The 144,179-nt window shown below is 39.8% G+C and overlaps 1 non-coding gene across 1 annotated transcript; it reads left to right on the forward strand.

Annotated features, from left to right (window-relative positions):
• The first annotated feature begins 61,720 nt into the window (after positions 1 to 61,720).
• On the forward strand, positions 61,721 to 61,792 carry TRNAG-UCC (transfer RNA glycine (anticodon UCC)). The gene has a single exon. It is a non-coding gene; the product is annotated as a tRNA-Gly (tRNA).
• Positions 61,793 to 144,179: the final 82,387 nt, after the last annotated feature.

Here is a 144,179-nt window from a genome sequence, read left to right on the forward strand (position 1 = left end):
AATAAATAAATAAATAAATATTAAAATTCCAGAATGGATTAAAAGTAAAGACTGGAAAATTAATTTACTTGGGTTAGAAGCAGTTGTTGGGAAAAAGAGGTATTTCTGAGAGGAAACCTTTGTTTACTTTTGACTAATGAGGTTCAAACTTCATTAAAACTTCATTACAGTTAGTTTTTAAGCAGTGATTAGAAACTCTTGACTAAAGAAGTCCATGCAAGATTAGAAAATACCAGGCACTATGTGAAAAGGTGCTAAGTTCCTATCTCATCCATCCAATAATGCCAGAGCTGGCAATTAGATTCTGCTCAGATGGGAGCCACTTGAAATTAGTGACTTTAGGTGTACCCATATTAAGAAGGACACAGAGCTGTTGGAGGAGTTCAGAGGAAGGCCTCAGAGATGAGAAGACAGTTCAGAGGAGGGTTGGAGTACCTCTGTTAGGAGGATAGGCTGAGGGAGCTGGGCTTGTTCAGCCTAAAGAAGAGAAGATTGGGAGGACCTTAAAGCTGCCTTTCAATACCTGAAGGGATCCTACAAGAAGGCTGCAGAGGGACTTCTCATGAGGGTGTCTAGGGACAGGACAAGGGGGAATGGTTTGAAGCTGGGTGAGAGTAGGTCTAGAGTGCATTTTAAGATGAAGTTCTTCAGTATAACGGTGGTGGGACTCTGGAATAGGCTGCCCAGGGAGGTTGTGGCTGCCCCCTCCCTGGGGGTGTTGAAATCCAGGTTAGATGAGGCCTTGAGCAACCTGTACTAGTGGGAAGTGTTCCTGTCCATGGCAGGGAGGTTGGAATAGATGATCTCTGGGGTCCCTTCCAACCTAAGCCATTCTATGATGATGATGATTATGACATCATGGAGACATTGCCCTCTGACAGTGTTCCTTTTGCAAAGAAAGATGGAGAATTTGGCTCGTAAAAAATAACAAACTGTACAGCATATACCCCAAAGTGTGTCATATGTCATTGCTGCAATTCCCAAGCAAAATGAAGAAGCTAGAGCACAATTCCCAGAAACAGGCTAACACCTTGTTAAGAGCTGTACCCAAAGTGGAAAGTGAAACCCAGGAGTATTCCTCATTTCCTGAGGAGGGCTGGTGGGGAAGATAAAAAGAAAGAGAAAAGGAGAGTGAAAAGGCATGATGATTATTAGGAAGTAAACCATCTTGTGATGAAGCACCTCAAAAACTGTGGCAAGCAAGGGAATTAAAAAGTCAGTTCAATGAGATACTCAGCAACATTTTTCCTCTGAAAATGAGAGACTCATCAAGCAATGAGAATTGAAAGCATTCTGCTGCTCACATGTAGCCTTCCCTTGAGGCATCTGTTAACAACAATGCATTGTTAAAATTACAGCTCCACCCATTATTAGAATAGAAACCTGCACTCTCTTTTTTCAGTTAGAACAACTAATTGAACTAACTTTCTCAGTTACAGGAGAAACAATTGAATGCAACCTTTAATGCGACAGCATTTCCTCTCAGAAAACCATGGGATATGAGCTCTTTCTCTGTAGTTTTCAGTTAATTGCACAGAAGAGACTGTAGGAGATGGTAGTTGTTTAAAATTATTGCTAGCATTGCAATAAAAGATGCCACTCCTAATTAAATCGGAATGTGTTGTAATGCTGTGTGGGAAAGCGGTGGTGTCAATACGGTCCGAAAATGTTTTGGGGTCACAAATACTAGCAACAAGAATTACAGAATCACAGAATCACCAAGGTTGGAAGAGACCTCAAAGATCATCAAGTCCAACTTATCACCCAAGACCTCATGACTAAACCATGGCACCAAGTGCCATGTTCAATCCCCTCTTGAACACTTCCAGGGATGGCAACTCCACCACCTCCCTGGGCAGCACATTCCAATGGCTATCGACTCTCTCAGTGAAGAACTTTCTCCTCACCTCCAGCCTAAACTTCCCCTGGTGCGGCTTGAGACTGTGTCCTCTTGTTCTGGTGCTGGTTGCCTGGGAGAAGAGACCAATCCCCTCGTGGCTACAACCAGCCTTCAGGTAGTTGTAGAGAGCAATGAGGTCTCCCCTGAGCCTCCTCTTCTCCAGGCTAAACAATCCCAGCTCCCTCAGCCTCTCCTCGTAGGGCTTGTGCTTGAGGCCTCTCTCCAGCCTCATTGCCCTTCTCTGGACACATTCAAGTGTCTCAGACAGAAGCATGAACTGCAAATACCTGAAAAATTCTACTTCCTATTATAGAGAGTTCCAAGAGAAAGTTATGTGAAATAGCTACAAATTTAGTTACCTCTCATCAAAAAGTCAGTTTGTTTGACCTTACATTTAAGCAGACCTGAATATTCTTGGATATATACAGCTTTGATGAAATGGTCTAGAATCAATATAAGGAGTGATTTGTGTTACATAATCACAGAAAACATCTGGTTGGAAGAGATCTCAAAGATCACCCAGTCCAACCTTCGACCCAGCACTGAAGGGTCAGCACTAAACCACATCCTTAAGTGCCAAGTCCACATGGTGCTTGAACACCTCCAGGGATGGTGACTCCAGCACTGCCCTGGGCAGACCATTCCAGTGTTTGAAAACTCTCTCTGAAGAAGTATTTCCTAGCATCCAGCCTGAAACCTCCCCTGGCACATCTTGAAACCATTTCCTCTGGTGCTGTCACTTGCCACCAAGGAGAGGAGACTTCCCCCTCCTTGCTGCAACCTCCCTTCAGGGAGCTGTAGAGAGTGATGAGGTCTCCCCTCAGCCTCTTCTTCCTCCAGACTTAACAACCCCAGCTTTCTCAGCCCCTCTTCATAGGCCATGTGCTGCAGTCTAAGCTATGCACCCAAAACTCAGTCTTTTCTTCACAATCTCTTTATTCCAAATTGTATTTCCCTCTTGCTGCCTGGTGTAAGCTCTTCAGGAGAAGTTTAGTGTGCTCATGGCTTCTAATCTGTCTGATTTCTATGAAGTGACATTTTCAATAAACTCAAAAAAATCTTAATTAACATAATCCAAGGTGCCATTCCATGTATATATTTCAACAATCCACTTCAAGGCTTAGAAAAGAAAAGGGACTGCTAAACTCAGATGAACTTCTTAAAAAAAAGGTTAAATCACTCTTTTCTCCGTGGTTTGTGAATGGTGCTCACCTGGTTCACCACTGTTCATGTTAACACCATTTTAATTAAAAAAAAAAGAAGTTAAATGCTTCATTAAATGTTACAACAGCTGCTTGTGAATTCTTCTGCCCTGCGTGCGCTACTCTTTTACCATGTTAATTATGAAACAGTATTAATTCAGGATAAACTCTTATCATGGCATGATTTGAAGTGAGTTTTACATTTTATAGGTTTTCCCCATCCCCCACCTTCACACCAGTGGCCAATATTTTGTACTGTGCCATCATGCATTTAGGATAAAATATCCCTCATTAAGTACTTCACCTTAATAAATAACAAATACATTTCAGTGATGTTCCACTTAGAATCACAAATCTTCTGCCTTCTAATTTCCTTAGAGTAATCATAGAATAGCTTAACTTGGAAGGGACCTTTGTGATCATCTATTCTGACCTCCACACCATGGGCAGGGACACCTCTCAACTAGACTCAGCTGCTCAAGGCTTCATCCAACCTGGCCTTCAACACTCCCAGGGAGGAGGCAGCCACAACCTCCTCGGGCAATCTATTCCAGATTCCCACTACCCTTGTACTGAAGAACTTCTTCCTAACATCCAGTCTAACCCTGCTCTCCCTCAGCTTCAAACCATTACCCCTCACCCTGTCTCTAGACACCCTCAGTCCCTCTGCAGCCTTCCTGTAGGATCCCTTCAGGTACTGGAAGGCAGCTCTAAGGTTCCCCAGAGTCTTCTCTTCTCTAGGCTGAACAAGCCCAGCTCCCTCAGCCTATCTTCATGTCATACATGTCATCATGCATACCATCAGGAAACAACTTTTCTCCTGAGACATATCATCATGTTTTTAAAAGTGCTAAGGAACAGAGAAACGAAGGGGCAGAGTCAAATCATTACACATGAGCAGCAGACACACACACAAAAAAATAATTGTGCAAACACAGGGCTGGATACAATGAACTCTTTGGAGCTTCACAGAATATATTATGGTCTGCAGCATAATGGCCTCTGCTTTAGGTATTTCACACTTCAGTACAATATATCTCAGTGAGGCAGGAAAATGCTAATAATGGACACGTATATACTGAATTAATTTCTCAAGGGACAAGTCTGTTCAGCTCTGACTACTCAGGCATCATTCCTTCTAGACTTCAGTTAATTAATGTAGTGCAATTTAAGAAAAGGTGGAAGGGATCATATTGATAAGTGTCAATAGTGTACATTCAAAACATCTATTAATTCTCTTCTGTGTCCTTGGAGGCCTGAGTAAAAAAATCTGTCTGGCAGTCACTTACAGTTAATTGCCAAGCAGAAGACAATTAAAAAAATAAATTAAAAACCTCTCTTGTCTTTTGTTGCTATTTTATCTGTATTTCCTTCCCCCACTCTCAGTGTATCAGAACCATATAGAAACTCAGGATACACTCTCTTTAAATCTATTAATTACCATATTGTTTCTTCAGGATGTGGATGATCATCTGATCCATTTAGATGCCATTATTTTTCGATTATTTTTGTGTGTGTGTGTCTGATTGCGGGATGCTGTCGAAAATGTGGCTTGCACTGTGCATCCTTTATTTTCAATGTTTTTGGTATTAAAAACACATTAATATTAGGGCATCCAGGAACATGGAAACACACAGGTGTTCAAAATCTTTCTATAAACTTAGGTCCCATGGAAAAAGAAACTTTACTTTCGAGCTAACATTTTTCTTTTCCAAGGTTAAAGAGTCTCCTTTTGTCCTTTGCTCTTGCTGTGGAGACTTGCAATGCTTTTTGTTTAATTAAGTGACAGAATAAATTGACCAAAGTGATCAGGAAGTGTTTTGATCCAGATTATTGGAATGGAAACTATACTCAGCTTTCCCAGTAACTTATAAGCCAGCATCCTTCTCCATTAGACCTGACAACTACAATTTACTCTGGACCTCCTGATGCAGCTTGTCACTACCAACAGGCCAGTATGTACATGGCCAGAGGTTACAACATACTGATTCATTAGGCTACAACCATGAATCTGCCACTTCAGAGAAAAGGCCCATCCATCTCTCTACATTTAGCTGTCATTCCTACCATGAATGTAATGCTATTACTGAGACAGCCAAGTCCATTGCTCATGCCAGATGTTGTTAGGAATTCAATCCATCCTATCTGCGAACACTAGCCCCTTCAAACAACAAGATGTTGAGTGAATTACATATTGAGTGGTGAGGGGTTTTGGCATTTAATTATCCAGCTGAAAGGAACATGCTTAATTGTTACTGCAGTTACTGGTTAGCAACTAAATAGAGGAATTTTAAGAAGCGATGGTGGAGCATCGGCAGCTGAATAAACGTTTCACAGCGCTGCGTGGCCACGACAAAATCTTTATGTCTTTACTGAGCACAAATGCCTCTCTTGTTGGGAGAAATGAGCAGGTTTTATTTTTGTTTTTAAGTAAGAAAAGATGTCGTTTCAACAAGCCAAACTCATGTTGCTCAATGTCCTGCTAACCAGTTTTGGCTGTTGAAGCAGGAATGTTGGCAGGGTGTATGGGGGTAGCAGCATAGCCTGAGTAGCCAGGGAAATGTCTGCGGGGACTGCTGCATTTAAGGGAAGGAGTATGTAATCCACTTGGAGATGAGCTGGTCCTACAGAAGTCCAGAGACCCAGAATGCTAACACATCATTTCTCCTTATGTCTGCAAGGCAGCAGAACCCTCCACCATCTCTTCATGCACCACTTTGAAGTAGGACTTTGAAACCAAAATGGAGTTAAGCCTCATCCTCCCATTAGGCTACATTATAGAAATTGTGCTTCTATACTTGGCTCAAGCTGAAGAAGGAAATATTATGAATATTTATGGCATTTGCATAGTAGATGATAATGCTGTCATCTCCTCTGTCTTGTAATATGCCCAGTTACATTTCAATAACAAAGCCTTAAGGAAATTGCAGCTGAAAAGGCAACAGTTTGTTCCACTGCATTCTAGCTGGGAAATAAGATAGGATCAGTATGACAGAAACAGAATGAACCTGATGTTTCCTGAGAGTGAACATGGACACTGCCTTTGGTTTTGTTTCAGTTTTTTGTTGTATTTATTTTGCTTTTTAAATTTTATTTTATCTGGCTTAATGATATAGTCTGGAATCTAGGAAGCAATCATCCCATTCGTTCACTAACAGTGCTTGGTTCAGTTACCAACTTCATTTTGTCGCTCAATAGAATGAAATGATTTGTGACTTTATGTTGGTTTGATGAGGCCAGGTTTTATAACATTGTTGGACTGGCTGTATTTAAAGGAGAAACACAAGTGTCCAAATTGACAAGCACGAGAGGTTTTTTGAAAGCATTTGTACTGAAATATTCCTAGATTTAGTAATAATTTAGCATAGTTTGTCAGAGCTTTGACTGAAGAGGGCTGAGCAGCTTGTGCAAAAGTTGAGGCTTTTTTTGCAGTTATATATATAATTACTTACAAGGACAATGCCTGATAATTTGATCTAGTGTAGGAGAAGGCATTTTCTGCTCCTGCACCTTATTTAGTGAGACTAATGGCCTTCAGAGCTGAAGGATCCCAATTAGCAGCAATATGTGGCTCCACTAGATTGGCACTCTTGCACATTAAGACCTAGACTTAAATCATTTCACAAATTCCAATGGATGTCACTCACACCAGCACAGGGAATGCTATTCTTTCTTCTACCTCAAAGTTTCTTTCAGAATCTTGATGTAAACAAGAACACTGCAGTCAGCTGCATCTGTTACTCTTCTCCTAATTCTACTCTCCCAATTTTTCCCATCCTAAAGACATAGCAATTATCACTTGAGGTTGACCAAATCTAGGGGTTCAGTCCAGCTTGGTAAATACTAAAACATTTGACAACTAACTCACAGGTCCCCTGCTAAGTATTAAGAGTTAATCTGTTGACAGCCTGATAGCTTACAAAAGAGTGGGAACAGGTATTAGTATAGTTAACTATTTAGGGTTAATAATCCATTTATACAGTGCCTTCTGCAAGACCTGATCTTGCAAGCTGGAAAGCAGCCTTAACCTTCTTTTGCTTTGATGAGGTTTAGCCCTATCAGCTGCTGCACCACCACAGCTTGTATTCTAGAATGAAGTCCAGGGTGCTAATCTTTGTTTCTCTGGTTTGAAAAATTCATAACAATCATCACAGCACCTTAAAAGAATGGATGGTGCTTATATGACTACCATAACTTAATTAAGTGTATAGACCTATCCCCATGGATTTGTCAGTGTAGGAAGTACAGCAGCAACATCCACTATGAGCTAGCCTTGACTTTGGCTTGACTTAGCCTCACACACGATTACCTGCACATGTGATATTTAAAGACACAGTCACACGAAGAGACTGTTGTACTGTTCCCTCTCACAGGCAAAAAATAGGAAGGAAATTAAGAAACCTAAAAATGATCCTATCACTAACTGCCCCTGGGTTTTATTCCAGTCATTATCATCCAGTCACTAAATCTGGTTAGAAGTTAATGTGTAATGGTAATTGACTTTCCTCTTTGTAATGCAGATAAATGATACAATGACCTTTCTGATTTCCCCATTGCCATCATACTTTGCCAGCTTAATTGAGTGGTTCCAAATAATGCTTATTGATATGGTGATAGGCACTTTAAAAACATAAATACAGATACATATTTAATTTTTTAAATCAATCTATTATCTGCGTTTGATTTAAGTGAAATGGAATTACAAGAGCATGAGAGCTTTTTTGGTTTTGGCCATCACATGCAAGATTATGGAAATAAGAGAATAGCATTAACAAACTGCTGAATTCCTCTTCAGTCTCATGGAAAAAAAAATTAACCAAACATTGAAACTGGGACCTCAGATCATGTCACAAATGGAAAGCATCTATTCAGTAAATCTGGTTTAGCAGTTTAACTTTTGCATATTGCAGTTTTGATGATCTCAGAGGTCTTTGCCAACCTGGTTAATTCTGTATCCTATTCTATTCTGTATTTATTTTGGCTTTTTTATTGCAAAGTGTAGAGGGTGAGGTTCTAGCTATTAGTTAGAAACAGGTCAATGCACTAAGACATAAATGAGAAAAATGGGTAATTTCCTTTGGACTGATAGTTATGAATTAAAGCATGAAGACTGGATTTGTATAGTCCATTAACAACCCACTTGGTGTTAACCAGGATATTAGTTTTATACTAAGGCACTTGTCACTTCATTAAGGGTGCAGTAGAAATCAATGGTTTTCCATAGCCTGACAGCAGTATGGCAATTAAAACATGCTTGTGGTGAAAAAGGACTGTATTCACTCTTGCTATAGAGTTCATATTGGTAAGAAATTGTTGGAAAAAAAGAGCAGGAGTGTGGGTGGGTAGTGACTGAGGGCACAAAGGAAAGGGAATTTGCAAGGAGTGAGAAATATATTCAAATACATTCAAGGTAGCAGTGGCTAAATGGCTCCAGTCCAGATGAGAGTGGTTCCCTTGGAAACATCCTTCTAGTCAGAGGAGTAGTAACTGGCTTTTAGGTCATGCAGACCACCTTTCCACTGCAGCAAAAATATAGCTGAAAAACATAAAACAATCAATATAATCTAAAACAAAACAAACCTAAACCCCAAAAAGCAACAACCTAAAAAGAATCACGCTTTAAAGTCCACAATCTTGCATCATAGGAAGCAGGCTTTCTCTGCCCCCACTATTTGATGCTGTACGGCATATAAAATTAGAACATAAAGACTGTTCTGAATTAGGGCCTTTTATCCTTCATTTGGATGTATGGATATGTTCAGATTAATACAAGCTGAGAAGCTCTCTCTGTTCTTCTGATCTGTGGATTGTGAATATGTTCTTTTTCTAGCTCCCAGCTACAGAAATAGTCACAATAGAGAAATCTAATGTATATCTCAGATTACATATTTCTGAGTTTTTCATATATATATATATATGGGGGGGCGGGTATAACAGTTTCTAGGGAAAATTGCTAGCTGAGAAAGCAGAAAAACTTTTGTGTTTGCTGGGCTCATGCCTTGAGTGATCTTGCAGCTGTCTCTTCAGGGTTCTATAAATGAACCTCAGTTTCAAATGGCAGGTTGCTCTGCACAGGATATTTACTGAACATCAGTTCTATACTGCCTAGTCCAAAACAATTAATAATCAGAAGTTTTGCATTAAAAAAAAAAAAGTAGATTTTTTTTGGTGTCTAATCACTGTTACTAATTTAATAGTACTGTATCTGAAAGAAAATATTTATTGTTTTCAGACTGGATGTATAGTCACTGAAAAAAAAGACATTTCCTGGCTTATAAGTCATATGAGACCCATCCTCTGGGTCCAGCAGAGGAGAGAGAAAAAGAGGTTTGAATCTCTGATATCCCAGAAGTATAGAGTAAGATTTTCTAGATGGGATGAGGTACCTGAGGAATAGGCTAAATTAGTCACTATGGAATTTTTTTGGATGCAGCTGGGCAGCTGCTGCAGCTACCTGAACTAGGTCAGGCACTTTCCACACCTCCACTGGCTGAAATCTTATTCTATAGCACCCCTATTGCCATCGTATGGTTTCCATTTTGTGTATTTATGCCTCCATGTAGCTATGCAGACCAAAGGAGAGACGTTTTGCACTCTATTACATGACTTTGTTGAATCTACACGACACTTATTTATTCCTATCTTCCTAATAATTTTTCTCATATTCAAATTATCATCAAATCAGACCTTGCTTCTGCCACCTTTGCTATATTTATTTATAACCAGGTGGTTCACTGACAAAACACCTGTGCTTCCCTCAGAGTGCTATGGCTTTGATTTTTTTTTTCTTGCCTGAGTACACTGACTTGAGCAATTATTTATTTCAGCTCAGCAAAGCTCTCTTGATACAAAGTACATCCAGAGCATGCTGTAAAGCAGAGCAGAAATTTTCATTTCTAGCACCTCTTTCACCGCTTTCTTCCCCCCATTACTGCTTGAGAACCATTGCATGTCAGATCTGATTTTTTTCTGTTTCAAGAGCAGTGAATTTTTTATGGGTAACAAAACATAACATCAATAAAATCAAGGATAGAATTGCCCAATGTCTAGCACGAAGGCTGAGCTTTCATTATTTTGTGGATATTTGTGTAAGCAAAGATCCATCAAAGGCTAAACACGCATTGAGTTGAACAATATTGTTCATACAAGATATCTTCCACACTTCTTCAGGAAAAAGTAATCATTTAAGTCATGTTTGAAAAAGATCATGACAATAAAGGAGCAGCTTGGAAATTATATATACCTGGAAGAGAAGACCTCCTGTAGCTGTCCCACTGTTGGTTAGAGTGCTGATGCAGAAAGGATTTATGCTAATATCCCTCTTGCCATAGTCCCATGACGTGAAGCATTTTAGGGCTATGATCACCCAAAATTTGCTGGCCCATCTTCCCTGCAGCTATTTGCTCCCAGTCTGCACCTTGATTTGCAGTCTGCTCAGCTGCATTAATGCAACTGTTTGTGGCACCGCTTTGGAGACTGAATAAATAATCTGTTCTGAGATAGTTTTTTGAGGGACAGCGTACAGGGCGAGAGAGGGAAAAATGAAACCAAGGAGAGGACTACTTAAATGTAGCTCTCTTATAAAACAGAAAGGCATCCTGACACAAAAGCAGCATTCTGCTAATATATAAAAAGGAGAATCACTGGCTAATGAAGGTATTTGCACAGCTGAATAATGCTTATGGTCTAGTAAGGTCCTTCCAGTACTGGCAATGAGAAAGGTCAAATGTGGTGCCATTTAAGGTTAAGATGGCTTCACAGACAAGAAAAGAGAAGATTTTAATACTGCTCCAGTAAAAAGAGAACAGATTTGCTTTTCTCAGACTGTGACTTACTATAAGTATTCGTAGATTCTTGCTGGGTGAAATCTTAAATTCCATCTAAATGAAACATTCATCTACTTGACAGTTTGTGGTGAATAGCAGCTTCTGTTTTCTGTCAGTATGAATTATGCATGTTTGGAAAAAGCTTCCAAATTTCAATTAGTGAATCTTAATTTTCTTTCTTAGGCCAGATGGACTTTGTTAACAAAAGGATTGTATCTATATCTAATGGAACCTCAAATTGTTTTAATCAATTTCAATTGAGATAAATATTTGAAGCATTAAACCTGTCTTCACTATTTTTTTTAACAAAGTCAGTTCTGGATATCAACAGCACACTGCTCAGTTTATTACTTTTTTTATCCAATTAGAAAGCAGAATCCCCATGCACTAATTGGCAAGTACATAAAAGAATCTACATGTTGCTTAAGCAGCAGAGAGGCAAGGAAGTTTAATTAAGTTGTAACAGGCAATTTGTAACTAATTACATTTGGTGCTAGATGGTGCTGGTTTACTGGCATGGTGTGTGGGGGAGAAATTCTTGTACATCTTATTGCAAGTCCCAAAATAGATACAACATTTTTCCTAGAGTAATGCCATAAGTTCTAGTGCTGGGTATTTTTACAGCCTTTTTGAACTGGTTACTGTCTTAGAAATGATAGGGTACTGTGCATATTGAGGACTCTTGGTTTGCACCCAATCCCATTGCATTCAACAAGGAGTAGTATACCCTTTTCTTAGACTATTTTAATCACAAAATTACTTCAGTTTGTTCAGTAAACTTCACTCTGTTCACTTACCTCGATGTGCATATCTAATTTGCTGAAATGTTTTTAAGTCACAGATTTTTAAGTTATTTTCCACAATTTGATACTTGGGAAGTTTTTGCAGATAATTCTGTAACCATAACTGAGAACTATCCATTTTGAGTGGATCTACACTTTTGTTTGTCAGTACTTCTTAGATTTACAAGGACTTAAAATGAGATTTTAGTGCAAACTTTTAAATGTAGACCTTAAAATCCTTCATTCATTGGCTGTCCAGAAATACATTTAGCTGTTATGAACATGTATGGAAGTGAATGTTTTTGTGACCATATTTGTGCATGAACAGATAAACATTTATTGCATTCTTTTGGTAAGAATGCTGAAAGAACATTGGCTCAAAAAGGTACAGTAATTCTCTTGTTCACTAGTGGCCTGAGCAACTTGAGTCTTTGAATTCAATACAGCTGCATGAGTTTCCATTATACAGATCAATCCATGAAGGACCAGGGAAATTAGACCTTGAATAATAATGATTACAGATATGTCTTCTGAAGGCAGGATCAACTTTCAGTCATACAAAAAGCTGTTTAAAGTGTAACTGTGCTGCCTAGTTTCTATAAAATATGTGTATGAGCTTCATATCCTTCCTTCCCAGCTAGTTCCCTTCAGCTCCACTGAAAGACTCCACAGCAGCAGCAGAAGAGGGATGTTCACATTGCCAAGCCTGGAGACTGGTAGGCTCCCCGTACTGTTAACAGAGGAAGTTACATTTAGAGGTGATTCCTGTAATTGAAGTGGGAATCCTAATTGCTGCCTAATACAGGCATTCTGAATAGACCCTTGAAAATATCCACCTTTCTTCACAGAGTGTAGGTAGTCTAATTGCTGAGGTCAGGCTCCTAAAGCTAAGGGGTGAGAATTCTTCCACCTATTCCTAATAACTACACACTATGGCAAATCCTACAGTGAACAGGTGACAGACAGAAAGCTTTCTTTGACTGCACAGCAGATGTTAGATCATTATTTCTCATCAGGAGAATGGTAAAAGTAGAACAAAATACCTTTCTGCAACATTTGTAGGTCATCTTTGTAGTATATATCTCATATATTTGCATATAGAATATATAACACTAACCACAACCATCAATGGCTTCATTTTCCCTCTTGGTTTGTCATGGCTGTATGGATCAGTTCAGCTTCTTAATGGGTTTCTTGCTTAGACTAGTGTAATATCTTTGTCTGTGGTGAAGAAAAATCCCTAATCCTTTCTGAAGACTAATAACATCTGCTACACTTTTGGATTATGTGGAAAGACATTAATGGATGCCCAGCATGAATTCCACTTAAGTGTCAGTTTGTGCAAACAAAAATGTGACAAAAATAGAAGTAACACCAGCAGCAACACATCTGTTTAAAAGCTAATGCAAGCTACAAGTACTTTAGGACAGTAATTTAGGCTATTTTTCAACATTTCCTGTTTGACACATAACCATATAAGATATGTCAAAAGCTTGATTCAATGGAAATGATGTATACCAGCCCTTTCTTTAGGGAGAACAAAGCCATGAGGCACAATCTTTCAAGGTCTGGGGGGACAGTGAAAGGCTCAGTATGGGCTGCTAATTGTGATACATTGCTTCTCCCCTCTGGAAACATGTTCTGAATGTCTTACACTATTAACTGCTCTTTTATTTGTTCAGCACGCATCACCTTAGAAATAAAAAGTGATCCAAAGTCACTTCTCATGTTGAAGTGGAATATCAAAAGATAAGCCACGCCTGAGTCTGCTGCTGTAAGAGAGACAATTACAAGTTGCACAGCCTTAATGGGTGCAGCCTAGTCAGAAGTGTAGTGATGTGCGTGGCCAGGTGCTCATTCAGAAGCTTATTAGCTAGGTTTGCTGGCTCAGGCATAGCTTTGTGAAAACAGGAATTTCTCAAAGTTACACAAGGGAGTACAGAGACTTGTGGAACTCAAAATCTAGTTTTCTGCCGATTTACACCTTGCTGCATCTGTCTGTGCAACAGAACTCACGTGTCCTAACAGTAAGTTGTTTAAAATATTGAGTAAAAAATGATTAAAAATATTCTAGGACAAAATAGCTTGTGCAGAAATGCTTCTATTCCTCTACTTCCCCCTCTGTAACAACTTTTTGAGCACCCAAATCTATTCAAATGAAAATCTGAGGGGGTTATGATTTGGATTCCCAAGCACAAGCATGTACAGTAACTCTAGGGTGATAGGTGTCATCTGCTTCTGACTTTTCATTATTTTTTTCTATTATTATTGTTAATAATGGTTATTATTATTAAATTGAGTATTTATTTATTTCACAAGTGCTGGGTTTGTGCTTCTGCAGGAAATTAGTAAGCAGAAAGTGCACCAAACTGAGCAAATATCTACTGAAAAGGTGAAGTAGACTGAAGTGGTGATATTAAGACACCCTCTATTTCTAGCCAGCAGGAAGTCAGGCCACTTCTGTGAAGCCATCTGCTCAGTCTACTTCTATGCATATGTAAGTAATGTAACAAAACCTCCCCATTCTTAGTCATTAAAAATCTCTATCAATGGTGCCAAGCTTTTTAGATCAGCCACCTCGCCTGTGACTGAGGGCTATTGGACCTGCTATTTGTGGGAAGGACAGGGGTAAATCTTCCTCTGTGTAGATCATTTGTGAAAGTGCAACAGTTGTCTGGACTCCTTGTGTAAATCGAGTGCACTACACACAGCCAGTAAAACTTCTCCATCCGGGGAGGGAGAGCCTTACAGGGTATGAGAGACAGAGTTAACCTGCACTGCAGCTTGCTCTTAAGGAACCTCTGAGAATTAAGATGACCAGGTAAATGTAATCAAGCTATCAGCTCCAGTCTAAACAATATATATATTGTATATATAAATCTATGAACAACAATAAAGGGCTAGTTAAGAAGAATAATGGCAATGGAAACAGTGAATTTTACAGACTTTATAATATTTGTACACTTCACAGTGAAGGAGCAAAAAACTTATCATCCAATTAAATTTATAACTGCAGCACAAACCTCTCCTTTCTCAGCTGCCTGAATATTCATTAGTACAGCAGTATTGCCACTACAGCACCACATTAATTCTCCAGTATAATGCACTGTGTGTATAATCTTATGTACACTATAGGTTTTATAAAATTTGGGTGAAATCTTGGCAAAAAAAACTATACCCTTCTTCTAGGGACAGGGAATGAACCTCAACAATCCTTAGCCTCATGTGACTCATCTATTCCATACTGAAAGTCATTAACAAAGTTCCTACTGATGTCCATGGTGATAAAATTAAGGCAATTGTTTTTTATTGCCAACTTACATGGATCAATAACTAATACCTTACTGTTTTAAGGACATAGCCCTGTTGATAAAGCACTACATCAAAATTTCAGATTGAAATCTTTCTTTTCTTTTCTTGGCCTGTGTGACAGGAGCCAGTGATTTCACTTACCAAAGACTATCTTCCTCCTCTCTTTTCCTACCTGCATTTAATTATTGTCTCAGGACACAGCCACTTCTGGTTGAAATATTTTAGAATCATAGAATTGTCAGGGTTGGAAGGGACCTCAATGATCATCATGTTCCAACCCCCCTGTCATGGGCAGGGACACCTCACACTACATCAGGTTGCTCACAGCCACATCCAGCCTGGTCTTAAAAACCTCCAGGGATGAGGCTTCTACTACCTCCCTGGGCAAGCTGTGCCACTGTTTCACCTCCCTCATGGTGAAGATTTTCTTCCTAACATCCAATCTGAATCTGGCTATTCCTATTGGTCAATTCCCCCTAGTCCTATCACTACCTGACACCCTAAAAAGTCCCTCCCCAGCTTTCTTGTAGGCCCCCCTTTTTGTATAAATCTTTCTTTTAATACATGTCTGGTCTTGATTAGATTCTAGATACTGTATAATAGATAGTATAAATAAATAGTAGAAGGAAAAAATAGGATTGAATTGATGATTACAATTTATAAACTCACTTTTGTGAGTAGATGTTGCCAGAATCAGCATGATGTGACCCGCCTGGTGGATGTGGGGAGGCCTGTGGATGTAGTCTACCTGGACCTCAGCAAGGCCTTTGACAGTGTCCCCCATAGCAAACTGCTGGCCAAGCTGTCAGCCCATGGCTTGGATGGGAGCGCACTGCGATGGGTTAGGAACTGGCTGGAGGGCCGAGCCCAGAGAGTGGTGGTGAATGGTGCCACATCCAGCTGGCAGCCAGTCACTAGTGGTGTGCCCCAAGGATCAGTGCTGGGCCCTGTGCTCTTTAACATCTTTATTGATGATCTGGATGAGGGCATTGAGTCCATCATCAGTAAATTTGCTGACGACACCAAGCTGGGGGCAGGAGTTGATCTGCTGGAGGGTAGAGAGGCTCTGCAGAGGGACCTCGACAGGCTGGAGAGATGGGCAGAATCCAACGGCATGAGATTTAACACATCCAAGTGCCAGGTTCTGCACATTGGCCACAATGACCCCATGCAGTGCTACAGGCTGGGGTCTGAGTGGCTGGAGAGCAGCCAGGCAGAGAGGGACCTGGGGGTACTGGTCGATGGTAGGCTGAACATGAGCCTGCAGTGTGCCCAGGCAGCCAAGAGGGCCAATGGCATCCTGGCCTGCATCAGGAATAGTGTGGCCAGCAGGAGCAGGGAGGTCATTCTGCCCCTGTACACTGCACTGGTTAGGCCACACCTCGAGTACTGTGTCCAGTTCTGGGCCCCTCAGTTTAGGAAGGATGTTGACTTGCTGGAACGAGTCCAGAGAAGAGCAACAAAGTTGGTGAGGGGTTTGGAACACAAGCCCTATGAGGAGAGACTGAGGGAGCTGGGGCTGCTTAGCCTGGAGAAGAGGAGACTCAGGGGTGACCTTATCACTCTCTACAACTACCTGAAGGGAGGTTGTAGACAGGCAGATGTTGGTCTCTTCTTCCAGGCACCCAGTACCAGAACAAGAGGACACAGTCTCAGGCTGTGCCAGGGGAGGTTCAGGTTGGATGTTAGGAAGAAGTTCTGTACAGAAAGAGTGATTGCCCATTGGAATGGGCTGCCCAGGGAGGTGGTGGAGTCGCCGTCATTGGAGGTGTTCAGGAGGAGACTTGATGGGGTGCTTGGTGCCATGGGTTAGCTGTTTGGGTGGGTTGGATTGGTTGATGGGTTGGACATGATGATCTTGAAGGTCTCTTCCAACCTGGTTTGGTTTATTCTAATAAAGGTTTATTCTAATGTAGCAATGTCAAATCCATCCAAGTACTAACATTAATTAGCAGCAGGGTTTTTTCTTAATTTCTTGTAAGAGAGAAGCATGAGTTATTGTATAGTTTGTATCAAATGTGCAGCATAGCTATTTCCTTTATGGAATCATAAGGCCCAAGATGTGAGCAAGGTTGAAAAAAGATTGAATGTATTTAAGTAAACTATTATTTAATAAAATAACAAGAGCAGAGGTGCAAATGGATGATGAAGTCCTGACCTCTTTGAAATATAAAAATCAATCTAACACAGAAGTTAAAATTAGCTAGTAGCTTGGGATGTCATTAATGTTAAATGCTATGAATCCTGTTAAATGTTGGCAGCCATCTGAATTTTCACACAGGATAAACAGCAAAGAATGTTATACACTGATTTTATCCAAACTTGAGCTAAACAGCAACTTGCATTTAGTGAAGTTTCTTTTGTAAGACAATGGGAAATGACAAGGGGGGGACAAAATGTATGCAGGAGTTTGGTGTGCTTCTGCGCCCTTTTATGACAATGTTTTTCTGCTCATATTGGCTCCTTGGGAAGGTAATAACTGCCAAAGGACAAGCAGCATTTACCAGCAAGACTAAAAATATATATTTAAAAATCATAAAGAACTTGAAAAAAGAAAAAAAAAAAAGGAGTCATTAAACCTGATCACATTAACACAGAACAGGTTTGTGCTCTCCTTGAAGCCAGAGGCAACTTTATAGAATCTGTCATGCAGTGAATCTCACACACAACAGAAATTAAGGACAAGCTCACACTTTTACCCAGCCAAAAGATCTTCCTAAATTTTTAGGCAACAGCTGGCTGATCTGGCATGTGGCATCAGTGCAAGGCCTCCCTTTTGTTCAAAAGCAGGAGGTAAAGGGTGAGGAGGGAGAAAATAACTCTGTGTGGGTTTTCTGTGCCCACAGGAGCCCTTCCAAAGTATAAGCCTTCAAGATCTCCCTTTGCTTCACTTCCCTAATAAGACATTGAAAGAGGTAATTTGAAAAGGTTTATCCTGTCTTACGTTGCAAATTCTGCTATCTGCACGGAGTTCCAAAATGCTGCTTTGACAAATGTCTTTTAAAGTAAGCCACTTTCTCACAAACTAGAGAACACTTGATTCACAAGAGCCTTGAGGGAAAAACAGGATGCTGGGAAGCTCTTCCTACAAGAGTGATTTTTGTGTATTTTGTTAACATTTCAACATCTTGGTTACAAGGTTTGCTGCAGCCACTCTGTCCAATTACAAAACAAAACAGAACCACAATAAAACTCTCTGCCAAATGTTGGGAAATAAAGGAATGGAAGAGCCAAACCCACCAAGATCCCTTAGGCAATGCAACCTCCAGGACAGACAGGTACACAGACATCTGGAAATTTGAGGAAACATGCCTTTAAATTTTATGAGTTTAAGACATGATTTTAAAGTACAATGAAAATGTAGCAGAATAATGGAATATTATTTGCCAAGAGCTACTCAACTTTCCACGTTTGTGTGCATGCCAAAGTGTAAAACAATTATCTTGTTCTCAGAAAATGTAATGTGCAAAATAATTAATTTTCCCCTCCTTCTTATAATTAAATTTATCAATCTAAAATATCCCTTCCTGAGTTGTTCATAAAATGGAACCTAGGAAAGAAGCTGCTCACTTCAGTTGCATGGCCTTTCTCTAAATGCAGATAATCATATTCAGCAAGGCTAAATGGAAACACAGGAACCCCTGATCTTTCTACAAATGTGTTACCTGGAATAATTTGTTCTTTGTATCTTACTTGGCAATTGTCGACAAAAACAACGATAGCATTAATTGCCTTATCAGGCTTGCTTACTCCTGCTGGAAGATTTCAGATTCCATTAGAATCCATAAGCCTTGGCACAGACTTATGGGTTTATTTATAGAAGATTATAAAAATCAGTAAACTACTTGTCAGAAAAATTCTATGTTACCATTTTTTATCTTGTTGAACAGGCTTGCTGTTGCTTCAGATTCACTGTGGGCTATGCTAAAGATGATAAAAGAAAACATTTTAATTTACAGCTTGAACTCGAGCCACTTTTCCCTTGAGGTACACTGCAAAACACTAACAGCTTAAATGTTAATGTGAAATCTGTGGATTGCATTAAAAGTTCTTTCTCTCTAAGCATAAAATACAGTGAGAGACAATACACATTATTTACTCCATCAGTTTAGGTTTTGAAGCAACACCCTAGTGATTCAGCTAGTGCCACAGGAAATCTTTTTCCTGTACTGTTCTTTGGCATAACAGAAAAACTATTTGGGGCTGTTTGGTTTTAATTTACTCTGTTAGTTGGACCTGTTACTACTTTTGTTGAATTCCCTGCTAATTTCACAGTGATTTCATTGAGTCCTCATATAGAAGTAGTGCTATGGTACTGGCAAAGTGATGAGCAATTCTATTGTAAATAACAACAATACGGAGACAGAAGAGGTTGCTGCTTTCTGAAATTTTAGATAAAGCAGATATAATATAGCCTTCAAGCAAATCTATATTGTTTTAATCAGTTTGTAGAACTATAATGATAATATTTCAGAATGGGCACTGACAACTTTTTTACTTAATTTTATGTCTGAGAGGTTTTTTTGAGGAGTCACAGATATCTGTGTACTACTGTTCAAGGGCACTGAAGTTTGCGTGAACAGTAATCCATGAACAGAAGTTAGTTACTGTCTTCTGTCCTCCCTGAGGAGAGGACATTCTGCTTTGGTTAAGAAATAACACATGGAAAGTGAACTGCTTAAAAGCGAAGCAAACCCTGTAAGAAGCTTGTTGATGAAGTACACCTCTATCAGACACACTTTCACTATGTCTTTTTGGTATATCAGTACAGCAGCAGGAAGCTGGGAATGAAGAGATCATAACATGATGGCTTCACTCCTGCTCATTTACTGCTAGCAGTATCCCATCCCTTCTGCTCTAAATGAAAAACAACTGTTATGTAACACAAAGAGTTCACAGGTTTAGAGACTGCCTTGTTCCACATCAGGTGGAATAAATTGTGTCTGTATCTGTGAAAAGGAGCTCAGGTATGGGATCTGCCCAGGAGATGTTCAATCAGCTGTTACCAGAATATTGCTGACAGATGAACTCATGAACTCTCACTGGTTGTGTGTGGATATTGCAAAGAAGATGAGGGATGACCAGCAGTCCTTTGGCAGGATTCACTAAAGAGAGGGACACAAGACAACTGCAGTGAAGCCACAAAGCCCCCTGAAAGAGGAGGATATTCCTATTTAATTTAAGATATTCACTTGGTCAGGTAAGCAGGTAATGCTAATTGTGGCATTTCATACAAATTCAATGGAAAACTTCCAGCCTGTACAGTAGGAAAGCTTGGCAGAAAAAACCTCATGAACTTCTTGAACTCTCTTGTAAACAAGCAAATCAAGCAATGAAGAGTCCTCAAGATTGGTTCCCTTTACTTTGGTCAAATGAATGATTCACTTTCCAAAGAAACTAAACAACATTTTACAACCAGGCTGTTTGGCATAAGAAAAGCATAATCATGACCTTCTTTCCTTGCAGTGTATATAATCTCACAAAATCTTGACCATTTCTTGGGACTACGAGTAAAGGGAAGAATTTCATTAAGTATTAATTGATATAAATTAAAAAAGAGACCCAAGCAACACACCCACACCCCTCAAGGAATTTTCAAAAATATTTTGGAAGTTAATGATTTGGAAATTGATTCTGATAGTGAACAAAAAAATAGACAGAATCATAAAGACCTTTAAAAAAGAAATCAATAACGAAGAGCTTAACCATTTGCTCTGACTGGACTATTCATGACAGGCATCCTAGAATTAATGTAAGATCTTCAGGACAGAGCTGGAGAACTTTTGGAACATCAAACTACTAATTTGCCATGGCTTAAGGATATGAATTTAATTTTTTATTTGCCATATAATGTCTGGAACTGTACAGCTGGTTTTTCTATCTGATTTACAAACACTATATCGTGCAATAGGTCATCTCTTATGCTAGTGTGACTACAATGAATTATAGATGAATTCTCAACCAACATCTGGTCCAAGTGATACACAGAACTGTATTTTACAACTCGCACAGTGCTCTTTGCTGATAATACTTATTGAGTTACATTTTCTGGCATGCAGATTATATTTATGATTTTCTGGCAAGAAGATTATATATAGCTTTATGTTACCTCATAACCTTAATGTATGTTCTCAGTTTTCTTCACTATCGACGCTGCGAAAAATAAAATACCTTAAGTCTCATTTTCATCACCTAACACTTCCTTTAACTTTCTTTGTGCATTCTGTCTTTTAGGGCATATGGCTTAGTTACAAAAAAAACCCCAACATTGTTACCTTTTCTTGATGATCTTGCCAACACTGATCATTCAAAATTCAGATTTTTTCCCCCTAAGTACCATTATGTGTTCTCACACATACATATAGTGAAAGGCATAAGTAGTTCCTTCAGTACTAAAAGACATATCAGTAGGTTCAGGATAATGAGGCTGATTCAGTAAGACTAGACCTTCAAGCTACATTTTCCATTCAATGAATACACATTCCCCTTAAAACTACAATGACACATGCATGAATGAACAGCAATGAAGTGGTTAATTCACTAGGAAAAGAAAGAACAGCTGTGGGTAGCTTATGAAAAACTATGTTTGACCTGTCCATCATCAAGACATTTGCTCTTTAGTGCTGCAGGTGGCAGAGTTACTAAGAAAATCAACTTAATTCAACACAATCTTTGGAATGACTTGTTCTCTTGATAGCTTTCTGAACAGTGCACATCTATGTCAAGTCATGATCGTTGCTGACTGGGAACCAAAAGATCATTGCAAAAAAGAGCATTGTGAAGGAGATGTTATGCTCAGCATCTTTTACCATACGCAAATGAAAGCTAGAATATAAAATCAGGACACTACTGAAAGAAGCATTTCAGCTTTTGAGAAAATAGTACCACTAAAGACACAGCTGTTACTAGTTCTAATCTATTAGCCCTACATTTTAACAGCTAAATCTACTAACAGAGTTTTTGCTGATGTACACTTCCTGTAAGTTTAAAAATTATTCACAAATTTAATTTTCTTTAACTTGTGTTTCACTGAAATTTAGGTCAGGCTTACTACATTTAAACAGTCAGCAGGCCCTCGAGCAGAATTCCCATGGCAATCAGAAAGCAAGATGGTCAGTTAAACATTGTGGGAACTGCAGTTTCTAGATATCCATAGCTGCTAAAAAATGTACACTTGAGGAGCTCACTTGTTTCAGAAAAGCAAAAAAAGCAAAATATCATTTTAATTGACCATGAGACAGGAAAAAGAGAAGTAATATATTCCCTTAAGTCCTCTCTTAGAAGTAGCTCCAAGAGGCAGCAGAGACACCTGGCAGGCCTTTTATATTCTTAGAATCATAGAATCAATAAGGTTGGAAAAGACCTCAAAGATCATCAAGTCCAACTCGTCACTCAAGACCTCATGACTAGTAAACCATGGCACCAAGTGCCACATCCAGACCCCTCTTGAACACCTCCAGGGATGGCAACTTCACCACCTCCTGGGTAGCACATTCCAATTGCTAACGACTCTCTCAGTGAAGAACTTTCTCCTCACCTCCAGCCTAAACTTCCCCTGGTGCAGCTTGAGACTGTGTCCTCTTGTTCTGGTGCTGGTTGCCTGGGAGAAGAGAGCAATCCCCTCGTGGCCACAACCACCCTTCAGGTAGTTGTAGAGAGCAATAAGTACATGGGCACAATGACTTCCCTGCTCCTGCTGGCCACACTATTATTGATGCAGGCCAGGATGCCGTTGGCCTTTTTGGCCACCTGGGCACACTGCTGGCTCATGGTTAGCCAGCTGTCAATCAGTACCCCCAGGTCCCTTTCTGTTTGGCAGCTCTCCAGCCACTCTGACCCCAGCCTGTAGTGCTGCACGGGGTTGTAGTGTTACTTATTGCTATCAGTCTCCTTTCTCAATCTTCACATCTAAAAAGACCCTCTCATACCAGCAGCAGGGAGAGACAGAATATATAATGCATATACTGGAATAGGGTACCAGCACATAAGTTGTGTAGGCTGCTGAATCCTTATTATTTAAATCAATGACTTACACTTCAGATGTCTTCAGGGATTCCCAAAGGGGCTCGTGCACCACTCTTGAAGTTGTCAGTATGGTGTGGCCTTAGTGCATCTGGCCACAAACAGAAGGAAGCTACTGAATTATCTGAGAATGATGGCAAAACTTTGAAATAATTTGATGGAAAACACTAGACAGATTTTTTTTTAAAGCAATTTGTTTGTATACTTTTTTCCTTGACTAATTTTGAATGTAGCGCACACAAATCCCATTTTGAATTTCAATTAATTTAGTGGGTTTATTTCTCCATTTAGCAGCTGTGCCATGAGGAACCTTTTCAGTGGTCCCAGGCTAGACAACTAGTAGAGTTAACCTGAAGCACTTAAAGAGACATAAAAAGTCTAGTTTTAGCCAGAAAAATGCTGTTGAGTTTATTGTTGTGCTTACTACTGTAATGATCCAGAAGCTAGACTGTTAGTCCAATGTACAAAGTGCCTGCCTTAAAGAATTAATCATATAAATAGACCTCATAGAAACAGCCATTAACGTCAAGAGATAAGGTTAAGAGGTTTGATACTATACCTGCACTCTAAAAAATGAATCTTTACACTTTGTTTAGAGAAATGACTTTGTGCCTCTTATCTCTTTCTAAGAAAATACAATTTCCAGAGTTTTGCTCTAGGTATTGAATTTTATTTGTGGAGTTTATGGAACTCTGAAAGGAAAGTAGATTTGACCAGTGTAATGTGGCCCTGATTGAGTGTTGCACTTGCTGGAATACATTCAACTATAAATGTGCACAAACCTTGGAAATTATTCAATTTCATCGTAGTGATATGCACAGAACTGGTCCTGATGGGGTTAAAAAACAAATCCACCAGAGATGTAGGTAATAGGAAACCTGCTGCTATCACAGGTGATAATGAAAATTCTTTAGACCTCTGCAGGTGTAATTCAGTCAATTAGAGCACAAATTGAACAATTTCCTAATCGTTAAAGCAAATAAGGAATATTATGTCAATCCTCTAAGCCATCATTTGAAGAAAGAAACATATAATTATCAGCTCATCAACCTAAGGGCAATTTACCAAGCCTCCAATAAACAGATTGTGATTCTCTGTATTCTAGAAGTGACCAAGTCATAAAAATCTTCTTTTGTGTGAGTAATGGACAGCCACTTGTAAAGGACAGTCCTGGACAACTCCAGGATTCCCTTTCCTTATTCAAATGTAGACAAAAACAAATTGCTTGGAATCTAAGTGCAGAGATTAAAATAGTGTGAGAAGAGCTTTTCTTTTCAACTCCAGATGTTAATCACAGGTAAACAAAGACCTTCTGAAAACTCAGTCTGCCATGTATCACATTTAGAGGAGGAGGAGCAGTACAAGATGTACTTTTGTTTTCTGAAGATATATTTTTAATTTTTTTTTTCTTTTGTTTAATGATTTCTTGAGATAGAGGAAGGGAAGAGGGTTTATCTCATCTAAAATGGATATATTTGGTCTCTAGGACCACAGTATGTCCACATACCTGTAAATATATTGGTTATATTTCATAGTGAATGATGATGTTAAATACAGTTGGTGGCCTATCACAGGTGGTGTTCCTCAGGGCTCAGCACTAGGGCTAGTTCTCTATCTAGATGAGGGGATTGAGACACCCTCAGTAAGTTTGCAGATGACACTAAGTTGGAAGGGAGGCTCTACAGTGACCTAGATAGACTGGAATGATGGACCAAGGCCAATTGTATGACATTCAGCTGAGCCAAGTGCTGCATCCTGTATCTGGGCTGCAATGATCCCACACAATGCTACAGGCTTAGGGAAGAGTGGCTGGAAAGCTGCCAGCAGAGAAAGATCTGGGGGTATTGATCAACAGGTGGCTAAATGTGAGCCAGCATATGCCCAGGTGGGCCAAGAAGGAACAGTGTGCTCAGTGGGACAAGGGAAGCGCTTTTCCCCCGGTACTCAGCACTGGTGAGGTCATGCTTTGAGTACTGTGTCCAATTTTGCGAGCCTCAGTACAAAAGAGAAGACACTGAGATGTTGAAATAGGTCCAGCGGATGACAAAGCTGGTGAAATGTCTGGAGAACAGGCATTATGAAATGTGGCAGAAGGAACTGGGGTTGTTTAGACTGGAGGAAAGGAGGCTGATGGAAGACCTTGCTCTCTACAACTCCCTGAAAAGAGGTTGTAGTGAGGTGGGGTTCAGTCTCTTCTGTCTAGTAATAAGTGATGGAAGGAGAGGAAATGGCCTCAAGTTGCATTGGGTGAAGTTTAGATTGGATGTTAGAAGAAACTTCTCCACTGCTCAAGGAGGTGGTGGAATCAGTGTCCCTGGGCGGGGGTGTGGGGTGTGGGTGTTGGGTATTGTTAAAGGGGCAGAAGTGTGATGCTAAGGAACATAGTTAGCACAAGACTTGGTAGAATTAGATAATGGTTGGACCATTGATTGGTTGATTGTCTTAAAAAGTCCTTTCCAAGCAAAACAATTCTGTGATTCTATGAATTCTAGTAAAGAAGGTGCATGCTGTCATATCCTGCTATATAGCTTTTCCACATACTGCAAGTCAGAAGTACAGTGAAGCCTAATTACTCCTTATTTTTCTCTGGAACCTTGCACTCCCAAGTCTCCAAGTATTTTGCCATTTAACAAAGAGAGAAAATCAGGATGAGCTTTGGAGACATAAAAACACAGGTACCTGTAAGTCAGGAAAATCTCTAAGCTCCTGTTATTATCAGAAGAGTTTTGCTCTAGTCAATACAGTCACAGAGCTGGTAGAGTTATTCAGATCACCCCGGAACAGAGACCTGCATTGGCTCAGACTTGAATTCTCTTGTTCAAAACTCATGCTGATATTTTACTGAAGGATATGAAAGCTGCTGCCTGAATCTTAAGCACTATTGGACCTTGAAGGCAAAATGACCAAACCCCTCACATAAGTGAGAACAGTTGTGATGTTGTATATATTGGAGATGAGTTTTTAACTCCTCTAGTTCTATACAGATCTTGAAATGGCATGCTGAAGAAATGAATGAAAGCACAGGTTAACAGAGTGCCACACAGCTTCATTTACACTTCAATTCTCCTAAAGATATTTTAACTACCTACTCACATTAAGTAACTAATTGCAATTCCCAATCTACCTCATTGGCAATTCATTTGAAATGCAAGTAGGTAGTGCTCGCTTTACTATTCACCAGAAAACAAGGAAGCATTAATCTTGCTTTATTTGTACCTGTGAGATCTCATGCCAACATTTTCGAGTGTAAAAACTCATGGCATATAAATTAAGCTTAGCAGAAACAGAAAGCCACCTTTTGATGGAAATTTGATGTTTCCCATGCGTGCTGGTCCCCAGGCAGTTTGTACTATAGCTTTGCCTCGGTGAAGTAACTTTATTTGTGAATTGGAGTCTTCAGATGAACATGTGCTTAAAATACAGAATTTTAGGATGGCCATTTCAAGTGCTTATATGGTGAAAAATTCTGTTGTCAGGTTTACTGCCATTCTGCCACCAGCTGTTCTGGAGCTGAGCCTGCAAAACTTGCTTAAGAAGAGCAAGAATGGAGGGGGAAAGGGAGCAATTTATTGTCATTAGCAGTCTTCACATTTTTATGAAAGCAAAAAGTTGCATCTTCTTATTTCTTGAACACCATGAAAACAGGAGCTTTAAAAATAGTATTAAATTCTTCTTAAACTCTTCTTTACACAACTCATCCACAGAGTGGATATTTAAATGGATTTATGAAACTATCTTGCAGCATTAAGTGAAGGAGCACTAACTGACCTTTATTAATACTCTTCACAGCAGTGATTAATTTGGTTATACTGATTTTCCTATAATTATTCTACTCTTTTCTTACCCATTGCAAAGAAAATTTCCCCTAAAAGTAATGTCAATCTTGTTGCATAGTTACTTTCTCAGACAAGTTTTGAGACAAACTCCTGAAGCAGAGATATTTTATTTCACACAGGACAGTGAAATTGAACCAACAACAACTCTGTTTCCTTGTGCTGTGCAGTGCAGCCCATAGTGGACAGGGCAGATTTCTTCTGGACCTTGCCCATGCCTGGTGTTCCAAACTATAGGATAGGATAGGCTAGGATAGGCTAGGATAGGCTAGGATAGGCTAGGCTAGGATAGGATAGGATAGGATAGGCTAGGATAGGATAGGATAGGATAGGATAGGATAGGATAGGATAGGATAGGATAGGATAGGATAGAATTAACCAGTTTGGAAGAGACCTTTGAGATCATCAAGTCCAACCTATCACCCAACACTATCTAATCAACTAAACCATGGCACCAAGCACCCCATCCAGTCTCTTCCTAAACACCTCCAGTGATGGTGATTCCACGACCTCCCTGGGCAGCACATTCTAATGAAATGGGCTGTTTCACTTTCTTTTGTTACTTTGTGCTTCTATAATCTTTGCTCTAGTGCCAAAATATATTACCAATGGCAGAGTGAAACGGTGCAGAAAAAAAAAATCTCCTTCCTCAGGAGCAGTAAGTAAAACAGTGGAAATGCAAACCAAGCAGTAAGAAAAACAAGCCTTGGGCAAAATGTAGGCTAATAATCACTTTCTCCAATGTGTAACTAGCACAGGACCTCAATCACAAAATGCCAGGTTGGAAGGGAACCCAAAGACCATCTGGTCCAACCTTTCTAGGTGATAATGTTATTGAAATGAGCTGGCCCAGCACCCTGTCAAGCTGAGTTTTAAAACTGACCAATGTAGGGGAATCCACTGCTTCCCTTGGGAGATGATTCCAATATCTGACTGTGCTCATTGTGAAAAATGTTCTTCTGGATTCCAATGGGAATCTCCCCAGCAGTAATTTGTTCCCATCACCCCTAGTCTTTTCCATGTGACTCCTTGTAAAAAGAGAGTCTCCATCATCCTCACAGACATCTTTTACGTACTAGGACACGGTAAGAATGTCTCTCCCAAGCCGCCTTTTCTTCAGGCTGAACAAACCCAGCCTTTCCTCGTATGACAGGTCTTCCAGTCCTCTTGCGGCCCTTCTCTGGACGCTTTTCAGCCTGTCCACATCCAAAACTGCAGGCAGTGCTCCAGGTGTGGTCTGACAAGCATTGAATAGACTGGGCCAATGACTTCTTTATCTCTGTCTGTTGTTGATGCAGCCCAGCATCCTGTTGGCTTTCTTTGCTGTTGCAGCACACTTCTTTACTCATGCTGAGCTTGTTAACCACCAAGATCCCCAGGTCCCTCTCCACAGGCCTGCTCCCCAGTCAGGTGAATCCCAGTCTGAGCTGCACTCCTGGGCTATGTATTCCCAGCTGTAAGACCCTACATTTGTCCCTGTTAAACTCCATAAGGTTCTTGCTAGCCCACTCATTCAGCCTGTCCAGGGCTTCCTGGTGAGTGACTCTCCATTCTGGAGTGTCAACCTCCTCAATCACTTTGGTGTCATTTGCAAACTTCATCAGGTGATCTTGATCCCAGCATCATGTTCACTTAGGAAGATACTAAACAGTGTTGGGCCCAAGAGCAACCCCTTGCAGCTCCACTTGGGACTGGCTGCCAGGCCAAGAAAGAACCATTTTCTTCCTTCTGGGTATAAACTGCCAGCCATTTCCCTACCCACTGCACAGACCGCCTATTGATGCCATAACACATCAGTTTCTCCAGAAGGAGATTGTGACAAAAGCCTTAGAGAAGTCACAGAATCACAGAATTATTGAGGCTGGATCAGACCTCTGAAATCATCAAGTCTAACCTATGACCTAGCACCACCCCATTGACTAGACCATGTCTCTAAGTGCCACATGCAATCTTTCCTTAAGCACCTAGGTAGACAATGTCAAGTGCTTGCTCTGCTTGTCCAGGTAGACAGTGTCAACTGCTTGCACTGCATTGATGGAGTGAGTTACTTTGTCATAGAAGATGATCAGGTTTGTCAAGCAGGATTTGCCTCTGGTGAACCCATGTAGGAAATCAGGTAGTACGATATTTTCTGACAGCAGAGAAAAGAAATCAATGCAGTATTATTGTAACAAAGAAATAAAATATTTAGCACACAGGAATATGGATCTTTACTCATGCTGATTAACATGCTACACTGTAAGGCATCTCTATTGATTAATGGGAATGTAAATGGGAAAGCACATTGTTTCAATCAAATTAGAAAGGAAGTGACACAGAAAATTAAAATGTATAAAAAAGGGCCTGAATATATTTTTTAGCCATTCATCCTTTTCCATGTCTAATCAAAACAGCGCAAGCTATTGTTCCCAGAAGACATAAGATTGATTAACAGCAGTAAGAAGGCAGCCATATAAATCCAATCTGCCCAGAATTCTTACAGTCAAGAGTAGCAAATCTCTTGGTGTGGTTGAGCACACTCATTCACATCAACAGTACAATGACTGCATTTGGTCAGAATACAAGGTCCACTTCACCTGTTATTCCAGTGTCTGATACTGATCAGTATAAGGGGAACCTAAGGAATAAATTCAGTTAAGAGGTGTACGTGAGCATGTGAGGCTGATATAGATGCCTGGCACACAGGGGCTGAGACTTCCTTGAGCTGGTAAGAAACTCCATCTGTGCGTGTTAGTGACGTGGTGTCAATAGGCAAGAAGAACCTCTGAGGAAAGATGCACAGAAATTTGGACTGTTCTGGGGTAATTCTGGCAACTGGGGGAGTGCTTTTGGCTCCCTGGTCCTATCATACCTCCATAACTGGCCAGCACCCATCAGTTTCCCAGATACCTTCAAGGTGTCTCAATTAGTTTTGGTGATGTGTTCATTGCTGGCTGTGCCCTATCTGAGGTGCAGGAGATGCCTCTGATTCCTTGCTTTGGCACTTTTTGTCCATTGATTGTTTCATTATGCTCAATAAAGGCTTGATTTTATCTGCAGATGCTGTTTTGAGTTGCATTTTGTTTTGTGGCGAGTCGTTCATCATTGGGATGGGCTGCCCAGGGAGGTGGTGGAGTCACTGTCCCTGGAGGTGTTCAAGAGGAGATTGGATGTGGCACTTGGTGCCATGGTCTAGTCATGAGGTCTGTGGTGACAGGTTGGACTCGATGATCCTCAGGGTCTTTTCCAACCTTAGTGATACTGTGATACTGTGATACTGTGTTTTTGTTTTGTTTTGTGTTCTTTTAACATTTGATATTCTCTTTTGGATGCAGATTAAACCCCTGGATGAAGTACTTAGGAGTCAGGAGCTAAAACTAACACTTAAAAAAAGTAAAGGAAGAGCATGAAGCTTAGAATAACAATTCTAAGCCGTCATATTGAAAAGTATATTTTCCAAAGATATTAAAGTGAAAAGAGTTGAACCTAGAAAAAGACCTGACTTTGGATCAGTTCTTTGAAAACAAGCATTATCTTGAATTTTAATCCATTTTACAGTTCTTAGCAACTTTATCAAGACCTAAGCTCTGAGATAAACTGCACAATAAACCAACAAATTGCCAGTACTTTAAGACCTGAAAAAGATGACTCTCGACTCACTACCTTTCAGAAATTTCATTATGTTTTAACCACTAGAAGCACGTGTGGGTTTTAGTCTTCAAGCTATAAAGTAGCAATATTTGGATTTGCTCCTGCAATCTGGAGTGCCTGAAAGCTGAATGGCACTTCAGCATCACATGCTTATGCCTAGCTTGTCCACAAAGCAACTCCATGTAAACAGAGCTTAGTGGAGCAAAGAACTAGATGTGATTATGGGACACTTTCCAAAATGTGATTTCATTCTGCACCATTAAATACTGTGGCTAGAGGCTAGAAAACTATTGCAGTTTGGCCTCACTGATCAATTTATTCTCTCTGGTATTAAACAGTGTGCCACATGTCTGTGTTTCATAACTAGCTCAATGGATTACAAGGAAAGGTCATGATACTGAGAGAAGAAAGATGAGATAAAGGGAGCTAAAGCAGGTTTCAGAACAATGACTCTTCTCTGTTGCCCCAAACTTGCATTGCCCTACTCAGAGATCCTCAGGTTTCCTCCAGCTGGAATTATCTCTGTGATGATCTAGCTCTCCCTCTCAGTACAAAAGTGAGATTAAGCCACAAAACCAGGTCTCCATCAGTTTAAAGACTGTGTCAGTCATTTGTGGGTCACAGAAGAGGTGATACTGATCTTGTCTAGCTCTTCTGCTCATGTATTTTCCCTCTACACCTCTGTGCCAACACGTGCTGCTTTCAGTGTACTAGAGAATCCAAACTGTCTACAAGGACATCCAAAATTTGCAGCAGGTAGCTATAGAGATATCTCTATAGGTAATTTAGAGTATGTAACATGTTGGAAAGGGCTGTAAAAGCCATGTGATCCAGGCTTCCCAGAGGACATGTGAAGACCCACAATCCTGCTTCTCATAAATCTATTATTTCAAAATCATTCTGCATTGCTTATATTTTGAGTCAGATGTCCCGGATATTTTTTTCTATTCAATGCATGCATCCTCTTCATCTGTAATACTGGTAGTGACACTACCCACTTCAATGAACACTATAAATGGAAGCTGTTTCCCAAAAAGAAACCCCACTAGGGGACTTTATGCCCTAAATTTTGAACAAAAAGAAGTGAAACAAATGCTTTTTACCCTGAAAATGCTGCTTCTTAGAGTAATTTCTCAGCACATGAGTACAAATATAATTAATTTTCCAAGAGATCACAGCATAAATCAAAGAGGAGATTAAACCACATTGTTTGTTACATGAAAATCCTATTGAGGAAAAATCAGATGCTGAAGACAAAAGGTAATTTTGGGTCACACTGTTTGTTTTCAGATACTTTTTCTTACCAGTTTCAAAGGAGATTTGAATTGCATATTCAGACCTCTTACTCAATAAGCTACCATTTTGATTTTCAATTAAAGAAAATAGATTTTCTTAAAGAAGACTTTCTGAAAGTCAGAAGACCCAGAGGCAAGAGGTCTGTAGAATCTTTTAAAGGTAGCTGGAGGCTAGAGCTGAAACTCTGGATTCTGATAACCAAAATCTCTACTCTAATACATGTTTAGGGGATAGACATGTGCTCCACAAAACCAACCAAACCTAAGGCTGGAAAAACAAAACAAAACAAATCCCCAACCCCCTCAGAAACCCAAACCCCTTAAATTATTATATATTGTCCCTAACCTTAATTCCTTGTAATAAGATTGTCTGAAAGATTCAAATGTATAAAAGCATTGGAGAAAGGGTTTTTCAGCTTGCAAAGGCGTACTATTTTTTGCACTTTATGGTGGGCATGTTTGAAAGAGTGTCATATTTCAAAAGGGAATCTCACTCCACTAAAAAAAAACAAAAAAAGCCACTGCAGGTAAAAGTGCTATGCCAGTGAGCTGGATCATCACTGTCTTTTTAATGCTTCCTTCAAATGGTGCTGCCCTTTGAAGTCCCTTTCAGGTTGTTCTTTCAATGAACTAAGTAAAATGACAAAAGGAAATTGCTTGAAGACCGTGAAATGTTTTTTTTTTTTCTTCTACAAAAAAAGCAATAGGTTCATTTGTGGCCAACATTCCTTAATGGTTATGTTTTAGAGAAGGTGATCTAGGAACCATCTCCCTCAGGAAATCATAAAGAAAAAGGGAAGCAGGAGTGAATATCTGGTTAGCAACATTTTTGTGATGCCTCATGGAATGGTCATTATATCAACCTCCATACTAGAAATGCTCAGGAAGAGACAGATACACATTTGGAGGCAAAAGGGGTAAAATAATTATGTTAATCCCTCTTGGCCCATATCTCTCTTCCCCATTTCCCTCTGTGAATGTTTCCCAGCGATTTTAATATCCTAGACTGTATTCCCATTGCCTGCAATTCACAGGGCTCAGAGCTGGCATTGTTCTGCTCCCTGTGGAATATTGCTCTTGCTTTGGATTCAGACCAATCTACTGGGCCGTTCTGACACTAGTTAGAGTTTTTCAGTTCACTTCCTGAATTTTGACTGCTCAGTGAGTTTTGTGAGTAAAAGTGGCCAATTTGCATTTTCTGACCTTGTTTTTCTTAAAGTCAGTTTAAAACCGTCTGCCTTTGTGAGTTCAAAGACATCTACATCTGCAATACAGGAAACCAATCTATTCAACAAATTCTGTATTGGAAGACCAGAAGCTATAAACTGTTTGGATGACAAATGACCGTGGAAATACAATGTTTAAATCACCTAAGTGAAATTTCTGCCTCAAAAGTAAGATTTTTGTGACAGTAAATACATGTAATCAGCAATCCAAATGAGGGGGAAAAAAATATCTTTTTATTTGGCTATCTGATGGAATTCAGTACTACCCAGAGAATGTAGTTCAGCTTTCAGGAATAAAGTGGACCAGAACCTGTCAACAATTTTATAATTGTTTTTTACTAAACAGTTTTTCAATGCCTTTTCAATTTTATATGTGCAAAAAATACTCTTTAATTATAACTGTTTGGAAAAAATTGGTCAGCTCTGGTTAATGCATCAGTTGATAAGAGTGTTTTAAAGAGCAATTTAAAATCTTTTTAAGGTTTTTTTATGATATTTTGCTAAGAGAAACAAAATCTGTTGTGTTTCCAGATAAGATGATTATAATACAATATTATAAAATAGAGTAGAATAGAATAGAATAGAATAGAATAGAATAGAATAGAATAGAATAGAATAGAATAGAATAGGAGTAGAATAGACCACACCAGGTTGGAAGAGACCTTCAAGATCATCACGTCCAACCCATCATCCAACACCTCCTAATCAACTAAACCATGCAACCAAGCACCCTATCCAGTCTCCTCCTAAACACCTCCAATGATGGCATCTCCACCACCTCCCCAGGCAGCACATTCCAATGGGCAATCATGCTCTCTGTGAAGAATTTCTTCCTAACATCCAGTCTGAACCTCCCCTGGTGCAGCTTGAGACTGTGTCCTCTTGTTCTGGTGCTGCTTGCCTGGGAGAAGAGACCAACCCCTACCTGTCTACAACCTCCCTTCAGGTAGTTGCAGAGAGCAATAAGGTCTCCCCTGAGCCTCCTCTTCTCCAGGCTAAGCAACCCCAGCTCCCTCAGCCTCTCCTCATAGGGCTTGTGTTCCACACTCCACACCAACTTTGTTGCCCTTATGCTTTTAAATGGTTAATTAAAAAGGAGACATTATGATCCATAGGGAAAATCATTCTAATTAATATGAACTGAAATGTTCTTAAATATATATTTAGCCACTAAGTGAAATAGTTGCCTAAATTATTGATTGCATCAAATAGAAGGGAGGGAAAATATAGCAAAATTAAAACCACTTTATGTGGATTTTTTTTATTTCAGTGAAGAACGACATTAAAGTAAAGCAACAACTTAAAACTTCATATTTTCTTAGGCTGGATTTGTGGTGCTCCTACAGTATTGATTAATTCCAAAGTAAAGGTCTATCATCTTAAAAAAAAACCCAACAAAATAAGAAACAAAGCATTGCTAATAAATTTTTGGAAGGGTTTGAATATATTTCCCCTTCATTTTACTGCTTCACCAGGTGAATTACTTCCTCCTGAAACCCACTCATTGTAGAGTAGATGTTAAAAAAAAAAGAAAAAAGAAAAAAAGGGGGGGTAAAGGACTGCATTGCTTTTGCACAAGGTAAATTCTAGAAGACTGACATTTGGTGTCAACTCTGTGTAAACAATAGCTGCCCTGCAATTGCTAATCTATTTCCTTCATTACTGCTGATGTCTTGAAACCCGCAGAACACCAGAACTGACAGGAAAACAACTCATTTCCTCCAAACTTTCCTGCTGAATAATTACTTCCCCTGTTTATCTGATATGTGGTTCCTGTGGGCAATTTCCATATGTTTTTCCTGTGCATGGGATTTTTTTGGGGGATTCCAAGAAACGCCAAGTTTTGCTGAGTGCCTCCTCAAACTAAGAAGTTGTTGAAGAGATTAACAAGCAGCAAGAAAGAGATCTTAGAAAATAGTTTCTTTCAGGAGTTTTAAGCCCATTTTTACTAATAGTTAGGTCATGAAAATTACATTGCATTCAGTCTTTACAGGTGTACCAACTATGCCTATTAATTTCTGCTGTTATAAAGAGAATAGGCATCAGTCTTCTTCCTTGTGTACACCAGGTATGCATTTCAGCTCCTTAATTCTGAAAGGAACTGTTGTGATATTTAGATAAAAGAGAAAGCCTTTGCCTTTATAAGAGCTTAAAGAACTTGATATTTTCCTCTTCAGGTTTGCAGGAGAGTAGGAAAGCTGCACTTTTCTGAAAACCCTGTTGCTAGCATGCCCTAGGCATGGGCACAAAGCCAATGTAGAACAGGGCTTGGGGACATAGAGGTTCTTCATTTTTTTCCCTGTCTCTTGAGGCATTACATGAAGGACCCACAGTACATATTTGGTGCTTCTGAACAGACTTCTAACACTAGTCATTTTGGCTAGATGCCTACCTGCACCTTTTCCTTTAACAATCATGCTAAAAGAAGTGTCTTTTTCAGACAGCAAGATTTATTAAATGTTAATACTTCTCCTGGCATGTCCCAGGGCTGTGGCTTTGTCTCTGGTGGTTGTCTAAGACAAGGATTTTCAAGAAAACTGAAAGACTTGTTGATTCCATGAAGTATTCCTTGGTTTATAGGTCTCGATGTTGCTAGCTGCTGTGCGTGAAAAAGCTTTTCATTAACATTTAGCAGAAATATCTTTCGTATATATTGGCACCCAAAGGGGTTTTTGCTGGGAGCTATGGGTTTTTACACATAGGAGGAATAGATACAAAACTCACTCTTGACATCAAAATCCTTGTATGTTAACAACACTTCTTTGGGATTTTCCCAGAAATTCTCTGACAAATTACTACATCTCCAGGCTGGGCGAATTTTAATTAACGTGTAGATGGTTAGTTCAGCAGCTTATCAGATGGCAGACACAAGTGTTTCAAACTCCCAGCTTTTTGTGGCTTCTTAGGTAGGAAAATACTGATGCTGGTTTATGGGGATAAAAGCAAAGTGATTATTCTCACATCAGAATCTGTTTTCAAATAAAAGGGGAATTGATGATTCATGTATCTCTGGAACAAAACTGTAATTTCACAGTATTTTTGCTAAGACAAAGGTAATATAATTAAACACTCTCCATTGTCAGGACATCTGCTATTTGGAGTTGGAGCACAGATAATTCTAAGTCTATTTGCTATGTATATACATGGTTTAATGAAAATAGTCTTTTATTGTAAATTAGTAGAACCTTCTAAGCCTTACTAGCGTATCTGTGTTGATTAAGTATTTGGTGTACATGGTTTATGGAGAAGGGAGAACAGTGCAACTTGTCTTGCACCAGAACACTTTCACAATGTTCAGCTCTGGAGCCCTGAATACAGGAAGGACACAAACCTGATGCAATGGGTCCAGAGGAGAGCCACAAAAATGATCAGGGGGTTGGAGCACCTCTGCTCTGAGGACAGGTTGAGGGATATGGGGTTGTTCAGCTGGGAGAAGAGAAGGCTCCAGAAAGACCTAATAGCAGCCTTCCAGTAGCTGAAGGGAATTGCAAGAAGGCTGCAGAGGGACTGTTTGCAAAGGCCTGCAGTGACAGGATGAGGGGCAATGGTTTGAAATGAGAGAACAGTAGATTTAGATTGGATGCTAGGAACAAGTTCTGCACCATGAGGTTGGTGGAACACTGGAACGGGTAGCCCAGGGAGGTAGTTGAGTTCTTGTCCCTGGAGATATTCAAGGTCAGGCTGGAAAAGGTTCTGAGCAACCTGATCTAGTGGAGAATGTCCCTGCTGACTGCACAGGGGTTGGACTACTTGACCTTTGGAGTTCCCTTCCAATCCAAACCTTTCTATGAATGCTGAATTGTGCTCAATGAATTCAATGACTGAAGTTTGTAGCAGGGAAGACTTTCAATATGAAAGGACTTACAGAATAAATGAAGAAGGCTAAATCAATTATGAGAGATGACTCTCTTCATTTGGTGAAAAGTGAAGGAAACTGTAAGTTCTTGTACCGTGGCTACTGAATGATAAGACCAGCTACTCCTTGCTTTTAGTAGTAGGTGGAACTTCAACAGAAGCAGCGTTTTTATTAGATTCTTCCATCATCTATCCAGTATAAACTGGTATCTTAAATATGAAAAGTTCTTAAATTACATTTCTCTTTAGAAGGGGGGGAAAAAAAAACCCCTCCTTCAAATTAGGTTTTAATATAAGAAGCAAAATCCTAAGTGTAACAGATTTTAATTAAAACTCTGCTATCGTGCAGTTCTTATCTGTACGTTTGTATTAAGAGGATACAGAGAGGTACTGAGTGAAGCAGCATTGTCTTGGAAGAAAATTGAATCTCTTGCCTAATTTTAGCATTGTAAGAAGAAACAAATGGAGTTTAATATTTTAAGCATCTATACTTGAGCAATGAATGAGTCTGCTTAAGGTTTTTTAAGGAGGTTTTTTTCAGCTGTTCCTCTTAGTGACATTTCTTCCTATGGTTTCACTTAGCAAACCTTTATCTTTAAACACAAATCCCCAAGACAAATGCAAGAATGTCTGGATCTGATACAAATTTAAAAGTGCACATATCTGTCATCTGGGCTGAAGCCTAAATAAACAATACAAATTGTGCAGCGGAGCACAAGATTAATTTCTGAGTTTCAAGGTTCAGCTTTGGTAAAATACCTTGTGTGAAAAAAGAGAAGGAAAAAATCAAACAGGATTAAAAAAATTAGATCAACTAAATCTAGGATTTCAAACATTAATATCCATCATTCATGGTTGCCTGGTTATTTTGTGGAGTCAATACCTTGTAAAACAAGAGAGCTTGTGTTGTTTTGGCTGTGTGTTTTTCTATCTTAACATATTTGGAAGTCTTTCAAACTCAACTTTAAACAGATTTACATAAGCTTACAGTGCTCATTTAATTTCTGCTACATCCTGTACTTGGGCACTCTTATTTGAGGAATACCTTGTCCTCTTAACAATGCTTACACAAAATAGCTTAAAGGAGGTTCTGTAAATGTAATTCTTCCCTATGGCCTTAAATGTGTCTTTCTTGGAATAGTAGTTTTTCTTCCTCTATTTTTTTCAATTCCCTGGTGCATACAAATAAATCTTGTTTTAGCTTATAGAGGAATAACCTTACAGGCTTTGTCCCTGCAGGGGCCAGTAAACAAATGGGATAACCAAGTTTTCTTGCCCAGACTCCAGATGATGCTATGTACCTTGCCCCTGTATAAAGTCCTTGCTCCTTCAATAGAAGTTATCTTTGACCATGTTGTCTGCTGGGAACACTACCATGCTAAGATGCTGCTTGGAAAGGTCAAGCATTGTGCCAGGGAATATTGTGGCAGTTAAGCAGTGCAAAATAATTGTGAGGGTATTCTTGAGCTTGTTTCTGTACCGTGCACATGAAAACTATAGACCAGAGAGAAAGAAAGACTGAGTTCACTGCAGGACCAGGAAATGAAGAGTGCAGCACACACTGTAACTGACTCAGGAAGAAACTGTGTCTGTTAAGGTGGATGGTCACCTCTGCAGTGGGGATGTGTGCTCAGATATGTGTGTTTCCCATCATGAGGATTAATGACTCAGGGGTACCATATCTTCTGTATGATCTTCAGTGAAACTAAAGAAATTAGGTTTGTACTAGATTTCTCTTATTCTTGAAAAGCTCTTGATTTCCAATGTTTCACCCTGTCTCAAGCTAAAAAGTCCAGGTTTGTTGCTCACTTCTTTTTACACATCTCTGTGAGTCTGCATGGATGGATTCTACAAGTACCTGTGTGAAGAGATGGATAAATAGTCACCAGAAAAAATGCAGGTAAGAAGAGGAATAGTATGTGAGAGAGAATGTGAAAGTCCAAGAACTGATAAGCTCTGGAGACCACTGATCTTGTTAAATCTGAAAGAACTGATAAAGCAGCAAGAGTTGCTGAATCTGTTTGAGGCCACCACACTCACTCCACCCACATCTAAGAAGATGTTGGCAACTATGCCAAAATTACAGACCTGAAGTAACAAAAGAAACTGAAAGAATTTTTGAACATCATCCAGAAGCTGCTGGTGGTACTGTGGCACTTATCATGTGTCATTAAAAGTGAGTTTCAGTCTGTTAATAATAAAAGGAATTCAATAAAAACACCCAACAGTGACACCATGATTTGCATGTCCCCTGATATGATAATTTGTCAGAGAAAAGGGAATTTACAAAAATGGATCATAAATAAATTTGTTATTGGGAAGTTTTTCATATATTTAATAGGCATTTGATAGGGCTAACAGTATGACAAATTTGGCCTATGTATGAATAAGTTCCCTATCAAAACTTTTATTAAGTTGCTTTATTTATCAAGAAGGCACTGGGGAAAAAGATCTTGGGGCACAGACCATTTATTGAAATGCTCTGTGTCTTTTTGGTCATCAGAGAAGTTGAAAGATGCAAAGTTCAGCTTGTTTTCATTATTATTATACTCTGGTTAAGAACCAGAACCTCCTTTGGAATGCCATCCAGTGTGCTGTGTTTTCTACTCATCTACAATGTCCTCTGTTATGTGGGTATGTTCCAATGCACTTTGCCTCTGTGCCCAGTGTTTGTTGTTTAATACACTACTGTATGAAGTAGATGTAGCATTATGTGGATTGCAAAACAGCTTTGAGCCAATGTTTTAAACTGTGGCAGCACAATAACTATGAGTTGAGCACCAAAGAATGTGGCAGGTAACCACAAGCTATAATTCTGGCAATTACAGCAATGATATTTTGAGAGACTGGATGGCTGCAGTGGTATTTTTATATTCCCTCTTAAGGTCTCCCTTCAAAGTTAACTGCTCAGTTTTGCATAACTGGGCTGGAGTGGATGTTTAGCTTACAGTTTTTCCAACCCAGCAAGATCGCAGGATCACAAGATGTTAGGGTTTGGAAGGGACCTGTGGAGATCATCCAGTCCAACACCCCCTGCCAGAGCAGGACCATTGAATCTAGCACAGGTCACACAGGAACACATCCAGATAGGTCTTGGAAGTCTCCAGAGAAGGAGACTCCACAACTTCTCTGGGAAGCCCGCTCCAGTGCTCTGCAACCCTTGCAAGTAAAGAAGTTCTTCCTCATGTTGAGGTGGATCTTCCTGTTCTGTAGTCTACATCCATTGCCTCTTGTCCTATCACAGGGTGCAAATGAGCAGAGGTTGTTGCTGTCCCTTCCTGACTCCCAGCCCTCAAATATTTATATACATTTGTTAGATCCCCTCTCATTCTCTCTCCAGAATAAAAAGCCTCCAAAAGATGTTTAATTTGTATGCCTTCTCTCTTTTCTAGTCACAGGCTAATATGTGAGTGCATGGGAAGGAGATGCAAATCCCAGAGGATTATGGCTATTGTGAGTGTTCCTGCCCATGGCAGGGGAGTTGGAACTAGATAATCCTTGAGGTGCCTTCCAACCCTGACAATTCTATGATTCACTCCACTTCCAATCAGTGAGAAGCCTCACGAAAAAGTCTGCTGCTTTCCACCATCTCCAATGACCAGCTTGTTTTTGTCTCAGTCTTGTTCATGAATTGTAGCCATAAATGTGAGCATTTCTCTTAGATTAAAATCCTGGCTAACTTTAATAGATAAACTGTAATGCATGATGCTCATTCTTAGCAGATTTTTTTCACAAATGGTGATGTTGATCAAACAGTTGAGTACCTTAAACTGGTGTTTCATCTCTGCTTCATTGTACAGTTATTGACCTCCCATCTCTGTGTTTGTCGTTTTCCTGGTTCTTGTCTAATTTTTATTGCTAAAATGAGTCATATTAATTTTGTTGTATTTATTTTGGCTAATATTTATTGTTTGATGGTCCAGTAAAAGCATGATGCATCACAGTATCATAGAATGCTTTAGGTTGGAAGGGACGTCCAAGGGTCATCTAGACTGACTCCCATGCAGTCAGCAGGGATATCCTCCACTAGATCAAGTTGCTCAGAGCCTTGTTAAGCCTGACCTTGAATATCTCCAGGGATGTGGCCTCAACTATCTCCCTGGGCATCCTTTTCCTGTGTTCCAGCACCCTCGTGGTGCAGAACTTGTTCCTGACATCCAATTTAAATCTGCTCTTCCCTCATTTCAAATCATTGCCCCTCATCCTATATTTTTCCTGTAAAAACCACTCAGTTTAACTTTTGTCTTTTAGGATCTGGTGTCTTTTTTCTCTGTCAAAAATGATGTGATTCAATGGCCTGAATATATGTGAAAACATACGAAGCTGAGGAAGCCTAAATGATAATGCCTCAGCCCAGGTGATGTAAAGTAAAAGCTAGGATTCATACTTGCCATTCAAAGAGCCAGAGACATTTCATTCACTCAGATGAATCAGGAAACAAACTGGGTTTTATCAATGTCTTTTGTTCTGAGATATCAGATTTTTTTAGCTCTTACATGCTGCTACCAACAGGTTTGCTTTTCATATGGTTTTTGTCTCTTGTATTATGGAAATCTGGGAAATACCATGTGGACCAAACTAGTATGGCAGCTGTAAAACATGACAGGATTTGAAAACTGCTGATTTTCTCTTGTATACTGACTACAGGTTTTGTATTTAATCATAGGTTCTATTTTTAAGCATTGCCTGAGTTGAAGTAAAACCAGTGTCTCAGTGTAGGTGTAACAACATTCTAATAATTTCCACATGTGGTGTTTTCCTCACTGTTCTTTCTTAAACTGAAAAATACTTCACACTCACACAAACATATCAATGTGGAATAATTACAAAGTTACCACTGCTATAAATCTTTCTATAAGGTTTCATATCTTAATAGAATATGCAGGCTAGGTGTGTGTCAGACCTCTGAATGTTGACACAGAGTATCAGATGTAAGAACGCACTTACCTTGGACTCTGTCCTCCCCTGGACACTCTGACATTATTTAAAAATCCTTTGTAATAAATCAGAGAGCAGGAATCAGCCAATGGAATTTCTGAAGCAGCCTTTTGTTTCTACACAGGACCATCTATCGCCAGCCTTTTGTTTCTGCATAGGATCATCTATCACTAGCCTTTAAGATAACTGTATTGCTTTAAGTGTCATTCAACAGTATTTCCCCTTCTAATACCTGCAAGATTCATCAGGAAGAATAAACCAACTCAACTGCTTGTCTGCAGTTCTCTCTATCCCTTCCCATTAGTTTTCTCTGGTGGTTTGAATTTTTGAGTACATCTCTAGGATCTCTCATTGCAAGATAACTCTTTGCCATATCTTAAGCCTACAGGTAAACCATCACTGTCCTTTCTGCCACGATTATGGGAAGTATGTCCTTGCTTTCACTGCAATGAACAGGATAGAGGCAATCTCATAAATAAATGAAATATTAATTTATTTATGTGCCCAACTATACTTACTTTTAATAACAGCAAAAGCAAAGTGAAGTGACAATATTTATATAAAGAATACAGAAATAACCAGGTTGGAAAAGACCTCCGAGATCATTGAGTCCAAGCTATCACCCAATACCATCTAATCAACTAAACCATGGTACTAAGTGCCTCATCCAGCCCTATTTTAAACACTGCCAGTCATGGTGACTCCACCACCTCCCTGAGCAGCCCATTCCAATGGCCAATCACTCTTCCTGTGAAGTATTTCTTCCTAACCTCCAGCCTAAACCTCCCTGTAGATTGAGACTGCGTCCTCTAGTTCTGGCTCAGTTTGCTTGGGAGATGAGACCAATCCCCACCTGGCTACAACCTCCCATCAGGTAGTTATAGATGACAATAAGGTCTCCCCTGAGCCTCCTCTTCTCCAGGCTAAGCAACTCCAGCTCCCTCAGCTGCTCCTCATAGGGCTTGTGCTCCAAACCTCTCACCAGCTTTGTTGCCCTTCTCTGGACATGTTTGAGCAACTCAGCATCTTACACCGGAGGCTGCATTTCAATTAATGCATCCATTGTATATTTATGTCAGGCTGCCAGTGTTCTCTTTATACGAATGAGCATGGTGCTGAAGTTGATAGAGCTATGAATTCATGTTCATTGACCTTCCAATTCTGTCCATTATGTATCATTAGAGACAATTTTGCATTTCATGAAACGTTGTAAACTCTTGTCAGTATATATACACTGCATGATTTTCCAACTGTAAAATATCTGCTTTGAAATGAAATACGCCAGTTAATCCGTTGCCATCTGTCTTCATTTTGCTCACCCACTGGATCATATCCCCCCACACAAAGCATGTCATTTTTTAAATAAGCAAACTCTCATTGACAAGGACGACCATAATGGCTCTGAGAGAGACAATGTTGTCTGTGCTGTCAATTGTCCATGTTTCATAGCTCCTGAATTATACAATCAAATAACTTGTTCCTTCAGGGGCCTGAGGGCTGAACTCAAGAAGAATGTCTGCTTGCCCTTGCTGAAAATTCTTTGATTTTCTTAAGAACAAAGGCAAAAGGTTACAATTGTGATTTTTATTACAAACTCAATTCAAAATTCTTTGAGATATACTTTTTCTCTTCTTTTTCTATGCAAGTTATGTTTTGTTTTTTTTATGCATATATTCTACTCTGAGATAATGTGAATCTTGTAGAATAGAATAGAATAGAATAGAATAGAATAGAATAGAATAGACCAGGTTGGAAGAGACCTTCAAGATCACCACATCCAACCCATCATCCAACACCTCCTAATCAACTAAACCATGCAACCAAGCACCCTATCAAGTCTCCTCCGAAACACCTCCAATGATGGTGACTCCACCACCTCCCCAGGCAGCACATTCCAATGGGCAACCACTCTCTTCCTAACATCCAGCCTGAATCTCCCCTGGTGCAGCTTGAGACTGTGTCCTCTTGTTCTGGTGCTGGTTGCCTGGGAGAAGAGATCAACCCCATCCTGGCTACAAACCACCCTTCAGGTAGTTGTAGACAGCAATAAGGTCTCCCCTGAGCCTCCTCTTCTCCAGGTTAAACAATCCCAGCTTCCTCAGCCTCTCCTTGTAGGGCTTGTGCTTGAGGCCTCTCCCCAGCCTCGTTGCTCTTTCTGGACACGTTCAAGTGTCTCAAAGTCTTTCTTAAACTGAGGGGCCCTGAACTGGACACAGTACTCAAGGTGTGGCCTAACCACCATGGGCCTTTCTGATCAGAGAACCTAGAAGAATCTCATTTTAGTCAGAATAAGACTGTATCTGTCTCTCCATTTGTTTTTTTTTTTTTTTTCATATTGCTGGATTTCATGCTACTACAATAAAAATTATCTTCACAAGCTGTGAATATCTGAGTTCTGTTCTGCTTACTACACAGCAGTCCATTAAGGTTAATATATGCAAATGAAATATTTTATCTTGATTTTATCCTTGGGCATTTGGCGACTTCTCTATGAGCCTGAGCCACTTATGAGCCAGAACTGGAACTTATTAACATGTGAACAAATGTGACAATATTGATTTGTAAGGTGGAGCAACCAAATCAGCTTCATTAATCTATATCAACCACCAATTTTTTAAGTTGTTTGGCTTTGTTTGTTTTGCTGTTGGCTTTTTTTCCTGTTCTTTGTGTTGTTGATGGGGGATTTTGTTTTTCTTTGTTTGTTTTTAATCTATGAAACTCTTGGGAGACCTAATCCAGTGAAAATAAAAGCTCTGCAGACACCACTTTCTGTGAATCTACCCACTGTAGTTACTTGTAGCATTTTCAGTCCAAACAGGATTTGTATAATGTATTCACAAAGACAAGACAAGGTTTCAAATGTCCCTACCAAAAAAATGAAATAATTAAAATCAAAAGTTAAAACAGTTGTTCAACCTTTCTTTTCAATCTATCTTGTCACAGAATGAAGGGGTGTTACAGAAAGAAGTAGCAGAAACAAAAGCTTCAGCAAACTTCAATGTTCTTTGTGACTTACTGTAACGGTTACTCATTCTGATTTTGTGTATTTTTTTTAAGTTTATTCCCTAGATACAATCCCAACCACTGTATTGACTTAAGTGGCTGATATTTTCAGCAAATGTTAGCTCAAATCTGCTTGGATTGGTTTTCTTGCAGAAATGTATAGATATGGCCACATTATATAGGCATCTGAGTTTTCAGAAACTAATATATTACAGATATAGAGATAGACTTGAAGCTTTTCAGGCTGTGGGCTTGAAAGTGTTTCTGCATTTTGTCAGATCAATTTGCCACTTGAGAACAGAAAGGGGGAAATGAAGAGTTACTGTCACAATCAGCTACTGAAACACATGACTTCATTTTAATATTAGAAGGTTATGTTCACAAGTGCTGATGACTTCTTTTTTATAACTTGGAGGAAACAAGGGAAAGGTGTCACAAGTTCTGAGCATCTGGTTTCTGTTTCCGAGTTTCCTATATTTCTAAAAGTTATTATGTACCAGTTTAGAAGGCCAAGGAAGAACAAATGATACAACAGAGAAGCCAAAATGAGTCCTTATGTTTCCCTTCTATCTCCTATTGTTTTTAGAACTACTGTAGATACCAATTACAATTTTACTTGAATACTTTTGGCTTCTCCCCCTCCCTTCCATTCAGGAAACACATGAATGGGGATACTGGTGTCTGTCTTGTGGTAGGGAGGTAGCAATTCATCTTATACAAGGCTTCAGTGACTTTGCAAATCCATCCCTCTACTCCACCCACTTATTAAAAAAACAAACCCACTTTTCAAAGAAACATGGGTTTTAGTAGAAGAAAATTGTGAGGAAAATCCCTTTTCCAGTTTCCTTTTGATTCCATAAATGTCTTTCCCAATTAGTGTATTTCTGTTTCCTACATTGGAGCTGTTACGTGTACATTCAAGCATCTAAAATGAATGTGACTGTATATGCAGTGAGAAGACACAGAGACATCATTTCGTGTGTGCTGAAATGCTTGACTGTGAGTTTTAGCCCATTATACACAAATACAGACCCAGATTTTGGACTTCTTTCAGGAGGTTTCTCTCTCAGTCAGCACTTCCTGAGGCGGTACTCAAAAGTACATCCTGACAAATGGGTGTCAAGTGGAGGGGCCCAACTCTTTTCAGTGATATGAACTAATAAGAAACAACAGGTTCAGGATTGAACATAGAAGATTACACCTCAACATGAGAAGAAACTTCTTCACAGTGAGTGTGACAGAGTACTGGAACTGGCTGCCCACAGAGGTTGTGGAGTCTCCTCCTCTGGGGAATTTCAAAACCCACCTGGATGTGTTCCTGTGCAGACTACCCCAAACGATCCTGCTCTGGCAGTGGGGTGGTACTCAGTCTTGTGAGGTCCCTTCCAAGCTCTAATGTACTGTGGTCCTGCGATCTAATTTACGTTTCTCTAATTCTCCATCTTCAATCTGTGTCTGCCTTAACAGTACTGAGTTTTAGTGTTACATTCCAACATTTTGCTATTCAATCTGGTCCTCAATCTACCCAGCTCAGTGGAGCCCATGAGACAACTGAGTTGCTGGCAGGAGAGATCCTGGATTAGAGGAATTTATTTTCAGGCATGTCTGTGAAGCGTCAGTCACACTGTTAGTTAGCACTAAGCAATCTGAAATTGGCCAGTGTGAGCAAATTCAATTGAAAGCTGGCACTTCATCTTTAATTCACTGTTCTGCATGCTGTAATGATATAATTTTACAGCAGTGTGAATTAAGGTTGGAGTAGGATCAGGCTTTAATCTGACTTATCTGCTTTTTGTCATTTTAATCTAGTTTAACAACATGTTTAGTTTGGAAGACTTTCCTAGTCATCTTAGGGAATTGTCTTGTATTTCATCACAGTATTTGATACTGAAATCTGAAAAAGATGTCATCAGAGTATATAGATATTTCCCCACACACACACCAGATAGCATTGATAGTAGCACACATCTTGGAGGGCAGAGGATCTCTGCAATAGCTGTAGGCTGATTGAACTTTGGACCTTCAGCATCAAAACCTAAAGCCTCAAATACACTGAAAAGAGACTTTTTCTCAAAGCCTGCTAAGTTCATTGATGCCAGCAACAGATGGTGAAACAATCATTAACATTAGCAAGGTATCCTGTATCCATATTCTACAAATATGATTCTGCTTATATTGTTTTCACAAGTGGAGTCCTTCATGAAGTAAGGGCTCAGCATACTTCCCTAACTTCACATTTTGCTGGACAGGCTTCCCTCTGAAGTCAATAGTAGATTTATTTATACTCACTACATGTTTTTTCCAGATCTTTTCATCAGTAAGATAGTTTAAATCTTACCCCATGACATCATTATATTTTATTCTACTTAATTTTCAGACAGACAAGAGGAAATGATACATTATCCAGGCTGTATTTTTTCCTGGTTAGATAGCCAAGGCCACAGTAGTGGAAGGAGGGTGATAGCAAAATGCTGAAAATCAGCCATCGTGCCACATGTCTTGACTCCAGAACTTTTCAGTCAACAGATTTTATCACGTTTGGACCCAGTACTTAAGCTGGAAAAGCACAATCTAGCCGAAGGGAGGCTACGACAAAGCAGTGAAAGAAAAGCTGTGTACATGGCCAGAGCCCATCCTGCTGCTGTTCTTAGCTTCTTGGGAGCTGTAAGGCAAGATGAAAGATCAGTGCTGCTGTAGGGAAGGACCATTCTGAACTTGTACTGGAAGTAGCCTGTGACAATGCTTCATTGTACCTCAGAGGAAAGGAGCTGGCTGTAGTAATTCCTCTTCTGTGTTCTGTGCTCCACAAGTAAAGATACAAGTGAACTTTAGAAACACCTGGACCTTCACAGGCTGAAATTATTTGGTATCAACTGTCTATGACTACCTTAAAGCTACCTTAACACCTTAAAGGAACAGAGTCAAAATTTCTGTGTAGGTTAGTTTGGATATTTTTCACCAGATATGACTGTCTGGTTTCAAACTGGAACCAAGACCTAACATTAGCTTGCATTATTTATTGCTGAACACAACAAAGTGCTATTTAAACACAAAATGAAAGTATGAGGATGTTGGTGCACATCTTCTACTTGCACTTATTCCAAGGCATTTTGTGCCCTCTGGTGACCATTCAGAGCTCCATTTGGTGAAATTAACTGCAATCTTTTTTGATATTGGGACTCTACCAGGACTAGTGATAAGATTTGCTATTCATAGGCTGGGCTAAAATAATAGCTTATCTTAAAAAAAATCCCACAAAATAATAAAAGGCAGAGCTAGCTCTTTATACCCTGGATATCACATGCATTTGACAGATATTCATTTGAGTCATACTGGCTTTCCCAATTCTCTTTTGGTCCTGTAAGAAAGCTCTAGAATTGATCACAGGGTTTCTTTTTAGATACAAAAACTTGACAAAGTCAAAAGGTCTCTTACATGGGAAGAATTTGCTCTCTTGTGTCTCATGTTTGGAGGCCACTCATCCCCCCAAAATGTAGCTGCATTTGGAAGTTAATTATTGTACAAACAGCATGCAGAAGCAATTGAAACCAGTCAGCACATTCAGTCTTTTGTGGCATATAAGTGGACGTATGCATGAAAAGTTATAAAATGAATATGTTTGTTAGCAGTTAAAAAAGAGTTTGAGGTTAAAAGAGGCATAAACCAGCTAGGATTTATCTGGGTAGTTGGAGCTGTCATCAAAACTCTCACAAAAGTTGTCATTTAATAATAATGAGGTTTTTATTTCATGCAAAAGTATTAAAAAATTCTGTCACGTTGTCATATCACACTATGGCACGGCTCCAGTACAGCAGGGGGAAACCATCATAAACTGTGCTTTCTCCCTGAGATTTTCTTTTGCCATCCAAATACTACCCTGGAATAGACTAGAGGACAACTGGTCCTTGCCCACATCCCCAAGAATTTTCTGTATCATCGCAATGTTACTTGTTAATCAAGGCTGCTGCCAGGAAAAAGTTTGATGTGTCTCTCAGCAAGTAATTCAAAGCCCAATGAGATCAATTGAATGACTTTTCTAGCTTGTGGATCAGGCTCTAAAGGAAGGGTGCCTGGAATATTAAGACTAAGAAACCCCCCCCAGAAAAACCACAGGCAATATCTGTTCCCAAGTCTGCCATGGATATAGCATTGCCTTTTGGGAAGTGTCCGTCATTTACTGAGATAATAGTAGTTAAGCTATTAAAATGTTCAGAGAAGTACTTAAGGTCTGTAAAAAGTTTGTAAGTGAGTTAAAGGTGAATTTTACTATTGTTAGCAGGTCTATTTTTAATAAATCCCCCTTGATCATAATTCATTATCCCTCTGAGACTTCATCCAAGGCTTTTTAGTCAACACTTTCTCCTGCAATCCATATTAATTAGCAATATTGGTCTGTTGACTCTACAGTATTTACCATTTTCCTCTCTGGTTTCAGAATGCTGTAATTAAAGCATTCCTAAAAGAACTGATTAATGAATTGACCTGAAATGCCTTATTATAGATCCTAAACAAAACTTAATTTAAAATGTACTATCAAGTTTTGTAAAGTTTAGCTGGAAATCCACTGGAGCCTGCTTCCCCTTCCCCCAAATCACAAAAGGAAAAGAAGCACAAAGTATAAAATTCTAAATTTCCTTCTACTTATGTGTGTAAATCAATCTCAGGAAGTACAACATTACAAAGGGTGGCTCATGTTAGAGAGTGGCTTCTGCTTATGCAAAAGATTAGTTTCTAATCCTACTATAAGAAGGACAGAAATATATTTATACTCTCATGCTAAACTCCAGTGACTTCATTAAAAAGTTCTCATTATGGAACCAACATTTCCTTCTTTGTTTATTTATATCACCATTTGCAATCTCACTTTACCCTCACCCCTGCCTGCCAACTGTATACAAGTAACACTAACAGAAAACTTTTATAAACAACTTTCTTTTTTCTTGTCATCACCAAGACTCTTTTGTTATTTTTAAGAACCAGAACTCTGAGTTCTAAGGGAAAAGAAAATGTAAAGATCCTGCCAGAAACCGTCCTCTAGTTTAACATGCAATTTGTAACACAGGCAGTTTGGTTAGGCAGGCATTTTCCTTCTCACACTTCTCCAATTAAAATGAATGAAAACCATTCCTTCCAATATTTTTTTTATATACAGGATTCTTGTTATGGGATACAGAGAGAAGCAAACAGCTGTTTATGGAATTATAATGATGAAAAAGAGAAAGAGCCATTCATGGCTGGATCTGGAGAGGGGTGAAGAGAGTGGTAATATGATAAGCTGAAGTAATTTTCTTTATGCCTTGGGGAAAGATGAGAGCAAAGCAAACCCAATGTGGGAGCACACAAAGTTTGATTACTTACTTTATGTATGTATATATAAAAGTTTGAATTAGATATCAACACTAATGTAACTTTAAATGTTATGCCCTTGGACTGTGCTCAGGAGAAGACTTTTTCATTTAACCACGTAGCTAATGAATGGATTGCTGTGAGATAACAGTCATGTGTAGCTGAATAATGCACTGCTTTGGTGCTAATACCCAGATTCCATGGAAAACTGTTTTATGGAGAAATGGCAGACACTTGATGGCTTCTCAACACATCCATCTGGAAAATACCACATGCATTTGTGGTAGTCTACTAAAGTGGTATCACATTACCTGAGAACCAGCAGGTGTCCAAGAGTGTGGCATTCTGCTCAAGTGTTAGCACAATATGCTATTCTTAAGTAATAACTCTCACAACTTTCCCAGTAATCCTAAGGTGTTTTTTTTTTTCACAGAGCTCCAAAGGTTATCATCTTGGATGTGACACCTAGCAAATGAAGACACCCCTCCTAAGCTATGCGTCAGATGTCTGTTATCAGACCAAATTTATTGTCAGCTATGGCTTACCATCATCTTATCCACACTACTGAGCAAAAGCCCAGCACCAATATCCACAGTTTTACACCCAGCAGAGGTGAAGTCACTAAACGTGCTACGCACCAAGTAAGCCTCAGTGTTGATGTTTCCCACATCTGCACATTAAATATATATAATTTTACAATGTGGTAATTCATTTTATTCAGGCTGAATGGTGATAAGCTCTGCAAGTCTGCTGATCTGCTGAACAAAACAGGGCTACTGATATCAAGTTCATGAGAGAAGATACAAAAGGACTTTAAATAATTTAGTATGAAAATAGTTAAATGATGTTGTCATTTTAATTATTAGTTTTTTTTTTTAACCTATTTCTTCCCTCAAGAAACTTGTAGAAAATAGCAATTCAGCTGGGGGGAAATCTGAAATTCAAGATGCAGGAAGAATTATTTCAATTCCACGTTGCAATGCTCACTCTATGGCATTGTGAAATATTTCTCATTTTATTAATTGGAATGACCCCACGAAATAGAACCAGTGACTCCTGAATTTTCCAGAGAATGAATCTTTTCATTTCAACTGATGGTAAGCTACCCCTAGAAAATTGAGTTTGTCTTCATAATGAAGTTATGAGATCCACTGCTGAATTCATTACGCTGGAACAACTTTTATTTCATTACAGTAGCAAACATAGCAAATTAATTTTCTCAACTCGGCATCAGTATGTGTTTTTAATAGAGAGCACTATTATGTGGGAACAATTAAAATCATTTACATTTGGAGAACATTGATTATGAATGATGCTATTATCCCATTAATATAGCGAAACCAATCAAACCTGAATGGTAAAGAGTTGAAATTGTGCATTTAAACTAACAAGCAAATTATGCACAGATGTAGACAGGAGTCTGGAACTTTGGTATGAAATGTTGGCTGTGACTGGCACACACAATTAGCAAATTTGCACTGTCCCTTAAGGTCTAATTAATCACTGTACACTGTAAGATGGGAAGCTCCATACACATAATTACCCATTCTGCGCTTGCTTCTCTGTTTAAAATATTACTTTTGTTCTATTTAATTATGGGTGAAAAATGATGAACGTCACTTTATCTGTGTAATCTTATCAAGGAATCACTCTCCCTGCCAAGAAATGCCAGCATTTTAATTCTTTACAAAGGAATACAACTTGAGGATGTAAAATTACATTTTGGATCAATGAAGAGCTGTATGTAACTGAATCTTTTGCTTTTACTGAAATAGGAAAGTAAAATCTTGTGGTCCTATAATGTAATATAGATGCTCTCCAGTAAAGAAAGGGCAAGTCTCTCTGCAAACAGAGTTCTTGCTTGCTGTCACTGTCAGAACCCTACAGTTCTCGTGCTTCAGACTGATCATGTTTGAGCTTAAAAAAATTTACTCCCACCTGCAGATAGCAAAAAGCTCATTGAAATTATGCATGAATCCAACAATATATTTGATATATTACCCTTGAGGCTTTACCTTGCCTGAAGGTATTGGGCTTGCGGCAGTGGGAGAAAAAATATATATATAATAAATAATTTCTGTTTAATAAAAGGTGTTGACTCTGGAAGCTATGAAAACAATCTTCCAAAGCTTGGTGGCTAACTCTGCAGGAAGGCTGCTGCTTTATAACTTGATTCTCTGAAAGAAATTTAGGTTTCACCACACTGTCCCAGGAAAATGGAGCTGGAGACATATCTTTGGATGTCAGCTCATTCACTGCTTTACCCAAAGGCACGACCAATGAATCCTGAGAGATGTTTGTCTAACCTAGCCTCCCTGAAATGGAGGGAGGCTTTTTATACCTTTGTCAGTTTTTAACTGTTGCAATTGCCTGGAAGTCAATAAGTGGTCTACTTGTGTGTCATCCCCTTTACTCTGACAACAGTCATTTCCCTGGCTTACCTTCAGCTGTTGCATGACCTACCCTACCAGCCCAGGTTGTGGATCAACTCAGTTAGTTGTAACATCCTAGCTAAAGGAAAGAAAAGGGGTCATTCTCAAGGGGAAAGATAAGGTCTTTTTTATTTTTTTTTTTTCCAATCAGAAGCTAGAGAAGGGTTAGTCTGTAATCACATCATGGAAAAACTTTCTTGACGACACTGTAATTTGGGTATCAAAGATGAAGTCTTTGCATACTGAGTAGACTATTAGTGAGGCTCTAGTTTGACTAGCTGTGAGATCATGATAATCACAGAATTCAGCAAATCACTTCCCCCCCCCCCCTTCTCATTAACTTCAGCTTTTGCCTGGATTAGTTTGAACCAGCTGCAATTCATCTAGGCTTTGGTCTCCTTCCTGCATTGAGCGATAACTGGTAAACAGCACCATCTGCATGGAACAAGAAAGCTGAGACTTCTCTTTCAGTTCAAGATTGTTGTATTTTGTTCTGGGGTCTTTTTTATGTGATTGTTTATTTGTTTGGGTTGGTTTGTTTGTTTGTTTTTCCCTTTGCAAACAGCAAAGCAGCGCCAGCTGAAATGAATCTTTATGATGAATAAACAACTGAGTCAGTCCTTGTAAACACCCAGCAGGATTAGTGGGGCAGGAAAAGATTTACACTAAGCAGGCAATCGTTCTGTATATCACACAGTCAGAGGAAAGATGATTGCTTGCCTATGATGTTATTGGTACTTCACAGCCTGGCAGCCATGTCTGCGCCACTCATGGTGTTGTGTCAGAATGTCACCTAGGGTGAGATAGTGTCCTCCTACTATCCATCTGGTTGCTTGGAATATTTCTTTCAGCAGGAAAATACATGAATGACTGTAATGAAAACATACATAGCTAAAATATAGATGTGTTACTGCATGCTTTTTATCTTTCTAAATCTGAAAACAAAGGCAAAACATCTCTTCCTCAACTCAGAGTAGTAACGTATTTGTGAGTTTCTCTCGCAATTTAGCTTTGTAGCATAACTGGGATTGTGACTGAGGCTGTGTAGCAACAACAAGGGAGTTATCACATCAGATTGCCTTCATAAACTAACAAGAAATTGTTTCCTTCCAGCCCAGATTACAGCTGGATACATTCTGTCACAAAGTTGGTCAGACATAGCAACTGAGAAGCTAAAGGCAGAGAACAACACAAGCTAAACCACAAATAAATCACTTACAGAAATTCTAGAATGAATTAAACTCTCTTGTCAACCAGTTGCTGTGACTAAAAAAGCCCAAAGCAACAACCGACAATCAACACCCAAACAAAAGCCAATGAAAGGCAGACAGTCTGGTCATTTCAAATCATCATCCAAATTAAACCAAACTACATGTCATAAACTTTGGTAGGCATCAAGGCTTTGTCAGAAAAAAATTAATCAGCTTCTAAGTGTACCCAGTTATTAGTGAGTAGGGTTATTATAATTAGGAGAATTTAGCAGTAAACGGACTGTTTTTCAAAGTGTTTTTAAAGGGAAGATCTTCATGGAAGAAAGTTAAAACAGGGTTTTCACAGGGAAAAGAATCTGTTTAGGACAACACAAATGAAACAGCTATTATGTACTCCACTCTTTGGGTTTTTTAAGGAGATTGCTAACAAAGCAAAATAATTTCTTTAAACAAAACTAATAGGTCAACATTCTTAATATATATAAGTTTTACCAACCCACAGAGGATTTGAGAACATTTGTGTAGAAGTCTACAATACTCAGATGTTTCTTTCCAAACTTTTATTCTTTTTTTTCTCCCCACCAGCAATAACTTGAGCAGTTCAGTCACTTTTGGTAAGTCACCAGGGTCAGACATTTACTGATTTCCATTGTTTACAGAGGCAGCTCCAGCCTTAGGCTTCTCCACCCTCAGAGTCACTCTTGATGTGACAGTCACAGATTTCATTCCAAGTGGGATGTGTTGCTGGGGTTGTTTCTGCACAAGTGCCATATGAGACAACTGAAATACAGCACCATGTGGCAGTGACCAAACACCGCAAAGTGACAGTAAGTTGCCTATCAGTCCATTTCAAATGCTATATATCCTAAGCTAGTCTTGTTTTTTTTTTCAGGTACAGGCTTTCTATCATATGGTTGCCTACCATTATTAATAGGTTGTATTAATATTGATCACCTATTTATCACACCACCATCTTAACCTAGATGTTACTCTTGTCTTTCAAACATCCAGATATAATTAAACAGCTACACAAATGTAAGAACTTCATGAGCAATTCTTTTATACTGGCCATCAAACATCATATTTGGTGGGGAGCCAGATCTGGTTAATATTCAGATGTAAGTTAAAAGCAAATCCCAAATTGTCATAGGTAGCTGCCATATGAATGGGTCACTTAGAGAATACAGAATTAACCAGGTAGGAAAAGACCTTCAAGATCATCAAGTCCAACCTGTCACCCAAAAGCATCTAATCAAATAAGCTATGGCACCAAGTGCCTCATCCAGTCTTTTTTTAAACACTTCCAGTGATGGTGACTGCACCACCTCCCTGGGCAGCACATTCCAATGGCAAAACTATCTTCCTGTGAAGAATTTCTTCCTAACACCCAGCCTAAACCTCCTCTGGCGCATCTTGAGACTATGTCTCAAGCTATCCTTGTCCCATAAGTAGCAATGTTCTGGCTTGATACCAGGATTGAGAAATTGCCTTTTTTTCCCCACTTTGCTACTAATTTAAAACAAATTGTTTAAATTAAAGATGCATCATGCTTTGTCCAGCTCCTGGATCCATTAGAGACCTGAGACCACCTTATCCTCACTTGCTGTCTTCACAGATGTCTTATTCCTTGGTCGAAATCATGGTGAGCCCCTTCTTGTCTTTTTTAATTTGCCCCCTGCTCCTTTTTACTCATTTTTTTTTTTTTTTTTCCAAACTGTATCCTCTCCAGTCTCTGTTTTCCCATTATTTTTCTGTTAGTCTTTAGCTGGTTTGATTCTTGTTTCCCACAGATTTTACAGAATGACTTACCCTTTGTGGTCCTTGTAAGCAGGTCCATTTTCCACACAAATCTATGTGTCTGCTAGTCTTTGCTTTTACCTCTGGCCTGGAATCTTGGCCAGACTTTTGGTTCATGAATGTTATTTGTCTTGGGTCTTCACCTGATACTGTTAGTGTTCCTAACTTCTCTTCAGTGGAAAGGCTGTCCTTGATGTCTTTTTAAAGAAGTCTTACCCTAATGGGTTGCTTCCAGATAGTTTCCAGATGTTTTCATGAAAACAGCTTCAGATTACTTAAACTGCATTTCTTGAATCCTTCCTTTGCTATTTATGTCCTCAGTTGCGCATAGGCATAGCAACTGGAGCTGGGGTTGCTTAGCATGGAGAGGAGGAGACTCAGGGGAGACCTTATTGCTCTCTACAACTACCTGAAGGGAGGTTGTAGACAGGCAGATGTTGGTCTCTTCTCCCAGGCAGCCAGCAGTACCAGAACAAGAGGACACAGTCTCAGGCTGCACCAGGGGAGGTTTAGGTTGGATGTTAGGAAGAAGTTCTATACAGAGAGAGTGATTGCCCATTGGAATGGGCTGCCTGTGGAGGTGGTGGAGTCACCATCATTGGAGGTGTTCAGGAGGAGACTTGATGGGGTGCTTGGTGCCATGGTTTGGTAGATTAAGTGGGTTGGATTGGTTGATGGGTTGGACGCGATGATCTTGAAGGTGTCTTCCAACCTGGTTTATTCTATTCTATTCAACTCTATATAAAATAAATGCAAACTTGTGCATTCAGTCTTGCAGAACTGAACACTTGAGTGCAGTGTACATGGCAGTTGTTAACCACTTTTTCTCTCAGCTTCCTATTTGAGATCATACAAAGCACCTCAGAACAGAAGAAATAATAAACAGATAATAGGAGGAGGTCTAGATAACCTTTGGAGGTCCCTTCTGGCCTGGACTTTTCTATGATTCTAAAAGAGACTGTAAACCTTTCTCCCTGCTAGCACTCTCTGTTGTGTCATATGCCTTATCCACACCACGGAAGAACAGTCATGTAGCTGATCAGCTCTATCAGTCCTGCTGGGAGCACATCCACATCCACATCCACATTTATGTGTGAAATTAATTATTTACTGTTCTTAAGCCACTGGAAGATACTTGGAGCCAAATAGAAATGTTGTTGGCAGTATTGGAGAAAGACTTTGTTTTGAACGAAGACAAAAATGCAGGCAGGGGATTGGTCTTGTGGAGACAATGACAGGGTTGTCTCTAATTGAAACAGAACCAGGATTCCTAAATCCTAACAATCCTCATATCCCACCCCTGTAGGGAGTTGACAGCTGCGAAACAAGGATGTCTTTCCTCACACCACTGTCCCCCATCACCACAATACCTTGGTGGGATGGGAAGGAGAACCAGGAGAAAAAGGCAAACATCTGTGGGTTGAGTTAAGGAGTATTTAACAGAACAGCACAATGAGGTAATAACAATCATGGAGAACAAATTAATTGATAAAAGCCCCCACACACTTTGGCCCAGCCAACCCTTCCCTTATGTGGCAGACATGAAGTCAGTATGATATTGAATGCTCGTTGGCTGGTTCAGCTGCCTGTCTTGGCCGTGGTCCCTTCTATCTTCTTGTGAAGGGGATTAAAAAACAACCCAAAAACTTAACCTTACCCTAGCCATACCGAGCACAGACATCACAGAGAGCCAGTAAAGTTCTTGCTGATTGAGTATTTCAGTTCTAAACAGCAACTAATTTCTGAGACATGCATTGCAGTCATCCTGAAAGGATTCAACTTACTGTTGAATGTTGTATCAGGTCTGCACACAAAAATTATGAGTATCCATCCATTAATGAACTTTGAACTTTGTCGTCCCAGATGATATTCCTATTCTCAAAATGGCATAACTGCCAATAAGAACAGTTTAGACTGAAGCAAAATGAAAGGTGTCCTTTGGTGATGTATCGTGAATTTCAAACCGTTTAGGCTGTATGGATGCCACCTTGTGTAAAAGTTTAAAGTTTGAGCTAACCACTTTGTATTTCTAACATCAATAGAAAGAAAAAAAGGTCCCTCCAGAAGGTGATTCAACAGCTTATTTTAGACACTTATCCCAGGCTGAGATGAATCACCCTCTGAAAGTGCCTATGCACATTTCTATATATCATCCCAGCTTGGGAAGCCAAGTGCATGCTTGTCAAAATTCTCACTTCAGATTTTCATTTCTGTTCCTGTCTTCTGATCATTCAAAGAAGAGCTAAAGAACAAAACAAATAACAGCTGAGGAATTCTTTCAGATTCTTTGAACAACTGTTTATTATTTGTTTCTAGTTTTCAGTTGATTTAATCATCAGGGTAGCTAAAAAAGAATCTGACTGATGAATTCTTTATTTGAGCCGTACTAGACAAGCCTTGTCAGGGCTTCACAGCATTGGGGTCAGGGAGCTTTCTTTAGTACCAACAATGGTGTTCACCAGGAAAGTTGATTTATTTTTTTGTAAGTTAACAGAATAATAACAATAGCAATAACAGTAACAATAGAATTAGGAATTTTACATACACCGGAGAAAGAATCTTACTGTTCACAGAATCACAAAATTCACAATATCACAATATCACAGTATAACTTTGGTTGGAAAGGACCTCGAGGATCATTGAGTCCAACCTATCAACACAGACCCCATGACTAGACCATGGCACCAAGTGCCATGTCCAATCTCCTCTTGAACGCCTCCATGGACAATGACTCAACCACCTCCCTGGGCAACCGGTTCCAATGCCGAATGACTCGCTCGGTGAAGAACTTCCTCCTCACCTCGAGTCTAAACCTCCCCTGGCACAGCTTGAGACTGTGTCCTCTTGTTCTGGTGCTGGTTGCCTGGGAGAAGAGACCAACCCCTTCCTGGCCACAACCATCCCTCAGGTAGTTGTAGAGGGCAATGAGGTCACCCCTGAGCCTCCTCTTCTCCAGGCTAAACAATCCCAGCTCCCTCAGCCTCTCCTCATAGGGCTTATGTTCAAGGCCTCTCCCCAGCCTTGTTGCCCTTCTCTGGACACGTTCAAGTGTTTCGATGTCCTTCTCAAACTGAGGGGCCCAGAACTGGACACAGTACTCAAGGTGTGGCCTAACCAAAGCAGAGTACAGGGGCACAATGACCTCCCTGCTCCTGCTGGCCACACTATTCCTAATGCAGGCCAGGATGCCATTGGCCCTCCTGGCCACCTGGGCACACTGCTGGCTCATATTCAGGTGGCTGTCGATCAGCACATCCAGGTCCCTCTCTGTTTGGGAGCTCCCTTGAGGAAGGGACCTCAAGGATCATCCAGTTCCAATCCCCCTGCCATGGGCAGGGATACTTTCCACTAGATCATGTTCCCCAGAACCACATCCAGCCTGGCCTTAAAACCTTCCAGGGATAGGGCTTCCACCACCTCTTCGGACAACCTTTTCCAGTATCTCACCACACTTGTGGCAAAGAGCTTCCTAACATCTAATCTAAATCTACCCTGCTCTAGCTTGGATCCATTCCCCCTAGTCCTATCATTAAATTTTTGTTTGTAGAGAAGAGAATAATTTAATTTCTTTGTGAAAAGTCATTTTTTCAAGATACTGATAAGAAAAAACTCAGTATATCATTACAAGAAATGACAGAAAGGCTAATATTGTCTATTAAATCCAGAATCATGTTGCTTTATTAACTAGTTAATTAGTGAAAATGGAACTTATGGCTATTAGAAATTAAAAAAACAATCAAGCTGACAAATGTTATGGATATGAATAAATACTTTCAGGAGTTCTTGATGGGCAACAACAAGTCAAGAACTGACTCCTTCTTCTCTACCCTGGTGAAGGCATGTTGGGAGTCTTGTATCCAGCTCTGGGCTGCCCAGTTCAAGAAGGACAGACTTGCTAGAGAGGGTATAGAAAAGGGCTACAAAAATGATGAGGGGAGTAGAACATTTCTCATATGAGTAAAGACTGAGAAATTGGGGCTTTTGGGAAAAGAGCAGCCTGAGGGAGGGTCTCATCAATGCTGATCAATACTTAGGTCTCTTCCAACCTGGTCTGGTCTATTCTATTCTATTCTATTCTATTCTATTCTATTCTATTCTATTCAAGGGTGGGTGTCAAGAGGATGGGATCAGCTTTGTTCAGTGGTGCAAAGTGGCAGGACAAGGGATAACAGGCACAAACTTGAACATAAGAAGTTCCATCAAATAATGAGGAAGAACTTCTTTAATTTCAGGGAGACAGAGCACTGGAGCAGGCTGCCCAGAGAGATTGTGGTCTCCCTCTCTGGAGACATTCAAAACCTGCCTGGATGTGTTTCTGTGTGATATGCCCTAGGTGATCCTTTGGCAGGGGTGTTGAACTAGATGATCTTTCAGGGTCTCTTCCATCTCCTTACATTCTGTGAAGATTTAAGCTGCTTCTTTACTGGACAAGTTCACAAAACTGGTGATGGGTGGTAGCTTCTGTTCACATGATGGCACTGAAATCTGAAATCCTTTGGTATATGTTCTTATTATTTTCAAACTTTTGCTCTGTTATGGACTAAAGAGCACATTGGACCTACAGCAGAAGAATGTTATCCTTCCAAACCAACTTATTGCCAGAAAATTGTACAAATTCAGTGTGGTTAGACCTAGGATTTTATTTGAATAGCTTCTAGATATCTACAGGCTGTGGACCTGCAGCACCTTAATTATATAATTAGCTCAGGCCTTGCACTGTAAACAAAAAGCATGTGTAGCATGCCCAGATCCTCATCAATAACAGAGGTCACTAGCAGTGAGCAAGGCATGTCCTTTGCCAGAAAAGCAATGCTGCTGCACCTGCACTGAGCAGCCTTTGAAACAAGGGTTAATTGAGAGGTTAGCATGATGGTGCACTAAGTAGCTGGAGATGATATTGCAGCAAAAACAGTCACATATGCAACTAATTTGGTGTAAACGCAAACAAAGGAAACCTTTAATAAGAAAGGAGAGAGGGTGTCATTATGTGTGTGGTAAGAGTCCTTTTAATTATGTCACAGTAAAGTACTTCCTCTGTGCTATATGCAGTAGGCTTGTAGTCAACAGATTTGTTGCCTAGTGAATCAGAACCAGATTAGGAAACACTGCTATTGCACATTCATCTTACTCTGATACGAGTCAGTAAGGATTAACTTGATTTGATTATTCATCAAGTGCTACTGGGATCTCACATACATCTATATGTGTGTGAGAGAAAGACAGAAACCAAGAAATAATCAGGACACATCTCATGCAGAGCCCCTGATTTGGCAGTGTGTGCAGTGTCTGAACAAAGGGGGCTTTGCATTTGGGACTGGAACACTGGGGTCAGGTTTCTATGGGTTTCCAGGTGCCTACAGATGTTCAGAAGTGTTTCTAGAATTCCTTAGGCAGGATAAGACTACTTTGACTTTGGGAATGTGGCCCTCTGAGTTTATCGGCAATGTTGGGTGCTGAATTTCTTTAGGAATCTTGTGTGTGTTTAAGAGTTGAGACCCAGGTGGCTGCCCTTCACGAAGCCAGTTCTGCTTCTCTGTCCTGTTCTGCTCAGTCAGTTCGTCTTGCAGCTTTCTGAGAGCGCACAAGCCTCGTTCAGTTCATTTTCTCAGTGAAAAGGGGGCCCATCTCTCTTTTCAATTTTACCACACAGTTTAAAAATCATGCTCTTCAATGTGTATTACCTCAAATCCAGTTGTGCTACTGTCTGCAGTGCCATTTCTGAAGGTGTGAATTCTATTATTTGGAATTTCTTTTAAACATGTCAGGATGCTGGAAATATTTTGTTGAATGATACCTGAGTTTTTTTTCATTGAGAAGAGAGAAGAGAAGAATAAATAGGAGAGGAGAGTCTCAGAAAGGAGACAGAGAAGGGGAGGTTTGGGAAGGTTTAGAAAGGGAAGGTTTGGGAAGGTTTAGAAAGGGAAGGTTTGGGAAGGAAAGGTCTTTCTATTAGCCTTGGCAGATGTGGAGGAAACGGGAATGTTTTCCTCAGTCCCTCAGTAATGCTTTCTCTGTGCTGGTGGCAGGCAATTAACAAATCTTGTGGTTAGACCAGGAACAGATGGAAACTGGAAGAGCAGGAAGGATGCAATGAGGACATAACCATCACAGCGTTGGTGGTATAGTGGTGAGCATAGCTGCCTTCCAAGCAGTTGACCCGGGTTCGATTCCCGGCCAACGCAATTTGCTTTTGACACCTGGTGGGAAAGAGCAGAGCAGCCATCCAGAAGATCCGCCACAGGCTGAAGTGGGTCCAGAGTGACCTCCTGAAATTTAACAAGGAGAGAAGTGTGAGGGGAGAAGTAAGCTGCATAGACTGGGGACAACCCAAGTGGAGAGTTGACTGGCAGAAAAGGATCTTGGGGTCCTAGGTGTACTCCAAGTTGGACGTGAGCCAGCTATGTGCCCTTGTAGCAAAGAAGGCTAAGGGAGTCCGGGGTAAAGTATTGACTGGAGTTCGAGGCTGGTGATCCTTCTTCTATACTTGGGAGGCACACCTGGAGCAGATACTCAGTTCTGGACTCCCCAGAGCTTGTGAGGAATGGTCATACTGGAGATTACACTGGGTGAAGAGCCACAAGGATGGTAAAAGTGCTGGAGTGTTTCAGCCTGAGGAAAGGCTTGGAGCTGTTTAGCCTGGATGAGCCCCAGGGGGAATCTACTGATATTTACAGATGGCTGAAGGAAGAGTGCAAAGAGGATGGAGCCAGGGTCTCACCAGTGATGCCCAGTGGCAGCACCAAAGGCAATAGGCAAACACTGAAAGACATGAGACACTTTTTTTACTGTGAGGGTGACTGAGCACTAGCACAAGTTGCCTAGGGAGGTTGTGGAGTCTTCATCCTAGGGGATATTCAAAAGCTGTCTGGAAATGATCCTGGACAACTGGCTCTAGGGATTTGTGCTTGAGCGTGGAGGTTGGACCAGATGACCTGCAGACATTCCTTCCAACCTCAACCATTCCATGATTTGATGATTCAGGGCATTAAGACAAGGAGTCAAGCTAAGGCAAGAAGCCAGGGCAGAGGACCAATACAAGATGTTGATTATTTCTCTAGGAGTGGCAATGGCACCAGGAGCTGGGCTGGGAGACAAGAGGGTCAAAGGAGGAAGTGTTCCTCTAGCAGAGGTGGAAGAACATATGAGCTACAGTTCACTACAGAGCCAGTAGCTAGTGGTGCCTTCAGGTGCCATCAGATACATCCCAGTCTGGGGTTAAGTACCTTCCAGGAAGCCCCACTCCCTGAGTACCCCTCCCCCACCCAGGTCTCTGAGAGTGCTAGCAAGTTTTGGTGATGCAATCAATCACTGTCAATCCTATGGCTCAGACTCCTGTGGTACTCAAACCATGACTCTTGACAACCCTTTTAAGGAAAATATTCTATCCCCAAATAATTTTGAAAATCATTTGTGTTACAGATTCAAAACCTGTTCAAGTGACACAATTGTAGACAGGATCCACTCACTTGACAGACTGCAGTGTGTGGAATAATATCTGATTATATGGAATGTTCACTCTTTTTGTTTCAGTCTGTCCCTTCTCCCTCTCTTTTTTTTTTTTTCCCCCCTTCCCCTCAAGAGAGAGAAAATGCACTCACAGGTTTATAGCAATCAAAAGAAGGAAAGGGCTAAAGGAGCTGAGCAAACCCAGGAAGAAGTTCTCACCATTTGCACTTCATAGCTACCTAAGAATGGCTAATGACTAGAGTTCCTATGAGGAGTGGAGAAAGGCAGATAGAGGCGGTGAAAACGTAGTTAAAATAAAGGTGATAGATTTACAAAAAGCTGATCTTTGAAAGAGGATCAAATCCTTTGTCCTTCAGGACGAGAGAGGTTCTGGAAGCAGTGGGTGGGAGCTATGTCAGTCGGAGGTAATGGATTGAAAATCAAATCAGAGGGGTTTTACCTGCACAGATTCTTATTGCAACTTGTAGGCTCCTGAACCTAAGCTGATGTGTCAAAATGATGAGCCAATCTACTTGAATCTAATCCGATTGTTGTTGCAAAAAACATCTATTTATTTTCTTTGTCTGCTGAAGTCTGGATGTTACTAGAGAGAAAATCTTCACATGAAAGCCTGGAAAATGCTCCAAAATGGAGTGCTGAGACCTTTAGACACAGAAGAACACAAAGCACTCCATTTCAGATCAGGGCCAGAAGCTGGTGCAATGCCAAGCAAGGCATTGCGTCTTGTTTGGAAGGAAAAAGGGGGAAGGAAGAGAAAGAAGGAATGAGATAAAGGGAGAAAAAGCAGGAACACATAGATAGACCCCCAGAAATAGAGCCACATGGCTTTCCAAGTGCATGGTTTGACTCACACAGCAATAACATTCTGTCTGATAAATGCGTAGGAATCCAATACATTTTGTCCTTTATTATTCTTTTTTTTACCTTCTCAAATAAAAAGGGAGAATTTTTATACTCTAGCATATTACTGGGCTATCCAAAAGGAAAAATAGACTTCCAAGAATCTTACCAAAATTCTATTAACACATAGGGATTTCTCTGAACATCAAAGTAAGCTACAAGTTAATTCACTTGCATCCAGCTGCATTTGGTGGCATGCTCATCGTACCGAGGAGGCCCTTTTCTGCTTCCATCTTTCACTGCCTATGTCAAACAGTTTACAGAGAGGCAATATAAATTTGGGCAGAGCGCTAGGAATCCCATCAATGAGTTTGGGAGTTTACATTGTGTTTGTGTGAGGTCACTATGTGTTGTCTTCAATGATCAATGGCCTGGTGAATGCTTTTAAAGCCAGAGGCTACCCTCAGCGCCCTTAGTTACTCCATGTTAGGTTATGTTTTATTAGGAGAGCTCAGGCAATTTTTCTCTTGCATTTTTATGTAATGGATTTGTGAGTGTTCAGTGGGGTTTGTGGCATTTTCCTGTACTAACAACAAGAAGTCAGGTGACCAGAAAGATAGATGATATTTAACCTAGTGGTGACAGATGTAGCAGAGGAGAAAGGGTTATATCTATTAATAAACAAAGTTTCAAAACCTTTTAACACCATCTTTCACATCACTCTTCTCTGACCTTTAGCACAAGATGACTTCCACAGGCTTAACACAATGGAGAGGGGAATGAAAAAAAAAAACCAGGTAACAACTTGTGGTACTTTTCCCCCCTCTTTTTAAAAACATTAAAATTAGTCATTAAGAATTCTGTGTTGTCTTCCTAAATGAATGACTGAAATGGTGGTGGTACTGCAGTTAGGATGAAGAAAAAAAAAAACAACCAAAAAAGTGGTAGATTTATTTTGGTCCCAGTGGGTGCTGACATTTTAACCCACTTATCTCTGATTTATTCAGTCCTTGACAGTCCCCAAAAAGTGCTGCATTTTGCCTGAGGGCTCTGTAGGTATGGCAAGTTGATGTGTGGTTTTTTTCTTTGTGCTAAGGGGGTGATCCCCTCTGCAGTCCAGTGGATGAAGCATGCAAAAAAATGGAAAAGAAAATTATTCATTATAAGGATTTTTCTCCTTCTTTTTTCAAGTTGCTTGGGTTAAAAACAAACCAAACAAACCACAAACCCAACAAACCACAAACCAAACACTTAGAATTTATCTCATATAAACTCAGCCTTTAAAAGCCAGTGTTTAGGTGATCAATAATAAACAACAGATTGCTGTAAAGTGATTTTTGTAGCATGATAAAGCTGAAAGTAATAAAGTATAATTTGAAATAATTATTTATTTCACTTTTTTTTTTTACACTAATAAAAAGACCTCAGAGCATATATGGATATGACTATCTTGTTTAAGACTAGATGGAATCGTAGTTTGTATTTAAAAACATTGACAAATTCCAACTCACTCGGTGGCACATGGGCCAGATCTCAGGGTCTGAGGTTTGGTTTTGTGCTGCAAACAGATCCTGGTCTAAAACTTAATGTCATGAAAAGATTGGACGTGGTACTTGGTGCCATGGTTTAGTCATGAGGTCTGTGGTGACAGGTTAGACTTGATGATCTTTGAGGTCTCTTCCAACCTTGGTGATTCTGTGATTCTGGGAAAATCAGAGACTTACCACAGAAAAGATCAGATTCTGTTTCTGGTCTGTCTGTGAAGATGGAAGCAGAAGAATTCCAAGAGAAAGAGAAATGAGCAGGATATGCTCAGAATGCACTTGTAGAGCAATGTCTTGCCTCTATAATTCTGGGAGAAAGGAGAGGGCCCTACTATTTCAGCTGGGAATGCACACAGGATTTGGCTTTTCTCTATCGCCTAGAGAAGAATCTCATGATCCTAGCTAGCACATACTGTTTGCCGTTTTATTGCTCCTGCCAGCATGTATTAGTTCTTGCAATAAGTCTTACACTCTTAAAAATATCTTTATATATATATATATTATCATTTTCACAACCCTTCAGGATGCACTTGAAACTAGAGCTGTGTAAACTTACCCAAACTGAGACCTACCTGAGGAAATGTAATCCTCATGGAGTCTCCTGTGGGACATGAAGCATCAGATGCCTCAGTAACTGATCCTGCCTTTGGACAGAATTGCTGAGGAGATGTGTTTCCTTGCCAGTCCCAGGCCAAGATGTGCAGAATGAGAAATGCAGAATCAGGCATGATGCTCCTCTTACAAATGGCCATGTACACACAAGGCTGTCTTCTTCTGGAGGCTGCAGTGAGGCCAGCGTTCATCTCTTGTCCCTAGTAACTAGTGATAGGACAAGAGGAAATGCTTTTAAGTTGTGCCAAAGGAGGTTTACATTGGATATTAGTAAAAACTTCTATATGGAAAGATATTAAAGGTCTTCTCCAACCTTAATGATGCTATGATTCTACAGGGGTGCTTTTCCCAGTTATTCCCAGTTATGCTTACTTCAGTGTGCAATACAGTCAGTTCTTGAGACCTCCCCCTACTCAAATTTGGATCTGATGCTCATATACTAGGACCAGAGAACCACTCATGGTAGCCTAGTGCATCTCTCCTTCTGGAAGAACTCTCTCTTCTCTCTACTTTCCCTTGCAATTCCTGCACTTGTGCCTGTAGAACAAAGAGTTTCCATCTCACTCATATTGTCTCCATACTCACACAGGAGAGACCACAGGGTTCATTGTGGCGTGGACTGTTCCTGTTTAGCTGTAGGAGAGTTCAGCTCTGCTAGCTAAACCCATTGGCTCATCTTCAGTGTAGTAGTGTCCTGGCTTCACCCAGCCTGCTCTCAGAAGCAAGCCCCCTCACACACAGACGGGTGGGAAAACAACCCCCAGAAAACCCTTCCGGGTTGAGATCAAGAGTTTACTGAGATGATGGCTATACAATTACCTTAACAGAAGCTGTGTGGGTTTTTTTGTTTATTGAGCTTAATATTGGCCTGTCAAACTCATGTTTGGGTTTGTCAATAAATTATCTAATATCCAGGAATAGTGGAACATCCTGAGACTAGCCACATTAAGCATCTAGCAAACACTATAAGTCAATAATTCACATTTGAATATTATTTCAATACCCATTCTTTCTCAATAACACAGGTTTCACACCATGCCCCTTTTCCACCCCACCTGCCCCTTTTTGCCCTCAAATCCCAGAGCACCTGGGCTCTGTTGGAGTCTCCTCTCACCCCAGGTGTGGCCACTTGGCCCTCCCCACCCACTCCCCTTTTTAATCCCTCCCAGGAAAGGCAGAAGCCCTAAGCTGAGCCCATCTGGGCTGAGGGATCCTCCTCTCATCACTGGTGAGTGCCCATGGTGCACACTGGGTGATGGTGGTGGTGACAACAAAGGCCGGGGGGCCTGGTGGCCCCCCGGTTAGGCAGGGTACTGATTGATGACTCCTCCAGTATTATCCATGGGCACTGGCTGGGCCTCCTTACTGGGGCTGAGCTCCTCTGTGTGGTATCTTGGCTGGTTGAGGGTCTTGCCACCGGCTCTGGGATTGGTGCAAAAATGGTGGTGGTAGAGCAAGAGCTGTTCAGGCAGGGTGGAGGATGGTGTAGGGGAAGCAGGGGCTGCTTTGGGTAAAAGAGGTGGGGGCTGGTGGGGAAGCAGAAGCTGCTTTGGGAAGATGATGACTGGTGGTGGGGGTGGCAGGGGGGTTAAACTAGATGACCTTTTGAGGCCATTTCCAGCTCTGGTGATTCCATGATCTAGTTCCGACCCCCTTGCCATGGGTAGGGACACCTTCCACTAGACCAAGTCAGCATCTCAAGGGCATATTTTTTTTTATTGTACATAGAAATCAAAACATAATATGGTAGCTATGAAGTGATGGATTTTGGATTTGAAGCTGCCTGATTTTGAAAATAAGGTCTTCTGTATTTTGAGATAAGAAATGAAATGATTACATGAAATTCAAGTGTGAATACAAATTATTGGCACAAGAACCACTTAAAATCCCACTGAATTTGTGGAAAGGGTTGGGTTGTTTCAGTACTATTGCTCAGCAAAAGATAGTCTTTGTCTGAAGTGCAGGTAGTGGAAACATCCAAGTAAACTCATAACTCAAAGACAAATTGTCTTAAAATATTAAATGTCATTCCAGAAAGAAGATTCCATAATCCATGCCTAATTTTGCAGTCTGACACAATAAATTTTGATTCAGAAAAAGGGTATTAAGGATACTCTAGGAGAGTTAGGCTACATGATCTTTGGAGGTCCTTTCCAACCCCTACCACTCCCTGATTCTGTGACAGGCATTTGTTAATAGCTAGATTTGCTTCCAAGCACACTGAAATACATGGAAATAAATACTCTTGTGTCTACTGATGCAGTTTTTTTCCCCCAGAAATATGTTAATTTAAAGGTGATTATTTTGGTGACTAACCTCAAAATTTTCTGAGTCTTAAACAGATTTCCTTTACAAGCCTTCATAGTACCTCAAAAATCAAGTCTGGCTTCTGAGCCAGAAAAATGGTAACTGCCTTAGTAAATTAACAACTTGTTGGAATTCTGCTGTGCCTCTAAGAAATAAAGGTAAATATGTGAAAAAGGATGATTACTTAATGTACTTCCTCTTTAGCAGATCTTTTCAGTGAGGTCAAAATGAAATGTACATTGTGATACGATAAGAAATACTTTTTCACAACAAGATTGTTTCAAGCCTTTCTGCAGCTGCAGTTGAGAGTTTGCACACATGTGGAAGGTTTGGGGTTTGTATTCTAGCATCTCTTTAAAGTGACAGCTGAGGTTTTCAGTCACAAGTTTCCTTGTAGAGCCCAAGCTGCTCTTCTTATTTCAAACATTTTATCCATGCTTCCTGCACAGCTTGAAGATTGATAGTTTGGGACACAATAGTTTGAGTTATGGGTATCAACTACAGCACAAGATGTTCCATCTCAACATGAGGAGGAACTTCTTCACTGTAAGGATCAGAGAGCACTGGAACAGGCTCCCCAGAGAGGTTGTGGAGTCTCCTGCTCTTCAGACTTTCAAGATGCATTCCTTTGTGACCTTGCACTAGATTCTATGCTCCTTCTTTGGCAGGGGGGGTTGGACTCTGATCTCCGAAGGTCCCTTCTAGCCCCTAACATGCTGTGATCCTGTGAGATTCAAGGTGAGGCTCGACAGGGCTCTGAGCAACCTGATCTAGTTGAGGATGTCCGTGCTGACTGCAGAGGGGGTTAGACTAGATGAGCTTTGGAGGTCCCTTCTTCTAACCCAGACCATTCTGTGATTTTGTACTCTGCAGGTTTTAATGGACACTGAGATTGCCTCTCTTTAGAGAATCATGAATAGAATCATGAAACCCCTCAGCTCCCTTAAAACAAAATATGTTTATCAGTAAGTTAAAAAAGCATGGTGTCTTGGTGCTTCTCCAGCTCTTATTCCCATAATATGAGGGCAAGTCAGTCTTTAGTGTATTGTGTGAAGTAGTTAAGAACTGTCATTCCCAATGTTGCAAATGGAGGAGAAAAGGCAGTGCTGCTACATTTTGTCTGAGGCATTAAAGAAAAAAGCCACTTGAGTGCCTCAGGAAAATCTGTGGCAGAATACTTACTCAAATCCAGGTTTTCTAATGGTCTCACTAGTGTGCTGTTTTTCCTCTCCTGCAGCTGAAATAGTTATTTTAAAACTGCAGCTATACTTTCTGGTGCCTCAGAACAGTTTCCCTTCAGCAGCTTCTACCCATGCCTTGGATACTGGCGCCTATTAATTTCTCCCTGTGGCTTTGCAGATCCTTCTCTCCGCTTCTTTCATTCCACCCAGCTCTAACTGGAATCTGGTCTTGTGCTTCCCAGTCTGCCTTTCAGTGTTGGGAAGTGGAAAGGACAGATCATTAATTCTCAATGGCTTTCTCAGCAGGTAATCTTAGCCAGATAAATTAGTTTGTATATAAAGCCCTAGGTCAGAGGGCTTTACTTTGTGGACAGTGGGAGGGTTTGACTTTCCGTGCAGCCAAGGCAAGCCCTTAGAGAAAGCCTCAGCAGAGGCAATGTTTTTGCTGGCAATTAGAGCCAATTTGGTGTAAAATTATAGTTCTCGTGGCTTTGGATGAACATGCTGAAACAGTTCTCTCTCCCACAGTCTTGTGGTACAGACATGTATTGACAACAGAGCCCTGTGAATCCTTGAGAGATTTCCATGGGGGAGCAGGGTAAGGAACATCAAGCTCTTGGCACTCTAATTAGATATAGATTGTTTGGTTGGCTGCAGTGCTTGAAGGCTTGGGTTACCCGGTACGTGGTAAAACTGGTAACTCATTACGGTCACAGTACTCTGGGGATTTGTGATCCTCTTCAGTTTCTTGTGGTTATGTACTTGAGAGCATCCCCTTGCCCATGCAGGGAAGGTCATTTAGGTGTCATACCAGCCTCCTACTGAGATGCCAAGAGAGGTCCTGGGGTGGCATGAGAAATGGAGGAATCTATTGTTGGAACAAGTCCAGAGGAGGCCACAAAGATGATCCAAGGGCTGGGACACCTCTGCTATGAGGGCAGGCTGAGGGAGCTGGGATTGTGCAGCATAGAGAAGACTGTGGTGGGACCTTAGAGTTGCCTTCCAATACCTGAAGGAATTCTACAGGAAGGCTGCAGAGGGATTTTTCATGAAGGTGTCTAGAGACAGGACAAGGGGGAATGGTTTGAAGCTAAGGGAGAGCAGGGTTAGACTGGATCTGAGGAAGAAGTTGTTCAGTAGGAGGGTGGTGAGGCTCTGGAATAGGCTGCCCAGGAAGGTTGTGGCTGCCTTCCCCCTGGGGGTGTTGAAAACCAGGTTGGATGAGGCCTTGAGAGGCTGAATCCAGCTGAGAGGTGTCCCTGGCCATGGTGGCGAGGCTGAAGTAGATGATCCATGAGGTCCCTTCCAACCTGAGCCATTCTGTGTTTCTTTGTCCTCCCTTCCATCTACTTCAGTGTGAGATCTTGATCCAGTCTATGCCTTCATGAAGCTTTTAGTCATGTTATATATTAATAATAGCCCCCTGGGAGATTCAGTGGTGTAGCTTGATCAAAGCAGGGTTAAAAGAAGTTAGTAGTGTGGCATTAATAAACCTGAAATATGTGTCCAAAAACTGGGGAAAGACCCTGGTCAATTAGGACTTGCTGAGCTCCCTGATGCCACAGATGATTGGTTGCAGGTTTTTGGCTGGATCATTTAAAATCCTATCACATATGAGTGCCCTGCACTGCTGTTATAGGAGCTAAACTTAGCCATACTTTAACTAGAATATTGTGTGTTGTGAATCTGTCCAGATAATTCAGTTTGACCACCAGTATGGAACAATTTTTCATTCAAAGGCTTTTATTTTACAGTCTGTATTAAATTTATTTAATATAGATTACCAGATACTCCAGGGAGAATCAGCTGCCATCAGTGTTTAGTTTTGTCTTTGCAGAAATCAAATTAAATAACATATCTAAATCCTTAAAGCAAAGTGGCAATGTCTGTTCTGGCTCCATTTTCACTTGCTCAGCACTTTTTTTCTAGGAGGAGAAATTTCTTCATGCCTTCCCAGGAATTCACTAAAGCCTAGTTTGGATTCACTGACAAGGGAGCCTACTGGAAACTCCATAATGTTCCAATTTTCCACTCCTCACCACAGATGTATTTTCTACCTACGGCAATTATACGGATCAGGATGGATCATAAAATGATATTCCCTAAATTTAATTTACATTCTCTTATATATTTCCAAGTTAGCTTTTGATTTTGATGGGAAAAGACATACCCTTAAACCCATCAAACTCTCTTTAAAAAACCCCAAATACTTATTTAAAAGCAGATTTATCTTCCAACTGTGAAATATGAATAGAATCTTTGCAGACTCAGCAATACAGGGATCTCTGTGGCACTAAGCTAAACTCATTATTTTTACACCTCATGAAAATGAGTTTAGTCAGGTCTCATCCTGGGCTTGAGCATAATAACCAGATAGTTTGCCAGAGATAACCAGATACAGTAGCTTCAGGAAAGCATTACTCTGCCTTCAAGTTGAATCAGCTTCTTTTGGGTTGCATATTCAAAGAGATCCAAGATTTCTTGTATAATATTAAGTGGAAGCTCTTTCAGAAAATAATTAGACTGTAATGGACTCCATTAACCACATATCCAAAGCTGGGCAGGCTCCTTGGGCCTCCTGGAAACTGTTTCCTGCAGTGTCTTTTTTGGGATACCACAGGACTGTAATACTAATAAGCACTGGTTTTGAAACTTATTTACCTTATTTCTTAGGTGAGGCTTCTGGATCAGAACTGTCACTCACTCCTTTTTATTATCTTCACAGGCTTTAGGGTGAACATCTGTCATATTTGCAACTGCAGATGATCTTCAATGGTGGCCAAAAAAGTAATTGTCTGTATTCAAAATGAATGCTTGGAACTTGTAAATGCACTTTAATTGGATCTCAAATGATTAGCATGAAAGAATGCTGGGGTTTTACACAAATTAAATGAGCTTGGAAATTTCAATATCAGCTGGAGAAGGCACAATTGCATGCCTAGCTATCTCTGCAGTCAAAACAGAAAAATTTCTATGTAGCATAGTCTAAAAAAACTTTTGTTTAGACACCCTTACTGACCTATGAGTGAGTAAACTCAATGGTAGCCTGTTGCATCCTGGAATGCACTGAAATATGCCCAAATTTTGGCAATGGATTAACACTTTGTTCAGCAGGGAGTAGAAGTGGCTTCACTGGGGAGATGAGGGACCTCGACCGACTGGACAGATGGGCAGTGTCCAATGGGATGGCATTCAACAAGTCCAAGTGCTGAGTGCTGCACTTTGGCTACAGCAATCCCATGCAGAGCTACAGGCTGGGGTTGGAGTGGCTGGAGAGCTCCCAAACAGAGAGGGACCTGGGGGTGCTGATTGACAGCCACCTGAATATGAGCCAGCAGTGTGCCCAGGTGGCCAAGAGTGCCAATGGCTTCCTGGCCTGCATTAGGAATAGTGTGGCCAGCAGGAGCAGGGAGGTCATTGTGCCCCTGTACTCTGCTTTGGTTAGGCCACACCTTGAGTACTGTGTCCAGTTCTGGGCCCCTCAGTTGAAGGAGGACATCGAAACACTTGAATGTGTCCAGAGAAGGGAACAAGGCTGGTGAGAGGCCTTGAACACAAGCCCTATGAGGAGAGGCTGAGGGAGCTGGGATTGTTTAGCCTGGAGAAGAGGAGGCTCAGGGGTGACCTCATTGCCCTCTACAACTACCTGAGGGGTGGTTGTGGCCGGGAAGGGGTTGGTCTCTTCTCCCAGGCAACCAGCACCAGAACAAGAGGACACAGTCTCAAGCTGCGCCAGGGGAGGTTTAGACTCGAGGTGAGGAGGAAGTTCTTCACCGAGTGAGTCATTCGGTATTGGAACGGGTTGCCCAGGGAGGTGGTTGAGTCACCGTCCCTGGAGGCGTTCAAGGGGAGATTGGACGTGGCACTTGGTGCCATGGTCTAGTCATGGGGTCTGTGTTGATAGGTTGGACTCGATGATCCTCGAGGTCCTTTCCAACCTAAGTTATACTGTGATGAAGACACTGATACCTGTACTGCTTCTGTCTACATGGACATTTCCTTAATATATTCTGTGGGTAATGAAATATTCCAAATTAAATAATATTCTGTGAATGCAAAAGCCATCTGTAGCATCTCAAAGAAATTTATTTCTTAGGTAGGCAGAAAAAACACAGGCTGTGCAAGCACAGGGGACCAAAAATGTTTTCAGATGTGGGTTGCTGCCGTAGCGAGGCATAATTGTTTAGGTGCCTGCCTTTCCTGTAAAACTGACCTGTGTGCTAGCAGCTAACCTCCACGTCCCATACTACCTGGAAAGAAGAAAAGGAGTATCTATTTTACTGCATTAAAAATATGGATATCTAATTAATGTTTTTTCAATGGTGAACTAAATTTTTGCTTTGGAAGGAAGCAATATGTTTGAAAACTATGTGCCCGTTTATCTTAGATCCTCAGTGGGTTGAGATCAGTTCCAGTCCACTGAATTCAGCTGAGTGGCACAGACTCTCTGAGAACTGGCACTTTAATTTTATACTAGTAGCAAAAAACTGCCTGCTCTCCAAACTTATAAATTATTGACACACAATCAGTGAGACTAGGCAAAAACTAATTGGCCCCTCTGCTCAATTCTCAGTGGTCCAGGAGAGGGTCATTGGTTTCAGAGAGAGGTTTTTCACTGAGCTGTAGGCTGAAATATTCCCAGAGTTTTAACTTAACAAGTTCATGTTCTTTGTTTGCTTTTTAAATAGCACATATCAAGGCCAAGACTTGGCAAAGAACAACGAGGTCAGGATAAGTGCTTGGTAAGAAAAAAATGTGAAACTTGGAATTGGATTGCAACATGGATTTGATCTTGAAATACTATCTTAAAAAGCAGAGGTGGAATTTCAGCTTCTTGTAACATTTGTGGTTGTAGATCTAGGAATTTGTCTATGAAGTTAAGTGTATATATTTAGAGTTACCCAACTGGGTATGAATCTATCAGTTATGTACCAAGTTCACTGATCTAGCTGTGTAAATTCAGTGCTCTATATGGGGGGAGAATAAAACACTTCTAAATGGGATCCAAGGAGTGATGCATGAAGTAGAGGTACTCCTACTACGTACAGAGAAAAGTGGAAAAGCTTGCACACAGCACCCTAGAATGGGTCAGGTCTCAATTACCGGGCCACCTTCATGGGATTTGGACATCAGTTGCCTGAAGAATCAGTTTAGCAGCTTAGGGTAAAATAATCACCTTCAACTTTCAAGACTATTTGAGATCATCTTTCACTAAAGATACAGACTTCTGAAGGAAGACTCCAAGTTGAGATGCAAGAAGTGTGCTTTCTATAATTACTTTCAATAATTTTATTGGAAACAATGCTCTAGTCCTTCACACTGAAAGCATACAGTCCAAGATCATTGCAATACTGTCATATTTACTTACCAAATTAAAAATCTGCTTCAAAGGAGAATGAAGGAACTTATATATTTGTGCACCAGGAAAGTTTCCTCAATTCAGAAAGTCTCACCCTCTTCCTGTGACTTATAAGCAGTCACAAATATTTCAGAAGCCAAATATTACACATCCTCAGAAGACCCTCATCAATACTTTCCATGTTTGTTGTTTATAACCTTTCTCTTTGGCAGCATTGGGGTTATACACAGATGTAAGCAGCAATACTACTAATAGCATTGGTGTGATAGAGACTTAAAATAAATGAGGACTAGAATGACTGCTCTGAAAGGAGAAGTAAAATAATGCAAAGAAGAATGAATATATGGCCTCTTTATTCTGTGACAATAAAATGCTTAAACAATAAAGCCTGGTTTGTTTATCATTTAACAGGGTTTTTGTAGTGTGGCATATTCTCAAAGTTATTGATGCAGACTGCAGTTTTAGTGTGTACATTTCCAGTGCTTTTCTGCCATGTACAGTCTGGTGTGATGGGCAGACACTTCTGTAAAGATGTGATTCCCCAGGGCTTTGGCAGAATCAGAGGCACCTCTCTGCTCCTGCTGGCTTGCTTTACTGCCTAACTCATACTGTACCGACACATGACAGTGTTATGGAAACTGGAATTTCTTGTTATTTTGGAGCTGACACATAAGAAAGAAAGCCAATACCATGAATATTTGTATGAAGCAGAGATTCATCTTTTGAAAGCAATGAACTATTAGCTTCTCTTGTCCTGACCACCTGCTGAATTAGGTTAAATACATTCTGCCAACCTGAATCCCTTTGGCAGTTTCAGCTGCTCTAGTTACTTTCTCCTTTTGGAGCCAGACTCTACCACTGAATGTTCATGTTTCCACTGACTCATGTCCAAGGGCAGATTTGGCTGCTGGAAATTATTTTGTACTTGAAGTGCTACTGGCTCAGAATTGATTTCCTCCATCCAATGGGTAGCTCGGTTGCACTGAAGCAATGACCTTTTTATTCATACAGAGTATGTAGAAAAGGAATAGGGAAGAGGAATAGAGAGCAAGTAATCATAGATGTCTGAATTATGAAGCCTGCAGAGAACATTTGACTGTAACAGGGTCCTACTGACCTTTATAAAATGGAGAGGCTGTGATGCTTTTATAAACTGCTGACATTTGAAATCTTCAACATTTGGACAGTCATAACCAATAATTAGGGATGTACTAAGTATCTCCTTATGAAGACAAATTCTTGATGAGACACAGATGCTTGTCAGGACCTTACCCATGTTACTAGAAGTCTAAGGAGCTGAATATGTGTTCTCCAAGCTATTTTTAGGGGGTTTGGCATTTCTGTTTAAAGTGCTGATGAATCTGTGAGACTATGACCACCACAAATGAGACAGTGAGACTACTTACTGTAAGCATTGCATACCTACAGTATTTTGCTGCTTTTCTTCTCCTAATTAATGATATGTGTTTGCTTGTATGTTTCTTTGAAGGGCAGAGAGATCTTGCACTTTGAGTTAAATATTTTTAATGAAGCTGAAGGCCAGTCTCTCCTCTCACTTAAAACTGCAGAAATCATGAGTCATAAAATAACACAAAATTTGGCAATAAAAACCCAGAGCGTGAGCAGAGAAGGCCTTGGTATGATACTGGAACAAACAAAAAGTGAGAATGCAATTTCTTACTAGGAAGCTGAATGATGAAAAGGGATTATATAGCAATTGCTGGTGGGTGGAGAAATAGGGAATATGAGAGTGCTAAGCACCATCTGTTCATGCTGCTCTTGCACCATTAGGTAGGAGTTTCTACTGCAGACCTCTAAACATCTGGCTGTACTGCTAAGGTTGCAGGCTGCACCCCTGATTAGGAGAAAGCCTTAGTTTTGCAGTTAGTTTTAACTCTGTTTCCTTTCTTTTTTTCTTACATGCTTTGCTCCTAACCTGACCTCAAGTTCTGCCCATTAACTAAAACAAAAACAATTTGTGCAAACTGCATTTTTGGTAAAGAGAATCGATTGAACCACAAATATAAATGCATCTTGTGCTTTGCTCTTATTAAATTCATATTGGAACTAATCTGTGACCTGATGCAATGGGCCGTCTTTTGTTGGCAATTGACTCTTTTAATGGGTATCACAGCAGCCAGCAGAATAACTGCCGTAAGCTGAGACCTCAGCATGCTTAGTGCTGCACAGCTGCACATCAGGGCAGTGTTCTTTTTCTCAGAGTTTGCATAAGCAGGATATTCATGTGGGAATGCATAATTTCCATTATTCTTCTACATTTTGAATGTTTGGGCTGTTTTCAGCTTAGAAATCAGAAGACTGTTAGTAACAACAATAGTAGTAATCATCATTGTCATATTACCAGTAATAATAACAGCAATAATTTCAACAATAATAAAAACTCTGTTTCTGAGATGTTGAAAGCTTTGCAGCATTAAAGAGTTCTTGGAGTTTCCTTCTTTAGAAATAGATATTTTCTGGAGATGAACACACCTCTGTTTTAAACCTTCACTATTTCCATAGCAATAGCACTCAGCTTGTCTCCTGATCTCCACACAGTTTCCTATACAGACTATATCTTACTATAACCTTTGAAATGTAGTGGAAAGGAGGAGGTTGGTTTTTTTTTTCCAAACCTGGATCCAAAGAAAAGGTTTATTTGGGAGCTAAAAAATGTTTCAGTAGTGAAGCATTACTTTGGTAGCTAGGAAAAGCTTTTCCATATTTTTTTTGACTGAAAAATATCTGCTCATCTCCAATTCGCTCATCCTATAAACACCATTACCTCTTAGTGACATCTGCTGGAACAGATAGTATTGAAACATGTTAGTGTTTCCTCCACACTTGCTACCTGCCAGCATTTTAGCTCCCAAGGGAAAAGTAACTTACTCTGTATTTCTGAGCAATACTTGGCCAGTTCAGGTTTGAATTTTTTCTTTATCCCACAGGACAACTGTTCTCCGCCTCCTCCTTGTCCTTACCTAAAGGGAATGATCCATATGCCAGCATGACAAAGATCCAGAAAGTCACAGAAACTTCATTGTAAGGCTAAATCCTTAACAGGGCTTGAAACAGCTTGCATGAAGGAAAAGAAAAGCTGTGCATTAAAACAGGAAGTCATTAAAATGAATCACTCATTGGAATCCAGTTTATCTGTAGAGTTTATGCTTATTTTTTGCAAGCAGATTTACATTTTCAAGATTGTCATCTTAAGCTGCATCCTCCACATAGCCTTTCTTCTGCTTCTTGCCAAGAAAACCAGCTGGAGGGGTTTTGTAATACAATAAGATGGGAACCTGTTCTCTGTTTCCTTCATGACACTGTTGCTGCGCACATCTCTTTGCTATTTAATATTGGCTCTTGTTGCAGCTGTAACTACAATTGTACATTCTGATGTATCTTGCACTTACTGCAAACTAGAACTATTTGCTATGAGCACCATAGAAAACTGGAGACTGAATCTTTTTATATCTGGGCATATGCCACTAAGATTATCAAGTCAAAAATAGAGGAAGAGTTTTTCAACCTTTCCTTCCTGATTGCTCCAGGTTCTCATGAAAACAGTGTATTAGACAGATCTCTGTGTAAATCAGTGAGTAGATGTAGTGTGTAGGAAGTCAAGAATTTGCTCTGAAAAATAACAAGTCGTAATGTGTGGTGTTTTGTTTTGTTTCCCCACTCCCAGCTTTGTCAGGTTTTATTTAGGACAAACTGCACTTTAAAGCAGATACCTAATTCTTCGCTGGTTTATGTCAGGTGAAGTGACTTATTTCTCTCTGTGACAACAACAGATAAAAGCTTATATGTTTACAATGTTCTAGAGGAAAGCCAAGACTTTCAAGGGAAGGAAATATCCTTTTGTTACCTCTTCTAGAGTTGCATTTTAATGTCTTTTCTAAGCATTTTCTGAGAACCAGCTTTTTCTGGTTGTTTTTGTTTGCTTGTTTGTTTCCCCCTTATTTTTTCATCGGTCTGAGGTGGGATGACCAGGGTGAACACAGTATGTTAGCTAAAGATCACAGTATCACAGTACATTAGATGTTGGAAGGGACCTCAAGAGATCATTGGGTCCAAGCCCCCTGCTAAAGCAGGATCACCTGATAGCAGTAGAATTATCTTTTTGTTTATTCTCTGCTCCATTCCTTATATAACTTGATTTTTTTGACAACATATCACACCATACAGAGGGTAACGGGATTCAAAGAGAATCAATTAGCACTTCAAATTTTTCCCATGCTCCATCTGTTCTTGTAGTACAGGTACAAAAGCTGATATTATGGAAAAACAAGACTCTAAAATTAAATTTTATTTACTTCTCTGCAGTGGGAACAAGTAGTTTGTCTGAACACTTCTGTAGTGGGAAAAAATAGCGATTTCTTCAGTCTTAAACACAAGTCCCACTTGAATCACCAAAGTAGCAAAGATGAAGGCAATTCCTGTATCATACTCTGCAATTTTGTTGAGTTTCCATGACTTCTGCCTCTCTTTTATGACCTACTGTTTGGGTTACTATCTTACATATGTTACTATGTGGAGTCTTCTCCTCTGGAGACTTTCAAAACCCACCTGGATGCATTGCTGTGAGACCAGCCCTGGGTGATCTTGCTTTGGCAGGGGAATTGGTTTCAGTGATCTCTGGAGGTCTCTTCCAACTCCTAACATTTTGTGACTGTGTGAGTCTGGGACTATGTTACCTAGCATGTGTAGTTTGCATCTCAAAATAATGCAAAGATATCAAACCCAGATGATTACGCTGGTCACAGCTGAAGCCAGGAGCTTCTTTCTTCAATAGAAGCCAACCTGCTTTTTAAAGCATCCCTGATTTGCTTCTACCAAATTTAAAACCTGATATATCAGAATGATTAATACTGAAAGATTAATGGTAGGATTTCTTTCCATTCTTACCTTCCAAACTCCATGAATTCAATGCATGCTGAAAAGATCAGGAATGATTCCAATCCTTTCTACTATAAGTACCTGGCTGCAACAAAGGAATGATTCTCTAGAAGCACACTACTCTCTGCTTTGTCCTAAGGGAGCTGAGGAAGCTGTCTTAGACCACATGACTAGAAAATATAAAAAGATTCAAGTTAGGTGAATACTTCATTTTAGATTAGTTCTTATTGCAGTATAATTTTCTGCCTATAAAGGTACAAGCTTCTCCACTAGCAATATATTTAAGGGACTTTAGTGTGTTAGCGTTGGGTCAATAAAAAAAAGGCTTTAAAAATGAGGCAGAGTTTCCAGTAGTCTGCCAAAACTGTGATTTTTATCTTGATGACTACTGCTAGAGATAGCTGCTCTTGTATGCTCCCATAGAGCTCATAACTATTACTGCTTTTATACTAGGGCAGAACTAGAGAATTCTAGTTTTTAGTTGAATAAATTGTTTTTACTGGGAACATACTGAATTTAAAGATATTTGACAGGAATAGAGCTTTTCAGCTCGTTCATGTTGAAATACTCAAAATCATAGAACCACAGAGTGGCTTAGGTTGGAAGTGACCTCAGATTGTCTGCTTCAGCCTCCACACTTTGGCCAGGGACACCTCTCAACCAGACTCAGCCACTCAAGGCCTCATCCAACCTGGTTTTCAACACCCCCCAGGGAGGAGGCAGCCACAACCTTCCTGGGCAGCCTATTCCAGAGCCTCACTACCCTCCTACCAAACAACTTCTGCCTCAGATCCAGTCTAACGCTGCTCTCCCTTAGCTTCAAACCATTCCCCCTTGTCCTATCTCTAGACACCTTCATGAAAAGTCTCTCTGTAGCCTTCCTGTAGGATTGCTTCAGGTATTGGAAAGCAGCTATAAGGTCCCCCCCTAGTCTTCTCTTCTCTATGCTGAACAACCCCAGCTCCCTCAGCCTGTCCTCACAGCAAAGGTGCTCCAGTCCTCTGGGTTTCTTGTCTAAACTTTCTCCACCAGCTCTGAAAATCATCAAAGTCTAACATTTAAATTTGTTAATTGTTTTAAAATTGATACAATTCTTTTAATTCCTAGAAATTGTTTCTTGAAGAGTTCCTTGGACCTTTTTTGTCTTCCCCCCCCCCCCCCCCCCCCCATTGTAGTTTAGAATAAAGTGGATTCCAAAGCTGTAAATCTATCTGTGTAAAGGGAATTTCAGTGTTCCCATGTTTTGAGATTCATCAGAACTATGGAAGCTTTTGACAGTGCTTTGCCTCTGCCATTTTGTCAATTAGAAATCTGTGGCTTTCAAAGAAGTGTATTTTACACTTTAATTCATGTTTTTCCTTTATACAACCACAGTGATTCAGAAATATACTTTGGGCACCAAACTAAGCTACATTTAATGTTTTTATAACCCAGAGAAATAGAAATACTTAATTGAGTGACATTAAATGCTTAGAAGGAGAGGCATTTTCTTCCCTGCATTTATTCGTCTTATTTTTGGCTGCCAGAAATGAGGACCTACAAAAGCTGCAATTAAACTCCACAGTTCCATGAAATGAATAATAATTAAATAAATAAATAGAATTCTGTACAGCTGTTCTCACAGAGTACTTCATCTCCTTGAAAAAGTTATTTACACTCTTGTGTTCACAACTATATTAAATCCTCAAAATAACTACGTTGACTCCCTGCTTTAATTCTTGTCATCAAAATTACTTAAAAGCCACTCTGGTAGCATAAACAATTCTTCAAGGAATTTACATATTCCCCAGCATGAGGAAATCCATTTAGCAACACAGAACACAAGATGTCAACACTTTTCAATCACATGCTAATTAAACTGAACTATATGTTTGCAGAGTAAAATGTGCACAAGAGGCATAAAGAACAGCAGCCTCCACAACCATTACTTATTTTCAGAGAGTGGCTACATTTTAGTTCTAGTCTCTGATTTTGTCCATGATAATTTAAAAGGGATACTTCTAAACAGCCACTATTATTATATGGAAATCCATGAACAATATTCTGCTTTGAAAACATTTCTGCTTATAGCTCATCTTATTTTTTTCTTCATAAGCATTGCCTTACTTAAATGCAAGGACCTTTGTTGATAAAAAGTGCATACATAAGCATTGCCATTTCTTCAGCTTTAGTCATAATCTTCTGTTTGTGTTTGAAAATGAACCTTTTAATTATCAGGTCTCTAACAGGCTCCTCTTTCATCCTTCCCTGTCTCTCCAACGTTCTTTTCTGTAGAAGGTGTAATTCTACACTGTGGAAAACTGTTTACTCCAATAAAGAGCTAATTTACTTGTTCCTGGGACCTGATTATGTTGACATTAAAATTCCTGTTATCCTACTTTAATTATATAAATTTACAGAACTTCAACTTAGACTCAGTTTAAAGAAATTCTAATTTGAGATCCTGTTGAGTTACAAGCTTTGCCTTGGCTTCACATCTGTGAATAAAGAAAATCCTTTGGTGTGATTTCCTCACAGTCACATTGAATTTATACATCTTTATGTAGATTCACACACACACACCCCTCCCCAAAATGGGCAGCCAACTTCCGCAGCTTGGCTTGTATCTTTGCTTATGGAAAAGAGCTGAGTCCTTGGCTTGTCTAAGTTTCAATTTCTCTGCAGGCCTGCCCAGATCTACTCAGGAATGCCCATGGGCACTATGCTTCAGGGAAAAGAAAAAGGACTGATTCTATGATTTTTGTTTACAAATTGGCCTTGTTTCCATAATCACATCGTTACTGCCTCCTTTTTCATTTACTCTTGTCCCTTGTGGAGCTCTGGCTGTGTGTTGGAAAAGTCCTACATTGCACAAGCCGTAACCCATGCTGATAAATGTTCATTGTATGTTAATTTACCTAGAGAGGACATTACACAATGTTCTTCAGAAATAACTTTTTAAAACAAGCATAAATGGGGCAAGAGTTCATAGTCAAACTCCTCAGCTGGGCTATAGGAACCCTGGGAAACAAAAGGAAGAAAACTTTTTTTAATAAGGGTATATACATTACCAGTGCCTGATTTTAAAAGGTAAGAAGCATTCAGGTCTTTAAATCAGGAAATGGTCAGCAATTGTGAACCATAAGTGTTCAGATACATGACTGAAAGAAGGAAATCAGGATTTTAGCTCAGAGAATATATATGATTCACTGTCAAGCAAAAGCATACAAGTAGCTGCTTTGGTAGATGTCTTCTCACTCAAGTCTTTACCAATGATCTGAGTAGACAGAAACCTGTGCGAAGCCCACAAGTGCTATGAAGGTAAGAGGCACCTTAACATACATTGGAAAACAAGACTGGAATTCATAATGACAATAGCAAACAGGAGAAAAACAGAACAAAGTGGAATAAAGCCCAGCAGAGAGGCTCAGTGTAGGAATCATTGCACACTGCAGCATGGAATGAAGAGTCAGGGGTTGATTTACTTCCTTAGGAGAGAAGATGGAATATTAAATCATAATCTGAGTAAGAGATTCATGGAAGAATTGTTCCAGCATGAAGAAGCTAGAAGGGCAATTGTCATCAAAACTGTTGTTGGAGGGAAAATAATACCCTTTTCTCCAGTCCATGATGTCTATGACAGGGAGAAATGTGCTTTAAATTAATTAAGAAACAGACATATTAGGTGTCAGGAAAATATCCCAAGACTGGAAAGAATGTCCAGAGAAGTGTGAAGTCTCCAACACCGGAGTCTATAAAAACAAACTGAAGACATAGTTTTGCATGTCACTGGAAGGGCATTCCTGTACAGGTCCAGATGGAGTGGAAAAGCCATTTTTTGTAATTCTGCTTCTGATTTCTTGTTGGAAAAGAGGTGTACAAAGATCCTCCCCTCCCTTAAAATAAACATTTCCATATTAAGTTGTATAAATTCTGGCCAACACCTAGGTCTTCTGTTCTTTAATAAAATCTCTCTTAATCTACTTCTATTGGACTCTGGTTTGGCATTGTGTTAAGGTTCAAATGTTGATGGTTGTCTAAAATTGTAATTTTCCAGTTTGTATGCTTAGATAAAAAGTTTCCTCATCCCCATAAAGCATGGCAGTGAATGCAATGCTGTATAAGTTCTAAATTTATGTTGCTTATAGCTCAGTTCTGACTGGATAGAGGCTGAAAAATGGATTCATAAAAGATTTACAGCTGTTGATTTGAATCTTACTGTTTCTGGTAAGTTTAAATTTTGCTTTCAGATTAACACCCTGTGCAGTTACACTCACTCTGCTGAAGTTACACCAAGCATAAAATTGGCCCAATATCATTTAAGCAGCCCCAAATGAAGATTCCCTCAACTATCAGGAGACCTGGGAGGGGAAGAGGGGGAAAGAACAGATGTTAACTCATCATTCTTTGGGGACTTACTTGTTTTTTTCATGACATCAAACAATTGTGGAGAATTCAGCTGTTGTTAAGGCAGCTTTATTTTAATTGAATATATAATTACATAGGAATGTTGCTTTGGAGTGACATTGCTGTTTGAGGAAGAAAAAATATCTAAAGGATGGTGGAGGCATATTTAGCAGGTAAAGCTTGCAGTAAGCACAGCATCTCCATGTAAATGAACAACAGATTCCATTTGGAGAAACATTTCAATTAACTCTTTCTCTTTTTTGCATGGACATGATAGTGACAGCAAGGCTTTGGACTTCTGCTGGCATAGTATGAGCTACTGACACATAAAAACTACCTTTGTGATCCTTCTACAATCAGGTCCTCTCCTGGACCCCTGCCAAATCTCTTGAAGTGTTTGATATTTCATCCATACCCTTGGGGAATGCCTCTCATTCACTTGATGGCTAGTTTATATTACTGCAGCATTATAAAGGACCTTTAAGATAGCACTCATTGGGACATTTTCCTATGTCTGTACAGGGAAAAATCAGTTCACATGAGAATTGAATTTTAAATACCAGGGAGGAACTTTTCCAGCACATTTATTGCTAGGCCTGGGAAGCATGTACTCCATGCAAAGTGGAAGGAAAAGGGAAAAAAGGGCTAAAAGGACACAAAGGAAAAAAAGGGCTATTACACATTGCAAATTAAACATCCTATGAGCATATTCTTGAGAGAGCTAAAATCAGTGATGTTCTCCAGCCAAAATATACGCATAGTTAGACCCACTTATATTTTCTTAATCATTTTCCTTGACTGACAATATGGTGGACTTGACAGATTAATGCATATAGACTCAGGCAACTTCTGGCCGACCATATTGTTCTCACAACAGGTTGCAAAAACAATGATAAAAATGTAAAACAATTTTGTGAGATGTCAGTCATGCAACATCAACCTCCAGGAGAAACTGAAGTTACACATCTTTTCAGGCTCTGTAAAGAGATTATGGTCAAAGCAAAAGTGCAGAAAGTGGTTATGCTAATGTCTGGTTTTCATCAATGCCAATGTTTAACTAACGTCCTGGCATAATCATAGAATCCTAGGATGGCTTAGGTTGGAAACAACCTCAGAGGTCATCTACTCCAACCTCTCTGCCATGGGCAGAGACACTTCTCAACTAGATTTGGCTGCTTAGGGCCTCATCCAGCCTGGCCTTGAACACCCTCAGGGAGGAGGCAGCCACAGCCTCCCTCAGCAGCCTATTCCAGAGTCTCACCATCTGGAGTAACCTCTGCTTGTATTGGGCTGATGTACTAATGACACACAAACTGAAAGTCTTCCTTTGTTTCAGCAGTACGGACCCCATGGTACTCTTTATTATCTGGAAATTGACTATGACTGCTGTCAGGAGCACATGATGGCCAAGGTGACCAAGATTTATGCCACACTTCCTTTAATCAGTGCAATAACAGTACTCTATTCCTTTGCCTAATGGACATTGTGTCCTGTGAAAAATATTTGTGTGCCAAATAAGTCCTCATGTTTATCAGTTTCATTGTACATGAATGCCATGAAAGTGTTTAGCCCTCAAATAGGTTCCCCAGAAATCCAAACATCTGCAAAAAATCAATTTACTTGCATAAGGAAGCTGGATTGGATGGAACAATCTAGACAAGTAAGGGTTAATCTTAAATTACATCAAATATTTCTGGAAGCTTGTACAAGTGCTCCTAACTTCTGCATTTGGCAAAGCAAGTATTCAACAATATTTCTCCCACATCACATTTCTTTTGGTGTGTGGCTAGAAATTAAATGCACAAACAAGGCTCCTTCAGTATCTTCCAGAAAAGTTATTTCTGGAAACTTCTTAACCCGGTTTGCAGATTCCAAAGAAGAATTATCAAAACATCTAGAATGGCTTTTCAAAAAGTCAGCCTTAAATAGTTTCTTGTCTATATTTCCACATTCAGTTACAGGAACAGCTACATACATGCACTTCACTTTAAATAATGTGAATTTTCACACACGCCCGAAATAACTGACCCCTGTGAATGCTTTGGATATTTGAGCAGGCACAAAATGTGCACATACTTTGGTGTAACTGGCCCCAGAGAAGTTAATTGATTACTTTTACCTTTAATTACCCTGTGCACTTATCAAACAAATAAACGTGGTTTATTTGACTGGGGCTAAAGTAAGCTTACATCTTCTACCTGGTGCTTTCCCCTCCTTTCTCATCGCTTGGATTAAATGTCTTCCCTAGTTGTTGTGGTCTTTCATGAAGATGCCAGAGTCTGTGCTTCACTACTGCACAAGTTAAACCCAGGAAAACCTACAAAGTGCTGGATTCCCAGGGCATTAGTGTAAAAGCTAAGGACTAAACAAAGCAAGGAACATACTGAGCTAAAGGAAAACACCAATTACCTCAACCAATAATAAAAGTAAAACAGTTTGTGGGAGTAAATGGAGCATTGTTGAAATCATGATGACAGTGAAGAGGGGAAAAAAAAGCCCTGTCTTAGGATGCTTTACCTCTGAGTAAATAATTTGCTCTTCTTTGCATTTCTTAGGTTTCTGCTCATATCTTTTGTAATATAAAGCCAAATAAGTGAGATCAAACCCAAAGATTGCTTGTTGATTGGAAGTGAATGTAGTTCAGAAACTGGTATTAACAACATTGCTTAAAGGCTTTTATATCAGAGCTCAGGGATTACAGAAAAATACTTAATCAGAGACTAAAAACCAGAACCAGAAACAGGTTTTCTCTGTGCTATGACATCAAAATAATTTTGTACCCCTTCAGTACTGAACTCCACTTACAGTTACATGCACGTTGCATCTCCTGGAAGCCAGTTATGTAAAACATGACATCAGTTACACTGCTGTGGATCAATGAAATATCCATGCCTCCCTTTCCTCTTCTGCCTTCACAGATTTATTAAGTCTGAGACTGTTCATTACCAGATAACCTGATGGCTGCCTCAACTTTTGTTTTTAAAACTTTATTTTTATTCTTTTTCTTTTCTCCTTTTCTCCTGTTAACCATCTACTTGAATACTGCAAGAGTATATCCTTTCAGTCAGGGTATGCCTTCAGTATGTGTTCCCAAGGCTTAACAGCCACTTTTCTAGTGCTTTGTTTCAGAGAACCTAGAACAGACAAAAAAGTTATCAAGACTTTCCATCTAAGTTCCCCCCCCAATTTCTTCTCCTTCCCTCTTTTAACCCATCCCATATCTCTGCACTCTCCTCTCAGTATGTATTCTGACTTTTTTCCTGCACTGTTCACCTGTCTTGAAATACAATATACTCCTGTAAATAATTCTCTGCAGGTTACCCATCAGCTAGGACTACTCTTTCAAGAATCAGTACTTCTATCTAAACCAATGTCTGATAATAAAAGCATAATAGAGTGAAATACAGAGATAAATGATAAATTTGGATACGAAAACAAATACCATTCCTGGCACAAAGAGAATATGAGAGAGACAGTGTGCAAAGCAGGGAAATGTCTTTTCCATGTTGCTATTCAGAGAGAAAAATCAGAATCAAAGTGATGATAAAATGATGACAACTTCTTCCTTTAAACAAACAAAAAACCAACCAAACAACCAAATAAATAGTATTGTTTATTTATTACATTTCAGTACAGTCTGGAGACCCAGGAGAGTTCTTGCTACCGAAGGGGCTATTCAAATACACAGTATGGGACAACTCTATTCCAACAATAGGTTTAATATATTGCAACAGACATTTACCAGGCTTTAGATAACTGTGTGGCTTCTTTTCTGTGTATCAGTGGAGAAACCCACCAAAAGTATACCGAGTTAGGTTGCCATGGGCTTAAATGGGCATAAAGAAGTAAGACTTGTCTAATTGCAATGCTTTCCTTCGGTTTTCTTGCTATGTGTATTGCTACTACTATGGAAAGGATCAATAAATGAAAATGAGCCTTGCACTGATCTTGACTGCATCTGTATGAAGCAAGAGGAGAGTTCATTTTGTTTCCAAAGTCCCTAAATCCATGCAATATGAACCTGGACTTCTGTCTTTAGGGAATGTTTGATGTAAGCTCTCAGTAGAGTATTTGCATTTTGGTTTTATTTTTCCTTTAATGTCCATGTGTGAAGTTTAGTAATATTGCTGTGCAAAAATACTGATTTTTAAAGACAGAAGTGTGTTTAACGGGCTGAGTTTCTCCCCTTTGTTTTGCACACTTCTGGATGCAGAATGTGAACTTGACTGCCTTGAAATTAGTTGGATTTTTGCTCGGGAATGTCCTTCAGGCATAAAAATCTGCCTTTTACAACAGCTCAAAGCACTTTCCTCCAACTTATTTGATTTTAAACTAATGCTAAAAATCTAAAGAGAGCCCCCTTTTGGTTTAAACCCCTCTCAGGCCTATATTGTGTTTCTGTCATAAGAGTGATTCTGAGGGGGACTAATTAAAAGTCCAGTGAATGTGTGAGGGTTAAACTCACAGGCTCTGCTCATTAACAGTCGCTCACCTAAGAATATTTTGAGACTTCTTTTTTGTGACGGGAAGGAAAGGAATAAGACCAGACAACACTTAAAAACTCACATTTTATTGCACAAACAAACATTTCTGTTGTATTACTAGGCCAGCAGCGATGACAATATCTAATTCAGCAAGAAGATTCCTCCCCTTCCCCTGTGTTTCTTATTGGAAAATAACAAAAGAAAACAAACAAACCAAAAAAATCACTAATGAACACCCCTTCCCCCAAGAAATAAGGAAAATCAGAACCATTTTGTTAATTGTCTTTTTCCTGCTGTTTCCATGGCAATACTGGCTACTAGACTTCACTGCAGAGTGACAGTCCAACAATTCACACACTACACCCTTTCAGGCACAATGAATGGCTGTGAAAGAGGCAGAACAGGCACTATTCAGGAAACATGTGATATCTACTCAATGCACTACCTTTCATCCACATTTTCCAAATTGCAGTTAATTTAATTCTAAACAAATGGCTAAGGGGTACAAATGAGGATTAAAAGGAAAAGAACATCTTGAGCTCTAATGGGGACGGTTTGTGTGAAGAACAATACAGCACTTTCTTCTGATGCCAAGGCTGCTGAATTGAAAGATGCACTTTCCCTCTTCTTCTGAGGCCTTAACTTACACTCTATATCGTAGTGAAATAACAAATTTTAGGTTTTTATCTAATGAAAAAAATTATGTAGATTTTGGCATTCCACTTGGAAATATTTTTGTTCACCTGAAAATGTAATCTTGACTCTTCAAACTAGGAAGAAACCTCCTGTATCTTTCAAGTAATTCAGCTTCCTTGATCATGCCTCTCATTTGATCTGTTTTCTGAAGGTATTGTTTTAAGTCCCATACAAAAAGCCATGAAAAATACTTTCAGGTCACCTTAAGGAGCAATTTCAGACCTTTTGAGAATGTTGGTGCCCGGAAGGAAATTATTATTCACATTAGATTTAATGACAGTGAGACCTTTTTTTTTCCCTCCCATGTGATTCTTTATATTTTGATGTGCAATGAGTATTATCTTTGCTTAAAACCAATCAATGAACATCTTGAATTTTGCCATATTCACTGAAGCATGAGGCAGGATGCTTGAAAAGCTTCCATATTTGGTAATTTCTAGCATGACATCATAGGCACTGTGTCAGATGTCCTCATGACTTCACTTTCTGTGCCACATGCATTTCATGCTGAGAATGCAGATGTGGTAAAGGCAAGCATGGCAGGATAGAAAAATGGCTTTAAAGATAATTTATTTTTCACTGATTTTTCCCTTTTCTGTCTTAAATCTTGAAAATTATTAAACCCAGCAATCTATGTAAAGCACGTCCTACTCAGGAAAAACACTCTTCATAGGAGTGACATTTTTGTCTAACTGATGTAGCAAAATGGTTTTTTAGTTGCAATTACTATCAGCAACAAAGTTTGTATTAAAAATGGTACCAGAATGAGAGTAGAGTGACTTTGGTGTACCTTTCAGGGTCATTTTAGAGCATGTAATCCAGATTTTAGCACATACATTGCTGAAAAGTAACAAGGATAAGCATGCACGTAAGAGATAACCAAGTCAGAGACTGAAGGCCTAATACCATTAGCCTAGGCTGGAGTAATGCATCTCTATGAGCTTGTGATAAACATGGTCTGGTCTTATGGAAGGCTGATGTTGATATAAACATGGAAATAGATGTCTTTATATTTCCCAGGGTCTACCTCATTTTAATAGCTAGTGGAAAGAACTTCATGGCTTCCCTTTCTCATCCACAGACTTGTGATGCCCAGAGAACGTGCACCCAGTGCTCTGCTTACATGTCTTCTCCATGCAGTCCTTGAAAGAAGAACGCTAAATACATTTCCTTTAGTTTCAACTCCTTTACCCAACAAAATTCAAAACTTCAGAGCAAAGGTCAGACAAAATAATTCTCTTTCACTGCCACCAGCAAAACTCCAGTGCCCATGAAATGCAACTAAAAAAATATAATAAAAATAGCAGCTTACTCCTCAGAGCTGACTTCACTCTTGCTCAAATGTCAGCCAAATCTTGAAAGTTTAGGGGCTTCCAGAGAATAGTGGTTGATCTTGTAGTGAAACCTGAAAGTGGGTAAGTATTGTCAGGCTTTTGATCTTTTTTTTTGTTTCAAAAAAAAGCATACATTCCTCTACGATACATGTTGCAAAACTGGTTTTATGATATTAGAGTTTCATCAGGCATGAAGAATTCTTTCCTTTTCCTATTTTTTTTTCCCTGCTGGAAATATCTGAGAAGGTAAACATGGAAAAATTCAGAAATGTGTTCCCTTTAGCACACAAGCTTGCAGCTACTCTTTCTCCAGAGCAGCATTTTGATTTTTGCAGTGAAAAAGAGGAAGGAGTGTGTGTGTGTGGGTGTGTGTGTGGGGAGGTGTGGGGGGAAAAAACCAAAACCAAACCAGCAAAAGTAACAAATCAAATTAGTAGCAAAGTTACTAAAACCCACCAAGACAGCTGAAGCAACTGTCTGGAATCCTATCTACAAACCCGCTAAGGTTTTGCTATATTTACATTAAAGTCGCTGAAACACATTTGCATGTCGACAAAACAGTGAAAAAGCAATGATTTTCATGCCTCTAGCAAAGTACTCTATTCCAAATTTAGCTCCAAATTCTGTAGCAGATCAGGCCTCAATAAGTTTTGCCAGACAATTTTGTTGACTGCTCCGCAGGCTTTGGTTTCTGCTTTTCATTTCCACTATGGCTTGTTTACTCTTGATAGAACAACAGATATGTCTTCCTCTGCAGGTCACAGCTCTATCAGTGCACAGATCAGCCTGTAGGAATATCTGCAACCACCAGATTCATTGGTGAGCTAACATACCATTCATGTGAGAGATGCTGGGCCAGTTGCACAGCTGATGTAAATCCGTGCTGTGGAGCAACAGTGATTTACAGCAGCTGAGAAGATGACAGGTATCATCCACTAGCCAAAACAACTCCAGCTGACCAGTGATTCCAGCATCTCTTTCCAAGTGTATATTCCCACACAGAATAGGAGTCTGCTGTCAGGTCATGTGGATGTACAATGGTTTGCTGAATGTTCCCATTCCGGGAGTGTTTTTTTTTTCTCTGTTTACAAAACAATCTGACTCTTACATTAAAATAAGGATTTCTAAGTTATTTCTAAATATAGAAGCATTTTATTAAAAGGACTTGTATGACTAAGGAATGGTGTTAGTTTTAGTCTTATTTTTAATAAGAAATCAACAAGAAGCAGTATTCCTGGAAAAAAAAAATGTTTATTTCTTCCCTTTTCCTCTTTTGTTTGGGCACAAATATGTAGATTTGGGGATCTTTCAGTGGCCAACCCTCTGTCATTCTCAGAGTGGGTTTTCCTGACTGACCTAAGCCTCATCCTGGTTCTAATACAAAACAGCTGAAAATCTTCTACTCTGAAGGAAAAAATGGAAACAAGGCAAAAGATATTGTCACTAGACACATATTTGCTGCTTGTAAAGTAGATATATAGCTCCCAGGGCCCACTTTAAAACCAAGGCCAAGATCTGACCTCAGTATTTTTCTCTCTGAGCAGATGCTTAGCTATGAATTCACTTGTCACTTAAGAAAGGAGCCCTTGATTTTATTTTTTCCCTACTTCCTCTGCTCTAATAAGAAATACTATTTTAAACCAATTGCATCCACATTTTCTAGGTAAGGATTTTTTTCTAGCATCACTAGGAGCATAACACTTCAGGAGATAGACTGTATGTAAAGGCTGTAACCATCACTTTTCACTAATTGGAATTATTTTTTCCCCAGAAGATTGCAGTTGATTGCTGTGCAGTTTCTCAAAAGCAATCCTTGATTCAGTTTTGAGGGTAAGTATTCCTATTCAACACTGTAAGCCTGCTGTAAAATCTTAGAAAGAGGTGGAGAGAGGAGCCAAACTGATTGATGGACTGGAGAGGACTCTGCATATTGCTCGTGCTATACAAAACCAGTGAGAAAGGCATGCAAGCAGAAGTTCAGGGACCATGCTGTGGCTATAGTTCTGAATCTGTGCAGATACATGACCTCACTCAGCTTTAGGAGGATGGAGCCAGCTCCCAGTGTCCAGAATGAAGTAGGTTATCTATTCAGAAACCTTCACATGGTTTCTCAGACTCTGTGTCACCACAAGGAATGACACACTACTGGTAGATCTTATTCATCAACTTTTTGCCCTCTACAGCTGCGTAAAACATTCACAGTGAAACAAGAAACCAGCCATGACTCTTGTGGTTTCAGATTTCCTTATAAATTCAGAGCTTAAGTGAAGGTCATAGTGATTTGCTAATGTTTGTGAATCTGTTGAGAAGAACAGGTTGAGTTTCAATGATCTGAAGTATGGGAAATGAATGGCTTTTCAAATGATACCAAATGATACACGAATACTAGATCTGACAAATTCCCAGGTTTCAATTTGGATTAGTTTGGAGTCTGATGCTTGGTAGAGTGCATAGACACTAATTAAAGAGAGTACTACCAGTAATGCAGTAGGTGTTTCAGTAAAGAAAGTGGCTCTCAAGGGGAAACTAACATGCAGATCTTTAATGTATAAAAGGATTTGAAAAATAACGATCGAAAGTGGCTATAGGGAGTGGATCTGATAGAGCAATGTAAGTATGAAAAGCAATTGAAATGAAGAGAAATAAGAAGTCTCAGATGAGACTGAAATATTAAACACATTGAAATTAATAAACGTAGGCAAGCACAGAGTCAGCAGCAGAGACAAGAATGAGCTGAAGTGGTTTGTTAGTAACCATGAATATTTCATTCTTGTCCTACTGACCTTCTCAGAAAACTTTCTATAAAAGTGTGAGCATTTTTCCTTGTGGCCATGCTGTCGGGGCTGCATTCTGCCTCACCCTCACCTACAGCAGAACACACTAACTTGCTGCAGCGCCAATTCCCGTTGGATAAATAGAGCTCTTATAGAATCATAGAATCGTTTGGGTGGGAAAAGACCCAGTTATGAACGTTTTTTTATGTGTTTGTAGATACAGAGACTGACTGTGTTCTGTTATTCTCTACGAATCAACGAAGCAAACAGAACAGTTGGATTAGGGCTGAAATCGGTACTTTGCTCTGGTTCCACACTTCCCCGTCCCTGCAGTAGGTAGGGCAGAGGGCCAGCTCCTGCCCCGGCCGAGGGCCAGCCCCTGCCCCGCTCTTTCCCGCACCAGGACGTGCCGGCCGGGCGCGGCGCACACAGGATGGCTCGAGCGCGACACCTGGCGGAAGCGGCGGACGCTGCCCAGCTTGGCCAAGCCTCACGGCTGCTTGGCTGCGGGAGTGCAGGGTCTCCCCTGGAAAGACTTTCCGACAAGCAGATGGAGAAGTGGCCCTTTGGGTTTAATCCAGGTTTAAGGAAAACATCAACAAGTTGTTTTGGTTTTCCCGTTTGTTTTCACTTACGTATAAATTTCTCTCTTGTTTTCCTCCCCCTCTGCTGCTCAGCATTTGCTGCACAGCTAGCTACAGCTTGCACCTAAAAAAGGACACATGACCCTTTCTCCAATTTATCTTTTACTGTTTCCTTCAATCCCTCAAGACGTCAGAATAAAGAGGCTTGAACAAGGCATTCAGTCTGCAACATAAAACTGCAGAGCTGGAAAGCAAGCATGGATCTGCATCCTGTGCCTCAAAACAAACTCTTGAGCCCTTTGCATTGCTCACCCCAGCCCCAGTGGTGGAAACATCTCAGAGGGCCTATACTTTCTACTATCTTCTGTTTCCTCTAGACCATGAATTTTCTACTGGAACTGTGAGGAACCAGCCATAGTAACTTTATAGGCCTCATGGTCTTCCTTTAAGAGATATGTTAAAGCTGTTAACAGAACTTGAACTGAATTATACTTTAAACTTTTCTACAGTATCTTAAAGTATGGTAGCAGCTTCAAAACTCTGCTGCAATAGATAGAGAAATAATGGGGTTGTACATGCACCTTAGCTTATTTTTCTGGAGTCTGTGACTACTGACATTAAAAAATCCAATAGCACTATCCTTTATTTTCTACCTTTGTAGCATTACCTGTCTCAAATACATTGCATATGCACTCTCCCAGAAGAGAGCTTTGTTGTCTTCATCACTTTTTACAAGATGGAACAATAACCCAGACACTGCTCAATTCTTCAACAGAAATAAGTTGTATAAGTTGCTGCAGTAAAAATAAGCATAAATCAGCAGACTGGCTTGGTTTTACTGTTTCATACTGAAAATTATCTTGAAAGTCTCTGCCTCAGTTGTTTCCATGTTCGTGGGAAACTTGCCAAATACTATATTGACTCTCCCACTATCATTTGCATACATTAAAAAAATATAGGCCAGACTCTTTGACTATGGAATAAAAACTGTGCCCACATACATCTCAAAGCAGGCTTGAGAGCAAGGATTTGGTCGTTTCTTATCTTTAACAGTTCTCCTAGAAGTTAACGTTCCTCTTGAACTGAAGAAGTTGTGTTGTTTGGTTTTGCTTTGTTTTTTTTGCATACATAACTACTGTTTCTAAAATATACTGCTTAAATATTGAAATGACAGCTTCAGTTTTCCACTTTAAATTTTACAGCTATAAAAGAATAGTTTTCTCTTTTGCTTATTTGGAAACAAACAAACAAGCAAACAAAAACTAAGGTAAAAAACTTCCCCATCTGAACATTTTCTGACTCCCAAAGCCGAAACCTTGGTTGTTGCCTTTCAGTGTTACATGATAAGCTGTGTATAAAAATAGTCCTAATTTATTCTGAGGCTTTTGAGTTATGTGCAATGAAAAGACAGAAGTTTTCTCTTGTTTTAAGCAATGAGGTGCTTAGTTGATTTATTAAGCGAACCTGTATGTATTGCTGCTAACTCTTCTGGCTTTGTCATGAGTTTATAGTACTTCTCTTAAGCAGTCATTTCTTGGAACTGTGCAATTTCATTATACTCCTCACTTTTTAAAACAAAAGTATATTATTTTCTAGACGTCACACAAGTGTAAATTGTTTGTGAATATAAAGTAAATTTGTATCTGTGGCTGACAAAAGCTGAACCAGAAAGAGGAATTAAACATATTTCATATTTATTTTAACCAGCATATATTCAAACCCATTGTAAGAGTGTTTTTAAGCAGATTACAATACTGAAAGAGTTGAAAATAAGTTTCTAAATTAGACCAAGATAATTTTTTTTGGGGGGTGGGAGGGGAAATTGGCTAAGTACATACAATCTATAGCTTTTTCAAGGTTAAAAAATCCCCACCTAAAATGCTAATCCTTCTCAAAACATGCACTATCACTCCCCTCTGCTCCACCCTCAAATAAACCCAACTCTAAAAGAGACAATCACTGGCTTCTAGTGGCAGAACTGCAAAGTAAAAACTATAATTCAGAGATATCAACTTTTTTAATAGGTGGCAGTATTATAAAAGATAGAATTACTTCTTACATGCTCATCAGTGTAAAGAAGCAAGTTAAAAAAATCAACTTTTCATTGACAAAGTATCTGTGCAAGAGAAGAATAATAGCTCAATGAATTGGAAATATATAATACACCGTCAGTGAGTCGTTGGTTGGGTTTTTTTTTAATTGAAGGCAAAGATGTGCACTGAACCCTGACTAATACATCTGTAAGAATGGTTTTGGTCAGATTGGAAAACTTTTATTTGCCTCCTTGTTACACAGAAGGACTACAGCTGTTCCTTGGTTATGGTGAACACCATTGTCCAACTCCACAGTCAGTGGTTGTTATTATCTTCTCTGTGCTAGAGATACCAAGTCTTCCCAGTGTCAGAGGAAAATATAGCTCTTTGTTTGGTATCAATATTTCAGACCTTTCTTCCCTACTTGCAACTCAGAAGGATCTCCATGAGCCCTGGCTAAACCAAAGAGTAAACCTCTGGTCAATTTGAAGCGTTGCAATAATGTTTTTCTGTGGACACCCAAAGACTAAACTGGAAATAGTTTGATAATAACAGATCATCCCAAACATACAAAGACAAAAATGTTCTCAAATATGTTGACAAAAGTGCTGTATGCCACTGAATGTGGCATTATAAGAGCCTTTAGATGCTACTTCATTAAATGACCTGACAGAAATATTATGATGCTTCATATAGCCCCATTATGGGAATAATGTAGAATACCCAACTAATCCTTCAAGTCAGAATTATTTACTTTAGGTTTCAAAGTGTGGTTCTCTAGTCAGAAGCAAAAGCAAGACAATCTCCTCTATTTAATTATCTACAAGAGTGACAATTAGAAGCTGTAGTTCTGGATGGCTATGTTAGAGTTCTCAGAGATAGTTCTGGGGTTGGCAATGATTTGGCAGGTCCTAAAGTCTATAAAGGAGTAATCAACATATGGGATATTCTATTACCAAGAGATGGGGGCAAGAATTATTTTCCAGAGGCTGAAAATTCCTCAAGGGAAATATTTTTCAAGCAAGACCTTGTTGGATCTTGATTTCTATCCTTAGAAATGTAGAAGATTAACAAATGCCTGCCATTAAGGCAGGAACCTGAATTTATTTGGCATCCGTACAGCTTTAGGGATTAAGATAAACAAAAAAGGATTAATAATCTCCATAGCTGGTCTGTGTATGCTATGGTCTGTGTGTCACAAACACTGAAAAGGTTTATGTTCTCCTGCCCAGGTCAGGATAACTTTATTTTCTGTTGCTACATTAGCAGGTGAATTATCACACTCTGAATAAAATCGTTAAGTTCCATATGTATTAATCCCTGCCCTGGGTAACAGAGGCTGGTTTCAAATGAAGCTTGCTATCTGAGTAAAAGCTCCAAAAACGTATGCTAATAAACATTTTTTTTTGTTTCTTCCAGTTCCAAAACTGGAGATATTTTAGTCTTACCATGGATCTTACATGCAGGTTTAGATTTCACTCTAATGGTGATTTACCATCCAGTCACCCATTGCCAGGAAACTCAGTGTTGCAGTCTTAACTGGCTGACTGAAGTGACCTTTACTGAACTGTAAGCATGACTAATTATTAGGAAAGTAGTGTGCAGAAACAGAATTTAAGAGATTTATATTGTTTGGAACACACATTTCCTATAATAACAACAGCCCTGGTTTTGCATTCATGGCCATATGAGGCAAAGAACCATAAAAATGAAAAAAAAAAGAAGGGGGGAGTGTTTACTGGAAGAATTAGATACCTAATGAAAAAATCACTGAGTTTAGCAGTCCTGCTAAGTAACTACTTAGTCATGAGTGTGTGCTGAGTTACTCCTAGTCAGAGGACATACAAATGTTTTCTCAAGCTGCTACGAGCAATTTTAACTAATAAGGCCTGTAATACAGATGGGCAAACCTCAGAAGGTTCAGAGTTTGGACCCAGTTCCAGTAAGCACAAATGTACAGTTGAGTGATTATCTCCTCTCGTGTCTGCAAAATTGGACTGGAATCCTGACAAAAGTGAGCTTTCTTCTCCTGGGATAATTCAACAGTTCTACTTATGAATGCAAGGCAAGCTTTTTCCTCTTGGGTAATTCATCACTTCTAGTCATAACTGAAAATGCAGATGTAGAATAAAAACCAAAACCCAAACCCAAACAAATATATACACTCAAAAAAAACCCCCTTTATTCCTTAAAAAGAAGTTTTCTGATATATCTTTTGTGATTTATTTATTCCTAGTATAACAGCATGCATATTATTAAAATAAATTAAATGTTAAATTAAAAGAATAGTAAATTAATTATTAAATTAAATATTAAATTAAAAGAATAGTAAATTAATTATTAAATTAAATATTAAATGAAAAGAAACAGCCTACACCTGGCATTTTCAAAAGTGTCATTTAATATACTTGGATACAGGCTTGTGCAATATGGGATGAAGAAGGGAGAAAATAATTGCTTTTGTTGCTTTTTTCAAGTATTCTCTTAATTGATTAACTGATAACTGAAGTTGAATCAATTATCAAGTCCAAGATACTCCTAAATATGAGCACTTTTAGTCATTCTTTATGAAAGAAAGGCTATTTTTCAAGGCTTGTTATTTTTTTCACAATAATAAATGATACAGTTTACTGAATGTTGCAAGGTTTAGACTATCATGTAAATTTGGCTATCCAGAGCCAAAATTTCTAGGCATTTTTGATGGTTTTATATATATATATATATATATATATATTCATATATATATAAAATGCTATACAGATGCAGATATTCACCAACCCAGTGTGAACATCATGATGCTGGAAAATAGTCCTGTATGCAGTGACTACTGTCTAGGAAAAACAATAAAGGTAGATCTGCATGGTGTTTAAATTGTTTAGAAAATATTCTGTGTGACAAGAAGCAAAAGGAAATTATATTTGATACTCTTTTCACTGAAATCTGTCAAATCTAAGGTTATATGACCAATTTTAGGCTGTTACCTAAGTTAGGAAACTCAGTAATGGGACCTTCCAAAATCCCTGTATCCATCGTACAAAGGGAGGTGACTGAATCTCTCTGTACAGGCCCTTACCTTTCTCCTTTCCTTAAGGAAAATGTCAAATCTAAGACTTGCTAAAATGTAGTTGTTCCCATAAGGTGCCTAAATTCATGCAGAGGAAAGTCAGAAGCAGAGTGGCTTTGTATCAGCTTTGATTTGCCACACTTGTAAACACTGAACTTGAGAGAAAATCTTGGATACGTTAAATAATTTATCATAGTTGTGTATGACTAGAATGGTTACCCTACTTGCATATATGCTGACACATTTTGAGTATCTATTCGAGTAAGCCTATCCTCAAAAGAAATGTGGTGTTCCTGCTCTAGATCCAAACATGTAAAAACTACCCCAGTGAACATGGGTGCTTTACCCCACCCGTACTTTTTGTGAGCTGTAGGTGCTTCAGAAAGAGATTCTACAAAAAAAAATGTATCCCAAAAAGATGAAAATCTGTCATTTTGTGACATTAGTGACGCTTATACAACCTTTCTTTGTGTCATTAGACCATTATGCTCAAACAGCAAATACAATTAGATGCGCTGTACTCAGCATTGGTGAGGCCACTCCTTGAGTACTGTGTCCCCTCAGTTCAAGAAAGATGTTGAGATGCTCAAACGTGTCGAGAGAAGGACAAGGCTGGTGAGGGGTCTGGAGCACAAGCCCTGTGAGGAGTGGCTGAAGGACCTGGGGTTGTTTAGCCTGGAGAAGAGGATGCTCAGGGGAGATCTTGCTCTCTACAACTACCTGAAGGGAGGTTGTAGCCAGGTGGGGGTTGGTCTCTTCTCCCAGGCAACCAGTGACAGAACAAGAGGATACATCTCAAGATGCACTAGGGGAAGTTTAGGCTGGATGTTAGGAAAAAATTCTTCATAGGAAGAGAGATTGGCCATTGGAATGTGCTGCCCAGAGAGATGATGGAATCATCATCCCTGGAAGTGTTTATAAAAAAAAGACTGGATGAGGCACTTAGTGCCATGGTTTAGTTGATTGTATGGTGTTAGGTAATAGGTTGGATTTGATCTTGGAAGTCTTTTCCAACCTAGTTAATTCTGTGATTCTGTGATTTGGAAGAGGTTTCAAAATCTTTGGGCAAAACTGCAAAGCTAGAATGATGTCTTTTGTGGTTAAGACTTGAAAAATATTTTCAGGATACTGATACTTTGTAGAGGACAAGAACAAAGGAGCTCTATTGGGGGGCATTTTGAAGCTGGGAAAGCTGCATGCCTATGCATGCAGGCCAATGGTCTGCTCAGCTGGGTGGCAGAGCTGGCAGAGGAATTGGAAAGGTTGAGGATTACTATTAGAATAAACCTTTATTAGAATAAGCCAAACCAGGTTGGAAGAGACCTTCAAGATCATCGTGTCCAACCCATCAACCAATCCAACCCACCCAAACAGCTAACCCATGGCACCAAGCACCCCATCAAGTCTCCTTCTGAACACCTTCAATGACGGCGACTCCACCACCTCCCCGGGCAACCCATTCCATAGCGCAATCACTCTTACCAGGGAGTGTGAAAGAGAAATAGACCGGTGGAGCCACTGCCTATCACAATCCAACAAGACACATGGAAGAAGAAAAAGGTGTGAATTTGGTATCAGTTGTGAGGTTTGGCTAAGAAAACTTGGTCACTTTGGGAAAAATTGATGCAGTGGAACAAATGAACAACAAATGGTATTGTTAATTTCCTCTGGTGGAAAGAGATGCAGAAAGGAACAGCTAGGAAGGAAAGAGGAACAGCAAGGAACTGCAGAGAGGGTTGGACTAGATGACCTTCAGAGGTCCCTTCCAACCCAGACCATTCTATGATGATTCTGTGATTTTTGGCAGTGAAAAGTTGTAGAGCTTATTTGTAATGTAAAGATGAAATCACAGAGACAAGGGGACCTCCCTGGGGCTTGGAGGAAGCCACTTTCTTCTCTCATCTCAGGGATAAAGAAATGAGCTGGTCACTAGCACTGAGGCAGATGCTGAGACAGAAGGAGCTTTTTGATGTCTCTGTAGGAAAGGTACTGAAAAAAAAATTATATTCCTGTGATATTTCTGTGAGAAAAAAAAAGTACAAAAAATGTAAATAGAAAACAAAGCTATCTCCAAAGAAATCTTTGGGAAAGAATTCTCCAAAACAAGACACATAGATTTGGGGAGGAAATTGAAAATAGCAGGTAGGTTGGTATATTATATACAGCTCTCAGTGGAACACCACAGGATGTGTACCTTACATGAAATCAGCCTAGACAGCCTGGGTGTTAATTTAGTGTCTGGAAGTGCCTCCCATCCAGAGACTGAAATTTCTGAAAATGCTTGAGGAATCTCTCTCAACAGCAACTCTGTTAATTATTTTAATGCTATATATAGGAAAAAATGAAAAATAGGTTTCCAGATGGCATGAGAAAAGTATGGGGGGTGGGGGGGAGAAATCAACTCTACATCTGTATCTTATTAACATCACCTTTAGAAACTTTTATAAGCTGTAAAATACAACATGCCAACATTAAGTCATTTATAATTAAGCTTTCATTTCAAGATTCCTTTAAAAAAAATAGACATAAAACTTCTCTACCAAAGATGAATAATTGGCTTTTTTATAAGCCTCGCTGACATGAAATAATTTTGAGTTTTAAGGACAAACTATTTTAAGCACCAAAAGAACCCATGGACTCTCCTATAGGTCAATGCTATGGAAATGGTTTGAAATATCATCGAAAATAACATTTTCTAGTGTGAATTAGCACAGAATACCTGAAGTTAGTGAAATTTCAAGAAACCAAATCAATGAAAGGCCTGTTCTCATGCTTTTACAATGCTTTCATTGCTTTCTTCATTTCAAAGAAAAGAAGAATCTTCTACTCTGTGAATCACAGAATTGCAGAGTCACAGAATCACCAAGGTTGGAAGAGACCTCAATGATCATCAAGTCCAACCTGTCACCACAGACCTCATGACTAAACCATGGCACCAAGTGCCATGTCCAATCCCCTCTTGAACACCTCCAGGGATGGTGACTCCACCACCTCCCTGGGCAGCGCATTCCAATGGACAATCACTCTCTCTGTGTAGAATTTCTTCCTAACATCCAGCCTAAACCTCCTCTGGCACACCTTGACACTGTGTCTTCTTGTTCTGGTGCTGGTTGCCTGGGAGAAGAGACCAGCCCCCACCTGTCTGTAACTTCCCTTCAGGTAGTTGTAGACAGCAATAAGGTCTCCCCTGAGCTTCCTCTTCTCCAGGCTAATCAACCTCAGCTCCCTCAGCCTCTCCTCATAGGGCTGTGCTCCAAACACCTCCTCAACTTTGTTGCCCTTCTCTGGACACGTTCCAGCAACTCAACATCTTTCCTAAACTGAGGGGCCCAGAACTGGACACAGGACTCAAGGTGTGGCCTAACCAGTGCAGTGTACAGGGGCAGAATGACCTCCCTGCTCCTGCTGGCCATGCTATTCCTGATAATTAAGAATAACCACTACTGTATAACTTGCACTGAAGTCACCCTGGCCCATTATAAACCTTTAATTTCTATTTCAAAGTTGTCTCTATCAAATCCAAAAACTTCCCTGCTTTTTAAGACTTTCAAATATAGCCAAGTTGACTTTCTATGGTCTTATTTGTATCGTCTCTTTCTTTAGACATTTTAATGGATGATGTGAATTTCCTGGGGGCTGGGGGGAGGATAATAAAAAAAAAACCCAATAATTATCCAAACTAAGCACCTGGAATCAAAACACAAAACTTGTCAGTCAGAAAAAAATAAAATCTTTATATTTCAGACATGAATCCCAGATGCAAATGTAGAATGCAAACTCTAAGTTTTCTAAAAAGCTTTCTTTCCCCACTTCTGTTACCCATACTTCTGTTACCCATAAAATACCTGCATGTGCATGTGTGTGTACTTAGGCAGAGAAAAAAAGGACAAAACCCAAGGGGCTTCAACGATCTGCAGGGTTCTGTGTTTTCACTCACATGTTTGTGACAATCAACAAAACAAGCATCTAGATATACTGGCAACTGTCCAGATAAAGACAACATTATGTTTTCTGTCTTGCATGGGTTTTTTTTTAGCCTTAACTAACAAACAAATCTAACAAGCCATCTATTTTACACTCAAGGCACTGTGGAAGGTAGAAGCAATTCCTGGTTTTAGCACAGAATTCCCTTTCAAACCCACCATAATCGACAGCAGTGTGCCCAGGTGACTAACAAAGCCAATGGTGTTCTGGCTGGTATCAGTGGTAGTGTGACCAGCAGGAACAGGGCAGTGATTGTCCCTCTGTACTCAGCATTGGTGAGCCCACACCTCTAGTACTATGTCCAGTTTTGGGCACCTCAGTACAAGAAATTGATTGAGGGGCTGGAGCAGATGCAAAGAAGAGCAATTACGTTGCTGATGGGTCTAGAGAATAAGTCTGATGAAGAACAGATGAAGGAACTGGCACCATTTAGTGTGAGGAAGAGGAAGCTGAGAGGAGACCTTATCACCCTCTAAAACTACTTGAAAGGACAGTGCAGAGAGGTAGATGCTGGTCTCTTCTCACAGGCAGTTAGTGATAGAACAAGAGGGAATGACCTCAAGCTGTACCAGGGTAGGTTTAGGCTGGACATTAGGACAAATTTTTTCACAGAAGAATGGTCAGGCATTGGAATGGGCTGCTCAGGGAGGAGGTTGAATCACCATCCCTGGATGGTCATTTAGAAGTGGCACTTAGCAATGTGGTTTAGTGGTGAACTTGGTAGAGTAGGGTTAATTGTTGAACCTGATGATCTCATGGATCTTTTCTAACCAGAATAATTTTCTGATTCTATATTTCTGTGCTCCTGTAAGCCATATATTACATGAGATGATTCCTGTCTGGAGCAAATGTTACAAAATGAAACCATTTAAAAATATTAGACAGGCCCTTTGGATACACACCACACATATATCAGAATTAGATAATTCACTGGTGATCTCTAGTAACAAAATGAGTGAAAAATAATTCTTTTTATACCTTTAGTCAGTCACACATCAGGAATTTATTGTTTTCATTTACCTTTTTCTCTTTTGGAAAGAGGAAAAGGTAAGGCCAGAGTCTCCTCTGGGAGCAGTCTGTTTATTCCAGCAGATAGCAGATTTAAATCAATGTGCTCCACTACAGATCTGACCCACAGGTTTGTATTTTATAGAAAATAAAAATCATCAATTTGAATTACTACACAACTTTGAGATTTGAATTAGATTCACCTTTCTCAGGCCATGCCTCCCCAGCTGGGCACTGTCATATTCAGGCTTTTAGTAGAACTAATTAGTTCAGTCACAGTGTGAGCTAATGCAACTGGATGTGCTCCAAACTGGAGCTAACTCACACCCATCTCTCTCAAAGAATAGACAGAGGACTGTGCTCTGCCTGTGTGTCACCTTGCTTTAAGCCTCCAGCATAAGCTTGCCTCCAGCATAAGCTTGCCTCCAGCTTCACACTCCAACTCATATTGTGAAACTAGAAATGGAAAAATCTGAACAGGCTACAAAGCTATAAAAGTATATTTTGCCATGCTCCAGTGGAGCACTTCCCACCCTTTGTTTTAGATTAATTGAAAGTACAAACTCTGGCCAATCTCATAACTGCATTGCATGACCAGAGCCTAGTTCTGTGCATGATTTTCAAAATTTAGAAGTGATGTGAACAGAGGGACAGAACAGGTTTATTGCAAGCAGAGGACAAAGGTAATGATTTGCTTTCAGCTACAGAAAAAATTCAATGCATGTTAATATTCAAGTGGCTAGGACTAAATCCAAAACAGTGGAACTGTGCAATTGTGCAGCTGTGGCAATGACTGGACAGCAGCTCCACACTGAACTGACAATTACACTGCCAGGAGCTTTAGACTCAGGACAGTCAATGAGAAGTAACAAACACAACTACAACGAGGAGCATCACTGAGGAAGAGGAGGAAAGTCAGAACCACAAAATCTCAAACCTAGAATGCTAGCTCTCTTCATTGTCTTAGGGTCTTTTTTATGTGGATGAAAATATGTCAGGGAAATACAGCAAAGAAGAAGGGAGAATGAGCAAACAGTCAACCTGACCTCAATTGAAGATGTAAACTTCCCACCACTTTGTGAATGGGTACAGGGCTGGCCATGCTGGGAATGCACTGACTGCATCTACTGTCCCTGGTCAATGTAATGTGCATCACTGATACCCCTGCCACATTTGCCCAGGTCTCCAGGAAAGGAGATCAGTAACTTACTTCCCCCAAGGAATGCAATGTTCTCTGAAAAACAACTACACTCCTAAGCAGAAATTATTTGAGGTTTAATTGAGATTTGTAAAATTCTCTGGAGTCCTCAAACTATAAAAGCACAGCTTACAATGGAAAGCAAATGACAGCACTTTGCCTGAAAGCTCCAGTTGAGCTCTTTCTCCTTCTCACTCAGGGCTGTGCAAATAGCAGCACTTGCTGTGGTTTGTGGTGCAGTGAAAAGCATTGAGCTTGTCACTCAAATGGCCTTGCTGCTGCAATGAGGAACTTGTTCGAGCTGCAGAACTGAGGCCACAGCTCTGCCCGAGGCTTATTGTTTCCTTCCCTCCCCCTTCCCTTCCATGAGTGGCTGGGCTGCAATCTGAGACAAATAGTTGCACTGTGTCTGCTCGCTGCATGAGACGAGGTGAGCTGGGGAATGGTGGCTGCCAGGTTCCAGATTGATGGTGTGTCGAAACCCCAGAGCAAGATACGTTGGCAGCAAAGTGATCCTCCGTGGGGAATCCAGCATAATATGCTTTCCAGATTTCTGGGCCAGCTTCCAACTACTCACTCCTATGTAAGCAACAGCTATCCCTCATGAGGGAGAAGAAGGGCCTTTGCACTTGCTGCTGCTGACTGCCCTAATAAATGTGTTTAACATATGTATGTTTATAAAGCAGCCATAGGGAAGCAATTTGACTACCTCTTTCCCCATATATCTTCTTCCTGCTTGCCTGAGGGCTGGCATGATGCCAGCTCGAAGACAATGTAGTATAAACTTGACAGCCATCTATTCATGCATATGGTCAGACAGAACACTGCTCCTTTGAGATTACTCCTCCTATGCTAACCACACTGCCAAAGGAAATTACAATACTCTTTCCGTTTTCTGATGCAGATAATCAACATCATAATATTCATCTTATCTCTGATTATTGGAATTTTCTTAGTCTCCAGAGAAACTGAGCTATTGTGCCTCTATTGTCCACCAAATATCTGAATCTGTTCCTCAAATCCATCTTTCACATTAGTGTCATGCAATCTCTCAAAAGCCTTAGTTTATAGTTACACTTCTCAGGATAACTGTGCATAGAGAATGCTCTGTGCAGCAGAATCTAAAGTCCTCTGTGTCTCTTAAGAGCCTTTTACCAAGGGAAATTCTCACTTCCTTCCTTCATAATCTGTAGTGATTTCATCAAGTTATGACAACTGTCTACACTGGGTAATGCCCTCTGAATAATTCTTTGCTGAAATCTTAAAGTAAAAAAGAACATAATTAAAACAGAAAAAGTAGAAAGTAAATTAGTGGCAGATGATGTTTTTGTGTAGGAATATAGGGTGCCCAGGCTAAAGAATTTAAGTGTACTCTACCTATAGTGATTAAAATGTTCAGCCTATGCTGCAGTCATCAGAGAGACAGAGACATCTGTGAAGGCTGAAATAAACCTCTTTAGAGAGATGTTTAAAATAGGTAGGATGTGGAATATTCTAGGAGGAAAACTTTTTCCAGGGACTATACAGGCAACCTGAACACCTAACAGTGAAGTTCTGTATTTTAGACAGACGAATTGGTTGAGACTAATTCAACCCTAGAGCTGTACTACATTTATAAGAGTAGCCTAAATTTAGCAGATCTCAGCAAATCCAACTTACAAAGAATATTTCTGTTCTTCTCCTGAGGAGCTCTTGGGATTACCTCACAGGTAGCTCCAGGGTTGAAGCAATGAGGCTGCACTGTAAGAAAGCAACCTAAGATCAGCCTACTTTAAAGAATCACTTGCCTGAGCCTCTTTATTGTTCCTAGCTTCGCTCGGAAAAAGTGACAAACCCCCACATCTTCTGGCTCATGACAATATTCAGCTCTAAGGAAAGAGACAAAGCTTTACCCCCTGAAGACTGTGGAGATACTTTTCAACCCCAGGATGCAAGTACCATACCACAGGGTGTTCAAATATTACCACAAATCATACAAAAGGTCTACAAGTATGAGAGAGTATTTTTTGGTGGTGGTTTTTTTTTTGGTGGTGGTTTTTTGTTGTTGTTGTTTGGTTTGGGGTTTTGTCTGTCTGTTTGTTTGTTTGTTTTTTCCTGAGATAAATGAACTAAATCCTGAGCCTATTTCATGTACAGCTATTGTGGTAGTCTTAAAACCAACTGTGCCATATTCAGTATTCCTAAGGTTGGAAGGGACCTCAAAGATCATCAAGTCCAACTTGTCACCATAGACCTCACCACTAGAGTAGGGAAGACACTACTGCCCACTGCAGGCTTGAACTCACAACCTTCCCATTAAGGATCTTATGTGCTACCAATTTAGCCACCTTTGTGCTGTAGTTGAGTTCTTGTAAAGGAAGGGACATCTGCATCTTGTCTTTCCAAGACTACGTAATGATGCCACTATCAACAATTGGGTACTCTGCATGCTCAGAGGTCAATTTGCTTTGAGATATGACTGACCATCTTGAATTTATCCAAAGAACATTTGCCCTGCTTTTCTCGTTCTTTGGGCTCTGATTCCCTGTTTCCATGAACTCCCATGTTCACCACCTGTGATGAGTGACATATACTTTTTTTTATCTATGTGTTCAAGTTAAAATTTAGAGTCTATCACCTTCCTCTTCAACATATGTGGGAGTGAAGAAGTTCCTACAGAACAATTGATTGACATTTGGGGATATTTAGGAAAGCAACTATCAATGGAATGAAAAAGCTATTATAGATTAGACACTCAGTTCTATTTAGTTGTTCAAATCCCTAGAGAGAACAAAAGGATGTAAAGGAAAATAAAAGACATTTGAACATTGGCTACCTCTTTCCCTAGAAAAACACTTCCTTTGCTTTTTAGAAAAAGAGACAATTTATGGAGATACTTTCAAACAATATATATTTTTAATAGTGGTGTACACATCCCTATAATGTAATTTAGGCAAAAGCTGAAGGAACATTCAATAGGATTTTGAGTAGAAGTACATTACCCTGAAGCAGCTTAATTACCAAAAGCTCACACAAGAGTGTGAACTTTAGGGTTATGAATATAGTTTCTCCATAATGTGCACTCTTTCTTTTTTTTTTCCCCTGAACCAATATATTTTATGTCAACACCAAAAATAATTGAACACTTCTATAAACTTGCAATGAATGGATTATTAAGATATTTTGTTTCATAAGTACCTCAGTTAATTTTCTGAATTCACTCACAAGCCTTGCCATGTCTTGCATTAACTGTTTAATAACTAGTTCCACTGTCTTACTTTTAGAACACTGGGCTGAATTGAAAGAGAAGTGATTTATATGTTCTGTGCAAGCCACCATCATAAAATCACAAAGAAAAACTACATTCTTGTAATTAAGCCAGTGCCCTGAATATTTACTAATAATTGTGGTGATGTATATACACACACACACACATAATGATGATAAATGAAATTTGTCAGAACTGTTCCAAAACCTGAACTGGTAATGAAGAAAAAGTGTTTGCTTTTAAAGCAAAATTGACACACAGAAATGTGAACAGAGATCTGAACAAACTGGGGAGGGGGGTGAAAAAAAAGAAGAAGAAATTAATCATGTACCTTAAATGAAAGGCCATTTCTGCTGGGTAGCTCATTCTTAAGTAGTCTTTATGAAGTAGTCACATAATTTCTGCTGGTTATTTTCCCAGTAAGTTTGCATCTATCTGCATTAATTTTTGGAGATACCTTCTTTTGGCTAATGTTCCTAAAAACCTCTCCAGACAGAAACATTAATCCAGCAGTCCTAAAAACATCAAGCTACTTTACTAGCATTACCCTGAGTGTGAAGAGTATCACATTTGTGGAAGTTTACTCCTAAGGAAATGATTATAAATGGCCAATAATACTTTGAATTCCCTCTGAAATTTCCCACAGGTAAGAGAGAAATGAGTAAGTGATACTAAGCATATTTCAGGACTGACTACAGTTTAGTTTTAACCTAGCTACAGTTAGACCCTTTCACCAGTGATGCAGAGCTGTCTTGATGCTTGCAAACTGGTCCTTTCCCAAATGACACTATTTTTAAGTGGTGATGTAACTAATAACAGGAAAATATCCAGTAAACCTTTTTGTAACCATTTGTAACAACAATTTAAGTAGCACTCAGTGTCTATTGTACGTAAAATAACACCAGACAGTTATTCCACAAGTAGAAATCTCTCACATCTGGGAAAACATTCAGCAGTGGGCAGCTTTTTCTACTATTTGTTTCTTTAAGAATGTGAAAGATATTTTCCACCTTTGTCCCAACTGTCTATATTATTTCTGCTGGGCTTGTTACCGTTCCACTTAGCTGCATATTTGCCATAGAAAGATTCTTGACCTTGGAATAACACCCAAAGGTCTAATATAGCAGTGTCCTCTGACTGACTTCTGAGGTAATAAAGTGGAAAAGCTTGTGTAACTTGAAGGCACTCAGTCATATGATTCTGCAGTGGTCTTAATGCCAAACTCTTTCTTTGTTAAAAAAATCTTTTGGAAATATGAAGACTCTCTGCTTCTGCTTATTTGACTCACCATTGCTGCCTATGGTTATTTTAAAAGGTCTGTTCTTACCATAGAATCATGGAATGGTCTGTGTTGGAAGGGACCCCTGAAGATCATCTAGTCCAATCCCCTCTGCAGTAAGCAGGGACATCCTCAACTAGGTCAGGTTGCCCAGAGCCCTGTCAAGCCTCACTTTGAATGTCTTAGTGCAAAATTAACATTTATGTAGATTTCACTTTAAAAGTAATGATTCTTTAACTGAACCAGCATGAATGCTGAGAGCTATTTTACTTTCCAGTTGATGCAGTATATTGCATAGAATAAGAAGTTTTCTACAGGTTTTGGAGAAAAGCAATCACTTACAGAAGGATGTCTCAAGTGCTGACCAAAATATCTTGTGCTTCACTATACAAAGTATTTTGAGAACCTCCTGGCTCCTTTGAAAACTGTTGGAAGAAACCTTGCCAGCTTGGCTTTTCTGCAAAATGGGTGCTGATATCTGTGATAACTGACTAACAAGAAGCTTGTTACTCAGTCACCTTGCACTGAATGGGAAGAAATCAGTACAAGAGTTGTGCTTGTTCAGCAGCCCCAGATTTAGGAGTCTGGAGTGTCAGCAAAGAGTTTCTCCCCTATACTATATTCAGACTCAACAACGGGCAGCAAGGCAAAGATCAGATCTCAGGTGAACGTATGGCTTCTGGCATGCCAAAATTCTAATGCCCATAACTTCCTCTTGAGATTATTTTTGTTTGATTGGTTTTGTTGTGGTTTTAGTTTGGGTTTTGTTTTGTCATTGGTTGGTTGGTTGGTTGTTTTTTTCTTTCCCCATACCCCTCAATGATAAAAAAAGAATCCTGTCAGTGTATGATTTTATTTCTAGGGAAAAAACTTGTTGGATTTTTTTGAAGTGATAGGTCTACCAGAGTAGAAACAGTGGGTTTCAGCTGGCTTATTTTTCTGCTAAATGGAAAAACCTCTTTCACTTTTCATGGAAATGAGCATGGATTTGCTGTGATGCTATTTTTTCCCAAGTACCTTTGCCAAGGTACTGGGGGAAAGGAAAAAAAAAAAGTGTGAGAGAGAAGTATTACCTATATGATATTTCTCCTTTAGTCTGCATTGCTTTCTGAAAGCTAAAATATTAATATAAGATGGCAGGTGAAAGTTCATGCACAGATTGAAGTAAATAGGCAGTGGAAGCTAAGAGGAGGCAATTCTCAAATTTACTAGGAATTATGAGTGTTGCTAGTTCTAGCAAAGCTTTTGGTATGTGTTTTAAAGATGATATACTGAGGAACACAGCTGATATAGATGTAAGAAATCGGAGCCTTTTACTGTTGTTCAATAAACCACCACATCTCTCAAATACTTCACAAAAAGCTGTCAGCAGGATCAGAGCCTATGATACCTGGATTTCAATTGTATCATGCTTCATAGATCATAAACATTTCAAATTAGCTGAATGGTAACCTTCAGATCTAATGTTTTCTTTAATGTCTTAGAACAGCCATGAAATATGGAGTCTTGTTTTCTATAAAAACAGAAATAAATTATATTTGTTACCTGTGTTGGATGCTTGGTTTAGAGCCAATCACAGTTAAACATATACTGCTCTATTCTATCCAAAATTATCTCATCTTTCCTAAACAAACAAACAAACAAAAAAATTAGTTAAGTTCTTCTTGGGTGGCGTATATTGGCAGTACATATGCCATGTGGAATTGAAGGAAATATAACATCCTAAGAGAAAAATAAGAGACAAAAGGGAAGAGCTATGATGGATTCTGTCTCTCCATCATCATAGAAAACAATTCTTTCAAGCTCAGGTTTTATCACAAGGATTCGGAGTTAGTTGCTGATTAGTTTATCCAAGCAGATACAAATACAGCCTATTGCATTTCACAGTATCACAGAACCACAGAATGGTAGGCTTTGGAAGGGACCTCTGGAGATAATCTAATCCAATCCCCTGTCTAATGCTGGTGCACCTACATCAGGTCACAGAAGAACACATCCAGGTGGGTTTTGAAAGTCCCCAAAGAAGGAGGCTCCACAACCTACGCAAGCCTGTCCCAGGGTTTGAGCACCCTCAAATGAAAGAGTTTCCTCCTTAAGTTCAAGTGAAACCTCCTGTATTCTACTTTGTACCCATTTCACCGTGTCTTGGAGCACCACTGAGAAGAACCCAGCACCATCCTCTAGTCCTCCACCCTTTAGATATTTCTACGCATTTATAAGATCCCCTCTCAGTCTTCTCTTTTCCAGACTAAAGAGCCCCAGGTCTCTCAGACTCTCCTTGTTAGAGGGATGCTTCAGTCCCCTCATCATCTTCATGGCCCTCTGTTGAACTCTCTGTTGTAGTTCCCTGTCCCTCTTGAACTGGGGAGCCCAGAATGTGGGAAATGCCAAGTGTGTTTTCAGGATGAGTAAATGTGCATCTACTCAGTAAAACACAGGATTTAAACCAGAAAAATTCTGAAGGTGTCTCTATATACACTTTAGAAGCATCACTTCTAAACAATATGTGAATCTTGTACAAAATATTTTCAAATATGATTGCAAAATACTGAATTGGCTGAATGATGAGAGATTGATCAGACATTTCTAGGAAACTGGAATAATTTCTCTGAATGTTTTCTGTCTTCTTGTTTTATTTGAACTGTACTCTGACTTAGATTTAACTAGACCGTCAAGTATTTTCCCCAGATGTAATACAATTGTCAGATTTTTGAAAGGGGGAAACAATCCTGCAATAGGGAAATAATTGTTCCTATAAGTGCCACGTGTGATCTGACTCTAAGGTTCTCCTTATTGTAATTCCCTCACTCATTCTGCTTTTAGATATTTTTATTAATGAACAAACTTCAGTGAGACTGAATATTTATTTCCTCTCTTTCTCATCTCCAACTGCATACTGGGGGGTAGGGGGAGTGAATGAAAAGAGAAGATATTAATGCTGTAGAAAGATAAACAAACCAGCAACCCCTAGAGTGTTCTCACAACATTCACATTTTTTTTTTCTGTTATCCTTTTATTTTCTAATAAAGGCTTCTTTACTGGAATACTTTACTTCCTATGTGCCTTTTACCAGGCACGGTGTTGGTCTTGTATCCAACACACAAAAAACTAATCAAATTTCTCCTTTTCTTCTTTAGCAAGGTCTTAAGTTGAGATAAATGTGATCTGTGGCAGATGGTGGTACAGCTAACGAATCCCAGGTCAGTGTGGGACCATGTGAGAATTGCCACCAGACAAGGTCAGCAAGCCTGGCCCCCATTCAGCTAATCGCAGTGTCAAGCCCTGCTGCTGTTTGGCACAGTGGCAAAACTCAGCCTTCAGCTCAGGCCCATATGCTGGGAAGAGCTTTCTTCACCTGAGCTCTTTTAATAACCCTCCATCACTATGAAATATCTGACCACTAGGGACTTGCCTGGCAAGTCTAACAAATTAGGGCTGCCATTACAAGTAAACAGCTATGCCTGCCAGTTATTTCCATCTGCCCAGTACTGCCAGGTTCATTATGTGCATCAGGAGATGGAGTTAAACAGATGGCAGGAAATGTGCTTGGCCCTTGCACTCAGGAGAGGAGGACGAGAGGCAATTGCTTTGCATAACATCCCTTTCCCTTCATTACTTCACATTAGAATATGTAAATAAAATCATCCCACGAGGAATTGAGACAGCAATGAGCATTGAAATATAGGGGTGCTGAATGGAGGGAGAGAGAAAGGAAGGGATAAAATTTCAGCTTTGCAAAACAGTTTGCTCCCCCAAACCCTCAAGAGATTTCAAGGACTGCTTTTATTTCTAACATACCAAATGAAACTCTTTCTGAACACGTCTCTGTCATTCTCTTTCCCTGGCTGTCTCCAAAGATTGCAGTAACCTGTCAATCAGGCAGCTTGCAGGAAGGCCTGCAGTGTGCATATGAGAGCACGAGGAGTGCACAGCATTCAACAGCCAGACTCTGCCCTTTTTTTTGTTGTTTTTGGAGTTGACACTGGAAATGCAGCCAGCCTGCAAGCTGGTGGGGAGACATCATTAAACACCGCCTTGCTTAGGAGCAAAGAGCATCATACAATTTTCATACGGCAATGTTAACATCCTTGAGTTAAAGTGGGGATACAAATAAAACCACATGGAACTGAAACCTCAAAGTAGGAAACATTTCAATGCTATGTCCTGCTGCAAACCTGTCAGAGGATGCTGGGTGTTTCACTTTGTGCTTCTGACTCTAAACAAAGACAAATAAAGATTAGAAATAAACAGTTGAGACCACTGGCCTACTGTGGGAGTTATGCTGTTGGAATCAGAACTTTCTGGAAGAGTGGCATTCTTTTCTATGGATTTCTCTTGTGCTTAACATGATGAGAGCCTCATCTCACCTGAAGCCAGCAGCTGCTGCTGTAAAACAAGGAATAAAAAGAAAGGACTGAGAGAAGACGACTGACACACAAGGGAAGTAAAATGGTCTGGCTTTGGTGGACTGATATCAGTATGGATCTGATGATCTGACCCACTAGGTTATGTCTTCTCCTCACATAATAAGGAAATAGATTACATAACAAAAAGCAACCAGAAAGGTAAGACACAGTGGCAATACTCTGTCTAAAAAAGTTAGACAAATTTATCCTCTTTGTTGAAACATCTGGAGTTCACATAACAACTGGAAAATATTCAGTAGGATTTAGCCAGCTAAAAATGAAATCTGGGTATTTTGTCAGAGGCAGGGCACTGCAGAATCTAATCACACTGGGTCCAGGATAGGTACGAGTCATATTTTGGATTCTGGACACTGGAGAATGAAGAAGTCTGTGAATATCATGTACTTAAACATAAACAAAAGTCAGGAGACTACCAGGCAGCAGCTGCCAGCACACTTTTTCCAAATGGGAATTGTATACCTGAATTAAATACCCAGTAGTAGCAATCTGGTGTCTTCTCTGCTCCAGCTGAGAGCAGATGTTCAGAGGCCAGCAATGGATGTTGCATTTTAAAAGAATGGTGAGAAGACTCTTATTTTCTGAAGACAAGAAAAAATATTTCACACTTGCCAGCTTTCTGGCTCTTGCTGGTAAACTGCTGGATTTCAGGATGGCTAGAGGCCTGGGCTACCAAATGTTCAAAAGTCCCAGATAAATGACTATGCAGCTCTGCTGCACACCAAGGGGAAACCTGTTCTGCTTTGCGCAGTTCAGGCTTTGTGATACAGCAAGCTCGTCACGTATGGGCAGATCTCTGAGCATCTATGATAGGTCCAAAAAAATGAGACACATAAAACCTAATGCCTGTGGACCTGCCAACTTTGACAGGTTTGAGTCTGGAAGCTGCAAGCAGAGTGAAAGGGCTCCTCTGTGTTTGCGGTGGCAGACAGAGCTATAGCCAAACTTCAAGTCTCAAACCTTCCATGACTTCTCTCTAACAAAATTCAGAAAAGGGGAGTTGTTTTTCCTCTTGATCATCTTTATCACCTTAAATAAAAATAACTGCACATCCTGTGAGGAAAACATGGTGCCAGTGTATTTTCCATAAACAGTTTTTCACTTCTTCCTCAGTTGCTTCCCTCATTATCCAGTTTCCTTTTGCTGGGTCAAAGCATTCATTAAATTGAGCACTTAATAGGTATGATTATGGTTTTCTTTTTGATGGCATGATTATTTTTTCCTACACTTTTGTTTGCAAGAATTGAACTTGTATTTTACTGTCTTTTACCAACCCATGTTTCCAGCTTTTGAAGCATTTCTGCCCAGTGACTCAGGCACCCGTCACGCCATTGTTCTTACGAACAGGATTGAATCTTTTCACATCTCCCTCCTTGCAAGGTTAGATGTGATTTCTGGGGTTCTTGTGTCCTGCACAGGAATTGCCTCCACATTAAATACAGGGATTGATTGATATTCTTGGTTCTAATTAGTGTAAGATTTCTTTTGGGCCTTCTAGACAATTCTCTTTCACACAGTCTAGCATCGTAATTAATTCTGACACATGCTGCTCTCATTGTCAAAAGTGATTATACTGTGGTCACTATTACTTAGAAGTTTGACAGCAGTTCATAAAGCAATTTTTTATTTGGGAGTAGAGTGATCTGAAGTTAGATTTTTTTCTTCTGGTCTAGTTTGGAGCTGGTGATTGCTCTCCTACAGCTGCTTTTTGTGCAATTTTTTTTCTTATCCCTCTGGCAATGCACTAGTGCATGGAGTTACTGGATGTCAGACTGAAGTAGAAAGGGGCATGCAGATTCATTCTCCACTGATCCCAAGGGTGTGCTCTGAGTGTGTGATCATGGACAGGGAGGCTGGAAAGTGGGGATACCACCAAGGAAACTACTCTTGCCCTTATGGCATTGTGTTGCTGTTCACTCCTTGCCATAAAGATCTGCAGCTTTTCCTCTTTAACTGACAAAATGAAATATATGCACTTGTAGGTCTCCTTAGATGAGCCAGGCCCAGGAAAGCCCTACATCCATCATTTCAAAATGAGATCTAGATGAAATGACGACGTGGTTGATATTTGCTTTCTCTTCCACTAGCCTGTGCAGCTTTGTCCCTTGCCTGCCTCTGGTGCTATCTTATGTCTTATCAGCATCTCACGGTAGCAACATGCCTGTATGCTTGTTTAAAGAAATACAGGTAGGTAGAAAGACACAGAAATAGATAAAGCAGACCACTATAACTGGGGTACATATGTGAAAAGACAGCTTAAAAACTTGATAGCACACCAAGCAGACATGCAAACACCATGTGAAGTTTCAAACACACATAATCCCTAATGAAACCCCACTCAGTCAGGCTTTATGAAACACAATATGCAGAATATTTTCTCCAGTGCTTTCTTTTATGATCAAATGGCAAAAGTTTCTGTCCTGCTATATTGTTATTCAGCATCTCAAATCACCACAAATTATTTAGCATTTGGACTAGCAAATAATCCAGTATCCTTTTGCAGATACTGGACTTTTTCTCCAGCTGCTTTTTGTTTCAGAGTCCTGGGTGGGGAGCAAATTGCTAGTTTGGCTTTACCAAGGTGTCAGGAACATGTGGAATCACCTGAGTCTTTTTTTTTGTTCTGCCATTATCTCTGCAACACCTTACATCACAGTACATTCAGCAAAGCTTCTTACAGGAAAATCTGTACTGTTTCTCACTATAGAGAGTCTCAGGTTTTATTTTTATTTCTCCTTATTTTATTTTTTCTCATTACTTCTCATTACAGAAAATGAGGAAACGAAGGAAATAAGGTTTTGGAGTAGGGACCACGCTCTACAGCAAGACCTTTCCTGGAAGAGAGAAAACTACTGCAAGCACTACCACATCTTTAAAGTTCTGATACCACCTTTGACTTCTCTAGTTAAACACCCTTACATTTACTCAGCAGTTAAACTGATCCCATATAGTTAGAAATGGCAACATTTATTCACATGAAGCTATTTAGCATAGGCAAAAGCCAAGTAGATTGAAACGACTGTTTGCACATATTTTGTGTGAACTATGACCATCGCAGTTTGTTTTTATAGAAAGAGGCAGCAGACATAAGTTTTGAGTTTGGGTGGTTTTTTATCATTTTTGCCTTATTTTGCAGCTTTATGAAGCAAGTCAAGATTGTGCCTTGTCATTAGCAGGCTGAAACACCTTCTATTTACTGGAGATTAGCCACTCCAGAGAGAGAAGGTTTTGCTGTATCCCTGTCTGTCTGCTGAGACAGCTGTAATGGCTACGTGCACCTGTGGCACAATAACCACCAGCAGCCAGCTAGTATTGTTTATTGCTAATGAGGCATATAATTGCTGCAGTTAATCCAGCTTCTGTGGTTACTAGGTAGAAGGAAGAAAACTACAGTGAAACTGGATAGGGTAACAGAGCAAGCAGAATGTCTCCAGCATTTAATTTAGCTCTAACAAGGCAGTTAGTGTTAGATCTCAGCTGATTGTTAAAGAGTACTTATTGATGTTAATAAGCATAATAATCAACTATAACTGGCATAAATTAATTCAGCATTACAATACAGAAGTAATAAAATGGGCAATCATTATGCTCTTTAAATGATATTAATGTGCACATTCAACCATATCAAATGGTTTAACTGTTCACCAGGACAGCAATAGTAAATTAATTTGAGAGAAATGTGATGCAGCAAACAAACCTTAATTGCCATTTAATAAGTATGGTAATTTCTGTTTAATTTGGCTACACTGTCCTGTTGAAAAGCAAAAAAACCCCACACTAAATTATGTAGAGTTAGGAAAAAAATATGCTGAAGTGGTTCAACATGACTAATTGAAAGAAAGCTCTGCAGTTCAGTGGGCTTATTTCTCTAGGTTTGGTTCTTTCTAGACTAGAAAGTCCTTTGGCCCTCAAAAGTCTGCCTTGCTCAAGTTTTGCCTTTGATATTGATCCAGCCAACAAGCAGCTGGCTGGGAGTCTTCTAATGTCTCAAGATGATATTGACTGAGTGTGCCTAAGTGTTTCATTAATAGATTAAGGGACAGGAAAAAAAAGATATACCATACACATTCCCTCCATCCAAGAGTCTGAAAACAGCAATACCAAGCTTTTAAAAATGCTAATTTGGAGGATGTTAAAATTTTTGTATAGCTGGTATGTGCTACTCTCAGACAAACAAAGGCCAAGTTAAACAGAATATGGATTTCAACCTTCCCTTAATGCTTTTGAAGCATTGCTGCTGTGCAAGTAAACCAAAGGCAGGGACATATTAACTAAAGACCCAAAGCAAGGAATCTACAGCAGTTCCTGCTACAGACCCACAAGGGATCTAGATGTAGCTAAGCTTTTGCATCAGTATATACAGGGTTTCCTGTTTCAAATACATCCACCTCAGATAAGGTGTGTTTCAGTTGAGACACAGGGGGCAATTTGTTGTCTATACTTTTATTGTGTCTTCAAAATGCTACACATTTCACATATCACCATAACACAGTCCCAGTCCTCTTTTCAGATTTCAATGTTTGAATACAAGTGGAGGAGTCAGTTGTTATTGCAGAGGAGAAAGGTTTCTGAGATAAGCAACAATATAGGGACAAAATAGGTGGAAGCTTGAAGAACACATAGGTTGATGAGGAGAAAGAGGCAAAGTCCTGAACTTTCTGTCTCTGTACTCTCTGCCACCAATGTAAAGCCCAAGATTCAGCTGAACTGTGAACTGGTTGCAGTAATGAATGCAATCTTCTTGAAGTAATTTGGTATCAGCCCATTAGGAAGCTATGATGGAAACAATAGGGCTGCCATATGTATCTTCAAAAATAGCAGAATAAACCATCTCTCATTTCCATCTACTGTTTTCACCCAACTGGAAAACGAGTTTTGAAATGTCTTTGTGTTTGAAATTTCTACTTGATTGCAGCTGTGTTGCTTTGTGCTGCTAACCCACAAGATGCTCATGAGATTCAAAGCTGCTGGTTGTAACCAGTTTAAGAGAAGCTAAACACCAGCCTTTTGGCAAAGTGCTTTAACAGTCAGGTAGTTGTTCCTCTAAGCTTTTTCCAAACAATCCCCAGGAACAAAATTCAGAGGGAATTCTCTTTCACTCAACAAGACTAGTTGAACATTCAACTACATCTCCTGGGGGAGAGTTGGGGGGGGGAAATGTATATAAAACTAGCCAGGTTTAGAGACAGTTAATGGCCTCTTTTCTACTGGGGACTGGGGAAACTGGAATTGTCATTATGTTGTCATTTTACATGTTCAGTAAAATACATCTTAATTCCCAGTGCAAGAATCAGCATTCTCAGTGGATTCTTTTGGTAGGAAGACCTGTCCTTTATGAGCTGAATCAGATTTTTCTTGAGGAAAACAGCAGCATGTGAGCATTTTAGAACTAAAATGAGTTCATACTACATCTGGTAGGAAAAATAAGCCTAATACTGTATTTTTGAATCTCCCATAGCTACTTTGTCTGATGTCAAAACCCAGCACAGCTGCAGTGGAGGACTACTTGCTTCTCTTCCTCTTTGTCTGAGTCTGTCCACAAATACCAGACCACAATATACTTATGTGTGTGATGTAGCCAGTGTAGTGAATCTGGATCAGCTTTTGAAGCCATTTGGTTTAATTTATGTTGAACTCTTGCTGTTCTTAGCACCTTGTTCTGGGTCATAGGAGAGGAACTGTGGCCTTCACCACAGCAACGTTCTCACACACCTGGCATAATACACTTGCCAGGACTGACTTATTAAACAGCTCATCTATTGACCCTGAGAGAAACTAGCCCATTGCTCTTTGCTGTCATATGAATTTTTCCTTCCAAATCATCCTCCAAAATGACTGGACCTTCTGTACCAGAAGGTGTGCAGGGGCACAACCACTTCCCTACTACTGCTGGATATACTGGTTTTGATCCAGGCCAGGATGCCCTTGGCCTTCTTGGTCACCTGGGTACAATGCTGGATCATGTTCAGCTGGCCGTCCACCAGCACTTTTCCACCTGTCTGCTTTCCAGACACACTGTCCCAAGCCTGCAGCATTGCTTGAGATTGTTGTTACCAAACTGCAGGACCCAGTACTCGGTCTTCATCCCATTGACCACAGCTCATCAATTTAACCTGTCCAGATCTCTCTGCAGAGCCTTCCTACCCTCGAGCAGATCAACACCACCACTCAATTTAGTTTGGTTCTGACAAAGAATTTCTTGAAGTTGGATTAATTCAAAACTGTTGAATTTATTAATCTCAATCAGGCCATACTGAATGGCAATAAAGAAATAAGTGAATGAATGCATGGATGAATGAATAGACAAATGAATAAATAAATAAGACCATCAGTGTGACAGATAGCTGTTTCATAGTGACCTCACAAGCACCTTTAGTCCTTTCTTCAGATGATGGGAAGTGCCTTCTGGTTACCCAGCTGGCTCTATTGGCAGGTGTTCGGTGCCATCTAGTGGTGCTTAGAAGAGGCAGTTTCTAAACGCATGATTTCAATGTTCACTTGCTGTCTGGCTTGTGAAAGGGGAAGTACCACAGGATCTTTCTGATAAGAATCATAGAAACGTGTCCCTTAGCACTATTAATGCTTTCTTGTTTTGCGTATGGGACTTTTTTTCTGCCTTATCAACACACTATGAAGTATGATACTGTTAAAACCCCAGTTTTTCTAGGTGTGTAACTTTGCACAACCCCAGAGGAGTGCTACATTTCAGACACCGTATTTACTGTGAAGCAATAGGTTCAAAAATCAACCTGTTACTTTTAGAAATGACTAAAGAGAACAAGAGATTCTGACCAGTAATTGAATCAGTTATCAGAGAGGACTTTGTCACTCCCCACTTCTCCCCCCGCCCCCCCCCCCCCCCCCCCCGAACCTAATCTAGATGTCACCATTCCATCTACAGCAAACAAATCTACTTCTGCTTCTTTTGTCACCATTATCCCCCAGATTCAGAACTGAGGTGGCATATTGGCTAAACACTGCTTTCCCCCCATTATTTGCCCATGGCAAAGGGGTTGGAACGAGATAATCCTTGAGGTCTATGGTTCTATTAATGTGATTGCTCTTCACAGAAAACATTTCTTATTTATAGGAAAGCCTGTTAAGGGACTGTAAGAGCAACAGGAACCCCACAATAAAGATAAGCTGAATTAAATCCTTCTGAGGTAATCAATGCTTGTGATGGAAAATGGACAGCTCCTGCCTGTACTGGGTATCTCCCGCAGAGGTTTTGTGACTGAGAATCTATTGGTTGCCATTTGCACTTGCACAGTACAAGCATTTCTCCAGCCGTCTGGGGTGCACTCCCATTAAGATCTGGCAAAAGCTATGCTGCCAGCAAGTAAATGGCTTCTGAATACAGCAGATTTTGCTATCTTGCCTGCCTCCTTCTAAAGCTCAAGGATTAAAACTAGCTAGAAGCTAGTGGTAGGGAGCAATACACATTACTTATGACCTGTTAAGACTGAGCATGTTTGATACCTAAAGATTAAGAGACAAGCAGCTCTTCATGGGAATACATTATCACTGTTTTTCCCCCCTGTAGCATTTGTTCATGGTCACAGAGGGAGTGCACTTGTAACGTTTCAATAAACATTGAGCATTACTAGCACCTTATTTCCTCTGCTATTTGCTGATAAAATGAGATCCCTAATCAATACAGTTAATTTCCTGGAACAATTGGATTGTAACTACCTTAACATACTTCTGCCTATAGTCAGGAGGGAATAGTGTAGTTACATCTAGGGATATTTCTGTCAAATCCAGCACTCACTGGATGTTAACTTTTAGACAGTCAATATGAAACCTCTTCTGACTGCTCCCTGAGCTGCACTCCTTTTTTTTTTTATCTGTAAACAATTTGAAATGTTTTAGAAATTGGGTACCCCTTTCAGACACAAAGATAAAGTAAAGATAAGTTTGCTTTGCAAGCAAACCTCTCCCCTGTAAATGCACAGGTACAGAGAAGTAAGGCCCAAGCACTAGTAGTAATATGAATGTAGATGTCTGAGGAACAGCAAAACCAGTCATGTTTGGAAGCATTGAACACCCAGTCTGCCACTTCAGATTATTTCTCTTTCACCAATTAAAGCAACAAGCACAAAGACAAATCTTACACAGTTTATAGGTGAGAAAGAAAATGTAAGAGGCAGGTCTACCCTCAGACTTTATCAAGGTAGGCTTGTACAAAGCTATGTCTTTCATGAGGGGTGTTTCTCTTAGAGTTTCAAGAATTCCCCCCAAGACATTCCGTTAACTCTCACAACAGAATCTTCAGGTTTTTCTTCTTAGACTGCTTCCAGTCTGAGACTCATGTATCTGATTCTTTTTTTGCATCTCACATGATGGACATGATAAGTTAGCTGTAAGACAATGGTCCTAAGATGTAAGCCAAGACAGAGGTAAAACCAGAATCCTTCCCCATTGTTCATTCATTTAGTCACTTGAACATACTAATCTGCAGTCCAAGGAGAAATCACAGGTCTTTGTCTTCTCCTCCTGCAATCAAATCTCTCTATAAGCTACCTTACCATACAAGCTACCTTACTTATTTTCTGTTGGAGAAAACTAATCCTGGTCATCCTTCTGCTAGGATAGGTCGACTTCACTTGTCTTAGTAATGAAACAGTATGGCAAACAAACCGTTTCTCAAGTGACACTTTTTATACTGAAATGGCCATAGTTCACAATCACTCTTCTTAGTAGTACATTTACAAAGAACCTTTTTTGCTTTAAGTAGTAGATATAGGGCACCTTTATTGTATACACATGCTAAAAATGTATTGTTTTGATTTAGCAGGTTACAAGACAAGTTCTGAGAATGGCAAAATTGAATATGGGGATATTTAACTTTCATTAAGTCCCAAGAAAATTCCTCTGTTTGCTTAGTCTGGTGTTGTTCCCAACATATTAATATGTACAGAAGAGTCTCTCTGGGAAGCCATCTGGTATGTTATAGCACTGTATGTATTATCTTTCCTTGTTGCCAAATACATGCATTCAATTAAGGATAATCATCTGCTACTTCTATGCAGTGATACATTCCCTATCCCATCCCACCCACCCCCTCCACCCCCATCTCCCTTTCCTGAGTAGTTGTAGCCAAGCTTTGCATAATCACCTTAGGAAACCTTGGTGCTGAAAAATTTATTTCCTTCCTAGATAGCAGCACACCAGTGGGGTCTGACACAGCCCTTGCTTATTGCTGAAGAGGAAGTGGAAATACAATAGCATTGCTTTCTCTCACACATTCACAGCTGGGATCCCAGACACAGTCAGCAAAAACCACCAAAAAAAAATGTTACATAGCCTGCAGAAATGTCACCAGGACTTGAGAGGTGCTGATCTAGGAGTAACAATTGCTCTAAGAACATCTGGTGTCATCCGTAGAGATTTAGCAGTTCCACCAGAGAAACACTTTAGCCACTTTTCCTCACAGTCACGGAAAAACTTATTTCAGATGTGACTGTGAATGAAGGCAGAAATGATTAACTGAAGGCTAAAGCAAATGCAGAGAAAGGCAAAATGGCACTCAGGACTGCCCAAAGACCAAACCAAACCCTTTAGCATAATTGTGTTACATACCAAATAATAAATTAAAGACAAAAAACATTTTAAGAGGAGAACAATTACCGGAAAGACACTTCCTACACATTTGCCTTTATCAGTCACCTTTTCTTTCATATCTTATTAAATAGGCAAATTTTAACCTAAGCAGATCTACACTGGCAAGTGAATATAAATTCCCCACTCCTCTGGCTGAGGTCAGGGAAACTCTGAGTGAAGACAGCAGGAATTCAAAGCAGCAGTAGCGGAGAACACCTTTGCATGGCCACACACCAGAAGCCACAGACAATTCCAACACTGATAAGAAAATGCAAACTTTCAGTAAAAGAAAACAAAACAAAAAACCAACCAACAAACAAATAAACCCAACCCCAAAATAAATAAAAACCCCACAGAAACCACAGCATATCTAGGAAAGCCAAATGGAGACATGAAGGATTTTACCAGTGGATTACATCCCTGAAGTAACAGCCAGGCCTGCTGAATAGAATAGAATAGAATAGAATAGAATAGAATAGAATAGAATAGAATAGAATAGAATAGAATAGAATAGAATAGACCAGGTTGGAAAAGACCTTCAAGATCATCGTGTCCAACCCATCATTCAACACCACCTAGTCAACTAAACCATGCAACCAAGCACCCCATCAAGTCTCCTCCTAAACACCTCCAATGATGGTGATTCCACCACCTCCCCAGGCAGCCCATTCCAATGGGCAATCACTCTCTCTGTGAAGAATTTCTTCCTAACATCCAGTCTGAATGTACAGCACTAGTTCTGCCAGATCATCCCAGGCAGTGAGTAGGATACAGTGATAAAAAGGTGAGAAAAATAATCTTCTGGAGACTGTAAGACTAATGTCTCACTCTCTGCGCTCCTGTCTGCCTGGCCTGTGACAAAGCCTGCAGTGAGGCTCCTGGTAGGTTTGAGGCAGGGTAGCATACATAGCTTATATGTCACTTTATGATTTCTCTTTCCAGCTCTGGCACCAGCCTGACTGCTTTATCCCTATGGCACTTTGCCAAGCTGAAGACTGGCTTGCCTGTGTTGTTTGTGTGCATCCTTGCTCTGTGTCCAGGCTGCAGGGAAGCAGAGTGAGGTGCCAGTGGTGCTGGGCTGCAGGACTTATCCCAGTGTTGGTATACTGAGAAAGAGTTTCTACAGAGAGCAGATGCTTCTAGCTCAGAAAACAAAAAAGATTCTTCTCCCACCCTTATCAGTCCCTCTGGGGAATCATATGTCAGAGCTAGATGTAGCTCTTGGTGATCAGTACAGAAAGTGTTTCATCATAACTGGGGCTGTTTAGTCTGGAGAAGAGAAGGCTGAGAGGGGATCTGATCAACATCTATAAATATCTGAGGGGTAGGTGTCCAGATGAAGGTGCCAGGCTCTTTCGCGTAGTGCCCAGTGACAGCGCAATGAATAACAGGTACAAGCTGGATCAAAGGAGATGTTTCTTTATGGTGAGGGTGCTGGAGCACTGCAATAGGCTGCCCAGAAAGATTGTGGAGTCTCTTCTGGAGAGTTTCAAAACCATCCTGGGTGTGTTACTGTGTGACCTGACCTAGGTGACCCGCCCTAGATGACCCTGCTCTGGCAAAGGGGTTGGACTCCATGGTCTCCGAAGGTCCCTTCCAAACTCTGACATTCTGTGATTCTGTGGTAAGTCTTTGAGATGGCAAAACTCAGTTTACCTGTCCCACTGAGAAGTCTGAACATCTACTAAACATATCCACCTCAGAGGGAGACAGAACAGACCATTAACTCATTTTGAACACTTTAAGGAACCTGTCTTTACTGTAGAAAGGGGACACATAGATGTTGGTTTTATGATTAGACAATAGTCAGCTTGATCAGATTTATGATAGATCTCTTAACATTCAGTTGTTATGTGGGTTGTGTTGGGGTGATGTTTCAGTGCAGACAAACAGAGCTTTTCAATGCAACAGCACACAAAATGTTACCTTACAGAGAAAAGGAAGAAAGATGTTTGATTCAAGTTATAGCTAAATTTGAATATAAAGCCTCTGTCTCTATAGATTTAAGCTGCTTCTCTTGTATAAAAACAGAACAGTGAGGAAAAATCAGCTGAATAATTAATATGTCTCAGTATCTAAAGTCCCATTACAGCACTGAAAAGTGTTCTTAAGCCAGGTAGCACTGAGAATTCCTGGAACCATCTACCAGTTCTGCCTGTACTACCTAACTGCTCCCTGCATACAAGATAGATGCTCACAGGTGTTTAGTTTTTGACGCTATAAAGTAATTCTTTACTCCCTCTTGTGGCTTTTTTAGCAAAGTATCTTTCTTCTACTGGGAATCCAGTTGGATTCTATTTTTCATGGCATAAATTCGATGTTAAATGAATAGGCCATAACGCCGGGTCAAGAGTTTCACTCTTTAAATGTGTTTCCTTCCAAAGTGCAGTAGATTGCAGATAGATTTCTGTCCAAACATGTCCACACTTCTATTTCACATTTCTGTAATCATGTAAAGTAATCTGAAAACTATTTCAGCATAACTTTTCCAGCAAGAAGAAGTTAAAATGCAATTATGTTTTTCAGGGAAAAATAAAACCTTTCAAGTATCAACTTTCTCCAACTAACTGGTTTTTACTTTTTAATAAGCTTATGAGAACAAAAACATCCTTAATATAATGATTTTTGTTGTTTTGTTTTGTTTGTATAATCAAGTTTTTAGGAAGCAGGCACAATATCTGGTCTGGCTACACCAGGCACAAATTGTATTTTATTTTTTTGTGGTTTGTATTTTTGTATTATTGTGGTGTGGGGTTTTTTTTTCATTCTCTGGTGTGTGCTGAGTGTGAGCATATAGCTCATGAATTCCTGAGAACAGGAATGAGCTGTGGCACTTGCACAATGAGGGAAGTGACAGAATTCATTATTTCTGTGGCACGTCAGTCATCACTTTCCCTTCCTGCTGCTGTCACACAGCACACATCTCCCACAGATGCAGCATACTGATGGGAGAGACTCTCTCCAGCTTTGTTTCTCTTTTTCTGTTTATGTAACACATTACTAGCAGGAAAAAACAAACAAACAAACAAACAAACAAAACTCCATGTGTCTTTTCTATCCTATATTCATTACATCAACTTATGCTAATTTTTATTTGTTATTTGTAACACTTGAAAAATTAGGGTGCAGAAAAAGAGCCAAAGGCCAGAGGCTTTGCAAAGCGTGCCTGTAGCTGAGCCCCTGTAACTCCATGTCTGCACACTGATGGTTGAAGCAAATAGACAAAGGTAAATCAACCTTTTTTCATTGAAACAAAGGGGTTTAGGCTATCCCTAAATCACACCTTCTCACAGTTGCCACCAGCTAGGAATGTGCACACAGGGAATTACTCTGCCTCTGTTGATACCATTTTAAACCTCTGTTAGCTGGACATGAGTCTGAGTTTTAGGTCGTTTTGCTGCCAGTCTCTACAGATGAAACTGTTACCAGCTTTCATCTCCTGTAAATCCATTCTGTTCAGATCACTTTGCTGAACCTCAGGGTTTTCCTTCTCCAGATTTCTTTTCTCTGGTTCTTAAATTGCAATCAAATATATGTTGGACATGGCCATATATATATGGTGACAACACACAAGATACTTTATTCCTCAGATTCTTGGCTATGATAGTTTTAAAAACAGGGGCAAGAAAAAAGGGAAAAAAAAAAAAGAAGAGCAGTGATTAGAAGGTATTTTATTTAGACTTGAATTGGTTTAAATAAAATGCTCTATATACTCTATTTTTGCTTATTTAGAGTCAATTGATTTTCCTTCCTGCCTAAAATAAGAGCTCTGGAGAAAGGGATTTCTGCTACATGCAATCTGGGCAGGAAGCTTGGAATTCTGTGTCTCCTTCTCTCTGCTTCTGCTGCAGAGATATTTCTTAGAATCTGGTGCTGAAAAGCAGACCAGATTATGAGGTCTTTCTGAATCAACAGTGAAGTCTATAAAACCTGACTCCCACTGAAATACACAGCCTGTGAATCTTTCAAGACATGACTGCTCATTTTGAGATAAAACAAGCTCAGTGTTGATTTCTGGCTGTGAACAATGCACTAAGGAAAAAGAATCAAAGGTCTGTTTGCTTATCCATATCTTGATGATGACTAACTACAGAAGACAGAAATCAGAGGATGAGATAAAGTCATGGAGTGAATTTGCCTGGAGCCTTAAAAAAAGAGAAAAAAAATCCCCCCCGCCCCACCAAACCCAACAAACCAACAAAGCTAAGTATTCTGATTAGCCTCAAAATGCTTCAAACTTTGAAGAGGAAACCCAAGTAGCCAGGGGTGGGTGATATTTGTGTTAACATAAGGAGCGTTTCTTTGTCTTTGGAAAATATGACTTGGCATTCACTTCCCAGTCTGCTGGGAGAGGGGTTTTGTAGTAATTTTATCTTAGAAGCTCATACTAACTAACTGACTTTATTGTAATAAATCATTTAACATGGAGCTGTCCTGTCAGAGCTCTTCTGCTGACACATATCTCAGCCCGGCACCACACACTTCAGAGTAATCACACCACCAGCGTGGCAGACACCAGCATCCTTTTGGTTTTCAGTTGAGGAATAGCACGGGACAGAGAAAGCTAGTTGTACATCAGGATGTTAAAATATGCACGGAAGATTTCTCCTTAGGGAGTTCCTAGATACAATTTTTTGACAGGGCAGGTGCATAGCCACTGGGTTATTTATTAGACAGCACAAACATGGAGAGCTACAGTCAAGATTTATCTTTAATTTTGAGTGTTCTTTAGAAGCGACAATTCCACTGGGAGGCAATGACTGCTCTGAATTTCTTTACTTAAAGAAAATTAGCAGTTAACACGTGTAGGAGACTTTATAATAATTCTGAAGGCAGAAACAGCCTCAGTGATCACTGAAGACAAGGGACAGGAATTCATTGAGGATTAATGAAGAAAGGATGAGACGAGAGCATCTTTTTCCAGCTTACATGCTTTGCATGAGTGAGAGCTGCTGCAGGGAGTTAAGGTGAGAAGTAGTAGTATTTTATTCATTCTGTTCTTCGCCATGTATGGATATTTGCATAGGAACTGAATAGATTTGCATAAAAAATAATGGCACAGCAACAATTACTAGAGGGTGATGGGGGAAGGACTAAGCAGTGCACTGTCTATCTTCGTGCTCTAAACTGTGGTAAATTGCAGCAAGCACACCATCACTTAAACCTCAGTAAATGCACATTTAAATTCATGGTCCTCATTTTTGCTCCTCTGCCCATCCAAAAGTAAAAAGAAAAAGTAAAATCAAAATAAACTTTTAAAACATGTTGTTCTAGCCTTGATGTCACAGTGGACTACATGATGCCCTACCCTGTGACCTTTTCACTCCTAAATGTCAAATTGCACCAGAGAAGGTTTAGATTGGCTGTTAGAAGAACTTCACTGGAAGGATTCTCAAACACTGGAATAGGCTCCCCAGGGACATGTTTGAAGCCCCATTCCTGGAGGTGTTTAAACAACACAGAGATGTAGTGTTAAGGGACATTGTTTAGCACCAGACTTGGTAGGATTAGATAATGGTTGGACACTAGGATCTGTTACAGTTTGAAGTTCCAACCCACCACAGGACCTTAAACATCTTTTCCAACCAAGCAATTCCATGATTCTATGTTAGTCTCACCAAAAATGCTTTCAGACTACTACTTTACTATTAATAGTATTAAATGAGAAAGATAATACAGAAGAATACAGTTAACTTGGTTTTTTTGGTTCAATTTTTTTTCCCCATTTTGTGCTTGATTTTCTGTGTACAAAACATCCTCATTGTTACACCAAAGAAATCTAAGGAAAGCAAAAAAGAAACCCAAAACCTAAAAGAAACAGCTTTGATGTGAGGCAGCAATTGCTTAGATATATTAAAGTCCCTTCAATTTCCTTTTTTAGATCCTGACTCCATTGATCTATCCAATTGCAAAATTTTATTATTTAGTCTGTAAAGGAAAGACTTCAGGTGAAATACACTTCTTTACAAATCCTCAGATGAGTCCTTAGCAGTATCATTTAATTATTCCCTTCTCCTTGTTTCTTGTCCTCACAGTGCATTTTGCTCTCTTCTGCAGATTTTCTGTTGATTCTTCCTATTCCTTTTGTGACTGAGGGCTCACACTGGAAGGATGTGGGTGAGAATGTAACAGCTATTTTACTCTCAAAATGAACTAATCTTGGCATCTGTTTTTTTGACCCATCCTGTGTGCAGCTGACCCACACTGTAAATCTTATTTGAACTGATGTAGCCATTTCAACCTTGGGAGATATGTTTTAGTACCTTGGACTCATGGTGAGTTTCAAAATACTGAGCCAAACAATACTGAATTTATCTCTGAATTATCCACACTTCTACTGACAGCAGCCAGAAACCTGACGAGTGCACAGACATTTGGCAATGGTAATTTATGACTCAAAGCTACTTTTGGAACTCAGGGCTCCTCTTGCCCTGTGGTGCCTGGTGGTTGCATTTGCTTAGTTTGACATCTTATTTTCAGGTGCCATTGTTTTGGTGCTTTCACAGAAAGTAACAGAGTATCTGACAGCAGGAAAAATTTTCAATGTCCCTATTTTTAATGTTTTAATTTTTTTTTTTCATTTGCAGGTTCTGTACAGTGCTGGTAGAACAGTTGGAGTTGTTTGCTGAGAGCAGAGAGATTAACAAATAGAGCACACACAGAGAGAAAAAAATGCCTGTACTGGTTATGAAGAAAGGGTGGAGATGTTTTCTTTGGATCATTCTGATTCCATTACTCTTTAAATGCCTCAAAACCCCCTAAGAGTGACAGGATGGCCAGTGGGTGTAAATAGGATTTTGACAGGAAGGCCAAGTTGTCTTGACTTTAAAGCCAGATTTTCATAGCAAGGCTGTCATTGTCTGAGGGGTTTGAATTGTGTGTTTTCAGATACCCTTGGATTCACTACCCACTTTCCTACTAGGGAACTAGGATTTCTTTATTTTTGCTTTTGTTATAGCTTGCAACAACCACAGCTATCTCTAGCACAATATAATCTTTTCAGCTAACGTCACTTGGATGCCTACTTGGGTGCCTTCTTGGATGGCATTTGCCCTTTTGGTTTTCATGACTCTATTTAGAATTTGGCATGCAGTCACTAAAACTTTCATTTCTGTTTCTCATTTTTACAGGCCTCCTCAAAACATGGACAATTTGCAAGTCATTTGTCCCACGTTATAAATTTGTCATGAAAGCTTTAGCTAAGTTTGATGTGACTGACGGCCCATGAAATTTTGGAAGGTTTTGTGGATATTTTATTAATGCAGACAAATGTTAACCATATGCTGGCCTACTTAAATGCCCTGTAGTGACACTACTCAGATGTGATTTAGATTGATTATGTCTTGCCAATAGAGTTATATCAGCAGGAAATTATTTGTAAAGCCCCCCTCCTAACTTCATTACTTCCATTTCCACCCTAAATTAAACTAGTTGTAATAGCCTTTATAAACAAGAAGAGAAAAGCAGGCAATTAATTTTCAGAAGATGCCTTTTGAAGGTTTTCCTCTCTAAATTTCCTCTCAATAAACTCCTTCTATGTTAAGTCTTAGGACTTAACCCAAAATCTGTTGTCTTTATTCAAAAGAAATAGTTAATTCTTCTTTTATACATTAAGGTCTTTCAAATATTCTTCTGAAGGAAAATCTTCTTGAGATCCTGTTCCTACTCATTATCCTAGCAAGTCTGTCTGTGCTAAGGTATTTCAGAACACTTATGGCTGATGTCAATGTATGACATTATTTTCCATATTTATCAGTGACCTTAACTTCTGGACAGCTTCTCCAGCATGTTTAAAAAAAGAGGATTGGATGTGGCACTGGAGCCATGGTTTAGTTGTCAGGAGGTGTTAGGTATTAGGTAATAGGTTGGACTTGATGATCTCTGAGGTCTTTTCCAACCTTGTCCATTCTATGATTCTATGATCTTATTTCTAAAGCATATTGAAGTCAGAAAGATTTCAGTGACAATGGTACTGCTTTATCTTGAAAAGCTCATCAGGTTGTATTCAATTGTCAAGACTGAACAGGCTATCAGTTACACTTGCTGAAAAACCCAAACCTTGGAGTCACAGCTGATGTTCTAGAATAAAGAAGAGGCAGCTGCCTACCTTCTGTGATCATATAATTTTGTAGCAATACAAATAAGATTAACAAAAGTACCAAGAACTGGCTAATTAGCTCTTTTGCATACTTTTCTTTGATAATACTGTTGCTAGCTTTTCTTCTCAGATAATCATAGAATAGTTTTGGTTGAAAGGGAACTCCAAATGTCATCTAGTTCAACCCCACTGCCAGAGCACAATCAGCCAGGGCAGGTCTCACAGCAATGCATCCAGGTGGGTTTTGAAAGTCTCCAGCGAAGGAGACTCCACAATCTCTCTGGGCAGCCTGCTCCAGGGATCCAGCACCCTCACAATAAAGAAGTTTCTCCTTGTGTTGAGGCACCCTCACAGTGACCCCCACAGTACACCCACAGTTGACACATAACCTCCTCTGCTCCAGCTTGCATCCATTGCTCCTTGTTCTGTCATTGGATATCACTGAGCAGAGCCTGGCTCTGTCCTCCTGACACTGCTCTTCACATCTTTATCAACATGAATGAACCCAGAATTGGACACAATTTTCCAGATGAGGCCTCACCAGGGCACAGTAGAAGGGGGGAAGAATCATACCTACTGACCTCAGTGAGATTTAAACAATTGTGCTTGCTGGGTAGGAAAACTCCCCTGGATGAAGGCTTACATGACAGGCTGAATCACAGAAGGAGTGATGCATACATCTGAAGGAGTGATGTATACATCTGAAGGATTGCTGAATCATAACCTGTTTATATTTTGGTTCCGTTTGAGGTTTTTAGCTTTCATTAAGAAATTGGATAGACAGCTGAGCAACACTGGGGCAGCGGGCAGCTGAGCACAGAAGTATGGACAAGCTTTTGTACATGTTCATGAAATTAAGGTGGGTAGTCCAGGCATTCCTCAGCAGGAAGGAAAGTAATATGTTATCATTAAAAACTCACACTTTTTTTACTTTCCAGTAAAAAAAAAAGACAAACCAAAACCAAAATCAACCCACCCCTACCAGATAAAAACATAAATTGACAAAGATAATGAAAAAGATGGTGTTAAAATAAAATGCATTATCAGGACACATTTTTTTTTACTATTCTTTGCAGTAATCCTTGTGTACTTTGAACCTGGAGTTAGTTTGGACTGGCACAAAGTTTTGCGTTGCTTTGTGTAAAAGCTAGGTACCGCTAACGGTTGCAGTACTTTCCATCTTGTTCTTTCTACATAACCAGGAGGTCTTAGTCTATAAATATTTCTCATTATATAAACTACCCTTTCTTTAAACTTAGTGGCTCTGGAGTATTTATATAATCCAGGCAGTTTCCTAATATGGACAACTTTCAGTTATCCCAGTTACATCATATTTCCTTATTACATCCATATGTCTTCATTGCTGTGTCATACGATCCCTGCAATTTGTGTGGAAAAAGCTGATAGCTCTCTTTCAGCTTATTTCCACTTCCAATTTCATCTTTCCGTCTTTGAACTTCACTTGAAGTATTTTAAACCTTTACTGCTGATTTTTCATTACTGAGGAGTTTATATCTTTGTCTATCTCCGCCATTTCATTGCAATAATATTTCCATTTGGTTTACAAAGGGGTCTGGCATGATTCCTTGTGTCCCACTCAGCATGGTTCCTCTGGCTGTGCAGTACTGCTTTTGCCAAACTGCCTGCCCAAAATGATGTTAATGCCAGTTCTAGCGTAGCCAAAGAGCCTTTGAGGTCTTGACACTCTGCTGCAGATTTGACAGTCTCCCCAATGCACTTCTTCATGTGAAGCAAAGAAGTATAGAATTAGAATTAGAATTAGAATTAGAATTAGAATTAGAATTAGAATTAGAATTAGAAAATTAGAATTAACCAGGTTGGAAGAGACCTTTGAGATCATCGAGTCCAACCTATTGTCCAACACCATCTAATCAACTAAACCATGGCACCCAGCACCCCATCCAGTCTCTTCCTAAACTTTTAAGGACCCTGCTGTATTTCTTGGCTTGTTTTCAATTCTGACATGGAGTACACTTGTAGCTTCCATGTCAGATTACAGAATATGTATTTGCAAGGAGAAATAAACATATCTGACTCTGTAGCATGGCTCCTCTAAGCATGGAGGTTTATAGAAACCTGAAGATAAGCTCTGAAATATCAGTCTTGACTTGTGAGCAATCTACTTGAAGAATGTTTTAGCAGCAAGAGGAAAATAAAAGGATTAAATAACCTAAGGAAATGAATTCCAAGGATCAATTAGAAGTCTAGTGAGTTGCACAATACAGTTACTACACTGCTGAAATCAATTGTCTTTTATACAGACAATATGCAAGGATAAACCTCTTTGGCCGGATGTAAACTAGTAGCATAAAAAATCAGTAAATTAAGATGTAAAAATTCAGAGAAGCTTGCAGATATAAACTCTGGGTTTAAGATTTCTGCTGTCCAAACAGCAAAGCTGTCAGGAAAAAAAAAAAAAATCATAAACCCTGAATGTTTTCTGGAAGGTAATAGAAAGGAAAATGAGCAGTTCTAAAAAATCAATGACAAATCCAGGCATAGCAATGGGTACAGAAAGTTTGCCAACAGGATAAATGTAAATGTGCAGTTCTCTATTACCTAAAGCTGGGTAAAATTTGGAAATGAGACCTGAAGTAATATTTTTTGTTTCTTCATTTTTGTACTCATGGATTTTCTTGTATACAAGGTAACTTGTGAGCCCAGCCACAGCCTGACAGACTCCAGTTGCAAACTCTCTCTGCTGGAAATTCTTCAGACTGATGCGATAGAGGGTAGCAGTTCTTCACTCTGACAGAATGATCCAGAAATGACAAGGTTTTGCAGTTAGAAATGTCCAGAACTGTCCTTATCCAGAGTAAACTGGCACAGTGTTGTCAGTGTGTGGATACACAAGAATTGCCCAAGCTAATTTTCTTCAGAGAGAAGATATTTCCTATTTAGCCTGCAGAAGAGGAGGCTCAGGGGGAGACCTTGTTGCTGTCTACAAATACCTGAGGGGAGGTTGTGGTCAGGTGGTGACTGGTCTCTTCCCCCAGGCAACCAGCACCAGCACAAGAGGACAGTCTCAAGCTACACCAGGGGAGGTTTAGGCTGGAGGTTAGGAAGAAGTTCTTCATAGAAAGAGTGTTTGGCCATTGGAATGGGCTGCCCAGGGAGACGGTGGAGTCACCATCACTGGAGGTGTTTAGGAAGAGACTTGATGGGGTGCTTGGTGCCATGGTTTAGTTGATTAGATGGTGTTGGATGAAATGTAGGACTCAATCTCAGAGGTATCTTCCAACCTGGTCTGGCCTATTCTATTCTATTCTATTCTATTCTATTCTATTCTATTCTACTTTGTCAATTCATGTTTTGTTTTTAACTTAAGTCGTAGTAGATGTATGGAACATGCAGATGAGTATAGGAAAATACCCGAGATATCTTGCTACACACTGTGAATTGTAAAAGGCAGAAACTTTGGTGTAGTCTAAGATTAGTGTATGCAATGTGGTTAAAACTAGGCACACTTAATTTAGCTGTGAAATATTGTTCTCATTAAATTAACCTCTTTACTCATTACTGTATAACTTCATTCTATTATTCCTTTTGAAGAAGTACAAATACACAGTTATCTTCCTGTTATTTAAATGCAGCCAGACAATTAAATGAGTTTCTCTTAAATGAGTACAGGTATTTTATTTCTCAGTCTAGAAACTTCTTCACTGTCTCCTCTAGTATCTCCAGTCTCCAAGCTATTGTTAGTGTCATATGACTATGTCTATGGAAGTTAAAGAACCAGTATTTTACCTAACTAGTGTGCTTTAGACAGCCAGCAACCCTCAATACTTGTATTCCCAGCCAGCTCTGTTTCAAAATCAGTCTGCTATTCTGTGAGCCAGAAATCCAAAATATACATGCACTTTCTGAAGGTTGTTTAGGCTGAAATGCAAAACTGGTAGTGGATTAAAAGAAAGACCTTAGTTCAAACATGAAGTGATTAAATCATTAGGGCCTTGAATGTATTTCCTTCAAATCTACAGCTTCTCTAGGTTCTAGTCATTCTTTGTATTATTTCTGCCAGTGTGAGTTGTTACATCTCTGATTCTGTTTGCATCTAAAGAAATATTTAACAGGCATTAGTCTTCTTACTTGAAGTCCTATAGAAAATCAGGGTCTTTGGGGATAGTTTTCAGCAGGTACTCTGTACAATTCTCTTTTTAGAAATACTGTTTTCTTAACCAGTTCTGTTGCTACCATTTTTCCTTCAGTCACATTTTGTAGGATTCAGAAGAAATCTTATGGTCAAAAGAGTTACATCAATGTGCAGATCACATGCCCAACAGGAACATCTGCCCCTTTGTGTTATCTTTGGCAGGCCAGCCTTGGCACTTCAGAGACCATGCTGTGGTGCACAGTGATGTAACATTCTGGTTTTATGCTGGACAAAAGAGCATCGAACCTTCCTCCCTCACACTCTGTTGTCACAGAGGTAGTTAGAGTTCAGAGAGCTGTGGGCAGATGATGAAGGAAGTATTTTGGTTGATAATGTCCTGCCTTCCTTTGAATTCCCATTTAGGGAAAAGCTATTAGGTAGGCTGTATACATTCCATTTTCATGCTCCTTTTCATGCTTTAGTGACCAACTAAGCACATTGTAGTTTCATGTGTATTACTCAGTGATGCTGTCTTCCTTTTACAGAACCTAGATTTTCCTATATATTGTTGATCTGGAAAAATCTACATTTGGTCTTGCTTTTGTCTTCTGCAGACTATGGGACAGAGTTTGCTGTAACAATTTCCCATTCCTTCCCCAATCCATTCTAAATCCATTGCAAATCAAGATTAGAAACCCTCCAGAGGGAGTTCTTAGGATATCAGGTAGTGATAGGACTAGGGGGAATGGAATGAAGCTGGAGGTGGGGAGATTCAGACTGGACGTGAGGAAGAAGTTCTTCACCGTGAGAGTGGTGAAGCCCTGGAATGGGTTGTCCAGGGAGGTGATAGAGGCCCCATCCCTGGAGATAGAATAGAATAGAATAGAATAGAATAGAATAGAATAGAATAGAATAGAATAGAATAGAATAGAGTAGAATAGAGTAGAATAGAGTAGAATAGAATAAACCAGGTTGGAAGACACCTTCAAGATCATCGTGTCCAACCTATCATCCAACACCATCTAATCAACTCACCCATGCAACCAAGCACCCTGTTAAGTCTCCTCCTGAACACCTCCAGTGATGGCGACTCCACCACCTCCCTGGGCAGCCCATTCCAATGGGCAATCACTCTCTCTGTGTAAAACTTCCTCCTGACCTCCAGCCTGAACCTCCCCTGGTGCAGGCTGAGACTGTGTCCTCTTGTTCTGGTGCTGGCTGCCTGGGAGAAGAGACCAACCTCTGCCTGTTTACAACCCCCCTTTAGGTAGCTGTAGACAGCAATAAGGTCACCCCTGAGTCTCCTCTTCTCCAGGCTAAGCAGCCCCAGCTCCCTCAGCCTCTCCTCATAGGGCTTGTGCTCCAAGCCCCTCACCAACTTTCTTGCCCTTCTCTGGACACGCTCCAGCAAGTCAACATCCTTCCTAAACAGAGGGGCCCAGAACTGGACACAGGACTCAAGGTGTGGCCTAACCAGTGCAGTGCACAGGGGCAGAATGACCTCCGTGCTCCTGCTGGCCACACTGTTCTTGATGCAGGCCAGGATGCCATTGGCCCTCTTGGCCACCTGGGGTGTTTAAGACCAGGCTGGATGAGGCTCTGGCCAGCCTGATCTAGTGTGGGGTGTCCCTGCCCATGGGAGGGGTGTTGGAACTAGATAATCCTTGTGGTCCTTTCTAGCCCTGACTGATTCTATGATTCTTCTTCTGGGCCAAATGAGAAATGACAGGGACTGCTGAGGTTAAACACCTCTTTCTTGATGTAAATATTTTAGACAGTATTTTGCTCAAGCCTGTCTCTAAGGAGCTGCAGTAGATCTTTGCAAGTTTCATTATTTCAATTCAGTATTTCTATTTTAACATAAAGATGTTTAAAAGTCTTCAACTTACTGTGATCCTCACTACACAGACAACATAAACCCTGTCCCTTTCAGAAAAAAAAAATAAAGGACAAAATGTTTCTATTTGTGCTTCTGATTCTTTATGAATACTAATGCTCACAACCACAGATTAAATTAATCTCAGTTGCCTCAGTCACACTTGGTAAATGAATCATAAAATAGTTTCATCTTGATACAGTAAGTTGTCCTTGACAGCAAATTAAAATCTTAATAAGTGCCCTATTCAGCAAACACACACATCCACATATTTATCATTTCTAGTCCTGGTCAGGATTCAGATTCATTGTTTCTTCTTAAAAGAAAGCTGAACACAATTATATGTTGTTTCTTCAAGGCCTTGTTATGGTATACCAGGAATTGTAAACCTTAAAGGAAACATTTCTGGCACTGCCTGAGAATTTTGACAGGGAAAGCTTCAATAACATATTGAAAGCAAAAACAAAAGGAGAAGAAACCCAACAGTTTTATCTTTAAATAGTGTTCAAAGTAATGAATTTTATTTTTCTCATATGTGCTGTGGGCTTTTCATTGTTTATTGCTTGTAAGGAGAAGTTGACTTACTCACCTTGAATTAAAACTGGCTTTTAAAATCTAGACTAGACCTTTGTTGACTGTGGAGGTATGCTGCTTTATACACATCTCTATTTAACCTGATTAATCACTTTTTGCTACCCAGTTAAATTGTGGACTGGGTATTGTGCATGTCTTCACATAGAGATTTAATAGCACAGTAGCTAATCCTCAGGGGTTCTACATTTATAAATTAACTGTGAGAGACAGCCTTCTTGTTGCCAATTCTGAAGCAAATAAAGCTGAGGTTTTGCAGGCAATGGCTTTGTATATCATGTCAAGCCTCTGAAGGGATGTGGCACAGCATCAATGTCCATGTCATAAAAAATCTGAGCTTTGCCAAATTACATAGAATTGTTAGGGTTGGAAGGGACCTCAAGGATCATCTAGTTCCAACCCTCCCACCATGGGCAGGGACACCTCATACTAGATCAAGTTGCTCAGAGCCACATCCAGCCTAGTCTTAAAAACCTCCAGGGATGAGACTTCCACCAGGGCAACCTGTCCCAGTGTCTCACCACCCTCATGGTGAAGAATTTCTTCCTAACATCCAATTTGAATCTACCTATTTCTAGTTTTGCTTCATTCCCCCTAGTCTATTATTACCTGACAGCCTAGAAAAATTAGGAAGACAGAAAACACTACAAATACAACTCTTTTCCAAACATGGACAATTCAGTTCCCAAAAAGCAGACTTTCTAAGGCTTGATTATAAAACTAAGGGAAGTTTCAGATCAAGTCACATTTCTTTGAATTTCATCCAAGTCTGGACAAGGTTGTTTCATTTCAAGTTGTTTTCCTGAAGCACAATTGCACTGTTATTTGTTTTACTTCCTTCTTAAACTTTGTTTCTCTCCACAGGATGGGCAATGATGCCACAGTCATTCTCAGGCATTGTTTATGTGGGACAGCATCTGTCAGGAAAACATAAATCCTTTCTTTGCTACCAAGAAGAAGAAGAAGAAAAAGATATCATCATCAAAAGATTGGATTGTGATGTGTTCAAGGCATGTGTGCTCCAGAGTCCTACAAAACAGGTCTCTTTCTTCAGTGCATTTGCACGGGGAGGAAAACACTTCCTTCTTGATTGATGCACATTGAAGTAACACAGAGAGGGAGCAGGCAGATATTTTAAAAGGAATTTAAAGATTTGTTTCTTCCTTTAGGTGGGGCACACAACCTTCAGTGCAGTTGTGCATTTGTATGTCTCTGAATTGGTGGAAGAGACTTTTGCAAAATCAAGTTTCCTGGTTCTGTGAAGCTTTCTTTCTACAGGAGCTTCGAGTGTATGGGCAAAATCTTGTGTTTAAGGAAGAAAACTCTCCTTTTGAATTAAGGCAGCAATCATCACCTATTTCTGCAAACATTTCCTCAGCTGGAAATGTGATCTTAATGGAAATTGCTGGCAGAGTCAATGTATTTTACTGCTAACCCACTGCCTGCCTTCCATTGGCATGAATTCTTAGATTAGTAACTGACAGTTATCCATTGCCTGTGCTGACTAATATTTCCTATGCTCTGCTCTGCAGCCTGCTCTTTATGATTAAGTGACCACATAGAACCATATTTGTTACTAAGTTCATAGCATTTTCCTTAGTCAGTCAGCTAAACAAATACTCAGTATCTTTGAAGGCAGGGGTACGCTTTATTGCTTCCACATATGGCTCCAAAAGGATGTGATACAGAGGAACACAATGTGCCTAAGCCAACAGGAAACTTAAAAAAAGAAACATGTACAAAGGCTTTAACAAATTTGTTTTTCTTCCCACTGAGTTTTCTTGCATTATTCACTCGAGAAAAACAGGCCAGCAATCTAAATCCTGAAGGAGAGCAGGAGGTGGGGAGAATATAGATACAAGAAGAAAGTTCAACATAAAAATGCTGAGTTGGCACATACCAAATTGTCCTCCTCTGCATTTTGGCCAAAGAGAATCATTTGGGATACGTTTATGTTTTTAAGGAGAGCACTGAGTACTTCATAGTTTATGCAGTGAGACCTGAAAGTCCCGTGTTTGTAAACATTGCTGGGCTTCTGAGAAAATATAGGGCTGAACTGAACCATGGATGTATTTACTCAGCATTAATTTGATCTAAATTCTTTGATTTGATATATTTCATAGAACCTTATTTCATTAAGGTTGGAAAAGGCCTTTAAGGTCATCAAGTCCAACCACAACCCAACTAAGATGACCACTAAACCATGTCCTGAAGCAGCACATCTACAGCTTCTTGAACACCTCCAGGGATGGCAACTCCACCACCTCCCTGGGCAGCCTGTTCCAAACCCTCACCACTCTCAGTAAATAATTTTTTCCTAATGTCCAATCTAAATCTTCCCTGGCACAACTTAAACCCATTTCCTCTCATCCTGTTGCTGGTTACTTGGGAGAGGAGACCAATACCAACCTCACTCCAACCTCCTTTCAGGTAATTGTAGACAGCAATAAGATCAAGATCTCCCCCCGCCTTCTCTTCTCCAGACTAAACAACCTGAGCTCCCTCAGCCACTCCTCATATGACAATCCTCCAAACCCCTTACCAGCCTCTTTGCCCTTTTCTGGACACTCTCCAGGACCTCTGTGTCTTTCCTATCCTGTGACACCCAGAACTGAATGCAGAGCCCCCAAAAGAACTTAAAGAAATCATCTCTACATACAGATTTCACCTCTATGAGTAAGAATTTAACATCTTCATGGTATTTCTCTAATCATCCCTTTCCAGCAACACTGTGGGACAGGTACCTCCAGCTTCTGAGAGTGATGGTGGAAACAAATTATCTGATCTTCTGTGTGTTTTGGTTTAGGTTTTTGTTTGTTTGTTTTGTTCTTAAATAAATCGTCTTAGTAAGTGGTTTGCCTCTAAGGGAAAGTAATCTGCCCTCCCCCACAGTTGTCTTTGACTCAAACCCATTCACAGCATAATGGATAAGCAGGACTCTCAGGCTTTGACTTTTGTGTTTGTTGCAGATCTGGAGGAGTACTGATGAGAGCAAAGGGAAGGTACCTAGGAAAAGTTGCTGGGTAGGAAACTTGACTGGACTAAGTGCTCATTGTAGGTCCCTTCCAAGTGAAATGTCTACTCCCACCAACACTGTCAGATATTTTTATTGGCCAGTGAAGAAATATGAAGAAACATAGAGCCAGATAAATGTTTTCTATGTGCCAGGGTCTCCACGGAGTGGAAACCAGGGCACTACACTGTGGTTGGTAATAGGCCTGGTTTATTTCCTGCAGGGCGAGAGGGTAGATTTTCTCCATGCACTACCAACTGTCTCCCTTGATTTTCCTAACTGTTGGCTGAGTCACTGAAGCTTGGTGCAGTGCCGAAGATCCTGTCTTGAATTAGTTCTTGTCTAATCCTGGAACCCAGTACTTGAGCTGCTCTGGAAAAGTGTTTTCTTTGTTGATGGCTCCTATGCATTAATTGTTGTTGTATCCACTATGAGAATTATATATATATATATTGCTCACCAGTGCGAGCAAGCAGGAATCATCCTGGTGTTAAGCACGTTCTGGGTACAGTGACACTATTTAGAAAGTGTTTGTGTCCAAAATTGCTGCCCTCCCAAGCTGCAGAATAAATGGGAAGAGAAAACACACTCTCTTCTGATGAATCCAAGGTCTGAAACACCTCTGCTATGAGAATAGGCTGGGGCAGCTGGGGTTGTCCATCCTGGAGAGGAGAAGAATCTGGGGGGACCTTAGAGCTGCCTTCCAATACCTGAAGGGATCCTACAGGAAGGCTGCAGAGGGACTTTTAATAAGGGTATCTAGAGACAGGACAAGGGGGAATGGTAAGTTTAGACTGGATCTTAGGAAGAAGTTCTTCAGTATGAGGGTGGTGAGACTGTGGAGTAGGCTGCCCATGGAGGTTGTGGCTGCCTCCTCCCTCGGGGTGTTCAAGGCCAAGTTGGATGAGGCTTTCAGCATCCAATTTTAGTTGAGAGGTGTCCCTGCCTGTGGCAGGGAAGTTGGAGTAGATGATCCCTGAGGTTAATTCCAACCTAAGCCATTCTACTATGCTCTAAACCTTGATGAATATTGCATGGTTTGATTAGTATTTGCTCAGTTCTAGGACTGCAGTAAGTGGGATGTATAGTGAAATATTCATTTCTATTTTCATCAAGCTACACTGTTTGAAAGGGAACTGTTTGTCCACTCCACTGAACTTGTGAAAGAAGTCTGGAGGACATGTAGTAAATAGAGCCCTATTTTAAAGATAAACATGTCATAAGGAATCTGTCTGTTCCTTGTGGCACAGAAATACTGCTTGGTTTTTAATATATGACATCTCCTGCCCTGGCAGTTTCTGAAAAAGCTTCCTAATCCAGACTAATTTTAATGCAGTAGCTTTTAGATTCTAAGCTTACAATACAAAATACAGGCATCTGTAAGGAAAAGTGTGATATTTATGAAGTGCAAGCAACAGTTCAATAATTCAAGTCCATTAGTCATTTACTCAGATCAACTTTAAGTCCATCCAAGGCAGATTTATGAACACAGTTCCTAACAAACGGTAGTCACTTTCCACTTCCTAAATCAGCTTAACATTTGGAAAAGTTGGGAAAAAAAATGCAAGTCTGTGTACTGAGGGACTTGACCTCTTTATGTCTTTTGTATGAATGCAAGAATTGTTTTGTTTTTTCCTTTGTATTTGCTATTTGTGGCCACAAACATTCTTATGGTGGTGCAAATTTATTGCCGTCATTACACCTTCTTGTGACTCTTACTGGAGAATGATGTAATTTCAGGATTCCTTTGGTTTTGTATTTATTTCGTTCTATTTGGTTTTGTTTGTTTGTTTGCATTGTGTTATTTTTTCTTTCAACCATTCCGCTTTCTTCAGAGATTCAAGAATATCAGCCTCCAATTAGTCCAACAGCAACAACTAAAGGCAATGGTGATTAATAAGAGTGACTTCTGGCCATTCAAGCAGTTAAAATGATCAATGGGTCTCCAGGTTGTACATTGTGCTTTAGTAGCTGATGAGGAATTCCAAAAGTCTGGAAGCATAATATAAAAGGAGCAAGATAATGTGGTTGGAAGGTATTACTAATGATGACATCATGTCTCTTACAGCCAGACGTGTAGAGCAGTGCTGTATCATACATGCCAGATCCGAACAGAGTTTGAAAAGGTGCTGGAATCATTACAGATTTGAGAGGAAAAATAGCCTACTAATCATGGAATAATATTTCATGGGAGGAATGAAAGGCTCAGTATTCTGTTTTTATCACACGATCCCAATTCTTGCCAGCACCAGCAAAGAATGGTTCCCAGTAACAGGAAACCACAGCTGAGACTTCCCATCCCACTAGCCTGTACATACAGGAGAAGATCTGTCTCAGATTTTTATAGGTTTTAAAATATAGAAAACAAATAAAAACCCAGAGTCAGCTGAAGGAGGAGCTCTGCAGACCACTGAAATGGTTGTCAGTACACAGGCTCCCCAATGTCTCCATATCCTTCATCTCAGCACTTGGAGTGATCAGTACTGAGCTCAGAAGGGAGTTTGAGTGTGTTTTAAGTACACAACTAATCCCACTGCTACTATATGAGTGAGATTATAAGTGCCTGCTTGGAC

The sequence above is a fragment of the Melanerpes formicivorus genome, unplaced genomic scaffold (genome assembly GCF_026170545.1).
Source record: "Melanerpes formicivorus ecotype bairdi unplaced genomic scaffold, bMelFor1.0.p_v2 SCAF_13, whole genome shotgun sequence".
Lineage (NCBI taxonomy): Eukaryota > Metazoa > Chordata > Aves > Piciformes > Picidae > Melanerpes > Melanerpes formicivorus.